General features: G+C 37.4%; 1 long non-coding RNA gene across 1 annotated transcript; it reads right to left on the bottom strand.

The window, feature by feature from the left end:
* Positions 1-17,582: 17,582 nt before the first annotated feature.
* On the bottom strand, positions 17,583-79,513 carry LOC308061687. Its single transcript, XR_013927322.1, has 2 exons — positions 31,791-79,513; positions 17,583-29,450 (listed from the first exon to the last, which is right to left on the bottom strand). It is a non-coding gene; the product is annotated as an uncharacterized lncRNA (long non-coding RNA).
* Positions 79,514-144,179: the final 64,666 nt, after the last annotated feature.

Here is a 144,179-nt window from a genome sequence, read left to right on the forward strand (position 1 = left end):
AAAGATGATGTAGCAAAAAAGGTCAGAGGACTGTAACCAACTGCAGAGTCTTATCCAGCAATAAACAAGAAGATACCGATTCTCAGGAGGCAAAACAACATTCTCATTTGATTACAGTGTTGCAAAAAAAGTTTCCCCATAAGGTTTACTGAGTTCCAGGATCAAAACTGCATTATTTTCCACAGTTTATTTTTGTTTCAAGATTCTTGAAATGTCTTCTAAAGAGGACCCCCTCTAGCTACAGCTTTCTTCATGTCTGAAGCCAGCTTAGTGATAAAAAATGAAAAATAATGCTTTCTGCAAGGGAACATGACACAAATATTTCCATAATAAATATAAACTATCATATGCTAGGCTTTTTTATATTGAGGTTTCCTTTCCTGACTTGAGGGGAAAGTACATGACAGCTGACCCAAAACTCCCTCTGGGAACTAGGAGATTATTTGTATAACATAAGTTCCTTGACACAGGACTTCTGAAGCCAATACCAGTTATAAAACACATAGAAACTGCTAATTTCCTTCTTCCTTCCACTTGCACTGGCTGAAATTTCACCAGATGGGCTCAATGTTGGTTTTCCCTCTCAAGGCTGTGGCATGTGGCAGGATTTGGTTGTCTCGTGGGATATGAATGATGTAAAGTTATGCATTAACAAATGTGCTAGCCATACCAGCACAGTACTCACACAATCTATTTGGCTGTACTAAGGAACAGACCTTGCTAATGAGGCTCTCCATGTCCTAGTACTAATTCTTTCAGAGACAGCCTGGGAATTCTTGCATGTTTTGCTGTGTCTGTTGTGATTACTCTCACCCCAGCAGAGACCAACTGTCATTCAGCAGATAGAATACGTGTTTGAATTTGGAACACATTTTTCTGAAGTGAAGAGGGTAGATGGGATTTCATCCACAAATAAACCCATTTGAGATATTTTATTTCACTAAGAAAATACAGAACATGTGATTAAAGCAAAAGACCAGAACATAGTTTAGCTATTACCTTTCTGAGATGCTGGAAATACTTTAGCCCTGTTACACCACTCCCAGCCTTTAAAATAAACTGTCATGTGGCTACACAAGACACAGACTCCAGTGGAAAAGCCATAAGGGCACCTTTCTTTTGTTTGTGACACTGTTCCTCTTCACCTGGTCTCCTATAGCTATTCCCAGGGTCACCCTTTAAGCCAGTCCAGCCTACAAATAGTGACAGGATGAAAGTAATCCCTGTTTCTAGCATCATTTTTAAGTTACTTCATTCAGATGATCGTCATTGCAACATTGCCAAAGAAGCAGCTAGCATGTGGGAGGCAGTGAATGAGGATGCAAAGGCAGACACTGCTGAGGATGACCTGGTCCCCAAAGGCAGTACTCCATGCAGCAGTAAGGGAAGCTGCTACAGCACTTCTACATTCATGGAAGGGCACAGGAACTGAGACAGTGCCAAGAGCCTCCCTTCTTGCTTTGCTCAAAATGTCCTTTAAGTCCCCTTGGGTATCTCCCATGATGGAATGCACCTCTTGTAAAAATATTCTTAATCTAACACTTCCTAAATTAGAGCCTTTGGAATTATTTTCTTGAGGAAAGAAAAGAACTGCTGAGCTACATTAGGTTCAAGGTGAAGAAATTAATGCATCCTACTCACCGTTATACTTGGAATCAGAATATCTTCTTGCCTGAGCTTCCCTGGTGATTACTATAACTGGCAATATATTAAAAATTTAGCCTGACTACTTCTATGCTCCCATGCATCCTGACCTTCAGTCAGAATTTCAGACATAATTAAATGCTTCATAAAAAGAATTCAAATATTATCTTTAGCCTCAACCTGGGGCCCTACCAGTTATTTTGGCAAGCCCTCAAGGGAAGAATCGCTTTCTGAAAGTGACTTTACCAGGGTGAAATTAAGACTGGCCAAAATACGGAAACAGGGAACAGCTCATGCTGAGATAGACCATATATCAGAAAGAAAAAGAGTTACTGCCATCAAATCCCTCACAATGTTACCACTACACATCATCTTGTGTATAACCTCTGTACGATGCGGTGTAAAACATGAATATATATAAAAAAAAATCTAGCTGTGGATGTTCCATCATATACACAGCTATTTTTATTCAGTTTTCACAATACCATATTTGTATAGCAGTCAAATTTGATTTGAAAATAAAATGTTTTGAAGTCATGAACCAGAGGAAGCAACACCTGAAGAAATGCTCGGACATACAAAGGTATGAGAGGTCTATAGACAACTTTGCAAAACTGCTTTAGCCATTGGAAATCTCAATTGAATCGTGCTGTACTTTGTGTCTGCCTTTCTCAAAGATCACGCAGAAGTCAATATACCATCGTATCAAGAGCAGATCAACATGTGTCTTACCTGTCAAGTCTGCCAAGTCTTTCAGTTTTATTACTGCAGAAGTTGAGTCAATGTGTGAAAACAGTTAGAGCCTGAGCTCATTCGTGTATGGACTAGATTATTATGTTGTGACAATGCTCTCTTTAAGTTAAAGCCAACTATTCCTCAAAAATCCTTTCCTCAATTCCTACAGGTAGTGAACTCCTTTAATTCTTGGTGTCTGCTGTTGTCTTTGTTGCAGAAAATCAAAACATTTGAATAATGAAATATAAATATTAGTCAGGCTTTTTGTAGAGTAACACTGTGATTCAATTAATTTTTTAAACCTGTTTTACATCCAAGATTCCACCCAGTTTCCCATCTTGTTTAGCCTTTCCCAGGAAAAATAAAGAATACTGTTTTCAGAAACTCACCACGACTTCATACAAAACAGTGAGCATTTTTTTAAAGTCACAAGTGTCTTCAATAAGATGCAAACCCTAGACGAAATGTCTGGTTATAAAAAGATATATTTACATATATTTTAATAGCATTTAGAATAATTAAACCAAGAGCTCTTATTTATTCAATCAGACTCTAATTTGAGTACATGCATATTTCGTGAAAATAGTTTTAATTTCTTTACATTTTTTACCAATAGATGGTGCTAACAATTTCTGCATTTACTGAAATATCTACACCCATTTTACTCAGCTCAGGTCCATAACAATCTTCTGGAACTGCTAGAGAGAAACAGTCTATCCATGTGCCAACTAAAGAAGGAAATGCCAGCTCACCAATACTCAACATTTTACATACTGAAAAGTCTAGTAGAGCAGCAGAAAGCCATCAGTAACTACCCACTACAGAACATACACAGTATTCAAATGAGAAACCTGCTGTTCTCACTCCTCCAATATATTTTCAAGATTTCTGGAATAGTCACATCACATTTTGCAGTCATTAGGGTGCAAACTTTTAGCAAAAAGTATGCTGGCATCAGTCAAATTAACTCCTCCATCAGTCTTCTACAGAACGCAATAAAAACTTAATGTCTTAAGCCCTAATCACGCCAAGATTTCATGCACATGCCTCACTTTACAACTGGGAAGAGTTCCACCAAAGTCAGTCAAGATGTTCACAGCATGTAAAGTTAAACAAATCTGTCATTGTCCATGAGTTTGGAGGTATATGTAGTGTTTGCAGCGTTTGGAACTAACTAGTGGCTCTCCACGGAAGTAGACAGATGTCTTCAGCAGCCATTAGGAGGATGCAACCACCATGAAACATAACTCTACAATATCCCACCTGCCCTAGACATCTAGAGAAATCACATTCAAAATTCACAGTTAATTGTTTCAGTTCCATGGATCAGATTGTTTTGAATGTGTTCAGAGAAATTATATTCATGGTCACTACAAGTGCAGTTTAAATAAAGAACACATAAGAATAGGTAGAAACAATCATGTTCTCTGCATTTCCATTTTCCTCTAAAAACTTTGGTATTTCTAAAAAAACCTCCAAATAATGTTTCCAATATCTCACTGACAAAGAAATCATTTTTCTTATTATTTACATTCTCAAAATATTTGAGATAATTGAAACACTGCTGCTCTTCAGGGGAAAGTTGTAGTCCTGTGCTCTGCAGTTCATTTCCACATGTAGTACACTCTTCAATGTGAACTAGCTTTATGCAATGTGGAAATAAGCCCTGTGGAATAATGGATTTTCACAAGTAGGTTACAGCTTACAGACCTTGAGCTCCTGGGAATTTTGATTACCTGCGATTTTCTATGACCTCTACTGCTTTTGGGGACCATAAAAAGTAATTGCAGACTTCCAATATTGTTCTATATTACTATTACATATGTCTTATCATATATTGCATTAATATATTTATATATATTAATATAGTGCATAAATATAATTTATATTATATGCTATGTAATTTATTATAGTGATAGATTTTCATATATTATTATATATGTAGGTGTGTGTGAGTAGAAACTATGTGTGTATACAAACACAAATATACATATATGTATATATTTATGAATATGTATATGTCTATTATGTACATTATACATGTTGTTATAAAGCAAAGAATATTTCCTTCCCTATCCACCCATGTTTATCTTTAAAAGAATGCCACCCTCTTGGGAACATGTACCCTACAGCTTATATAACTTATCATTGTTCCCAATACATGTCGACATTTTGTTTAATTTATCAAGACATCATTATGTTTATAATAAGTGTAAGGGGAACATGAACTGCTCTGGTTTTCACATCTATTGAAAGAATCACAGATCTGAAAAGCTCACTTTAGAAAACACTATCACTTCCATTATACACTGACATAGTGGGAAATGCTTTGGGAGATGCAAATGTGTTCTTGCAAACCCCAAAAAATAATTAGTATGGCCAAAAAGCTTAGCTGATCCACATTTTATGCTTTTTTTCACTTTCTCTCTTTCTTTTAGTAAAAGCAGTATTAATGTATGAACCTTGATCAAAAATATCTGTGTCTGTAAATGAATTGGTAACTGATGTAAAAAACTAGTCTACAATAAACCCAGAAAAATAGATAACAGTTCTCTCCAAGACCTCAGCAGTGTATAATTAAAAAATAACGGTAATGAGGTTTTTACATTAGAAAACACAGATGGGTGTTCTGGATCTCCCTGGACATAATGGTTTATCTTTCTGGAATATGTCAAAGGCATGTGCATTCTCCAGGTGGTTTGGGAGGCCCATTTCCACTGTCATTACTGTTTCCTCAGTAAGAACTGTTCCTCGTGTCAAGGATTGGTGATCATAGCAATACCTAGATATTTTCAGCTGTACTTCTGCAATGCAGAGTTGTTACAGAGAAAGCCAAGCTACCAGCCAAAACTGTCTGTCTCATAAGCTTCTTTACAGAAGAGCACTGAGAAGGTGCTCCAATCACTTCTATTCAACATGAGTAATGAAGGAAGCTCCTAAGTTACTTGTGAAAGAGGGCGATGCTATGAAAAAAGTACATTCCCTATTCTTGCACCTTTTTAAGAATATCTTAATCTTCTTTCAGTGAAGCTATGACTCATTAATAGAATACAGATACTTAGCCTCAACTGGAACCTTCCCACCTTTTCTCGCTGAACTGCAAACTGTCAAATTTGCTTTCCTATGAAGTAACCGTGTTGCTGTCACTTGACAGCAAAACAGAATACACAATGCAGGACTTATCCTAGGTCGCATGGTGATTCACTGCTGAACAAAATAGCTACTTAAACACAAAAATTAAAACCAAGTCTCTCATTAGCAGTATCAACATTCACATCCTTCATTACAGAATGAACTCTTATAAAGAGTATCCCTGCTTCGTAAATCCGAAGGTATCAAACATTGGTAAAACTGAACAGACGTTTACCAAACACTGGATTCTGCCTTTTTAACAGTAGATTACAATAATCTACTATTAATAAGTCTTTACACCCAAATGCAAATTACTGATTTTTAATTTTTTTAATCATGAAAGAAATTGTTGCAAATACTCTTGATTTATATAAGTCTGATGATAAGTATATATTTTCATTCTTCCAATGTTAGTTTGAGGCACTCGGGAAGCTTTAGTTCAGATGTCAAGTCCAACATTTCAGAAGTGACTGAAGCTGAGCAGGTAATTCTGTATGGTGGGATGCCACTGCTGTAGCTACTTTGTGGTTTGTAACAATACCTGCAGGTCTGTAACAGTGCACACTATATCCTAAACATGGTTGCTAGACCAAAATACCAGTGAGCATGGTATTTTGACCTAGTAGGAACAAAACCCTAAAGATATTTTATTACTTTGTTTCATTATTTTATTTTTATATTATTTATTTAATAATAAACTAAACAATGTCAGATTGTGTGGTGGATTGTGATAGTCCACACTGTTTAGTTACTACTCTTAATACTTGCCTTAGTGGTGCCCAATTCCAAATACCACATTAACAAGCAATGCCAAGGACAAACTGGGGAGGAGAACTGATGTGAGATTATTTCCATTATGCCCTCCTATTTTAGGGAGGAAAGAATCATATCCACATACGTGCAAGCTATTTATTCTCAGACCCAGAGAATAGGATGTGACCTGTTTTATTTTATAGATATGTATAGACATAGCCTATAAATTCCTCCACACATAATCTGACAGTTTCCAAGGAGGTATAAATACAGTCTTTAAATGGATGCCTTCTCTCACTTGAGAACAAACCAACTGCTTATGTAGTTAGGCTTGAATTCTTTGCAAGGTGCACCATCAGGAGAATCTGAAAGCTGTTTAAAACGGGATCAGCAGGATTCACACAGCTCTCATCATGAACACAAAAGTGGACAAAGGCTAAATACCAATGGATGTGTAGAGCTTAGGAAAAACTGGCAATTTAACAAACTGACTCAGCTTGAAAAAATTGTAAGCAAGGATTAGGGAGAAATTTTCCCACAGGACAACTTATACCATGCCTGCTTAGTATAAGGTTTTTTTCCTTTCCTGAAGCACCTGTTAGTGGCCAATGGAAATTATGAGTCTGAAGGATTACATGGACCACAGATCCCATCCTGACCATCCATTTCAAATATACTATAAAAGAATAATCCATAGCACAAATTCTCAAAAGTTGACAGGAACAGAAATGTTAACAGAAACCTCAAAAGAGAGTGGGCATCTCGTTTTAGCTCACAATAAAATGGAGCAAGCAACAACACCTTTTCAGTCACATGGTCAAAGAAGTATTACAAGTGGGGATAGTAAAACTTTCTCCTGTTGTCGTCTAAATCAGTGCCAAAATGCTTACTAACTTCGTCATTGTAGAGCCAAGCATTCTGCACCTACATCATCTATTACCAGTAAGATCATGGCAGGTGTAACCCAGCTATACACCCCACTAATAAAGAACCTAATTCTAATATGTGGGCATAACTAATACTAGCATTTGGGCCTACATGACATTAGTAGTTTATAAGGGAAAACAGGGAGTTAAAATGGAATAATGTTTGGGTCTCACCACTATGTACTATGTGGTGGATAACTGCATCTATAACACTATACATGTTCTTGAATTGTTCTTTGCGTAAGAGGCTTTGGGAGAAATGATGGAGTGTACAACCAAGGCCAAATAAAAGTTCCTGCTGGGTTTTAGGGATACATTGGTCAGGAAAGGTTACAGACCTTATTACTTGTTAATATTTTGTTAAGTTTCCAGACTTTGAGAGAAAGTTGCATAATGCCAGTCTAAAATGTTAATAGTCTTTAAAGACCAAGGAAAGAACAATTTATTATTACATGTCTGTCTTGCTGGGAGTCATATTAGTGGAAGAAACATTTCTACTCTGCAGGAAGCATTTCCAAAAAAACTTTTGTGATTGTCTGCTCCTGGTGAAATCTGGTTAAAAAGTTAATTGACCTCAATAAAAGGATAATTTTACCAAAGAAAAAGAACCTAGAACCTCAAAGAAGGATTACATCAATCACCATGCTTGCTAGACTTTAGTGGTCAAAGTATCCTCCAAATTATCTCATAGTTACAGACTTATTTAGGCTGCAGCCCCCCCCCCCCCCCCCAAGTCCAATCCTCTGCTCAGAGTAATTTGAATCACATCAGGTTACTCAGAGCCTTGTCCAGTCACATCTTGCACAGCTCCAAGGAGAGAGGGGTCAAGTCTCTTGAACATCAGCCTGAAGAAAAACAAATACTTGCAAGCCAGACCAAAGATGTGATCAACTCCTTGAAGTTTTGACTGCAATTACTGGCACAATACCCTATCTCTTCTGTAAAAGGTCATAGCAAGGTGAGTTGTAGGATTTGTGTTCTGAGATTCTTACTGTAGATGTGGTCTCCAAGGAACTGAGAAAAGCCAAGACCTAAGCAACTCCATGTGCTAGGAGGGTCATACTGAGACGGTTACATAGCACTGAAGCATAGGTTTTTGTAGTAACTCTGCAAGTGCAAGTAGGTGTCTAAATTCTGGATCAAAGCTAACCCATAATATCTGGTTTTCATGTATGTAATTAAAAATCAAGAAGAGTAAGAAAAAGCTTCTGTATAAGAGACTGAAGCATCCTATTTAAGGATCTCTGACTTCCATGTGAAATATTTTTAGTGTTATCAAGGCAAAATTCAATTAACTTAAAACTGCTAGTAGTATTAAAGTGTGAATACAGAGACACAATTACCCAAACTGCTTCGTTATTGATCAGATTTTAAAAGTGTGAACTCCATCAGAAAGCAAAAGATAGATAGTTAAAAGGCACAGGGAGGCTGGCAGTTTTTTGTCTAGATTGTTCAAATATGGTGGTGTTCTTTTTTCAGCAGATAAAATGCATTCAGACATTCCCACAAAGGAAATTATATTGTATGCCACTTTTTAATAAGATTAAAAGAGCTACTTTCACCACCAGTGACTGCCATTAATTGGTATGCTGCAAGGGAGCTGACACATCCCTGGATGGCACATCTATTAAGTGTAGACTGCAATCAGTAAAATAGGTTTTCCAACAAACGACTTGTCAAAACCTTGACACAAGAATTACTTACGCTAGTAGTCAGTCACTCACTTTCTCCCACTTTGAATGCTCATCTTCTGCCCCCACACTGGAATCTGAAACACAGTGAAATGTTTCTCCTTTTTTTACTTGATTGAAGTGCTAATCCATGGATAGAACCAGATCAGTGACTGTCCTAAGGATAGCACAACAGACTCGGGGTGGAAAAGCAGTGATGCAGGAATGCATCAACTTTCCGTTTTTCTTTTCCAGAAGCTGTAATTCCAAGATAGTCTCAGAATTTCTGTGGTAATAGATAAGAACAGAAAATGCCTTTCAATTGACAGTTCCACCACCCAGGCTCACTATCCCCAGCCTGGCTCTCTTTGATCTTCAGTCTTTCTGGAAATAAAAATCACTATCATGCTACCTAGCAGCAAATGCACGTGTTTTACCTCGATAAAATCTGGTAACATTCAGTGGCAAGGCTGCTATTCATTGCAGATGAAAAATGTTCATTTAAGAAACTCTCTCCCCTCTTCCTTTCTTATTTTATATTTAAATCTGTACATTTTTTGGCTTAAGTACTGAATTTTAACTCTACTTCTGTATCTTGAGGTCTGAATGGACAGGAATGATGTTTTAACTAAATTGGGTAAGTTCTTTCTTAGGATGCATGTGACATCTCAGGTTCACTATTTACTCCAACTTGTCACCTGGTTTATGCCTGACAGTTATTCTTGATACTATGCATTGTAGCATAATATGAAACAATAAAACACAAATCTGCTTTTAAGAAGCTCTCTGGAGCACTTTAAGGAGACCTTGTAATAACAAATACTGGGAGATAGGAGTCACCTCCCCGGACTTTAACCACCTACATGCATCTTGTAAGTTAAAAAGAAAGATTCAGAAGATGATTCATTTCAGGATTTCTTTTTAGCTGGTACCTGAGAGATTAACGAGGTACCTAATTGCCACACCGCAAAGGCTAGAGAAAGTGAACAACAATCCTAGATAAGTCTTTAATGCTGGTTGACTCCCACCACTGGCAAAAAAAAAAAAAAAAAAAAAAGAGGCAAAAAAAAACCTAACCCAAAAAATCCTAACAAGATAGATTTAAAAAGCTGACTTCACTGGCAAGGTCAGATTTTCCTAGTAAAACCTCCAACAATTTGCAGACTTAGGTTTCACACGTTCATTTCTAAAGTCTTGATTTCATGTTTTCATCCTTTTATTTTCACACATAACTAACACATGCAACCGGGGAAAGGCTATGATGATATTTCACTGGCAGACCCTTTTTTTCAGCCTGAGAAGCTTTATAAAACTAAAAGAAAGAAATTACAATTGAATCACAATGATCCCTTACAGAATTCTGTCACAAATAAATCTGAAAACTGGGTTCAACTAAACCTGTACTGGCTGTGAATGCTTATTTCCAAAATTTTGGTACTATGTAGGGGTTCTGTCTTTTGCTGAAAAGTGATAATTCTGGGGTATTCTGTTTTCCAAAGCATTGAAGTCTTATAAGTTTGCTGATGTTTTCCTGCCTGATGCATGGATGTAAGATACTTAAGACTTCTGCAAGGGGTTTGACTTTTTATCATGGATTTTCCAATGTAAAAATGAACTTTCCATAACATCAATAAAGCTCATGTTAAATAGATTAAGCACTGCCTAACTAACTGTTCTCAAAGCAGTTGTCTAAGGGGAACCATCTCTGAACATGGATGTTGCTAGAACTGTTTTGCAGTCATTAGTATTAGACTTGACCTTGTTCAATATTCTTCTCAGTGGTCTGGAAATAAATATAAAATCACTGATTTTCAAATGGCATATGGATTTGTAGAGTATCAAATAATGGTGGCTAGGTGTTCATTCCAAGCAATTGAAACTGTTGACTACATCAGACCCTGCCATTAAATGAGTCCTAATGTAGTCAAAGAAACAAGGTCACAGAGACTCTGAACTAAAGTCTGTATCTCTAGCATTCTGCCACTAGAAAAAAAGTTAGAGTTCATAGGAGAATTAAAACAATTCAACATGAGCTGCCTGTGGGAGGCTGAGATAAATCAGGCTAATGAAATCCTTGTTGACTGCCAGGTGGTGCCATGGCCAGTTATACACCTATTCCTTTTTTAAGCTTTTCCTTATGAGTAGTCACTTGTTATTTAAAGTTATTCCTGGGGTGTTGAACATTTGAACAGCATAAACTAGACAAGATGTGAATTAACTGTCGCATACTGCTAAAATCTGAAGAAGTTCCTTCATTAGAACAAAACCTAACATTAATTTCTTTTCACATGTTCATGGTTTGGCAGCAATGTGATAAGTGACAGATATCATAGATCTTGTCTTAGAGAAAAAAGCTCCAGAGAAACACCCCTCAACGATTTTGTCTTTTAAATAATCTATTCATATATTCATACAAAAGTCATACCTGGTCATGTACCTTCCTTTATTTTGGAGGTAACCTAAGCCCTGATAAGTACACGTCACAACAGCACTGACAACATTACCATGGTTGTCATGCTTCTGTAAGTAAATCATACAAGTATTAAAACACCTAGTGTCATAACAATGTTGGTATGTTACCTACAGGCATTGCAGACTAGCTGGACAATATTTATTAGCCCAGAAGACACAAGCCAGATGTTTTCTTTTAGGTTAAAGGTGAATCATAATATTTATTAGCTCTTATAATTCATTGCATTTATGTCTTTTTACAAAATCCCTGTTTCTTACAGGTTGAATTCCTTTTCATTTGCATAGTGAGGGGCAAGAGGCTTCATAGTCAATTACTGGATTTTAATAGAGAAGCATTTCTCACTATGGAGGTGTTTATATGTGACATTGTCAAGATTAATACACTTTTTTTTATCAAAAGGAAGAACACTACTCACACTGTATATATACATTGTGTATGTTCTTCATAGGGATAAAAACTAAAATGGAAGTCATTCATCTCATAGAGAAGGTCATTGCTGGAAGCCTCTGGAAGTAAAAGCTAGTCTACTTTAAATCTATATGAAACACTTTTTGTTTTTAAACAGTGATAAAGCAATGTAATACACTACGTAAATACACTGTCTAGGAAAAGTGCAGAGCTTACATCATCTGATATCTTCTAACACATGATATATAGCCATACTTTAGTTAAATATGAGAAATTTGCTTAGACAGGAATAAATGGATGAAGTTCTGTGGCACAAATCATGAAGTTCCCAGCAGATGCGGTTGTATCCTTCTGCACTTGAAATCCATTAAGTTCCTGCAAATTCATGAATTTTAAGCCACATAAATTAGAGTCATGGGCAGAATAATATAGCCAGGATTTTAGGAAACAGAGGCACAGCTGAGTGCCAAAGGGATATGGGAGTTTAGTTTCCTTCAGATATACTTGAAAAAACCTGTCAATACTATTAAGTTTGAACTAGTTTGATTTATGGTTGTAAAACGTTGGTGGAATGTTTCTGAAGATTTAAATTGGTGAAGTTCCTGAACTCTGCTGCACAGGCCATTAATTCAAACACCTTTAACCTCAAAACACCACAGTCCAGTCAGTTTAGATCAAGAGGTCAGGTAAGTGTATTGATATAAATTTTGTTCTCACCAACTGTTTGTACACAGTACACTGGCAGCATCCACCTGAGCACAAGCAGAGAGCCTGTGAGAAAAGAAGCATAACAGGGTGTTGCAGATGTGCTGTAGATCAGTGTTATTTACTACTGGGAATATTTATTTAGACAAAACTAGTAAATGGTTTGAAAGGATCTAATTATTCAAAAGACCTTTTCAGTGTGTGGCAGGCTTCACTGTTTAACTTACACAGGACCTGTAATTCACTACACTCCTCAAATAATCTTTACTCTCTTTTAAAAGAGAAATATTTATATTAAGTTTTCTAAAGAAAATAATGGAATGTGAGTTCAGAAAAAAATCAGTCTTGCCTGAATTCAAAATAAGAGACTTAGTTTCTCTCTAAAATTCCATTAAAATATTTGTAGGGTATTATGAATTCTTTCAAGTGTCTCCTTGAAAGCTGATTAGTGTCACATTGGTACTTTGTTTTCTTGCTTTTTGTTGAAGGTGTTCAAGGGTTTCTTTTATCTGACCTTCATCGTGGAAGATTCTATATTCCAAGTGACATTAAGCTACCACAGCTACTGATTTTGCTTGCAGTCAGTCTAGTATATGCCAAGTAATTGTTACCACAGGAGCTGACCCTGGAATATTCCCTAAACAGTTGGTGAGAAGAATGGTGCTGTTCTTCAAACTCCTTTCTGGTTCTCAGCTGGAAAATTTTCTCTTGTTATTAAAAGCAAGACAAATTGGACCATTTTAAGTTCCAAACTGCTGCAGGTGAATTTGAGGTATTAGAAGTCTCACCGCCACGCTGCCTTGTGCAGTGGAAACACACTCATAGCAACAGTCCTGAACAGGCAGCACCTCTTTGATTAACCATGCATCTTGGTCACAGTCCTACCCCTCCCTCTGCAGCTCTGTCCTTGGAGAAAGCGCTGCTCTGCCCACATTGCATGCTTTTGGAGTGAGTATTGCTGAACTCCCAACACCATGGCTTGGCTGCGTGCATACGTATGTATGCGCACAGCAATAAGGACACAGGGAAAGCAGAAGCACAAGTGACTTAGCTGCAGAAAACTTTATTTTGCTTTCATCTCTGTCTCTTCTACATTGATATACTTCCTATAATTTAACCCTAGATTTTTTTTTTTTTTTAAATTGGAGTTAGTTGAACCATAAGCTTTTTGTTTGTTTATTCTGTGTTTTCATGGTAGCAAAACATTGGGATGCAGGTAGTGCCACAGTGGGAAACTCAGTAACATAAAGTGCATAAATAAAATGATCAAAAAGAGCTGGGGACCTGAAGTAGATCTCACAGCTGCTCTGGTTACAAACCTAAACTTGTAGGCATGCACGATATGGTATTACAAGTCATGCCCTAAATGGAAAATCAGGAAATAATTGAATTCAAAGCCAGTGCTTGTATCTATTCCAATTCACATTGTGCCCCTTCATAAAAAGAAAGCGCATTCAAGGAGAAAGGCAAAGCAAGAAGGAAATATTGTTCTTTTCAATACTAACAAATAGCTACTCTAAAAAAAATTATTGCTTGTATAGATGCTACTTTTCTATGTGTAATATTAGTGGTAATCACTTATACTGGCATTTGGTTTTAACTGACAGATCCAGGGTGACTTCATTGTTTTACAGAGGCTTTTTTCCAGTTGGATAGTAATGCCACTATATAAATTCTTGATTGCATTTTCTTGCTTTTTGACATTGTGTTCTGTATTTGTCATTTGTATACATCCATATGTAAACAGCTTCATGGCAAATTCTATTTGCTGACTCACCTTGAGTGACCCATAATGTATCTGATAGCAGGTTATAGTATTATTTGGAAAGGCATATGAATTTAATATGGCCACTTGGTCAGGAAATTATTACAGTCTTTAGAGAAAAAAGGTAGAGGCAAATATAAGAGTTTGGAGTTGATATGAAAATATAGGAAGAAGGCAATCAAAAAAATAAATAAGACACATCATACCAACTGGAAAACATACTTATTGGTTATTCTAACAGAACAGGGAAATATTACCTTTTTCTCCTACAGACAAATGAATTCTTATGTTACATGTTTATTTCCATGGGCGGCTTTGAATTCTCAAGAAACAGGAAGCTGTGGAGCATCAGAATGCTGTTTCCATGAAATACCGCAAGCTTATGTGGTCAATAACATTTGTGTGAAACCAGAGTAAAATACTATGTGATTATAGGTCAACAGAGAACCAGGTGCCACCAGACATTAGTGGGAGGAAAAACAAGTTAGTGAGAAGGTTCCTGTTTGAAATGTCATCTGGGAAGGACATGTCTTGGTGTACAGTCTAAGATACAGATGCTTTCTCGGTTGTTCCCAACCTCCTCTTCCAGTTTCTGACTCCAGAGGTAAAGACTTCTCAGGCAAATGAGTCCTTGAAATACTCATAGAAGCCCAGGCTGTTATTTATCCTCTGTGGCAGAATTAGCTAGCATTGATTGTGACTGTAATTACAACTCAGGCCTTGGATTAGGGATTTTCTGTTTTAAAAATACTCTGCTTTACATGTAACTCTGGAAAATGCAACAACTTAATTAGAAATACACTTTTCTTCTACCTTTTTATTTTCCTCCTAAGTAATCAGAAAGCTAACAAGAAAGAAGCTACATCTTCTGGTACCCACCAGCAAACATCTTAAGTTTCCTCCTCACTATGTTGTGTGTGTTGCTAAGCCTCATATAACTCATTTTACAACCCCATGATTTATTAATTTGTTTGCATTTGAACATACATATACAAGGGTGTGCCCATCTGACAAAACAACAAGCTTCCCTTTTGAAAACTATAACATCGAAATGAAGAACTATTTTTCAAAGAGAAGATGAGAACTTGATCTCAGAAGGTATCTTATTGTTCATGAAATGTATCAGATTTTTTAGACATCTAACTGGGAAACTTGGAAACTGAGTGGTGAATGTGGTCTAGCTTATCTTTCAGACTGCCTGTCTCTGTTCAATATCAGATCTTCTATAAAGTGGATTGAAATGGGAAGAGGAACAATGAAACACTCTTGTCTTTTCTTTTTCTGCATAAAATTCAAAATTTTAAAATACACATTCCCACATTCCAGTAAAATACTCAGTTTTAATTTTTGATAAAATGTCAAGTTTTGTTTTTGTTTTGTTTGTTTTTTTTAATCAGAGCAAGGATTAAAAAACCCAAAACAACAACAACAACAACAAAAAAAAAAAAAAAAAAAAAAACACCAACACACAGGCCAAACATGATAATACCACCCCGTTCTGCTCTTCCGAAGTACTAATGGGGTGTCAGAAACCTACCTGAAAACACGGTCTGTCTTCTGCCTTATCCGAATTCAAAGCTTACTCTTACAGATCTCTGCAAAATGTTGTCTACTGCTCATCTCAATATCTTTGTAAAGTTGTTAGCAAGGGCAAGAATCCTGCATCAATAGAAATGAATGACTTCTAGTTCTGCCCTGCTTTTATAGCACTCATCAAGATTGGTGCTTTCATGAACCAATGTCCTCTGAAAACCAAACCTGAGTCAGTGATACAGAAAGCTGGCAAGAAAAAGTGGAACTTTTTTTTTTCTTTTCCAGTTAATTGGCATTATAACATCTCGTGTCAGAGACATGCTGGCCATGCACAGCTTAAGTCCTTCTTTGGGTCACTCAATTGTACTAGCCACCCCAAGTTGCAAGTCTAAAAGGACTTCATTCAAGAAAAGGGCAAATCGACACAGCTGACGATGGGTGGGGAGTTACAGATATCCCTTAATCTGTTACATCTGTATTTGATCAGTGTATATACCCTAACTATAAAAGTGAATTAATGACACTGGGATTGCCTTTTTGAGAGCTTAGCTTTCTTTAGTTTATGGAGTTGTCTCCTCAGTTCTGAGCCCTCTGACTCAAGTTACCAGATTTACATTATTTTAATTTTTTGGGGGATATTCTAAAGCTTGTATGGTAGAAGAAAAGAGCAACCAAAAATAAAAGCCATCTGATAAGATCGGATTGCTGGTTTTTCTCCCATGCATCCTCTTGTTGGTTAGATTTTATATTGAACTTCAGAAAAGAGATCTTGGACTTTTCTGTATGGAGAAAAAGTAGAACTATCATAAGGTTAAAAGCTGAATTTGTATCTTTAACAGATACATGGGCATAGCTCCAATAGCACTGTTCTACTTTGTTCTTGTGAAGGTATTTATTATGCATGTGGCCAGATATACTATAGATCAAATCAGCAAAATATCTTTGTGACACAGTAATGCAGCTTCCTCTCTTCTTTTAGATTTGGTTTGTTTGCTATATATGCTGGTTGTTACAAGTTGTCAACATTTCATTAGATTCTCTTTGGCTTGGTATGAGTATTTTAGCACCTTCATCACTGTCCTAATAATTGGTCTAGTCTGATTATTTTGGACTACCACTCTCTGAGTTTACATTTGCTATTAAAAAGAAAAAAAGTAAAAAAAAAAAGGACAGGAAGAAAAAAAAAAAAAGGCTGCCACGTAAGAGTCATTTTCTGGGCACCTTACTGATTCCTATTGATAAATACATAAAGCATTTGCAAACTAAAGAAATGCATCATCAATCTTTTTGACGCACTGACAGAACTACATTAACAGTTTTCATTTTTTTCATATTATTGTATCTTTTCCCTAGTATGTGGCAGATGCATATGGTATCAGGACTAATGGATGCATTTATGAGCATAATTGGATGCACCTTTTAGAAACTGGGGAAGAGTGTATGGTGAAATATAAAATACAAACATTCCATGATATACTGCTGTGACAATGAATCTTCTTGTCCAATTAGCATAGGAATGGCATTCCTGTCTATTCTAGCTCATGGGGAAACAGTGACTGTCAGCAAAAGGTAAACTGTGTCTAATCTTGGTTTGAAAATAGCCTGCATAAATTCTATATGGAAATAAGTAAACTAACCTCTTTGGGTTTGCTAAAAATATGATTCCATAATATTGAACTTTAAATATGCCTACATTTTTCATTTTGAATAGAAATACATTTACCAGTAAAAACAGTCTAAGTTTGCATTCTACGTGCATAAAAGCTTTGTTTTGGAATTCAGATCCCAGTGTGACATTCATCCTTCCCACCATACAAAGCAGTATATGGTGGGTTTGGGGTTTGGGGTTGCTTTTTTTTTTTTTTTTTTTTTTTTTGCTTTAGTGTCTTCTAAAAAAAAGTATGCAAAATATTATGACTGATAAGCAACTGTTATGTCTGATGAAAAATCTCAGTTTTACTTCCCTTAATTAAAAAAAAAAAGGCAATTCCATCTACTACGTGTCTATAACATTAAATAATCCACAGTTGCAAACACTGATAGAGCACCTAGAAATTATTCCATCCTATTGGTAGGGTGGACGTTAGTAAATGTGTATGTACAACCTGTTTGTGCTCCTGCATGCAGGCTGCACAGCGGGCACGAATATGAGCTGCTTCTTTCCACGAATTCACAGCTCACAGGACACTCTCCCCAGAATGTGCAGTTGAGATAAAAAGGAGACCACACTAGGGTTACTTTGTTTTATAATCAGAATGAGTACAGGCAGACAGACTGTAGCTGACAGAGTCTGTGAGGGATGACTTGCATATGACTGAGGTCCCCTTCCACCTTTTCAGACATATGAGTTTTATGTCCAGTGCTATAAGACACTTTTTCCCTCAGTAATTGGGGGTGGGAAGGCCACAGAAATAATGCATGCTCACTGTTGTTGGATAGAGCTATACATGGAGATAGGCATAGGGGTATAACTATTTTGCCGTGCTTCACACATCTTCCTTCAAGTCAGAGAGTATTTTGGTGAGGGAAGAATTAGCCATCTTCTTTTATCTGTCTTAGAAGTGCTGCTAAATACATATACTTAAGAGGTGAGATACTGGAATACCACACACAGGAATGGATGGGCAGTTGGGTAACACTGGTGGTGTGTCAAAACCAATTCCCAACTGAGAAACAACAGCTTTTGAGTTCAGAAATCACCCCCACCTGAGCAGATTTGTGCACCAAACCTCAGAATCACAAAAAGACTGCTTGCCCTATACTTGTGTTTCATACCATTTCCCTATGTAGCTCTTCCTGGTCACTCTGAAGTGTGACAGACAAACCTTTATGCCTGCTGGAGAATGGCGTGTTAGGTCTGCAGTTGGACTTGATAATCTTAAAAGTCTTCTGCAACCTAAATTATTCTGATTCTTTAAAATATTTAAGGACTCTTGCTAACCCTGGATGCACTGCAGTAAAAATATTTCTGTCATGGAAAGTATCAGTGAAAAAGTTATTAAGGGCTATACCTGCTTCTATAATACATTAACCCAATAAGCAGAACTGCCTGAAGGCCACAGTGAGTTTGGGGTTCTTTTACAGGTTTAGCAGGTTATAGATATTCTGGCATGCACATCCTGGTTTCTTTCCTCTCTTTTGACTCATCTGAGTGGTAGAGAAAGTATCCTTACACAAAATTTACCCAAATCTAGGCTGCAGGAATGCTGTGCAGGTAGAAATTTTGTGTTCAGAACCTCCCCTTATGAGCACAAAAGTGAGCTGATGAGGCTACAGATATGATTTCTACATGTCACTGGGAATAGGCTGCATTTCAAGGGGAGATGTGTAAGAGGAGTTCCTTAAGAAAACTCCTTACAGAGTCATAATCTATCAAAACACTTCAAACATGAAGAACTGTCTTCCAGAAGAAAAACATATGCTCCATTTCTACATTTTGTAAATGAATTGTTTAGTATTTGTATTAAATTACTTTTCATTTCACTACTTCTTTTGTATGTTGTAGGATATTACAAAGTTAAAAAAAAGGTCATATTATTCAAAATAAAATAAATTTAATAAAATAGCTGTTGACTATTCTGCTTTTCTCACTGTTAAGTATTGAAGCCATACTTTGAATACCCAAATCCTTCCCAAAATGGTTCAAGTAATTAATTATATTATACTTAAAACTTTCATTTAAGCAGCAACAACAAACTGAGTTTCTCTGACTAGAATGTTTACTCCCATGGCCCTGTTGTCAAAGATCCCTGGCAATGCACAGACCTAAAATTAACATACAGTTACAAATTTGTGTGCAAATTGTATTGGGTGTCGGTGCCCATGTGCTGGCAGGGGCTGCAGGGGTGGTCTCCATGAGGAGAGGTTGGGGCTGTTCCATGCTGGACACAGCCAGTTCCAGCTGTCTCCTGTGGACCCACTGCAGCCCCTCAGCCAAGATGGTGGTCCCTCTGGGGAAGTGTGTTTAAGAAAGGATAGACAATTCAAAGGAAAGAGAAAGGCAGGGAAGAAAACAGTGAGAAACAGCAGAGGGGACACCAAGGTTAGAGTAGTTGGTGCTCCGTAGCACACACCTGAAGGGACAGTGACCCATGGAGGACCCACAGTGAATCATAGGAAAAGGGTGATAATGAAAAGTCAGCAGAGACAGACCACAACCCCATGCTGCTCATTGCCTCACTGAAGGGACTAAGTGTAACTTGTGGCAATAACGAAGCAGGGAGGAGGAACAGCATCTGCAGTGGAGGAGTAAAGTTGAGCCTGAGAGTGAAGTTGAGGAAACTGACACCAACTGAAAGGGGGAGGAAAAGCGTTTCCCCTATGTGTGTGAATGCTTGCTTCTTTTCTTGCTTACGGTTGTGTCCCAATATCTTAATAAGTACTCAAATATTTATATTAATTGATGATAAATTCCTCAAAGCCAAGTCTGTTTTGTTGACACTGTAATTGGTAAGTGACCTCCCCGTCATTTTTTTGATCCTGTTGGGGAATTTTGATGGTACCCATTTGAAATGAATTAAACACATGTATTAAAGAAAAAATTAATGAACAATGAATTGGGCAGAGTCCTTCTGCAATGCACAGTTCTACGTGGAGTCTGCAAAGACATGTCACAAGCAGATTCCTTATATGCACCTGCACGGCACCAATCCCAACAGCGGTTGCATGGGGTGCCTCAGCCCAGCTGCTGCCCTAAGGTGGCCTCTGAGCTTGGGCCTCTGACTGCTCCCATTCCAGGATGGTCTGCAAGACAGTGCTGAAGAGAAACTTCACGCCCTTGCAAGGAGTCTGTTCTATCTCTGGCATTCCTGCTCCCATCCAGTTTAAGCCCTTCTTGCAGCTGAGCCTCCTTGCCAACCATGCCAGATCATCAGTTCCCTGTTCACAAATCATCACTGCTGAGAACTTACAATTAGAATATCGCCTTCAAGCCACTAGTCTTCACTCTTTCTCTCTTCCACTGTTTTCTCCCGCCTCACCCCCCCCTCCCCCGCCCCCCTCCTCGCCCCTCCGCTGGAGGGGGCAGGGGTGAGTGTACTGAAGTACAGGAGCTTGGCTGTGAGCTGAGGCCAACCACACATGTGTGGTGAGCCATTTGTGCTTGCCAAGTGTGCATTCATGGTCACAAATTACATACTTTCGTTGTGGAGATGTGGGTTCACTGTTTAGTAATCATGAATTCCCAAGCGTGGATATGCTGCTGCTTGTCCTTTTAGAAGGTGGGAGGGTTTTGAATACAAAGGGGTGCACCGGAGTTTCTCATGTGCATGCTTCAGAAACAGAATGAAATGTGTTCCCAAGAGGAATTTCTTAACGCATCTTGTCTTTCCTTTTCAACAAGACATAGCAAAGACATTACTTACAACACACAGTAATCTATAATATTAACAGCTGTCAGTGCATTAAAAATAGTTTAAGCAATTGCCTTTAGATGTTAAGATTTATGAGGATAAGAAGACATTGAGGGTGGGTAGAATTATACAATGGGAGCAAAAGCAAAACTCTGTCTCTGACTCCATAAAACCAGGAAACCCTGAAAGAACATTTTGTCTGTAAAACATTTAGTATCTTGATTAAAGCCATTGTTTACAGCCCAGCAAAGATACTATTATATCAGCAAAACCGGTTTCACTGTCAAGCTCATCAACACAATACGGCCAGCAGGGACATTTTAACAGGGCTCTCCAGTCATGCCCTAAAGTAGTTTCAGTATCTATACTTTAAAAATATGATCAAGAATGTATAAAAATCAAACCCCATATTTCATGCTGATGTGTTCCAGTGCATTACTGTCAGACTTTAACCATGCAAGGAATAGCCCCTTTGTGCAAAGAGAATAGCTAGGAAAAGATTCAGGGAATAATAAAAGAAGCTTCAGGAAATGGTTATGACATACAGGGTTTATCCAGCAAATATGAACACAGCTTAGGTCTGTGAAGTATTTGGGATTAGCACTGCTGTTCTTTCTAGCCCATTTAAAATTAGATTAGCTGGCCATTAGACAGGCTGTGGTTACTCCCTTCTTGAAACCCTCCACTGGCTCTTCTGCAAATCGTCTCACAATTTCTTGTCCTTGCTTCAAGGTCCTGTGATGAAATTTAGGTTCCAGCCTGCATCTCGTCTGCTTCTGCCACCAGGAACACCTACCTTGTGTGCGAATTAGGCCATCTTCAACAGCCAGTTCTCAAACTACACCCTTTGAACTGAACGCCCTTCTAATACTTGTCTGAATGTCAAATCTCCCTGCTTTACCTCTAGACTGAAAGCTACTTAAAGCACAAAGATGGGTTACCCTGAAGAATATTTGTATTAGTGCTGAGTGACTACTACTTACATTGCCGGTTTGTTCTTTTTTCCCTACCATTTCAGTGACAAAACAAAACAACAGGAAAGATATATAACTTTAGGTTGATATAGATTTATTTTCTCCTTTTTTTCTGAATTGAACATATGAGAAGAAAATTTGGAGGAGATAAAATTGCTAATTGTAGGTTGATTTTTACCCTTTTTAATTATGAAGGAAAATTTCCAACCAAAAGGTGTTTTTTGAACAGAGAACAAGTCTGTACCAGTGATGTATCTAAACAAGTTTCCAGAAAAAAAAACAACAACCATATCAGTGCAACGTTCCTTCTTCAAGGTCTATATACCCTGCAAAGCAAATTGATCTGTGTGGGTATAGCTTCCACTGTAAGAGCTAACTGTGGTATGCTACTGCAGTGTACTATCCAGTGTTGCTATACCTAGAAACTCTGGATATGTTTCTTTTAAAAACCTATGAAATTAAATGTTTACGCTTCAGAATTTATGTCAACCCAATTTTCTTGCAGTTGAAAATTTTCACTAAACCACTAAATAAAGTTTTGTTCAGTCCAAAACTCCATTTTGAAATCAATAAACTATGCATCAGAATGGATGTGTATAGCTTTCTATGTGTGTAGAGTTCAACCAGTTATCCTTTCTTTTCTTGAACAACATGCTTTACATGTTTTTTCATATTGGTTTTTATTTCATGATACCCTGATGCACACAAATAATGGGAGAATTGGCAATATCAGCAGTAGATATCTCTCATTCCAATTAGAAAAAGTTACAGAGGTAATGGACAATTTTCTGTTTTAATTCAGTATAATTGGAATTGTTTGATCCTATCCAGCAGTGTGCTTTGTGTACCAGATCCTGATGGACTTAAACCAATATATTTTAACTTGGTAGGGTTATTTAACCATCTTTAAACTGTCACAGTACTGTCAAGGACAGATAAGTAGATGTGTGAAAAAAATTCAGAGAACCACTCTTTTAGAAGCATGTGCTCTGTTAATTGTGATGAAGTTTAAAACAACATAATAAACTGAATTTCAGGCTCATTAATGAATCAACATGCAACTTTGCCAGATATACCATAAAAATAATTACCGTTAGTTGCAAATGGTTTAGGGTAAAATGACTTGATTTAAAGTGAGAAGAGTGAGAGCTGACAGGATAGTGTAGAAGCTGAAAGCGTTGTATGTATGTCAAGAGAACAGCAGACACATTCATCTGCCACTGAGTAACCTTAGCTACTTGAAGTAAAGGATAGCATTATTAATACCTGCTTCACATTCTAGACAGGACCACTCTAAATGCAATTATCTGAAAATGGTAATAAATACATTACTGACAGATGATTAACTGCTTATTAATTGTATCTGTAACTGTCACAGAATGCAGAAAATGAAGTAGAAATCAAGGTGTGACCAACAAAGTCATTAACTGGTTTATTAAAGCATTGTTTGGAGGGCTATTTACCAGTAAAAATGAGAATTTAGAACTGCCATGGTTATGATCCACCAATATTTTTTTTAAAAATAATGCTATTTTAAACTGTATCCTAAAGTTCCAACTTCATGTTCATTTGTCACGATTATGACATTAAGAGTACATATGGATGTAATGCTGATTTTTCCGTAGTTTTGTGTTATTCTGTTTGAGTTTGGACATAATTGCAACCAAAATGCATGCCATTAGTCACTGTCTCATATTATTCTGTAATAATAGCTTGAAATGTTTCAGGAATAATGCCACCTTCAAAGCATAAAGGACAAAGCTGTTTATGTAGGGGTCTAATATGATCCCAGTTCATGAAATCAATATAACTTATTTTGTTTTGGTCTGGTGAACTAAATGTGACCATCACTGAAATTTTCACTCTTTCTAGTGTTTGTTTTTTAGAAGAAAGCCACAAACATTATTTACTGATTCAGGATTGAGATGGTAACTGAACAGGTACTCTTCATGAAAAGCTGTTAAATGTAAATAATGACAGTTCTCTCTACCCCCTCACTCCTCCTTATTTAATGCTTTTATGTATTACTGGCAGAGTGAAATCATAGGCAACATCAAAGAGGTCTAAAGGGCTAATACATGAATAGATTTTTTCCCTAGTAACCAAAAAAACATTGAAACTTAACCAGCCAAAAGATGTTACTGTGCAACATCACACTTCAACCAACTAAAAGAGTAAACAAGGAGAGTTTGTCCTATTCTGTCACCAATTTCTTCTGTAAAAATGGCTTTTCATCAGTGGAGAGATAGAGACATGGTTCAGAAATGTGTCATCTAAAACAGAGACTGATAGTTTTCCTAATATTAAAAAACAGAGATACCACATTCTTACACAAAATTGCTTCTGATACTTCAGAAAACGAAAGATGCCTATTTTATATCACTACAGTGTGTATCAAAGTAAAAATGTTACTTTTAGTTGTTTCTGAAAAAGAGATATTGTGGTGAACATTATGAGACACATTTTCAGAAGATATAGTTCCATTCCCTTTCAGATAAGCTTTTGAAAATCTGTGGGTATATAGACCCATCTGAAACCATATCTCCATGTTGTGACACATGCTGTACATATAAATCATTAAGGACAATGTCACTGAAAGGTGACTAGGAACAGTTGTCCTCTTACCCCCTTGCAGGTTTAATTTAATTCTTCATATGTACAGACACATGAAAGGTGTGAGCAGGTTTCACACACAATTACATACTCTGTACTTGAAACAGTCCCATCTTTAAATCTATGTACCTACACAATGTTATTTACTTTGGCTTAATATCATAGACTATGCTGAAGTGTTTGGTTGGTTGCTTTGATTTTTCCCCTCATGCCCTAGCATTTCATGAAGTCCCTCTTGTTTCTGGTATTGCATCTGTGTAAAGGCAAGCTTCTCTAGCTACTTCATTACTCTGAAGTCACAGATGTCTTATTTAACCCTATGACCAGAGAAATCAGTTTCCGAAAGAGACATAACCCTCAATGGGAATTGTGGGAATCAGTAGGAATTGCAGTTAGGCTATAGAATTTTCTGTAACAAGAAGCATTTACAGGAGTAACCTAAGTCATATCATATCAGACCAAAGAAACAGATATCTCAATTTTGTGTACCTGACATAGTCAATAGCAGATCTATAATGAGCACTGCAAAGGCATTCCTTAAAATATAAGCCAAATCTATAGCAGTCAGGGACACTGCATTGAAAGGTACTACCCGTGTGTAGCTGTCAGTGAATTTTTCCCTTCATGCATGTGACACTCAGTTTTTTACACTCGGAATAAGACTAACATCCTGTGGCAGAGAATTCCATGGGTAGCTACACCCGAAGAAGTATCTCCTGTTTGTTTAGAACTTGACATATGCTTATCTTACCTGATGTCCCCCACATCTTGTATTAGAAAAAATAGTAAACAATCTTTCGCTATTTACCTTTTCCCTGACACTCATGACATTCAGCCATATCCACTTTACATCTTTTCTCTTCCAGGCCAGACTATTTAATAATCCTTCATACAGAAGTTATGTCATAGCTTTGATCATCTCTGTTGCCCTTAATGTAACTTTTCATGTTGTAATATCTCTTTTCTTATGTGAAGGGACCAGAATTGTTCAAAAATATTGAAGATTTCTTCTCATTTTTATCCTGGGAGGTCAGAAGATTTGAGGTCTATCATCCATTAGTAGGGATTAGATTTCTATCCCCTATTACACCAAGCCTGTCACTCTAGTGTGAGACGCAGCAAGGCAAGTTTTCAAGTCAGAGTGCTGTCTTAGCAAAGACTTTATCTGTCAGGGAGCAGAACTACTCCCCACGTTGCTTTCTAAAATCCCTCAAGTGTTTCAGTGAGCATCTATCTGCAGTACTGTCTTGCTCTCTTCAACGGGTTTTAATCACCTGGGTTCTTGGAGCTTGCTTCATCAGGGGTTCATTGTTAGAAGTTAATGAGTAGTGTTTGAAGCTTCCTGTTATGTTAATCAAGGCATTTCCCTCAGGTACCTGGTTTCAATCCCAAAGGGTCATTCAATAAAGTTAAGAAAACGAGGTGCAGAAATCTCATCTCTCCACTTAGGTAACATGTCAGTTTTGTTTCTCCCATTATAAATATGCTCAAAAGTACAAAAATCAGAGCATCGTATCATGAACATAAAATATTTCCCATATACTCTGCACTAGCTACCTTAAGAGGCTTCCTCAGCAAAACTTATTCAGAATTCATTTTTTTAATAAAATCATTATCTTCTCACAAGGCTAATCTATGGTGGGCTTGATTCTGCATGAGGCACATGGTGCACATACGGTTTTCCAGATACAAGAATACTGTGCTTCAATACACAGCTGTTTTCCAGAAAGAGCCAGAAAATTTGAGCCCTGTCATCCAGCAGGATAGTGTAGCTTTCCGTTACTTCTCTAAAATAAACTAAATGCAGAATGAGGCAGATGCACTGGCAGGACACTATCCCACACCTTCCCCGGATCTGAGGCTATAACCGGCTCATTTGCACAATGCCAGTTCTCAGGTACCTATGACTCCATGAGCTTGTCCTGGGATAGCTAGCATCCTCCACAAGCAAGCTGTGCAGCCGCAATTCAAGAATGTATGCCCACACACAATCTGTACCCTGCTGAGTGGGCAAATAAGTAGCAAACATAACAAATTAATAATACAGAAGAAAATAGTGCATAATAACTGCATAGAAATGTTTGCAAGACAATGTTAAAATCATAAATAAGGGGAGAGAAGTTATTGCCTCCAGTGACACATTACATCTCTTCTCTGTATTACTATTAACATCACCCAGAAAACAAATCTGTGTCTACAGAAATTACAATTCCAAAATTGATCAGAACAAAAAAACCCACTGTGGAATAACCTTCCTTTGAGAAGTAGTTTTAAGATAAATATTATTCTATACCTGAGTGATCTTTTAATATTTAGGGGGTTTAGGTCCAGACTGTTTCTCCTGATTTCACTGCAGTTTTGCTTTTACTTGCTTTGCACAAGGAAGGAGTCAGCAACAGCAACATTCAGAACAACCTTAAAAATGTTGACGTGGAAACTTTGGTATGATGGCAGTAATGAGCCAGTGGTGTACAGCAGAACAAGGCAAAAGGATGCAGAGGTTCTCTTTCAGACACAAGGACTTAGTTATTCCCCAGAGAAAAGCAATAATTTCTTAATGTTTTCTTATCTTGGATATATTTTTTTCCTGAAAAAAGACTGTGAATAATAATGATAATGCATTAAAAGATTACCATGCAATATATAATTACTTGAATTGCAAGCAAATACATGCATGCATAGGTTTTTTTGCTTTCTGTATATCATACATTCAGAATAATCTTAAATACCCAAATGGAGTTGGCAAGGAAACTTAAAATTTGACATTAATTCCAGTCTTTGCATGCAATTTATACTGTACGCTTAGTTTTCTCACCTTTCTTGTTGAGAATTAGTGATATACCCCAGGGATTTTACTGCTACATGCATATGAATGCTGGTGAGGACTAGAGCACTTACGAATTATACATGTAATATATGTTACTTTATCTTAAAAAGCTATACATGTAATATAAGCTGTTTTACAAGAGCAGCTTTCTCTTACAATAAACAAAATTATAGCAATACACAAGACATTTCAGAGCAGATGAGGAACATGGGTCAGGAGGTGAGGTATAAATGAATGAAATAGAATTTTCAAATCCAAACAAAAATTTTATCTTTTCAATTTCCATTCTCTTTCATTCTCTCACTCTTACAAATAAAAATTAATCTAGTCATTTTTCATTCTAATGGAATTTTTAATACACATATTTTACTGCTAAGATAATGTAGGACCCTTTAAAGGCAGAGCTAAATGGTCTCAGTAAAATAGCCTCTTTACAGTGAATAAGTTCTGGGAAACAAACTTTGGTTATAAGTCCTGATTATGGTTTTGCTTATTGTTACTTTATGGGCATACTCCCAGAATTTTCCTGGTTGTTGCACCTTAAGGAGCTATAGATGTACATTTATGAAACAAGCAAAGTGTATGCCATTTCTTCTCTATGAAAAAAATAGTTATTTGCAGAAACAGCATTCTGTCATTTATACTTTTGTTCTCTGTTTAAAGAGTTTTGAAAAACTGCCATCCCAAAATTCAAATCAAGAGTTTATTATATATTACAATAAAACTTGTCCAATGATGGTTGTATATCTGAGAAATCTCCTTATACTCTCAGCACTTTCCCTGCACCCCTCTGTTAGACTGCCCATCTTTTCAGATCTGAACTCATCTCCCAGTAGACTCCACTGTTACATCTCTCTAATCTTAACTTTGATTTGCAGAAGTGTCGTGAAGCATATGCTTCCCAATTGGATCTTCTGTGGTGGAAATTTTACCTGTTCATTGCATTCAGTTCCAAGGGACATTAAGGTCCCATGAAGGAAAGGATCATCATGAGAAACTCTCTGGCTTTCCTCTTCTCATTTTTCAGCAGCAGAGTCAGAAACAATACATTTTTCCTGCTGTAGGTAAAAAAATGTTTCTTTGGGATAAAAATGAACATGTTTTTGAAAGACATATGAAAAGAAAATATTTACATTGCACCCCATTGGAGAAAAATAACAAGGTTAGATTAGCTTTACTTATATAATACATAAAGAGGAACAGTAAAGGGTAAGGCAGTAAGCCTCAGTAGAAGTTACTTCTTTTCACTCATTTTGTTTGTAGGAAGACGTAGACAAAAAATTTCAGAAATTTTCTTGTTACAGTCAATGTCATAAAATCAATAAAAACTTACATAATAATAAATGAGAATTGCCTGTTGCAAAGTTAACAGGGCTAGAAGATGCAATACTATCTCATCAAAAATTAGTAGTTCATAAATAAATTGTTAACTCTTCCTTTCAAAGCCATAAGACTGATTGGTTTATATACTCTGAGCTAGTATCAGTGCTACTAGTGCATTTTTAAATGTTTTTATGAATATTTAGAGAAAACTGTCAGTTAAACAAAAACCCCACAGCCAATCATGCTTAGATTTTCGAGGAAAAAATAATCTTTTGTTTCCCCAGCTGATCATAATTACAACTCTTAGCCTGCTTTAGATGAACACTTGATACCATTTGGAGGTCCTGAGCTCGTAGAGTGACTGAAGTCAGGGGATTAAATCAACTTTTCATCTTAAAGGTCTCCAGGAGCCACTTCAGAGATTAGCTTTGCTGTGCTATGAAGAGTAGGGTCCATGCAGATTGAGTGGGTCCTTTGGAAAGCACACTCCTCCATGAAACTTCCCAGAAGCTAAGCATCTTGGTAGACACCAGGGAGACATCCACAGGCAGACTGCAAGTTGCCAACACATTGGCTGGAGGATGGTAGGTGGTGAATTAGAGCTGTTGGATTTTTTACCTGATTATAAAACAATAGTGGGAAAAAGCAGAAAAGTACAGGGAAATTATATGGCCAGTCCAGCTAGAGGTTGAAGGTGATAACATTTCACAAGATTCTCAAGTATTTAGTATAAATGATTTAATGAGATGTTCAGTTAAATATCTAATCCCATAAGATTCTCATTCATAATTGAAAATTCTGAGGTTTAGCCATAATTAATAACCAATACCTGGCTCTTATATCTAAGAATATCAGTGGTTTCTCAAAGAACTGTGTTACTCAATAAGATGAAAAACATCCTTCTGTAGCATTTAGCACTTCATGGTTATGCAGCTGCCAACAGCTGCATAATATTCTTAATACATGCTTCTATATATTAATAATATTAATATATTATATTACTAATAATTATTATGATATATATTAATATTCTTAAATAAAATGTATTCTGAAGAGACTGATGCTGCACTAGACATGTAACTATATAATAGACAGCAACACAATATATTTAAGAGGTTCATGAGTTTTAGAAAGGCTTTCTGTATTTAAGATTTAACTTGAAACCAAACCATTGCTATTCCTGCACCACAGAAACTTTGTAGTACTGGGTAGAAGATGCCTGATGCCATTTTTAGCAATTCTCAATATATTTGGACAAAATGAAATGGTCATTCATACCACTCCCAACTTAAACCCTAGTCTAAAATGTCAGTTGATTAGTAACACTGACATTCCTTCAATTTTCTGTCATATTTTTATTAATTTATCTCCTAGATTTTGATGAAAAATGGAAATACTAAATCCTATTTAAAGAGTCCTTTAAAGTTGCTTTTTAATCTATAGGATAAATATATAAGAAATGCTCTTCTAGCCCTTCTGGGAGGTCCATCCCTTCCTTTTGAGCTCTTTTGAAGTGATTGGTTCAAAGTCAGCCCTTTGGAAAATACAAAAGGTACCTAAATATGGGCTTGAAGACATTATGAAGACTGCTCTTTTAAAACCCTTATGCCATACTTTCTGTTTATGAAATAGAAATCCAACATTATAGGAATCTTCAGCTTCCTAATACTACAGTATGGAAGTCACTAGCACCTTAAAGAAAAACATAATGAAAGAGATGGATTCTACACTAAGAATCTAATAGGGGTGGGGTGAATGACAGATGAGTCCCACATAATATTCACAGGCCATTCAGAGATGTCAAACTAGTGGTGAAGTCTTTTAAAATGCATTTAAATTGGATGCCTAAATTAATCAGAGTGAAAGGGTGGGTATATTCCCCATCAGCTAGTTGTAACTTTTTTGGGATAATTTCATTCAGCAGGAATAAAATTCAGTGTGATAATTTGTGTCCTGAGAGCTGTGAAGACCAGCTCAGCCACTCCTACTTGTAACTTAAAATGAAAAGAAAACCGCTATTGAAACTAATTTTTTAGTGGTAGAAGGTTTAAAGCTGTTTTATCATAAATTCTTGGCTTGAAGGACTGCAGAAGAAAAGAAGGAAATGGAAAATACTTAGGAACCCTCTCATCCATGAGCACCTGCGTATACATGTGGACATCTATAACTGTCCTCCAAAGCCAGGAAAATAATTGTTTGTTACAGCAAGATTCCAGAAAGAATGCATTTTAATGAAAAGCAGTGTTTGCCCACCCAAATACAGATTTCAGACTCTAATAATAAGTAAATTTTATCCCTCAGGTGTCAAATAGGTTTAAGATTTGTAACATTGTTATGTAGTGTACTGGCCCATTATGTTACATTATTGAACACTACTTCTTCTTTCTTTAGTGCACCATCTGTTCATAACACTTTCAATAATTGGCTCCCATGGATAATATTAGCGTATAACAGAAAGTAAAGTTTGCTGATAATTCCCAAGGACATTGTTTTAAACAGTAATCTGATATACAGATAAGAAAGAGTCAACATTTAGCAATTGGGAATAACATAGTGTACTTGGCTGGATACTCAGTGAAGAAACTGATTTTCTCTAATGTGACACCTAAGCTAGATCATGTGCACTGGAAAAGAGCCAAAATCTAAGTCAATTGGTAAGATGTTGACATTTGTCAGAAATTATGTGATTCAGTGTTATAAACCTCATAAAAAACAGAGCAAAATTTAAATTTTTAACCATAAAAATTCAGTTATTATTTCACAATCTAACAAAAGATAACAACTTTTAATTGAAGGGAAAGATTGGATCACTTAAACCATGTCCACAGAAAATCACTATTACTTACAAATAATGAAATGCAAATATTGTCATTCTGCCATGGTAGAAGTTTTGGGCTTTGTTTTTTTGTGTACTGTGTTAATATAGAATCTTGGTTTTAGCTTAATTAGATGTTTTACCTTCTAGAGTCTAGAGATTTTATGTAGTTCAATGGTATTCCACAAGAAAAGAAGTAAAGCCTTCATGTGGTTTCAGTCTTATTGTCTGAACACTGGATGTCTCATTTTGCTTGACTTCCATCTTATAAAGTGAACAAAAATAGCACAATGCTCATCCACAGAGCGTGTTGTCGCTGAGTTCATTGTCATTATAAAATAGGTGGCCTAGTTTGTGACTAAAAGACAACAAAAATGGCATTTTAAATACACATGCAACTGCTGCTTTTTAACCAGATAACATTATCCCACAGAAAACTTAATGAATCTGTATGCTTCTACAGCAACATAGAATGTCATCAAATATATCCAAACACTTGTTCTATAAAATATTGGTTTAAGATCTCCAGAAAGATTAATCTCTAGAATTCCTTCAAGTTCCAAAATGAGTAACACAGGAAGGAAAAAAATGAAACCCAAATCAATCTCAGAAGCATAATGTAATGTTCTATTACAGTGATCTATCATTTCCAGGAAAGGACAGGTGATGTTCTGGGTTTATCCAAGACTGTAGGAAGAACTGTTAAAAGATCTAAGAGTCACCACCAACCTCAGTTTCTTTTCTGCATTCACAATGCCCTTTGTGACCTAGTTTTCAAGATTCAAAAATGTAGAGTACACCCTACATAAGGAAAGAATAAAACATCCACAACCAAGACAGGATGAAAGAAATAGTCACATGTTCCAGCTAGAATTCATTGCTTAACAAAAAAATGGAGAATATTCAGATATGAAAGTAGAAAAACATGAATAGAAGTATTATAGATGTGTCTATATTAACTCAAGAGTTAAAGGATACATGGAGATTTCATCTTAAAACATCCAAAAAAATAGATTTGTAAATTACTCAGGCTTCAAACTTAACATTAAACTCTTCAAAGGCATCAAATAATTTAGATTGGGAAAGACCTTTAAGATCATCACATCCAACCGTTAACCGAGCACTACCAAGTCCACCACTAAACCATGTCCCTAACTGCCCCATCTACCATCTTTTAAATACCTCCAGGGATGATGAGTCAACCACTTCCCTGGGCAGCCTGTTCCAATGCTTGACAACCCTTTCAGTGAAGAATTTTTTCCTAATATCCAAGCTAAACCTCCCCTGGCACAACTTGAGGCCATTTCTTTTTGTCCCATCACTTGTTACTTGGGAAAAGAACTGACACCCTCCTTGCTACACCCTTCTTTCAGGTAACTGTAGAGAGTGATAAGGTCTCCCCTCAGCCTCCTTTTCTCAAGACTAAACAATTCCAGTTCCCTCAGCTGCTCCTCATAAGATTTGCACTCTAGACCTTTCACCAGCTTTGTTGCCCTTCTCTGGACACGCTCTACATCTCTCTTGTAGTGAGGGGCCCAAAACTGAACACAGTATTCAAGGTGAGGCCTCACCAGTGCCGAGTACAGACGAATGATCAGTTCCTTTGTACTGCTGGCCACACTGTTTTGGGTACAATCCAGGATGCTGTTGGCCTTCTTGGCCACATGGCCACAGTGCTGGCTCATCTTCAGTCAGCTGGTAACCAACAGCCCCATGTCCTTTTCTGCCAGGCAGCTTTCCAGTCGCGCCTGTAGCGTTGTGTGGGATTGTTGTGACCCAAGTGCAGGACCCAGCACTGATCCTTGTCCTTGGCCCACGGATCCAGCCTGTCCTGATCCCTCTGCAGAGTTGTCCTTCCCTCAAACAGATTAACACTGCCCTGAAAATTGGTGTCATTGCAAACTTACGAAGGGTGTATTTGATCCCCTCATGTAGATGGTCAATAAAAATAAGATATTAAAAAGGTCTGGCTCCAATACTGAGCCCTGGGGAACACCACTTCTGACCGGCTACCAACTGGTTTGAACTCCATTCACCATAACACTTTGGACCAAGCCATCCTGAGAGTTTTTTACTCAGCAAAAAGTACCTCTCTCCAAAATTCATGCTATTTGTAACATCCATCAAAGTTAAGCTCTTTGATTATCTCTCTGAGCTTTCAGGCCAACCAGAACGGAGTTTAAATCACAAAGAAAACATGCATACATAGCAAGTGAACTCAGAAAGTCATTATTAGATGCAGTTAAGTAATATAAATGTATTTAAGAAAAAAAAAAGTAAAGTCAGGGAGACTAATAAGTTAAAGACATTAATCAAGTCTGGGATTCTATGTAGCCAGCTGTCCTCTCCAAAAATAAATATTACTTTTATTAATGTTGCTATTACTTTCTTTTATTTAATGGGCCAGGAGGCCAGCTTCATATTTTCAGTTTCCAAGACAAAAGTATTTCTATCATGATGTAGGACAGAACAATTCACTGAAGAGCTCCAAATAGTCATAACCTAAGTGGCAATGTGAGAGAAGTAGAGAATAAAGCCTCAAAATCTCCCTCTACATATTTACATGAATGTATTTATGAGTCTGTGCGTGTGTGTGCCTATAAAACATATGTATTTTTTTAAAAACTAATTCTTCATGACAATAATAATGTCTATCCCATCAGAACAGGGAACATGATTTTTAAATAGATTCATTTGTGTTTGACTGACTTTGGAGTTTAAGAAAGAATAAACTCCAGCTGAGGCTTTCTTACAGTTAAAGCATTTATGCTCTTTTCCAGGTTGGTTGACCCATGTCTGATAATGTGCACCTTCCTGCTGCATCTTTTATTCTGTCAAAGAATGGTTAGGATTTTCATCCTTTATTTGGCTAAGCCTGTTTTTACAAAACTCTAGAAAACCTAATTAGCTGTCGGACACCTTCCACTGCAAAATGTGGTTGAAACTTAGCAACTGACTCTACAGTTTTAGGTGCCATCATCACACAGTGTTATTTCTGTAGGAGACGAGACTGAAAAGTACAAAATCTTGTAAGGACCTGATGGGGATACAGAGGGAACACTTCAGATAAAAAATATCCAGAGAATAGTCCGTGTTGGTTGATGCTTCTCACTTACACACCTGTTTTTAATCTTCATCACTTCATCACTTTGTCAATAAAATGGAAGGGGTTGCATGTGTCTATATACATATATATATATATATATGAATACAGATATATAAAGACACACAGACATATGCATAAGAAGCAATACATGAGAGAAGCTGAATGCCATCCCTAGAAGTGCCACCATATACTGAGCTGAACACATACAATCCCCTTAGTGAACAGACTTACTGGACTCTCAATGCTGAGTTTGATTAATCCTGGCTTCAGCACAGAACAACCATTCTTCTGGTTTCAAATCTGTTCTTTCTTGTACATTCTGACTAAGGCATGACAAGTTGGTTAAAAAATAGACAGTTTGTGTTATACTTCATTATTTTATTCATTAAATAACCAACTATAAGCTAGAGTATGACTTCTGTCAAATGGAAAACATGGGGTGCTCCTTGAATTTATTTTCATTAGGATTCTTCAAGCCATTTCTCTTTGCAATATTAAAGGAAATGTCTCCTGAAAATGTTTTATTTTGGTCATTACAGCTATTTCTGCTACATTTTCATAGAATCATAAAATCATAGAATGTTTTGTGTTGGAAAGAGCCATGAAGATCATCTAGTTCCAACACCTTTTCCATGGGCAGGGACACCTTCCACTAGACCAAGTTGCTCAAAGCCCCTTCCAACCTGGCCTTGAGCGCTTCAAGGGATGGGACATCCACAACCTCTCTGGGCAACCTGTTTCAGTGCCTCACCATCCTCACATTAAACAATTTCTTCCTAATATCTAACATAAATCCATCCTTTATTTAGTTTAAAAATTGAGTTTAAAGCCATTACCCATATCCTATCACTACATGCCCCTGTAAAGAGCCCCTCTTCAGCGTTCTCGCAGGCCCCCTTTAGGTGCTGGAAGGCTGCTGCAAGGTCTTCCCAGAGCCTTCTCTTCTCCAGCCTGAACAACCCCAACTCTCTCAGTCTGTCTTCATAGAAGACGTGCTCCAGCAGACTTGGCAAAAGGTGAGTTCGCATTTTTTTTCCTCAGCAGTTTTCTGTCACATTTGATAAAAATTACTATCCAGAACTTTCATGTACATTAGTTGGAAACAACATTAAGATAACCTGCTTGTAAAAACCAACATATAGCACTCAAATGTACTTTAAAGGATAGGAAGGAGGGACCATAATTCTTTTCTATTCTAAAGTGTGTTTTTTCATGTCTCTCTTGACAAAAACTCTAAATTACAATACTCTTCTAATGATCACAGAGTATTTCTTTCACTCTGAGGACATTACCACTCTAATGGGAATTATGGTCACACTTTAAGAGGATTTGATTCGGTATTAGGGCAGCAATTGTGTGTTAATTAAATACCAATTGATTATTTAAAATGTATGTGCTGAGGTTTAGTGCATTTGTATTAGGTACATAATCTGTAGATTTTGATTACAGTGCTTTGAATGATAGATTACAGGTGCTGGTATAACAGAAAATGTTTGAGTGATGATGAAAAATGAATAAAGCAACCACTTGGTGTTCAAGGACACCATGGCAAAAGTGAGTGAATGGATGTTCCCTGTTAAGCTATCTTTATCATTGTTTGTGATGCTTAATACAGTCATTTTAAAGCTTTATCAAGTCTAAGGGTTTGGTTAGCTTTGGTTATACACTACATGAGCAAGCTACCATACTTTCTAAAGGAAGAAAAAGATTTGAAGAAAACACATAATTTCTGTCTTCTGATACTCTGGGAGTGACACATTCTGGGGCCAAGGGTAGTTTCTCAGATAGGTAGGAGTATGCTGTATCCTTTTTCAAATAGCCAGTAAGGATGAGCAGTGGGGTTTTTTGGTTTTTTTTATAAACATCAGGTCAAGCACCCTTTATAAAAATCTCATCCATACCATCTTGATTAGAGACTGAGTGAAAGCTTAGGGCTATGTTAGAAAATACAGCCGGTTTATGGCAATCAGCAAGATTTTGCTGGTGTTTAGCTTACCAAGGGCTATGCTGGGAGAGAAAAATTCATCAGGCAGGCATGGCTTCTGTGTTAATGTGTGAGCTACAGTTCAGACCAAAATCATTTCACACTTTCATGACTTCGCAGAACTCAGTGATTTTTGGGTGGTGTGTTAGCTGAGTCAGCATGCTTTGTGTGTAGATGTGAAAGATGTTTTTACCAAGAAGAGTAGACAAAACTTAAACCAAGAGATTATAGAAGGAAACCAAATGGTAGTATGTGCCAATTTTAGCAGTGTAGGCATTATTCCATTTGAAAAAAATGTTTCTGATTTTAATAACTTTCCAGATTAGACATGTACAAACAACGTATTCAATATATTTAATTAAATACCCACCAAAACCCAAAAGAAACACAGAAAATTCCTTTGGATTTTTTCTGCATTGCACTTTTGTGTTCTATGGTAAGAACTTCAGGGTTTAAATATATAAATGCCTTATAATATGGGGTATTATAGCAGGAATGAAAATGACTCTAATACCATTTGGACAATAGCAGCTGTTTTTATCTGCTGTGCCAGATTTAATTTGGCACCATTCCTGCTGTTTCCTGTGTGCAGACCCAGTGGGGGTGAGGATATCAAGACTGAGTTTGCATGAACGGTCATTGCCAAGGTTCTGCCTTTCTATTGAAAAGGAAGAAAAAGAGAATGTAGATTTGAACAGACTTTGGGCTGACAAGCCTAAAGACTGAAGTTCTGTGTTTACCAGCAGAATGGCGGTATAACAAACAGACACTGGCAGACCAGGCTTCAGCATGCAGGTCTGCCAGCATCCCTGTTCAGAAAAGGTCAGGGTTGTGGGTGAGGGGCCAGAGCAAATCTTCAGAGTCTTATATCCAGGTACCCTGGGCTGCATTAGGAGGAGTGTTGTCAACAGGTCAAAGGAGGTGATCCTTCCCTCTACTCAGCACTGGTGAAGCCACATCTGAGGCACTGTGTCCAGTTCTGGACTCCTCAGTACAAGAGAGGCATGGACGCACTGGAGAGAGTCCCATGAAGGGCCACAAAGAGGATTAAGGGACTGGTGTATCTCACCTGTGAGGAAAAGCTGAGAGAGATGGGACTGTTCATCCTGGAGAGGAGAAGGCTCAGGGGGATCTTATCAACGTCTACAAATACCTCAAGGGAGAGTGCAAATAGGACAGAGACAGGCTTTTTTCACTGGTGCCCAGTGACAGGATCAGAGGCAACGGGCATAAGCTGAAATGAAGGAGGTTCCATCTGAACAATTCTTTTTTACTGTAAAGGTGACTGAACGCTGGAACAGGTTGCCCAGAAAGGTTGTGGAATCTCCACCCTTGGGGATATTCAAAAGCCATCTGACCATGGCCCTGGGAAACTGGGCCTAGGTGGCCCTGCTTGAGCAGGGTGGTTGGACAAGATGACCTCCAGAGGTCCCTTCCAACCTCAGTCATTCTGTCATTCTGTGATACAGTCTTTAGCCTCCCTGCTGTGATTGTCAACAAGGACACCTATGACAATGATTTTTGTGCCCATATAAAAGCTGGACAGAGACTAAACGTCAAAATTCCATGTAGGACACTGAACAGATGACTAAATTCATTCAGAAACCAGAACAGAACAGTCAGAGGTGTCAAGGTCTGTACTGTCATTATCTGTGCCCCAAGCCACTCCTCATCTTCAGCGTGAGTGCCAGACCTTGTCTGAGACCACATTGTCCTCTCTGTCCCATGGTCTCAGAATAACAGGCTTTGCCTTTCACAAGATTTAACAATAATCACTGTGGGCCAGACTGTGCATTCAGGTGGCAAGCAAGCTGCAATACCTCATGAGTACTATACCACCACATTTCAGTGAGACCCTTTGAAGTCAATTATTCTTCTACAGGAAAGGGAGTCACCTGCTACCCCTTCAGAGCAACATCCTAATTTTCAACTAAGATTGCTTTGCTGCCTCCTCCCTCCCCTTCTTGGGGACACCAAAGGAGTAGAAATTGCTACACCAGCCAGTCATACCTAGCATGAACACATGAAGTTATGCAAGAATGCAGAGAAAATTGTGTTTCTCCCTCCTTCCCAGCAGGACTGCATTTGACCCTGCTAAATTCCAACCTTCAGTACTTCAGCTGTCAGATAATGAATTTCTATTTATTTTTAAGGTCACTGACCCTTTAGAAAGAACACAGAAAAAGTGGAGTATGCTGCTTTCTCTGAAATGGAAGTCTCTGATTTCAGTATATGCTATTCATTCATAATTATTGGAAAGCTGGAGGAAAAGCAATAAGAAAAGGCTTGATTTTTACAGAGGTGTTTTGTTTGTTTTTAATATCAGTATTTTTCTTTCCTTCCTCACAGCTCTCTATCACTATTATGTATAACTACGTGAATGGGTGGAAAAAACTGTAGCTAAAGGTATGTGAAAAGCCAAATATGATATCTTATTCTACTCACTGGGTACAAGACAAAGCTCCACTTGAAAGTTTGGAAATTAGGTATTATCTCTGCTATTCAGTAGTGAACAATAACAGGTTCTTCATATTGCAAGATAAGCAAAAAAAAACCTGAGAAGCTATTTATCAGTGAAAAATACTCTAAGAAAAACACATGCACATTTGGATAGAAATAGAGTGTGATTACATTTTGACTAAACTTAAGAAAAAGGGCTGCTCTCAAATCCCTTAGAAAAAAAAAAGGAAAAAAAAAAAAAAAAACCAAAATCAAAAACAGACAGATAAATATATTCTACCAGCAAAAACAGTTTAATCATACGTGCTGCCTAATGCTGTTTTGTGGTTGCAGTGACCAGTTTTCAAGGAATGGATTTCTCTGATAAATAACTCTAGAGAAAAAATACTACCTCTGTGTATGGAGATTGTTAGGCAAATCCTGATGTGCCACTGATGGCTCAGAAAGATAAAGAGAAGAAGAAGGGAAACATGGCTGGCCAAACAGGTAGTTGTTCACAGCAGTAATTCTACATATGCACATATGCAAATGTCTATATACATATACATGTACTCAAAGATATATACACACAGACAGTTATTCTAAATCTATACTCCATGCAAGAACAATGATATTCAACACAAAACAACATAGAAAATACTGAACAATATGTTTACCTTTGAAACAACAACAGAATAAAAAAGAAACTCAGCCTCCCCATCCCCCAAGGTATTCTAATTGTATAGTATTATATAAGAATACTGTGCACAGTTATATTAACATAAAACTGAGGATATTTCCCTAAGTGGGAAAAAAGCTATTTGAAGACTTCGCCTTTTAACTGGTCAAACTGTGGTCAGTAGAAGAAACAGGCACAGCTCTGAAAGGAATAATGACATAAGAAAAGAAGATAACACCTGAAAGAGCATCCATTCTGTAAGAAGCATACTATTCCACTTTTGTTGTGAACTCACCACCACATGTGCAACCCATTCAGGCTGGTATTAGAAAGAGGGTTACATGTAGAGAGAGAGGGGTCAAAAAGCCACATCTTCCTTCCAGCTTCTTATTCTGAGATTTGAGACAGTTACAGATGTGCTAAAAGCTCCTTCCTTCCTTTGTGAAAGAGGTACAAACATTTGTAGTGTGTGACGAGGCCAGTGATCCAAAACATGCGTACTAATGAAAAAAAAGGAAACAGCAGATTTATGTCTAATTAAAAGTATACAACTACTTTGAATACTCATTGACTTCTGTGTGAGTAAAACTTTCAAAATAGAAGTAATTGGTTAACAGCTTGCCAAACTGGAGGTTAAAATGTTGACACTGGGTGGTACGTCATGTGTGTGTATATACATATATTTATATGCTTTCTTTCCCTGGGAAAATGAGTTTTTAAGAATGAATTGGAATGTCTTATTTTATTATGCCTATTCTGAATATAACTTATTTAAAGAAAAGGTTTATCCAACGCACCCACCCAAGTGTCCTAGACTAGGCATCTCATTCTCACATTGCAAATCATGAAGCACACTGTGTTACACCAAGTCATATATCAAAATTAGAGAGGAATGAATCATAGCAGATTGAAATTTTGGATGGCTTACTTTTTATGTCTGTGGTTTGCAAAATGGGGCTGAGTAGCTCAAGACTGTAGTTTTCTCTGGCTGCTTTTGTGCCTAAAGATAGCAAAGAGTGAGCAAACACTGCAAACATCCTACTTCCATTTCTTCCAGTATTCACCTGTGCACCTTTTCTCTGCTCTTAGCCAGCAATCCAGATGTCCTGCCAGTACTACTTCTCCCTCAGACATTGCTTTTCTTCCTTTCCACCAAGCAGCACAATATTTTTCCTTCTTCACATAACACTCAGTCACAGCTCTAGTACCAGCCTTCTCCACCCCCAATAAATTGCAAACATAAGTTAGACACTCCTGGCTGAACGCATTTAGCTGTTTGCTTGTCTCCTGCTGTTGCATGCACGTGTCTGAGATATTCTTAAACTCTGTCCACAGGCTCCTTATACTGCATGCCTGGTCCTCTCAGAAGTCAAGTGCTTAAATATAGCCTTAAGCCACAAGTATAATATCCCCCATTTTAGGCCACAGCTGGAATCCCAAAATAGAAAATTGTAAAATAATGAAAACCTACCAACTATTGTTGAACCTCAGATCTATTTCTGAGTGAAAGTTCTGGCCTGGCTTTCTCTTCTACAGGTCAGATCAGCCATCCCCTAATGCAAACACAACAGTCTTAAAAGTACAGTGGTGCGTCACCCAGTGATTCATCATCCTGCAAGTCAGAACTAGAATAATCACTTCCTAAGCAGGGAAGTACCACCATGTGATATAAGAAAAGCTGACATTTTAAAAATATACAGGGAAGGATGCTTTTTCAAAGGTTTACCAGTCAATACCCCCAGAGAAGTTGCTTAAATAAAACTGTAGTTTGTAAATCTATGCTAAATGTTTGCCCTAAGGCCTTATTCCAATCCCATTGATGCTGATGGAAGCACAATCCACTGAAGCAGAAATAGCAGACTGAAGCAGCTAAACTTCAGCTATGCTAAAATTCACAGCCTTTTGCAATCTTTTGCTACTGCAGAAAGAATGAGGCCAACTGAAGCTGGGCTTTCCCTGCTCCTCTTGCTGTCAAATTCTTCCTTAATTTATGCCCAAATATTTCCTACTTGCTAACATCTGTTGTGTCTCTTACAGTCCCTGCTTTGTAGATCTGGAGGCTATGGACCAAGAAGGTCTGACAAAACACATCAAAAAGCATGAGAGGATCTGCCTTCATGTTCAGGACAATGGTTCAGACTCATAAAGGGTACTAAAACCTCTGTGTGGGTTACCGTTACCTTTCCGACGCTGTGTCCTCTTAATGCCTTCCACATTAAGTTAGTGCTTAATTTATGTCATGAAGCATTACTCTTTATATCCTTCCTTTATTTTTATCTTATCTAAAGATGTTCTCATTATCCATATAAATGCCTGTTTTTCTTTCTGAACTCTATGTCTCTGTGAAATCTTACGGCAGTGGGTTTGACCGATTAATTATGCATTGTATAAAAAGATACTCCCTTTTATCAGTTTGAATTTATATCCTTTCAGTTTCTTCTACTGTCTCGTTATTCTTGTCTCATGACAAAGGGCAAGTACGTTTATCTTATTTTAAAATCCCTTCATATCACTTTACCGCGATTTGCACCATTACTATATCCCCATTACCTATTACAGCTAGGATCTCAATATATCTTGATCTTTGGATGTTACTGGTTTTCATTTTTTGTTTTTCAAAGCCCTAACAGCCTTCTAGTGGATATACAAGCACTGGTTAACTGGTTTGTCAATGGGTTCCTAATAGAGATGTTCTGTAGATATTGAGAAGCAATCCAGGGACCTCAGGATCAAGGACTACCAGCTGAAATCTATTGTTTTTACACTGACCTCTGATCAGTGTTCAGCACTCTGCATATTAACTTGATTTCTGGAAGCCATGCTCATTCAGTGTTGAAGTTTATGTTGCTGATCAGCTTTAATCAGCTCTTCTCCAAACTATTCTTTCTTACTTACTTCTTATCTAGAAGTTTTCATGTGGTTTATTTGCTTCATGGTTCTTTTGCCCTTTGCTTAAGTGCTTCACAAGCACAAAACAACCATAAGGAGTTAGGGTGCTTTAGATCCTACCTCCCTTCCATCTCACTTGGCACAGCCATACAGCATGGGATAATGCACACTTAGCTGTGTAGTCATCCCTCCTTCATCCTTAGGGATCATATATCCCTGTTCTGCTATGCTTTCATTTTTCCTGGTGAGAAAATGAGCAGACTAATTATGTGAAAGCATAAACCTGATGGGCACTCATAAAAGGCCTCTTTCTTAACAATGGAAACTTGAAGCTGGTATACAAACTTCCACGCAGCAATAGCTAACCTTAAACTGTCAGTAGAACCAACAATGTCTGTTTGACACTATTTCACTGATTTTGGTTAGGCTGTAGTTTGAGCAGAGCTCAATTCAGTAGTGCACAGGAGAGTCTGGTTTAAAACTCATTCTGTACTCCTTCTTGTCTATTAATCTCAGCCGTTGCCCAGTGTGGCTGCATTTCCAGGTGTCTAATTTCAGCAGAAGTGCTCAGCAATGGTCAGAAGGGCTGTATGAAGAGAGTACTTCTCAAGGACAAAAGGGTTCCCTGGATTTTGTCACCACAACAAGAATGTAGAAGGCAGCCTGTATTAGTCACCTGGCTATGCAATGGACAGTCCAGTTCTGGGAAAGATTGTGGTTGAGGAAAACAGAAAGTTTAAAAGCTTTGACCACTTTTATTTGAATATAAATTGTTTAGTATAATCAGGAAAAAAAACTTAAAAATCTGATTAAAGTTTCAATGTTGACAGGTCCGGTATGAATATTCCCATACAATTTTAGCTCCATCTTATTTTTTGCCATAGTGTAAAGACAGTTTATGACTGTATTAAGCAATATCCTTGTGATACACAGCAATGAAGTAGAAAACTGGTAACATGTTACTATTGCAGGACAAATCATTTCCTCCTGGTATTAGCTTTGTGCCCTATCACCACAGCTGTTCCTCTGACCACATGACTGTGGTAGAGGGGAAGGAAGCACAGAAAACAGCATGGCAAAAAGCAAATCCACACTCTATTGAAAAGGTCTTGCTGCAGTTTAATTAGAGGATTTCAGGAAGCCTCAGATTAATAAATGGAAATCTTTGTGATTTGCCTTGGTAATTATTGGAATGAAATTTCAGGAGCTGAGATAATTCCCAAGGGAAAGTGCATCTGTGCACTTCAAATTAGCTGCTTATATGGTCACTTAGATTCTTTACACACCTTCCAAACCATGCTGGCGTACTTAAAAGATATGCTCAGGCTGACAGATTTAAGAGGAGGAAGTCTTTGGCAAATTATCTTGGCAGAAATTTCCCCAGTGTTTCATGTAGATTGTTTCTCCTCCTCCTAGAAAACATATCCAAAAGGAACTCAGCTCTTTCTCCAGGGATATCTTCCTAAATCTCAGGAAATCAAAATTATGAGAGTTAAAGCTTCTTGTTCAACACCCTCAGCCTCTCCTGAAGCAATGTACACCTGACAGCCCTGGCTCTGCTCCCAAGCTGGCGTAATTTCCTCCCGGTGTATGAGTAGCAGGCTGCCACAGTTTAAGGTTTAGTGTATTGTGATCTCATAGGACTAGAAAATATAGTAGATAGTGTTGGAAAAGGGGGAGACTTTAGACTGTGAAGACACATAGCTTGCGCTTTCAGCCCTAGCCACTTTCAGGTATCAGATTATGAAGATATGGCTTAGCTACTGTTTTATTTGGAAGGTTTTACAGAGTCCCTTATGCTACTGAGCTAGGGCATCTGACTTTACAATTAAGGGTATTCAAAAGTATTCCTATAAGGTTGGTACTTTTTGTTTGGTTTAACTCTTAAAATCCTTCCTTATTCTTTTACTTATTTGTAAAGTTATTATAAAGTACTAATTATATAGGATTTATTCCAGTTTTATGCCGGTATGAAGCTGTAAAAAAATGAGGTGTAATTTGCCTGGCTGAAAAGTTACATATATTTAAACAGACTTCTTCACATCACTTCCAGAGTTGCTATGGTGTTTCCATGTGAAGGTACCAGCTGTTAACGAGCATTGACAAAAGCATACATCTGACTGTGAGGGCTATCCAATTGTCTAGGTATGCAGGTATCCAGTACTGTCTGATATAGCTCAGATAATGCCTCTGGCTTCCAGCAGCCCCTCCAGAAGGGCATGAGTCTCTTGTAGTCCAGTGCTGTAACTGTCAAGCCTCTGTAGAGGTGTCTTGGGTTTGCTTATATCATTTCAATGGTGCTGAATGCCTACCGTGCGTTAACTGAATCCCTCATGGAGCATCACTGGAATCTGGGTTGTGAATTCCTGCTGAGGCCTTTTTATGATATTATGCCTTCAGAAATCTCCACCAAAATCTGTATACCCCACTGTCCCTCATTTTCTGTATAGACAAAACCAAATATTGGTTTGCTCCATATCCCACAGGAAGTGTATGGAACACGAGCATTCCTGGCTGCACTCCTAGTATAGCTCAATCTCAGACTTGAATTCATAAATGAAAACCTCATGCAAATTAGCTCATTTATTTGCAGTTAGGATGATGCTGGCACTTGTCATAATCATGTAATCTACATTTATTTCTATCTCTCAGCTATTTTTTTTCTCCAACTATTCATATTTTTATCTCCTGTTATTTATTATCTTATGGTGTAGCTCAGCTTGCCCATTTCTGTGGCCAAAACTGAAACTGCAGCATTCAAATAACTCAGCTTTCTTGTCTTCTCTTTTTTCCCCATTTTTTAAGAAGAAAACAAAAAAAAAAAAGGTCTTTAAATCTTCTGCCTATTCAAGAAGGGAGGGTTTTTCTCTTTTAGTCTGTGGAAGTGAGATGGATTATTTTTGGGGGGACACTGGGGTTTTCCTCCAAAATGTCATTAATAAACTGCAATTTAGATAATGGGTAAGGAAGAGTTTTGATTTAGGGATAATGTCAACACACCTGGAGAAACCAACACAGAAATTTAATTTTCCTTTTGGCTAAAATACACAGTAAAATAATAGTTATTATATCATAGTACTTTAAAAGGTTGGTTCATATCATTATCCAGCTATCTTACACAGGTTGAAAACCTGACTGAAATGTCTTGGCCCATTTCCTATAGTGAATGACAAGCCTGGGGTCAAGGATAAAATTGCAACAGTACAATTTGCTCCTGCTGAGATACAAGAAGCGTATTCTTAAAAAGAAGCAGATTCTTACAAACTGTGTTCCCTTTAAACTTCTTCAGTTTCCAGAAACATAAGCAATGTTTGATTGTGTCTAAGACCAAGGGGTGATGATTTGTTTTTTTTCTTTTCACAGATCATCTTAAAAAATTCAGCTCCTAGAACAAACTTAAGTACTGTATTCACAGCAAAGCACAAACACATTGGTGGGGGACGATGCACCAAGGCTATGAAATCTGGCCCCATCTCAGCTAAGATGCTGCCATAAAGAAAAGGGTCATCTAAGCAAAGGACAGGAAACTGGTTCAGGGACACAAGCTCCATCGGACTCAACAATAATCCCTCTGTTTAGCCTTGGACACTTGATTTACTATCCCTCCTTCACTTTCCCAGTCTCTGAAAAGTTCATGTTTGCAAAGCATTTGGGAGCTAAAAGGGGTAATAGAAAAGTTTTGTATTACCTCCAGCATTTTTCTCCTTATATCTAAATTAGAACAGAATTTTCTATAGAGGAAATTTTTTTTTTTCCAAAAATGGTAGTCTCAAGTGCACTGTACTTTTCATTAGATAATGAAAAATGCCTGAGGTAAAATGGAACATAAAGGTCCAAATAAAATAAAAATAAAAATAAAAAAGGAATAATAATAAGAAGAAGAAGAAATAACAAAAAAAAAAAAAAAAAGAAAAAAAAAAAGAAAAAAAGAGAGAGAGAATTTAACATATAGGGTAAAAGTCTGTAGAAGAAAAAACACGAAACCAGCAAAACAAAGAACAAATTTAGAGGCAAACCAGAGGTTTTAGGCATTAATCAGTACATGCTGAGTATAAATGCAAGGCTATGCTAGCTCTATTTCATGAAGAACAAAAATATTGTAAGTATTTTTATAGTTTGACCTAATTGCTGTTTTGGAAATGGTTTCCTTATCACTGAAATTTAAGGCAATGTGAACATGCTTGTAGACCTTTGTTCTTTTATTGAAAGATTTATGTTGCTAACCTTCAAACACTGGGTGATATGTGGGTTCAGATCTTTACGGACAAATTCCAGGCTCCTTGAACTCTAAAAGTTGGAATGCAGGTATAACAGCACATACAATTCACTTATCAGATTTCTCAGCGTTAGGAGAACTTGAATAAAGAATATCAGAAAAGGATATGAAACGGCTGTGACCTATAACCATCCCTGAAAGCTAAGAATGGACTTGATCTGTGTGTTCTTTGCCTCACATGTAGAAACTGCTAACCAGGCAGGCAAAAGAACAATGGCATATAAAAAAAAAAAAAAAATCTAGGGAGATTATATTTCAGATATGAAAAAAAGGTATATTATGATAAGCATTAGAGGCATTAGGGACACCATTTTTCTGGTTAACAAAAAATGCAACATTCTAAGCAGACAAAAGCCACAGAGAACTAATGTATTTGGGAAACTCCAATCCTTGTAAATTCTTATTAGAGCAGACTGAGGAAGTAAATGAAGCCAAGCTATCAGCAGTCTTAAAAATCAAATGTGCAAGTAAAGCAGTAAGATCAAGTAAAGGTCATATTTTATGGCAAAAATCAGGGATTAAATCATGGGAGCTGTCATCATTGATGGTATCATATATTTCCTTTTTAATACAAAGCGTGGTCATGGACTGTGTTTCTGTGGTAACAGGAAAGGTTGACATCAGAATTATGATGTAAATGAATGGATCCTCATATACCTTCTGCTTCACAGTCAGTGAAGGATGTACATAAGGAACTTAGATGTAACTTCTCCAAGAATATCATTAAAAAGAACAAAGAAGAAAGGGTCTGTGCTCTGACAGAGGGCTCTGCACGTTTTTTGACAGGACAGCAATAATGAGAGCAAAGCAAGCTGTTCTTTTGTGTGCTTTCTTTTTCATTTCTCTACCCCCATCCTCTCCCTTTACTACCTGTTCAGCTGCATTTCAAAGATTATATTGTTAGGCCTAAAATATTATAAACCAAGTTGGATTAGATTACTTGATAAAAGGAATGAAATATTGATTCTGGGTAAAGGGGTCTATTTTTAATGCAAGTTTCTCCATAAATATATGTGTATCAATAACTGTTGAGCACAGAACACATTGCTATACAAGTGTGGACAAAATGTCCTTGAAAGTATAATGAAGTTGGAAATGGCCTAAGGCCTGGTACAGAGATGATGCTGGTTTCCACTTGGAAAATCTGTCTTTCTATGCTTGAATGAACTTGTATTTGTTTGCAACTCTTCTTTCAAGCCAGCTATTATGTGCCAAAAAGTAACTCTGAAAGAATGACATTGTGGGGTTCTGTATTTGTTCTCTCTCAATGACTTCCGGATCAAATGCATGTGGTTTAAAAGTCCAAAGATGATTTTCTGGCTGCCAGAGCTCTAAAAATTTGATCTGGGATCAGAAAATTAAGCATTGTTCTTTCTGGGCCCGTGTGAAATGTTCACAACAAAATGCCAAACATATCAAAAGCACAAGTCGCTGCATTTTCAGTTGATCTTCCACAGTCTTTTTTTTAATTAGAACTGCAAAGATGTTTTGTTTGACATCAAGACTTAAAAGTGGCACAACACTTAAACTAGAAAATAAAAATGTATGAGACTAATCCTGAAATCTGTTATTTTGAAATGCAAGATACTTAGATGCAGATCTCCCCTTGTATTTTTACTGTGAAAGACCAAAGTCTTCTCACAAAAATACACATTTCATTGAAAAGTAGTGAATATTTTCTATTTTAAAATTGGTGGGTTTTTTTTTATGTTGCTTACCTTTCCGTACTGTTCATAAAATATCACTGCCCCATGGCTCTGACAAAGATTCTCTAACTGGAGTTTGGATGAAATTTTGATCAGTTGTGGCTATGGCACAGGATTAACCTTCACTATTCTGACTTTGTACTAAATCTTATATATAACATCTCTTTTGGCAAACCTGGAAAAAAAAAAAACCAAACAAACAAAAAAAAAAAACATGCATATGTCCCAGTGAAGAAATAAGGTATTTTTCAGCTACTATATCTACATGTTCACGTGACCCCTTCTGATAATGGAGAGTGAAGTGTGGGACCTGAGCTATGGCTGCAACAAAAGGCCCAGTCCAGAAGTTTCTTCTGTTAAGGCAGCCTTTTGAAACAGGAATAGCTCAGTGAAGGCTTGTAGGGATACAGCAATTGGTTTGTTCAGAAAAAGTTGGAGAGTTCAGGTTCATATTTTAAATAAAAATGTGTCATAGACACATTTTTGAAGTATACAGAAATAAACGTGAATATGGTGAGTAAGGATGCATTCTTAATCTTTCTTCCAACTGTAGCAACACTTTCATTTTTTTAACTCCATAGATCTTTTTGAATACAGGAGAACTTTTGCCATTTGCATTCATATGAACTTTCAGATGAATTAGCTTTAGCTATGTATATGCCTTGCTGTTTCTTTTCCTCTACTGGTCCATGATGTCAAAATTCAGTTTCCTTTACTAACATTCAGGCAAACTATTTCATATTTGCACATGAAAGAAGCTACTTCAGCTTTATTTACATGTACCACAATGAACAAACAAATTGAAACCAAATCACATAGCTTAGGTGGACAATTATTACCACGCAACAGAATTCTCATCCAGTATGTGCATCATAAACCATTGGAGTAAAACAATATTGCAAAAGAAATCAATTGAAGAAATTCAGGTAATGGCCATGGTAAAGGATATCACAAGGTCTTTTCAGGAACCCTATGAACCAAGTCAAAAATATTCTACATTTATTTAATAAATGATTCATCATGAAGAGTTGTTTTTGAAGAAGATACATTCTTCTCATTGTTTGAATGTTCTCCAGAAGGAGCAAACATGTACATAAGTCGTGGGGGTGTGATGCCCAAAGTTCTTTGGAAATGTTGACACAGGTTTTTTGTTGGTTTTTTTTTTTAGGTGAGATGGTGAGGTTTTCTAGGTTATTTTTTTCTTAAATAACACCAAATGCCACCAATGACTATGGCAATTAGCAGTGAGTTGCACAAAGGATAAACTGCACAATGGTCAAGGTTCCTCAGGCTGATGAAGAGACAACCCTAAATGAGTCCCACAACAGGCATGTCACATAGCAGCAACTTGGCTGATATCCTCACCATGAAGTATTTTATTTCCATATATCAGTGTGGATTAGACTAGCAGAATCTCCCTACACAGGCCTTGAAAATTATTTGTACAATCAGACAACAACCACCAAGTTTATAAAAATGGTCCCAAACCACACTAAACCTAAATTCATGCTTTCTTCTAACAGACTTCTTTAAGAGGGCAGTCAAAAATATCTTTTCACTGTACTTATACTCATTTTATCTCAGTTATGTTACATATAGAGATGTGATGAAACATCACCATCTATTTACATGTAGGTTGAAGAAGCATGCTTTGGCCATGTACTCTAAAATCAGCAGATGCCATCTGCAATTAAAATTATGTAAATCTATTCTGTTGAGGAACTAACAAGCATTTCTAGAAGCATTTTTGATGACATTTCATAATGAATGTGGGGTCTTTGTGTCATTTATTTTAAGGTTAGTTCTGCAGTCACATTGTCCTGTTATTTCAGTGAAAAACAGAGAAAATATTTATTTGTATTCATTTATTATAGCTGTACCTGTATAATTATAGCAAGCTGATTTTAAAAAAATTAAGTGTTGGATGACTATGCCAGCTAAGCATAATTCAAAGTTATCAACCTCTACTGCATAAAGCAAGAATCAATGAAATCCCGATTTCTAAAAGGGAGGTGGGAGAAATTATAATCCTGCCACAAAATTTACTCTTCAATCAAATTCTGCTTTTCCAGTACTCAGCTTTAAATTATGATCCTTGAAGCATGCCCTGAAGGCAAACACATCCGCAGTATTTTAGAGGAGAAAGGGAGGATGAGTTACAAAGCTAACAATTCAGCAAGGAAAAACTATTTCAGTTCCCTCTCGTACTGAAGAAAAAAACCCCAATATTTAGATGTCTGTGTTATTTTAGCAAAGGTTTGTACCACTTTCATGACCATTGTAAGGGAGTGTGTGGTACCAGGTTGATGTTACTCAAGCTGGATCTTTCATAGTCACTAAGACATTAGGAAATATTCAAATTACAAGGAAAAAGAGCCTTCTACTTCTGCATGTTTTGCAACTAAGCAAGAAAAAAGGAAGCAAAGTAATAAAAGTACAAAAAAGTTGAGAGTAAGGGTTTCCAATAAAACTTCTTTTCATTTTCAATTTGTCCTGGTTTCAGCTGGGATAGAGTTAATTTTCTTCTTAGTAGTTAGTACAGTGATGTGTTTCGGCTCTGATGTGAGAACAATGTTGATAGCACACTGAGGTTTTTAGTTGTTGCTGGGTGAGGTTTATACCAAGTCAAGGACTTTTCAGTTCCTTGGGCCCTGCCAGCGGGAGGGCTGGAGGGGCACGGGAAACTGGGAGGCGACACAGCCAGGACAGGTGACCTGAACTGACCAAAGAGGTATTCCATACCATGGGATGTCATGGTGAGTATATAAACTGGGGGAAGAAGAGGGAAGGGGGGGACACCTGGCATTATGGCGTTTGTCTTCCCAAGTAACCGTTACATGTGATGGAGCCCGGCTTTCCTGGGAATGGCCGAACGCCTGCCTGATGGTGGGAAGTGGTGAATTAATTCCTTGCTTTGCTTTGCTTTGCTTGCATGTGCGTCTTTTGCTTTACCTATTAAATTGTTCTTATCTCAACCCCTGAGTTTTACATTCCTTTCTGATCCTCCTCCCCATCCCTCTGGGTGAGGGGCAACGAGCAAGTGGCTGCATGGTGCTTGGTTGCCAGTCAGGGTTAAACCACAACAGAATTAAAAAAAAAAAAAAATGTTGTGAATCTTTTTGCATTGGTAGAGGCTAAGAATCACTTATTAATGTTGTATTAAACAACAAACTTTATTTCTCAAGGAAAGAGATATTTAAATTGCACATATTACAACAAAAACTTGGAAACTACGAGCAACTGCTTCATTTCACCAGTGGAAAATCTTCATTATCTGTCCTCCACACTGGTGAGAGGTCTATCATTTCTATGACATGCTGTTTCCAAATTAACTCAGGGAGTAGTCTGAAGCAGAACACCTTGCAGCTGGCAAAGTTTTAACATGACAAAGTGGCCTTCAGAAATAAAATTGGAATCTCCTTAGATTCAAATAAGGTAAGGTAATCCTGGCTTCTGCTGAAATCTGATCATCCAAGAAGAACAAGAACTGAAGCCCTGGCTATCCACACAAGTATCAAACATCAGACAAAGGCAGATATGCCAGGTCTCCTCTAACCAGGATCATATCACTTCTTTTATACACAGTGATTCTGAGCCAGTTGCTTTGCCTAACCCTGGGGGAAAAAAAGCATCAAACATTGTTTTGGAAGAATTGGAGACATGAGGTAGGAAGTTTTATCTGCACAGGGACAAAACACACCGTAACTTCATCTTCCTCCTGAGTGCAGTCCTGGTTTCCTTCACTTGTGAAGAAAAAGCCAAACACGATGAAGATCATCAGGACCCTTCAAGAATTATGTTTAAAAAAGAGTAAATACTCAGCACTATAATTTGAGGTCTTTGTGTGCTAAGGCAGTGAAACCACGGTAGATCAGTCTTGTTGATATCCTAAAGGCAAAACATCCTAGAGGTACCAGGAAAAATGTCTTCAACCTGCAATAAGGAAACTGTTTATGAAAGTACTTCTTATTGTTGATTGCCAGACAACCCAAATTTTCATGTCAGCTGTCAGAGTTCCAAAAATGAGGTTTCTTAACTACTTTTAATAAAAATCTCCTAAAATTATTTTCTGGAGGAATCCACTGAACACACTGTGGTTTTTAAGTAAAATTATATTATTAAAGAGAAAAAAAAAGTGACATCTTTAGTTAACTTGGTAAATGCACAATTTGAAAGTTAAGATGGTAAAAGGTAATAGTTGTCCCCATGTTTCCAAATCGTGACATGAAATTTTAATTCCAAGTTAAAAAAAAAATTAAAGTACCCTAAACTACCTAGAAAAGGAACTTGCAGCAAATTTTTTATAATAAGGCAATTAAAAGATTTGCAGTCAATAAATGTAATGAAATACCCACATGACCATACTCACTGAGAGTATCTTCATTCACTCCTGAAGAGGGCTTTCCCTGAGATGCTCCCAGAACTCAAGACTATATCCACTATCTATCAGGAATAAAAATCTCTGGAGTTTCTTCCCAAGCCTAGAAAGTACATGAGAAACCTGGGTGGAGTAGAAACTTAGAAGCCCCTAAACTACAAACATAAAATCTGTTCTCAGTATGATGTACAATGCAAGCCTTTGTTCCCAGGTAGGAATCATCAAAAGCTACTTCCTTACAGAAAGACTGCCATCTGTTTTGACAGGAATTTATTAAAACCTGTTTGATATACTTCTTTCTTCCAGTAAATACATATTCTTTCATCAAAAAGGAAAAAAAAAAAAAATCTCATGGAAAATTATATAACAAATCTAGTTCTTAAATTCTGCCCTTTTCAAGCTGTTAGCCAGATTGACAAGGAGGCCAGTGACGTGCTGAGTGTTTCTACAAAGATTACAAAAAAGTGCACTAAAACTTTTGTGACTGTCAGTGCCTTGATGGCTTCGGATCACATTAGGGTGTTTAAGAATTTCTATTAGCAGTGAGCTCAGTATTTCACCACCAGCTTTTTTTCCTTCAGATGAGCCTAGCATTGATTCAGAGCACAGCTCTGGTGTAAAGCTCTTCCTAGATCTCAGACAGAATTCAATGTTTGAAAATAAATAGAAATAAATGCATTATTTTCGCCAAAGGGCCTTGTTCTGCTTGTGCAGAGGCAGGCTGCTCAATCTGAATCCAATCAGTTTTTCCACGATATAGCTGACAGTTTTCCCCAAAATCAAGAAGCACTCCAGTCAGTCAGTAGGTAGATTCATTCAGAGTTAACCAAACAATATGGCACCCAAGAACTGTTGACTAAGATTTTATGGATGCTTTGACAGGGCCAAATGTATGCTAAGCCTTGAAAAGATTTTAAAAAATCCTAACCGCTCCAGGTTGCTATCTCTGCCACATTAGAAAAAGAAGGTAAAAAGCGCTACTAAGTCAATACTTTAGGAAAAGCAGGCACATAGCATTGCTAATTATGTTTTAAAGCCTACCAACCAATGCTCAAAGTAAGCTATCAGAGGAAAGAAAGGCTTAGAAAAGAAATAATCAAAGAAGCAATTATTTGTAAAAGCTAGAACCAATGGTATAGGCACACATGCTACAAGAGAAACCAAAATCATGGCAGTATTTACAAAACATAATCCTGCTTGCCAGTGTGTTTATTCCAGTTTCTCTGTGTTATAAGGGCCTTATGCTTCTGTCTGGTCAGGCAGTGTTACCATCAAACTTAAACTGACTGTGCTGATTGAATGCTGTTCTTGTATCTCAGCATCTGACTTTTTCTTTAAAAGTGCATGGTTTGAGCTGTGTGTTATATTACTATTGATGCTGTTTCCTCATCAAAGTCTACAAATATATTCAAAGGAACATACAAGTTCAGTTTCAAAAGGAGATATTTTTTGAAGTTTAGTTACTTTGAGTGACCAACACATTATAATATCCATTCGAAATGGGTGTCATTGATAAAAAGGTAGTAATTGTGGAGTCATAAAAAAGGAAGCTGTATATCTGAGGGCAAATAAATTGTTACTGTATTGAAATAATTAGTCACAAATTACTCAGAGGAGCACCTCACATTAGCTACCTAGCAGTTTTTCCTATAATGAAAGTGGCTTCTCAAACTATAGTAAAAGACTGCTATAATTCCAACAATTTGAGTGACTGGATTGGAAGGAAATAAAAATACATAAAAATAACCCCCTGAAATATCTTCATTTCAGTTTGTTCAAAACAGTTTATTTTCAGATTTTCACTTTGCCTTCCAACATGAAAGTTCAATTATTTAAAGTATCTTTCTCAGGAAATAAGCTCTTAATACTCTACATTTGTTGGCTTTTGAGTTGCGTCTTAAATTTAACTGATTTGTTATATTTTAAACAGTTCTGTCTAAGCTTAAAGCACAACTGAAGAAATTTTGTGTGGGTCTAGTTCAAGGTTCCAGAATTCAAGTTTGATGACAACTTCCTCAAATCTCTGCAGAAATCTAAAGGCTGTTCTTCCAAAATTATGAGTAGGTGTGTATACACACATATGTATGTCTCTCTATATATATGTGTACACACACACACATATGTTTGTGTAACTGTATCTGTATTTTTACATGTATATGTATGCATACATAGAAAGATATTCTTGTTGGTGAATGTGATTGTGAGCTACAGATATAAAGTTTGACATAACTAGTTTGCTCTAAAAATTTTTAATTAGAAATTCACCTCTCAAGCTGGTGGGCAATGAATTGAGACTGCTATTTTTTCCATCCTGTCCTTTTCTGCTGTACTCCAGTTTTGATAAGTTCTGCATCGATATTTATTACAGACATTTTGAAAACATTTGCTCATGTCTTCGATCAATTCTCCTTAGCAAATGTTTCCTGTGGTTCTTTCAATGTTATATTTGTTCATGTGCTTTTCAAGTTGGTAGCATCAGGCTAATCAATCTTTCTCTGGAACTTTTCCTGTGTGCATAAAAAGGTGTATTTAAGTGTATGATTGATTATTAATGGCTAATAAAAACAATAAACATTCCAGCCAAAACTCAGTAAAATAATGTTGGAGGAAATATTCTCTGCATGATGTATCTGCTAGTACTCAGTCATTTCAATCGTTTTCAAGGAAACCTTCTACCCTACCGTCACCACCAGCAGAATGTGTGAACCTCATAATTATGTCAAAAATAACCCTTTTCTCTTAGTCATCTTCCTTCTCCTCCTTACCATACCTCTCTTACCCATGCACCAGATATTCTTTGCAAATGCCACCAACATTCCACCTGGAAATCTAACCACTGCTTTCCATATACTTTAATTTTATCTTACTGTTCAGTTAACGTGGCATTAAACATGTTTTACAGCAAGCCAGACCTCTTATGTTTTAATCAAAAGCAGGATAAACATTTCTCAAAAATATTAACATGTTATTGGTATGCAACCTCACTTGATTTTTCAGCTAATTTTGCTTCATGATTGTAAACTGATCAGGAAGAGAATAGATAATAATTTACAAACAAGATGGTGACTAATGCTCTTTAGAATTAAATCGGGTTCTGGGTCAGGCCCTGATGTGCACAGCAGTAACAGTCCTGCACAGCTGCTTCATCCTAAGTCAATCATTTTTGCATTCAATTGAAAATACATGAAACTGACTGCTTCTTTACAAATTATTCCACATTTCAAGATAAAATGTCATAACATTATTTTAAACTCAGATATCAAGTGACTGCGTACTATGTATAGTGTCAATTAGCATAATTGATTAGCATTAATTACCATAATGTGGTGATATGCAAATAGAAGAAGACTGCGGTATTGGCATGGCCCAGCACAGCAAACTCTGACATCTGTTTGGCAATATTTTGCACGTGTAAATTCTGCAGCTCTGTCTGTGTTTAATGAACTTGTCTGGAAATTCAGAGCACCTAACAGAGAGATTATCTAAAGTAACAGCACAGCAGCAGTCTGTTTTAATTTAGGCTGTCTGCAAGTTACTGCTATGAAAATTAACAACCCTTAAGTGTGTTAAATAATCCCTGGCCTTTGTAATAATTGAGCAGGCTGAAAAAAGTCATACAACTTCTATTATCTTGTTGTCAAACACCAACTGACTTTTTTTTCCCCCTTGTATATTGATTTGGAGAGTTAAACTGCCTCTACTTAGATATGTCAGCCTGGAAGGATTTTAAGGACAGCTAGCAAAGTCCTAGGGCTACAAGTTTAAAGGTAGCAATATCAAATGAAATTGTATTCCATAGTAACACACACAAATTATGTTTGTACCTCCTTAGCATCTCCAAGAAAGGGCAAGTGGAGTACAAATGAATTGCTCTTCTGCCTATATATAAAGCATCGTGTCAAAGAGCAGGGCCTGAGAAACGAAGCCAGGTTCAGTTTTATGAAGTTGCTAGCAACGCTGTGCAGCCCCACAATGTTCTATATGTTCTGCTGTAAATTGTGCCTAGCAATGCTTTCCCCAATCAATTAGCTGCCCAGGACTGCTTATTAGATCAGTCATTTTAATTGCTGGAGTCAGAGAAGGAGTGTCATTCTGGCAGCAACACATATTTGCTTAGTGCTTACTTGGTAATATGTTACCACCTGACACTGGGGGCAATCTCATGCTCAGAACAGATGGGAGAAGAGAACAAAAGGAGGTGTGCCCTGGCCCTGGAGGTATTACAGAACCTTATTAAAATCAGCAATGCTATTGCCAATAAACTCCAGCTGAGGTTGGCACCTTGTGGTGCCAGGCAGAGTTTAGACACGAATATAAGACATGGTACCAAAAGTCTTGCCTTCAAAGTTTTAGAGAAATACTGCTGGGGAAAGTGCATGTATGACACACACATGTTCTAAAGTGTGAATGCAGAGTAGCAAACCCCAGGGATGATCTCTGTTCTGGAAAAAAACACTGAAGCTTTGATCCTCTGGAAGGAATAACGTGTATGGTACTCTAATGTTGCTCAGTTTCTCCAAACTCAAAGAACTGTAAATTCCTCAGACATATCTTATCTCATTATTCTGAAATAGCTTTTGATTGATGGGCAGTCTTGTTTTGTGGTGACTGCAGACAAAGGGTCAAGAGGCGATACTCATTTGAGGAGAGCTAGAACTGAGGTGCCGATATTTCCAATTTCTTTGACACTGAGAAGAACTATTATCTTGCTCTTGTAGAAGATTCTCTAGTAAGGTATCTAGACACTGGAACAGCCATTAATTATAATTTTTTTTTGGTTTGTTGAACAGGAGATATCCAATGAATGTGTGCATTGTCATGGGATAAGGAATGGTTGAAGAGCTTGACTTCTGAGAGATAAATACATACGTGGATAGTTAGGTGACCACAGGAAAGCGGAAGAAATCTGTCCTTGTTCAGTCAGTTTCCTGGATTGCTTCTGTAGCCATCATCAGGCAGAGATCGTTACAAATGGGTGCTGTGGAGTCTGCCCATGAGCAGAGACATCTTGAAATAAATAATAAAAAAAAAACCTTCTACATCTTTCCTTCAATTTCAGTTCAGCAACAGTTCATACCAGAAATGCTTTGTTTCTATCTTCAACAGGGAAGTTTGATGGAAATTTTGCAGTTTAAAGTACTTTACCTTATATGTGCTTGGTACATATATGACTGAAAATGACAGTCTACACATTTTGAAACATTCAATTCTGGATGTTAATAAAACAAAGGTCACTAATTTCTAATTTAATTTGCTGTAAGTAATCCTTGTGAACGTAATCTGACTATCTTCCAATAGTTACAAGTCCTTTAGGGGACTAATTGAGAACATGAAGATTGTAGAAATGTACCCACCAGTTAGTACAATTTAGTGACTTTGCTTGTAAAACTGACAAAACTAAATATTTTTTAAAATAAGAATACATGTATATTGGTTTCAGTGTGTGGATATTTTTTCATCCAAATATAAACACTGGCATGGTTATGGATAAAGTCATCTATCCGGTGTATCAGATAAGGTTCTGCAGTGGTCAGGCTCAAGGGAAAAGAAGTATATTTCATATGAGTTGAAAAAATATATTTTATTCCAAGAGAATATTGTCAACATTTTTCTTCTTCTTTTTTGACATGAGACTTTCTAAATAAATGTTATTTTTCATATAACACAACCATTTCTCCTACCAACAATTTCAACAGACAGAAAACATTGAAGTGAACACTATTTTTATTCCTTCTGATTAAATCTTTTTTGGTATCTATGCAGTTTATAGAGTAAAATACACTTTTCAACATTTAAAGATTCAAGCTGAACAAGCTTCATTTTTTGTATGGTTTTGATTTTGTTCATGGATTTATTGTCAGAGAAAATTTCTCCCTGTTCTGATTGCATACCCTGAGTCAGATGACTGTTCATAAGTCATTTTTCAAGGCAAGAGTATAAAGAAAAAAAATACGCCATACTTTGGCTATTCACTCTATAAAATGACTAATAGGAAAATAATTCTTATCCTTTGTATATTCATATAGGTGTAGACAAGGAAGAAATTAATGAAGTGAGCCAAAGACCAAAGTATAAGCTTTTTCCTAATTGGTATAAGACCACCATGTCTGATATAATATGCAGGATATTGCAAAGCTATATGCTTTGTATGTCTAAAGCACAGTGACGATATGATGGGAGACGAGAATTCCTGGTATAAGTGTCCTGAAACTGGCTGGAACAGAAGCTCTTGTCATGTTTACTTATTGACTAGTAAAGGCCAAACCTAGGAAGACAACTACTACCCCATCCAAAGACAGAAGATTCTGCTTTGTGAAGGAGAACAGTGAGTTCATCACATATTGCATGTGTCGGTTTAACACAATACTTGTTTTATGCTTCTTGAATCATTATTAAAAAGTTAATATCTTTTATTGTATCAGATCATGTTAAAAAGTAAATAAAAGTCCTTAGGAGAGTAATAAAAAAATATATACATGAAGATCAATCTGGCACACATTTTTATGATACTTAGCACCTAAGCAAAGTACTGTTTCCATGTTTATGACTCTATCCTTGAATTAAATCCAACATCCATGCTCATTATTTCTATTCAGCCAGTTTTGCAGTCATAACAAAATGTTGTCCATTTAGGAAGGTAAAGGAAAATAAATTGTTTTCATTAAGACAAATCAGAATGAGGCTGGTATTAGGCAAAGCATTCTAATTATGACAACAATGAAAGTTGTGAACAGCTACCCAGGGTGCCTGTGAAATCTCCTTCACCAGACATATTATGCATAATTAAGAAAATTATACAAATGTTACTGGAATGATCTGGGTATGACTGATTCTGCCTCCTACAGAAACATGGTCTAGATGACCTCCATAAGTCCCTTCCAGTTCTACATTTCTACAATTACAGACCTCACCCTTCACAATACAGCTCTGTGACTCAGTTAATGTTTCTAAATCCCTGTGAACATGTGAAGTTCCCAAATGTTCTATGAATTATTCATTAACATAATTCATATTCTCTATTTCAACCTAGTAATGCAGAGGCCTGATCAGAACCTTCTCTTCCATCAAACACACCACCAACTGTATCGCCTTGCGTTTTATGTTTGTTTACTGAACACTGGTGTGTGTGTGTGTGTTTCTGTTAATTTATTTCCATCCATTCACAAAGTATGTAATTTTGCATGTGTATGTCCTTGTCCTAAGGGCAATGTGCCTCTCTAACTTTGATCCGACAGGAGCTTGTTATGCCATCATTGCTTTCATATTGCATATTTCTCCTGCTTACATCATGTTACTTTATGTCCTCAAGGCTACTGCCCTTTGAGGTTTGTTCTGTTCACATGAAACAGTATGGGACAGCAAGTAGCATCAGTAATAGCAGTGGTCATAAAACAGTTGTAAAAGGTAGAGACAGGCCTTCAAGAGAGTTCTAAACCTAAAAGGGCTGGAGCCAATGACTTTGTCTTTGCTGGGAATGTTTCAGCACAAGTCTGTCTTTGCTTTGTGGCTGGTACTTGCTCACACATTGGCAATCTTTACATGATCCAAATTTCTGTCCACCTTGAGATAGGTTCTGCTTTTTTTCATTCCAACATCCATAACAGAAACACAACAGTATGATGGGATTGTAGGATGATCATTTCAGTATCCTCACATGCTCCAGGGAAATGGATCTAGAAATAGAGCTGCCCAGAAACTGCCTTAAACAAGAGAGAAATCCTCCCTGACCAGCATCAGGAAGATGCTCACCTTACACAAGTGAACATGGAGGTGGCATTTATTTGATACTTGATATGCCTAGCAACTATTGTATCGATCCTGGTTTTGACTGCCTCTTGGCTTTAGTTTTGACTGCCTTCTACAGGGGTCCTCAAACTATGGCCCATGGGACGGATACGACTCTCCAGGGTCCTCAATCCGGCCCCCAGTATTTACAGCCCCCCCCCCGCCCCACCACCACCCCCTGCCGGGGGTTGGGGGGCGAAACCAAGCAGCCGCAGATGACTGCCTGCCACTGCATCCGCGCGCCGGCCCCCTGGTTAAAAAGTGTGAGGACCCCTGACCTTCTAGATACTCCTAATCTACAGTCTTCCTGTTCTGTGGAGAATAGACATTCTGATTTCTTGATCTTCACTGGTAGTTAAATTATTCTTATAATTACTCTGCATCTCCCATACTATCAGTGTTACGTACACAAGAATAAAAGCTATGTTATATAGTTATTAAAAAAAATATTTATCCATGCCCTCGTTCTTCATTTGTATGAATGTCTCTATGAATTTAAAGATGTTTTCTCTGTGGAGCAAATACAAATTGAAGTCATTCATGTTTCTAACCATTACTCACAGAGTAACTATTCAAAACCTTTAATTTGAACTATACGTTCCAAACCTTTGAATTTGACATATGCATTCTCAAATAAATTCTGTACTTCTTTATGCCAGTTCATGGAAAAATTACTTTGATGTTGTTAGCACTGATGGATACTCATTAAATTCAGGAGATAATTAACCTAGATGCCCATTGATGTCAACATAAATTGTATAGATACAAACACCCTTATTTGCATAGAAGTAGCTTATTGGATTTTAAGAGCTTTAGTATGCAGTATGTTTAATCTCCCAAAACTGTGACAAAAATTAAAATACGGGAAAGCAAAATCACATGATACACAGTGATTATATATATTTTTTAAACTTCTGAATTGTTCTAATTTGCACAAGGTAATATTACTTGGTGACTGGAATAGTTTTGTTATTTGAATATTAAAAGGTTAGCATCAGTAGGATTCTCCCCCTTGGTAATATTCTTTAAAGTGCATGTAGTGCTTATAAGAAATTATAAATAGCAATCTCCCAACAATAGCAAGACTTGGAATGGATCATTAGCTATATTACAATGTACAAGTCTAGATCTATTCTCCAGGAAAAATTACTGGAACATTAATCTGGTTGAACAAACTAACCAATGAAGCATTGGTGTTTTTCTAATGATACTGGGATAAATTCAGACCAAAGAGAAAAGAAAAAGCAATTTTCTTCCTTTTTTTTCCCCTATTGCTATATTAAGCAAATACATTCAAAGAAAATCTGATTGCAATCACTGACATTTTAGAAATACACTTTTCCTATTAGCAAAGTAACCTGCTGTTGCCAGCAGTTATCAGAAGAGGAAGTGTCACAGTTACATGAGTTTCAGGGTTGTTATTTATTTCCTGAGGAGTATCAGCTGGTGCAATTTCATGTCAGGGATAATATAACCAGTATGTAAATAAAGCACTGAAGTTCAGAGTTTCATCTGAAATTTCTTTACAGTGATCTATCCTTACATTTTCAGACATTTGGTCTAATTACTCCAATATAAAGCTCATAATGTTTTAAAGTTTTAATCAGTGAATCATAAACACAAAGAAAAATATTACAGAAAGATCAGATCGAATGCTTTGTGTCAAAACATTTTTATTATATGCCTTCAAGAATTTATTTCCTTTTACTTTGGTCACTATCTTTTCTGTTTTTTCCAATGGGAAAAGGGAATAATTTTTCTCTCATTTCCCCCTATGTTTTCATTTATCCCCTAAAGATGAAATGTGGTGTTTTTTTTTTATAATCCGGTAGATGTCTTTTCTGAGGATAAAAATATCTGATTTTATTCTATGATTAACATTTTTGACCTTCTGCATATTTTTCAGTCTTTTTAATTCCATTCCTTTATTTTTTTTCTGAAAATCTTCCTAGACAATTTGGAAAAAAAAAATTGGTTGGAGATTTTTCTTTAGTGGTGTGAAGGTAATTAGAATTTAAAAAACAGCTCTAATCATCATATAGAAGAACAAGAGTTCTGACACAATATTCTTCGCAGATATATCTGAACAATGCTTATGCTCGCTGCTTACCTTACTAAAGACAATAAAAGAGCTCTGGAAACGTTAGAGAGAAAAAGCTTGTGATGAAGAAGCAATGGCAAAAAAGGCAAATGCTGATTCAAACCAATCATTGTGAAATAAAGTGTGTCACTTTATTTTGAATCAATTTAACTCAATTACTTAATGAGGCATAGTGGAGGAAGTCAGTCACTCAAGTGATTCAATTGTTTAAAAAATATTGGAAATGGGGAAATACAATATATTAGGATTTTTAAAGTAAAGAAGGAATAACATGAGATAAAGAGAGGATGCTGGAAAGTCACCTTTCACAGGAGCAAGTGGATGAATGAGAGTCCAACATTATCTCATATCTTACTGTCTTTATGTCTTTCAATTTTGTCTGCAGGAACCACTTGATATTACAATGAAAGAGCGACTTAGTTTCTGTTTTTCTTACCTTGCTTTGGCTACCATCCTGCATGTGAGAGTAACTCAGTTTACCAGAAAGGCTAAGCAGGGACTCATTCAGCTATAATGGCTAATGGCTCATATCAGCATTCATTAGAAGTCCAGAAATGATGGAGAACAGAACAAGCAGCAGCAGAAATATGTTGCGGGGGGGAGGTGGGGCGGGGGGGAAGAAAACCAGCTCCATTATTTTCCAGGGAAAAGAAACAAATACTTCCCCTGATAGCCTCCTAGCTGCATGCCAAAAACATATTTGAAATGTTAAACTATTGTTACAATTTGGGAAGCATGAAAATTGCAAAAGCTGCAAGCTGAAAATGCTACAGATAACAGAGAATCACAATTTAGTGGATTTTCACTTCTTCTACTAATAACTGACAAAGGATGCTTTGATCAAGCAGATTCTGTTGACAGAGACTTTCCACAGCAGACAGAAGCTCTTATCTTCAAGCTATGAAACACAAAAAACGTTCATAAAGATCACTTTGAATGCCATTTTCTCTGTATTATGTAAGTTTAGGGATTACTGAGCACAAAAAGGTGTGTGATGAAAGATACAAGACTTGGAAGATATTCTAGTGCACAGTAATTCACTGCAGTTATTACCATTAAATTCCACATTCTGCTGGTAAACATTGTTCCCTATTCAGCAGATGTGTCAATGGTTCTAGCAGTTTTCATAAGCAAAAATCCTGCTCCAACAAATGGATTAACCTTAAAACAACACAGGCTTTCAGCATTAGCTACAATAGTTCTTTTCCCTCTTAAACCCAAGCTCTGTCTCTGGGATACTACAAGTTCTTCAGCATGAATTTCATTAACTTTCTTAGTAGAGGGTGAGGGTCTGTTGCTGAGTAGAAGCACTTTAAGAGTGCTTACATTTCAGAAGACCTTGGTAAACCAATTAAAGCAACTTTTATTTTAAACATGTGTTATTGCTTTTTCCAATACCATAAAATTCTTTAACTAACCTTTCAATATTGAGTATCCCATTATAATTTTACAGCTGGCCTTCCAAAAACATTAAAGAACTTGACGGGGTTATGAATCACAGATTATTTGCCTCTCTGTGGACTAATATATCAAAAAGATTGAGATTGGATCTTTATCTAAAGGGCTGGTGTTGATTCAAATTCAGTGGCAAATTAAGATGGGAGACTGTGTGATTACCTTACATACATATCCATACTGCTCCTACAGCTGAGGTTTCATTATTCCTAAATCATTGCAGTTTGCAGACCAATGTATTAAAACTAAATCAGTAATCCTTCATGAATCTGCAGCATATTGTATAGATATGTCAGTTTGAATCAATACTAGCCCAGAGGACTCTTTACTGGCTTAGAGGTGGTGATACCCACTGAAAAACAGGGTATATCTCATATCTTATCTTTGGGGCTTAGGTATCTAAATCAGGATTGCTTCACATATGTTGCCAGTCATAATAAACTGGAATTTGTCACTCAACACCTTATGAAATACAGTATAGCTACAACAGCTCTCCTAAAGGAATGGAGCTCATTATGAAAGCAGGTCCATTTTATTTTCTGTGACCTCTGATGTAGCTGATGCCTGTGACATTTTTTCCACTGCCACAGAGATCATTTCATTTCATGTCTTCTCAGAACTAAATATCAAAAATATTCTGATAAGAAAGACAATATCCAGCTTTTTTTTTTTTTTTTTCTTTCTCATATTTTGGTCTCTTCATCATTTCAGGTTTTTTTGATGTTGTCATTCAATGACCATTCCTAAAATCATTAGCTGCTTCAAAGGTGGGTTTTTTTAATTTTCATCTGAGCAACACCAATAATGTAACTGACAATTCCTTTAAGTATTAATTTCTCTACCAATTCAGACAATCAGATTCATTGCCACCTCAAGACTCAGCTATCATCAGTCATCTTAGCCTATCAAAACAGTCAATCTACATAATGGGAAAATGTAAAAACCTGGGGTCAGGAAAGAGCTCTTTCTACTTGAAAGCTACAAGGAATATTTTATTAGCATACCTCAAAGACTTCAGCTGCATATGTGCACAGTATAGGTCAAATAAATGTTTGTGCTGTCCTCATTTCTCTAAACCACCTGGAAAACAGTTTTAATCCTTGAGCATTTTCTTCTGTATGTTTCTACTAGGTGGTTTGGGGTTGTTTACTTAGAATTAATACGTTTTTGTGGATTAAAGAGAATGACCAATAAATACTGATACCTGAGTAGGAATAATTCTTGACATGAAATCAAAATTACCCTTTTCTCTATTGAGACAGATTGTAGGAGGCCCAGAGAGAACGTCATATGAAAATCTAGTGAAATTCCCTTTTAACTCTCTGGATCTGATTCAAAATCAGTTGAATTTAAGGAAAAAAATCTATCAACTGCCATGTGCTTTCACTGAGACTGTAATTTGTGAAAAAGAATTGTTCCATTTTTATATTAATCAATCATAATTTAACTTATAAATCAAAATATTATTTCTGTCATTGGCCATGCTGCTTATGTGGGAGTATATTGTGTTCCTCAGAAGGAACAGTCCCTGTCCTTTCTCCTATATACTACAGTATGTCTTTTCAAGTAATGGTGAGAATAAGTTAAGCCTCAAAAGCTAAATCAAATGAACATTGGGGCAAAGTGGGAGGACTCCCAGAAAAAATGATATGACTTTTAATGGATTTCCAGGAAGGAATCATCAGATCCTTCCTGCCTGCTGATTCTGAACCTGTCTACAAGGTAAGGTCTCCACTTTGAGAGTTGAGTCACTTCAGCTACTGATGTATGAAGCTGGTACAGTCAACAGATGCTACCCTCTGCATTCACCTCCTAAAATGATCGTACTTTTTCAATAGTTTCAGAACTGATTATTACATTTACTGAAAGCAGAAGACCTTTATGTCTTTTTCCATTAAACCCATTTCTCCATTTTTAGCTATAGTCCTTTTATCTTCTTATATTCCTTAATGTTGGTAGTAAAAATACTTCAGTGTATATCAGATCTTACATGTACATTGCATTAAATTCATTGCAGATATAGAGCATGCTCTCAAAAAATTGATTTTTTTCTACTCTCATGTGGTGAACACCTGCATCTTTTTACAAAGGAATGTGGTTGTAGCAGGAAAGAGAGCTTGCTATGCATGCATCTTACTTCCTTTCTGTTTGTTTTTTTATAGTAGAATTACTTTTGAATGTCTCTTTTATCCCCTTATATATGAATAATTTATACATATATTAAATATATATACTCTCTCTGAATGAAGCAATTAACATATGACATTTCAGACATATATTTGCTTTTTGGAGATGCCCAATTTCAGCATTTCAACCTTTTAAAAATGAATTTTCATGACTGGAAAATCTATTCTACCACTTTCAAATGTGACAGGTGTTTATGGAGGGGAGGATTGCAGTGTGGTACATTTTAGGGGTGTTAGTAAAACAATTCAATAAGTGTCCCTACTGCCAGATCTGATTCTCTGCCTCCACTCCCATTGGCATCAACGGGAATTTTTTCAGGACTTTCATGAACCTCCTATTGGGAAGAAAAAAAATAAAATCTCAGGAAGGTAACAAGATTCCCTACTCAGATCCTTAAAGATACCTAAGTAGCTAGGGTTAAGGAACAATGAAATGGCCATTAGCAAGCACACATTTCAATGGTGGCATTTTCCAAAAGGTATAAATCGTGGAGGGCTAACTAGATGGATAACAGAAATGGAAATTATATGATAACCTTTGCTCAACTATAGGCTTGTACAACTGACATAAGCATCTAAGCTAAAATTCCCTACTCAAAAATACTTATTTCATTTGTAAGCAAGCCTAGAGTAATCACTTCACTGTCTGCACTGTCTGCACACCAACTGGAGAACTGGTTAAAATGTGCCAAATTCAAAACAGATGTTACACTTTCACTGAAGCATTTTATGGTAAATTTGGTAGCCCAAAGTATAAACAGAAGACAAACACAACATAAATTACAAACAGTGAAGATTATTGAACAGTCACAAGACTTGTACAGAATTTAGTGAACAGGAAAACATTTAAAGCAAATGTTTCTGATAGATTCTGATGGTTCAGTTTTCAGTGGCTTTTCATCTCACATTACTTCCTGCAATGCCAGTACATTCAATGGTATAATAAAACATCATCTGGAAATCTGGTATTTTATTGTTTGTTTCTTCATCACAGCTTCATTAATTAGACAGTGGCATTACTTGTAAAAACATTAGTAAAACCATGTAATAATAGTCTTTTTTTTTTTTTTTTCTATTTTTGACAAGAATGTTGTATCCCACTTCTATTCCAAGATCCAGGAAAAGGGAGACAGTTTTGAGTGATTCACAGCCAGACTGTGCCTAGAAGTTTTGATTTCAACAAATACGGTCTAGAGGAAATAAAAATGAAACAGGAGATGAATTGGTAAAATTTCCTTTCCTTTCTCTAGGAAGTGCAACCATGTCTATGAAAATCACTGTGGGGCGGAAAACAGCTTCTGCCCCAGAGCTCCTGAGACCTGTTTCTTAGCATGGGCCCACGATCATGGCAACTAGGCTGAACTCTGAAATGGACTGGAAATAGATGGCACGATCCTATATGCCTGTGCAGCTTCAGGAGCGGCATTTTCATGCATTTAGCCACCTTGGAGTGTGGCACAGCTACCATGTGATGGTTTGTATGAAATCAGGTCTTTCAGCAGAGACTGAATCCTCTGATGCTACCATTTACATGTCAATATAGTGCTAGTGCTAGTGATATGAATATCTTTTGCACAGTATTGTCACTGAAATTGGGAATAAAGAAAACTTCTTAACACCAATGTAGCACTAAGAAGCAGACATTCCTTTATTGCAGTGCTGGGGACAGATAGTAATTTCTCCTATCACATCTAATCCAAAAACAGATTTGATTCTTATTTATTACCCTATCCTATGCATATTCATCAGAACTAATTATCTTAAGCTCAGCCCCCTTGCACTTGCACAGTCCTTTCAGAGGAAGGGTGTATCAAAGATTCAAGAATATTCTTCAGAAGTCCTGCACATATCTCAGGCCACATATAGATAGTTCTTGGACTGTCCATGTTTGTTCCATTGGTTTCTTACACAACAGCCTCCTCAGTGACCATAAGTTTTAGTTTTCCAGATTACTCTTTTTCCTCTTGGCATGAAATCAGTAATAAAATGTTACATGACTAAGGTTTGTTAGTAATTTTTCCATAGTGATTGTACTGAAGCAAACAATAATACATGGTAACAGTATTATATGACAGAAGGTTAAAAAATAAGTATTTACTCGATACCAACATACAAATCTTCTAGTTTTGACACCACTGTTTTAAACTAGCACCAAACCTGAAAATCAAATCCTAGACTGCAGTTGCTAGTACTACACATCTGCATACAGAACAAACACAATCTGAATGGAAGGGATTAAATGACTATTCATATTACCTCACAGGATTATCTGGGTCAGTTTTACCTGAATGCGCTGCTCTATCAAATTTGCACCAACCCTAACAGGTCTGATGTGGGAGTTGCTTGATAAAATTCTAAAGTCTGTGTGGTTCAGAAGGTCAGACTTAATGATCACAGAAAACCTACCTGGTCATAGACTCTATGAATAAAATAGTTTTAACTAACTGGTTACAAAGCCAGCTTAGTCCTTGTTTTCTATCACTGTACCAATGCAAAGCAGTCAGAACCTGTTCGTGAATTTGACTTTTAGATTTCCTGCTGTTCCTGTACTCACATGAGGTTGACAACTGTACAGTCTCACGTATATGTCAGTTAAGCCCAAAACTCTTATTAACATCAATAGTTTTACATGAAAACAACTCTATGTTATCCATGAAGCAGCGGTTCTGATCACTATAGTGGCTTTTTTCCTTTCAATAACTATAAGGGAACAGCATAAGGGAACACACAGGGAATCTCAAACTCTGAATGTTCCCAAATGAAAAGAACAGCAACATCCTGATTCTTATTAGAATTCAGGCCCTAGTTAGAACTGGCAAGGTTTGTGGAAAAGATGTAGACAAAAAGAGTTAAATTTTAAAAATTAATAACAAACCAATGATTTCCATTCTGAATACTGACATCAAGTCTGCGTGTTCCATTCTGTAAACTACATGAATGCCCCTGCTTCATAATCATTTCCTTAGATATTTTTATTAGCTAAATTGAAACAAAACCAAAAACTAATGCCCAAAATTTTTAATCTGTTGACATTACACTACATCTTTGTATCATGTTTTACTACATGTTACTTAGTTAACGCTGATACAGACCATATGCCTGGTAACAATAACCTATGCATTGACATTGCCTTTCATCAGTATGTGCTTTAGCAAAAAGCTGGAATTAGAAAGACTGTTGCATTAATTAGCTAATTTGTATAACACTTTGAAGAGGCAGACTATTTTTTTTTTTAATTTCATCATCTGTTATGGCCATTTGTTCAACTAACCCATTCAATTACAAAAGAATAACCAGGGAGTGCATGAGGCATAATTACCTGGTTTATGACAATTTACATTTTTTTCTCATGTGATTTGACTAAAATTAACACTAGGATACCTAATTTATGGCAATGCCCATGAGAAAACGTCTAAACAATTTTTAAAAAAATAGAAATAGAGCAGCTCAAGGTTGAAAATAGATTCAGGAAAGGGCATAGATCTTAAATTGCGCCTGTCCTTTGTGTTTATAAAGTCTGACCCTGTCTGCACTGATTTTTAATCAAAACCTTCCTGTCTTCACATTGGCTAAACACAAAATACAAAAATCCCTTGACCTGTATCATATTAGTTATCTGTATAACATGAAACACATAGCCACTACAGTTTTCCTCTGAAAGGCTGAACAGCAAGGTGAGATCTTGACTCCTTTACAAGTAAAGGAAATTTTACCCTGGTCTTCCATGTGTTAATATTTAATCCAGATGTACATATTGAGCTGTTACAGCCAATAATTGCCTTGATACTAATGGTCCCAAGGTGCTATTAATTTTGCTGGAAAATGGAGAAAATCAGAGAGCTTTCACTGGTCATGGATTTCCATCCCTCTTCAACTGTATTATGTTGAGATCCACCTAAAAACCCCTTTTCTTTGCTGTGTATCTACACCTACAGTGGAAGTATGAACTAAGGTGACTGAATATTTTAATGGTATGTAAGTCTAGATCACTAGGTTTGCTATTGGTACTGAATATATTAAATAGTACTTTGGTAGGTAGAGGAACAGAAAGACAGGTGACAAATTCAATGTAATGCACAAATAAACAGCTAAAACAAGAAAATTATCTGGATAATAATTAAAATCGTTATAAATGGATTTTGTAACAATTTGGAAACCTTTTTTTCCCCAAACTCTCCATGAGATACTGAGAAGGCTTAAAAATAAGAGATATCTCCTCTCCCTTCTTCTGAAATATGATTCCATTCTGCAAAATACTATAAATAACAGATGAGTAAGATCATTTAGATTTGCTCTCCTTTTCCAAGATATTCAAGTAGACTTTTTTTCAACATCTGCAAATTTCTACAAAGCTGCTGTGCATTCAGCTTCAGTGTGCTTTAGTATCCTACTTGGAATGAAACCTTACAAAAAGATTGTCTGGTATTATTAGTTTATAAACAAAATATGCAGGGTGACAAAAAGATGGAACAGAGAAAGGATTCATCTTTATTTTGTTTCTCAGCATGCAGTAAATAAAAACATAATAGCATTTCTGATTTACAACCTCAGGAGAAGTTAAAATGAGCACATTTATTTAAAGAACACCTTTCACATACAGGGGAAGTCTTTCACAACATCATTTTATTTTTTTTCTAGACAAAAATGAGTACTAACAGCTAATTGTCAAGAGCAATGAAGTATCCAGAGAATTTTTCCCTCTTTGTCTATTTCACTTTCTTATACAGTCTGTTTTCATAACACAATAATTACACTGGCTTGTCACTGGTAAAAGACTATTATTTCATCACAAAAAGAGAAATCAGAAATGAACTGTGAAGAAAAGCATAGAGAAAAATACAGGTCAGCCAGCTCTAATATTCATAATAACACTAGTAGTTTAAAATATATATATATTTCAGCTTCATGTGGAAAGGGTTTTCTATAGTAAGTACTTACAGATCTATTTGTTATAAACCATTTTTTTAACTGGTTACTAAATATGCATTAAATCCCTGCCCTCCTAAATAGACCCAGAAACGCAGTTCAGGTCTGCATTTTCTTTTTGCTTTGCCAGCCTGAAAAACCTTCTTGCTGTATCAGCCAGAAAGAGGTCAGACTCTGAAATGCTGGCAGTGCCCTGTGTCCTCCAGGTGGAAATACTACATAGTGAAATGGAAAAACAGAAATGTGAAATATCCATATTTTTAGTTAAAAAATATAATAGTCTGAAATCAAACACTGCTTGTAACGATAGACTGTCTTGCTGTCTGACTGAAGAATCCTTAAATACATTCTTGTTAAATGTGTGGATGGGAAGGAAGGGAAAATAACTACTATATATATATATATATATAAAAAAAAAATCCAAAACCTAACAGTATTAGAAGTCTGTTATGAATCCTGGGAGAGAAAGGAAAAAAAAGAAAAATTATTATTATTATTAATAATAATAATGACGACAACAACAACAACACAACAGAAAGGCTTTGGGATGAATCTCTCTTAAAAATTGTAGGTGCAAACTGAAGCTTCATAATATAGTATTCACTAAGGTGCTTCATAATACAGCATTTTTACAGTTTCCTGAATATGAGGCTTACCCCCTATATTGCCTACCAAAGAACCTACAAGCTCCCCAGCTTCCCTCGGGCTCTAATTCTTCCCTGAAGTTCTCTGGCACAGTTTGTGCGCTCTGGCCTCTCAGCCGTAGCACCTCTGTTGTTTCCCTTTAAAGTCCTCAGTAATTTAAAGTAGAACACCAGGTCTGCAGGTGATCATTATGTATTATTTGTGTCTATAAGGGGCACATAGTGGTGGTGTAAAACACGGTGACTGTGTAGGGGTTTTGAAAATAAAATTATTCTGCATTACCCCTCAGAGGTCACAAAAGCCACAACCTTGAATCCCCAGTTTACATACCCACCAAAACTATACCCTCCATTCTCATGCTCTTTATGTTCCTTTATATTTTTTCTCTTTTCCTTTACAAAAATGTGAGTAGATGGGTATTTATATTTGATTCTTACAAACAAAAGCACCCGTCTTACCAGAAACATTGGAGATATATTAATTTGTTTGGTTTAATTTCAGAAGCACTGCAGTCAGGAAAATACATGAATATTTTTAACTTCCATTGAGGAAAGCACACACCAGCAATCCTAAAATAAAAAAGGCAGTAAGAAAGGGCACAGGAGTATCAGCAGCCTAGGAGTATTTTCAGCTAATTGTCTGGAAAATATGTGGGTTTCATAAATCATTGATAAGGATCAAATGCTTGGCTCTCTTCCTGTTACAGGTTCCCATGCAGATGAGTTCCATCACTCAGAAAGCCAGACGAGTTGAAAATACAGGGTCAATTTACCTAATTTCTCATAGTTCTAATAGAATTTGTTATCACTTTTAGCACCTCCCACTTTGTTCCCCAGTATCAAGTATTAAAGGTTTCACAAGTCAGTCAAACTGCCAGCAGTGGCTCTCCCGCAGCCTTCTCAGCAGGGAGCAGGGCCAAGTGCAAACAAATTTCCAGCCTTGGAACACTGTAGGAGCAGTGTGGACAAATCTAGCAGCAAGGGGTGCCCACAGGGACAGGAGAAAAAGTGTGTGTTAGTGTTTCTGGGCTGCAGGGAGGACAACAGACAGCTAAAGGATTAGCTGTGAAATGAAACAGCCCAAAAGGCGGGATTGTTTTGGAGGGCATTTTTCCCTGTTTCCCCCATCCAAAGAGCGTTCAAAGCTGTATGTTTTGTGTTTTCTCACAGAGGGGCCCTAAGTGACAACTAGCATCGATGAAAACAAAGGAAAATGGCCCTGCCATCTACTTTGTCTTGTAACTTAGTGCTCTGAACTCTTTCACTCTCCATCTCTTCCAACTTTCTGGAAGTATCGATTGCCTTCTATTTCTGCTCTATTAGGAATCTATTCTACATATGTTTGGTCCCCTGAATCACATATTGGTTTGACATCCAAAGGAAACAAAGTAAATGTCTCCTGCAAAGTCTGTTAGACTCTACCACACTCAAGTGAAGAGCCATACTTGTTTTCCAAAGACCTGTCCTTTCCTGACAGCAGGTAGATCGTGTCACTTTGAGTTGGAATTGGTAGGAGAACTTCCATTTGGGTTTAAAAGACAAAAAAAGGATTATTTTTTTGTTGGTGGTCACCCAGCCTAAGCTAAAAATTAAAACTGAGCCCCAGTTGTGAATAGTTTATTTTGCCTTCTGCCACCGTGATAACTCATATCGATGTTTGCAAAAACAAGGCTGGAGGACATGAAAAGTACCTGACACACAAGTATTCTTCCCTATACAGCCATTATTATAGTGGTTTTAAAACACCTTATTTCAATGTACTTGTCCTCAAAACAGACCATAAGATAGCAAAGCTATCGTACACTCATTTAGTAACTTGAGGAAAATTCTCAGACCCAGTTATTGGAAGTCACATGGGAACTCACATAAAAAGCAGGGAATTTATGTTATAATAAGAGTCTCAGCGCCAACTCCTACAAACTCTGTCATTCTTTTTCATTACCCAAATGGTAGGTGAAGCACGGAGAAATGTGCCTAAGCAGCAGTGGATTTCAGAAAAGAGCTGTGGTCTTCCAACTGTAATTCTTTCTAAGCCTTAACCACTTAACTGCTTGTCGTTATGGATTGCAGCCTGTTAGCCAAAACAAGGTACAATGTGTACTCTGTTCTGAGCTAACCCTATTTTCTTTGTGTTTTCACTTGCTTTAGCAACATCCAGCTGAGGACAAACTGTTCACATTTCTGCCACAGTCAAGCCAAAGTTGCACTGACTGCTATTCTTTAACCCTAAGGGACTGCGATTTCAGAGGTACAAAACCAACAAAACAATTGTGTTGGTATTAAGAGATCTTGTGGTAGGAAGCAAGCACCCACATCATAAGAAGCACCCATGCTTCAGAAGAGTTTACATCCCTGGCTGTGAATGGGGAGCAAAACAATTATTTTTTCTGTTTTGCAGGTAGGGAAATGAAACAGAAGACAACATCCATTCTGCCAGACTTCTTTGTCTTCCAAAATAGGCCTAAGGAAGCCAAATCTCCTGATTTTATCCACAGTGCTGATTGTTTGGCCACATGTAACTGGTGACGCTTTCCTGACTTGCAAGTTCTAGAGGAAATGTGATTACTGGTACTTGAATTACAGGCAGCCTGAACTCATCCTTAGTTTAGGCTGCACATAAACCCTTTCAGCCCTTGCCACAGGTGATGCCAGAGATCCTTTAGGACTTCAGATTTTTGCCTACTGTTGCAATATGTCTGCAAGAGTGCAAGAAGATGAACGGGATAGCCTGCTCTAGGATGTAGTAAATGGCAAGTGCAAAGGTTGGAGAGGAACGAGGGAACTTGTGTTAACCAGCCAAGGGTGTGCATTGTCAGAACAGGAATACTTCTTGTGTGCTTATGACACAGTATTGTTAGTGTGTCTGCTTGCCAGCTGTTTGCAGTATGTTCAACCCTGTTCCCCCTGTTCCATCATTCCTCTCCAATCCCTGCATAGTGCACAAGAGAAAACCCATATCAAGGCACCAGTCTAGCCTGGACTCCCAGAAAGCACCAGAATTCAGCGTAAGAGACCTGACAACGTAAATTTAACTGCTGGTAGGTTTGGACCTCAGGCTAATGCTTGGCTAACAGCACGTACATACACAAGCAAGAGTAGATTAAATCTCCAAGACCACATGTAAGGTGTGTGGCAAAACTAAACTATTCTAATAAGGATTATTTTTTTTTAGCATAAATCTTACGTTGCCACTGAACTTGCTGGCTTTCTACAGCCGCATCATCTTGGCTTTCTTCTTCTATGCCATTATTCACAGCAGAATTTGATTTAAAATGTGTATAGGAGCTAGGGCTACATCTGCAGATATGTGAGAAGTAAATAGCTTTGTAGATCTGGATCTCTCTTCTCAAAGCCCGTTGTCTCCATTGTGCTTTCTTTCCACACACTACGCATCTCTATGACAAATGGTTATGGCTGCATTTGATTTTAACATTGACTGATGAGTACAAGCTAGGCAGGGGGGAACAGAAGGGTATAGGGAGCAAATATTCAATTTCAAAAAACTTGTTCCATAAAACACATCATAATTTTCAAGTGAAAAGGACATCTTCATTTTCTAAATGGGCCTTTTAAAATGATAGGCAATAATGGGAGAATAAGTCCATTATTCATTTATAAGGGAATTAGCATAACAAAGCTGCTTAATGTGAGAGTTCAGAAAGCTCTGATTAATAAATTAATCCTTACATTTTACAATAGGTCTCATTTTTTGTGAATAATTTCTATAAGAAACTGTTTTAATAATCTCAATGTTTTCCTTTAAAAAAATTAACTCTTTATGAGGTACAAAGATTAATTTCATGTTGTGTAGATGGGTGTAAATCAATGTAACTTTTGAGCACTGATAGCATTGCACAGGGGAAAAGCTGGAGGCAGGAGCAGAGAGAGCTGCACTGGTGGCCACACAGCACATGAGGGTACATCACACTGGTGTTAATAGCTAAGCAGCATGATTTGAATTAATCTCAATGGTAATTACTATAAACGAAAAAAAAAAAAAAAAAAGAAGTATGAGCCTTCAGTTTTGAGAAGAGTAGCCTGAATAGACAAAGATTACTTTTTTTAATCTTTTTAAATCCCTTTCATAATTGCTCTTTCTATAAGTTGCTTTTTAATGTGGACAGTCTCTTAAACTTGCCTGCTCTTCCTTAGATCAACGTTACAGTACAATTAAAAGTCTTTGCTTTTCTGAAAAAGATCTGTTCCAGATGAAACACTTTCCATATCAAGTCATTGCTCTGCTGCCTTGTGAAGACAAGTAAGGCACCATCTCAATCTCCTTTTCTTAAAAAAAGTCTTTCACTCTATCTTCTTTTTTAAGCTTAGTGAATCAGGCCTTTTTATGTGAATAACACATAAAAGGGTTTTATTCAGGTTTATTTTATTAGTAGCATTGTTCCTAAGTAGATGTAAGTAATGCCATTTGATGTATGGCATCATTCCATGTCTATTTCTGTATTAACAATTGTATATAGTAGCCTTTCTCTTTTTGCAAGAAGACACTAATGAAACCAGCACTTTCTGATTCCATTCCTCTTTCCCCCCATAATTCACCTCTGATACTGTTATTTCTCCCCATGCAAGTCTAATCGTAATGGACAAATCTTTCTGATTACTTTTGGAGTGTCAGAAAGGATGCTTACAATGGGCACCTTGCGATAAAGTGTTAGTCACAATGAAGCAGAGAATGGTGAATTCTGCACAGCCACACTACGCACCATGCAACGCTTGATGTGACTTACTCCAGATTGCTTTCAGAAGCCTTGGGGAGAGGCTTAATGACACAATAACATAGGAAGGCAGAAAAGAAAAATAATTATGGCATTGGTAGTTGCACCTTGAATAATGTGAATGCCACTTTTTCTGAGATTATTAAAAAAATCATAATGTGATTTGACTTGGAAATAGGACAAAAGGGCCTGAGGAACTTGCTGACCCCCCCAATTTAGAAGTCCAGTCTGCACAATGATAAAAAAGTCTCAGCCATTGGGTTTGTGTCCTTCCTACTGGATAACGCAAAGGTAGTTTCCTTCTCTGATCTACTGCCTACATGTCAGCAGCAGAACAACTGAAAACTCTTCTGCTGGTTATCAGAACAATGCGGCCTCATTTCTGGTATTACTGACCTTTGCTCCTTCTGTCTCTTCTGGTACATTCAGCTTGTCTGTTCTTGTCACACCTTTATTCTGTAAATCTAAAAGACAATTCACTGCTTTGTTAAATGGAATAGGGCAGCAGGGGGGAAAAACCACTGTACACAAAAATAACAGTATGCATCTAGACTGCATATCAGTGCTTCACAAATTGCTTTTACTTCAAGTGCAAGCCAGGAACAGCAAATCTCTAAAAGGAAAGCATTTGAAAGATTACATTCCCTAACAAGTCTCATATTCCAAAACAGAGGGGAAGGCACTTTTAGAAAACTGTTCCTAATTCATGTTTCATTACAAATTAATGACACAAACAGGAAAGCAGAAACTCCATTATTTCTTTGCATTAGAATCCTTCCATCAAAGAGCTTTCAATTTGAATTTTATTCATGATTTCTCCTACTATTTTTTTGTTTAATTTATGATCTATATCTTTATTATTTTGATTTAATTTATGGTTTCTTGTTGCCTAGCGTGGCTTAGAAAGAGCTGTGAAAGCTTGGTAAAAGTCTATCTGGCAAAGCAATACTGTCTTTACAAAAAAATTAATAAAGTTTGCCAAGCTTATGAGCCTAAAGGGTGTATCATTTAAATCTTTCTGTTATGCTTCAGGAAAAGAGAGAGAGAGAGAGAAGCCTTTAGGAATTACTTCTTTGCCACTCAGTACAAGCCTCCATTTAATTCTTCTTCCCTTTGGCATTGCTGTTGCTCACAAGGAATAAAGAAAAAACAAACCTTGCTTTCACAAGTTCCTTTAAGGTTTTTTCATATTTTTCCTCACTTCATTCCTACTGTCCTAGTCCCTTTCTTCAACTCTTCTCTACCTTATTACATGCACAGAAGCTATCTTTCTCTTCCAGCTCAGATGTAACCATAAAGCAGAGATTTGGTGGCAGTTGTTGCCTTATTGGCTTGGAAGCTCTGTTGGTTCTCATGCGTGCCAGGATGGTAATTTTCACTGTGTATAGATGTTTGCTCTATGTACATTCATGTATCGATATTTCTGTATGATTGTGTATTTTCCAGCCTTCACTGTGAACCTACAAGCAAAACCAGCAGAAAGCCATGAGATTTAAGGACATGAGTTTGCTGGAGTCCACTAGCCAGCTGCTAATTGTGGATTTATTCAAGACAGAAGATTCATTATATTAGTATTTATGCTTTTTCTTTACTATTAAAAATTCTAGCATAGTAGCATTTCTGTCTCAGTAATGATTTAAGATCCACCTATAGTCTTAAATTACTCTCTGTATGTCATATCTTCCTTAGACCCAGAAGACATGTTCTCATCTGTTGACTATTTAACCTGAAATGTTTCATCAAAGGCTAGACTAGCCAGGGTTCACAGTCATAAAAGAAAAGGTAGAGCCTGAAAGAATGACAATGATTCTCTGTACTTTCCAAAGATAGGCAAAAGAATAAAAACAATAAAGTATAAATTGAGGAACATGACTTTTCATTTCTGGTTACCGAGGGAGAATAATACATAAGCCACAGTCAGGTCCATTAATCTCATCCGGCCAGATATGAAACTCCATGTATAACAGCACCTCATCTGGTTTTTGTTTTCTTTTGTTTTGCTTTGTGGCCTTTCCATAAAATTGATCGTTACAATGAAAATGAGAAAATGAAAAAGGAAATTTTAGTGATGTTCAAAATTATGTCCATAAAGTATGTGAACATTTTGGACACCATATAGTAAAAATATTTTTTTTGCACACATGCCAACCTATTAAAAATTTATTTCTAGAGTCCTGCTTTCTTTTGAGCATCACATTTGTAGTCACACTTGTTTCTAAGCCTGAGAACAATACAGAAAAGGGGCCACAAAGGTAACCAAGTGCAATCTTTGTAATTCCTAGTTTCCAGGTTAGCCTCAGTCCTGTTCAGCCACTGGTGTCAATTAAAAGTGCATCAGAGCAGCTTCATCTGCAGTTCCTTCTTACGGTACGGATCATTCTTGCCAGACTCTTCACAAATCAGGGAAACAAGAGACACAATTGTTCAAAGTCCTCTGGACATAAGAATGTCCTGCCCTTGGCTTCAGGCTCAAGTCCCCCAGTCAAGCACCACAGCAGGTGCTGAAAGCAGAGTAGTAACTCTATAATCAAGTCACACCTGTATTATTCTGGTGGCTTAAGGCATCAGAGAAAAGGTTTGTGTGGGATCTGCTCTTTGCTCAATCAGTCATTTAGCTTATAGTGGTGAATGAATGGTAGATGTGTGATGCATGGCTGGTTTTCTTCTCTTGAGATGTGAGCATGCCTGTGGGAGGAGGGAGGGCTATCAGTCTGCTAGGTAAGATGTCATTCCACAAACCTGCCAGGAGTAAAAGAGAAGAAATGCCAGATATGGATTCACAAAGGCAAAAACCAGTGTCTTTCTGTTTCATGACTTAAAGCTTTAGAAAAGATGACCCTGTGGCAAGTCTGCATCATACACTGACGCAGATATTCACTGTCTGTACCATAGCATGCAGGAACTAGAAGAAAGGGTGTTGTCCTGATCTTCTGTCATACTGCATTACAGCTTAGCCTGAGGCCTTAAAACCTATGGACAGCAGATATCATTTAAGAACTAACTTGGAAGTTAAACTTCTGAACTTGCCCAACTTGTGTTAAGACTTAATCTAATACAAAGCCCCAAGCTGTGAGAATAAGCAAGTGCACTATTTCTATTTCCCTCTCACCATCAAGAAGAGTTTAGCCTTATAATCTTATTTAAAGTGTTGTCTATGACAACTCATGCTCTTAAAAAGATCATCACACTAGATTCCAAATCAAATAGCATCCAACAAATTTACTCCAGTGCCTGTCTCTCATGGCTAACAGTGTATCCCTTTAAAATTCAAGACATGAACAGGGAAATCAAGAGCACTATCAGAAACAAGAAGAAAACAAGGAATGACGAACATTCTGTAAAAGCAATATATTTATGTGCAATCCCCAAAGCACTCCTTACAAAATAAGCACCATAACTTCATAACCAGTAAATGGAGAAAATTAAGGCAGCAGAATCCAGTTTTGTAAAAACCTAATTAGGATGGGCAGTAGGATGGTTTAGGCTCACCTCTGGGATTTTTGAGTGCTTCCTACATTTATAAAATGGCTCACAATGAATATGAAATAGTGAAGAAGAAGGAACATTTTCTTAGGAGAATGACTGTCATGTTTTTTTTTAATTCTGAAAATTTCTTAGGTTGTTCAATGCTACAGCCTAGTAAGACATGTCAGAAGTAGGTTTACTGTATATTTAGTATCTCTGCACGTCCTTGGTAGAGGATTTGTCACTGACTATGCTAAGAAAATGGGTGATGTATTCAGTAGGCCCTGGGTTTTAACCAAGGTTATTACCTTTTTTATGTTTTACTCTTCTATATTAATAGACCTCACTTACTGTTTTTATAATTTTTTAAAGTGAATTATTTTTTAAATGGAATAGTTCTTTCAGCAGAAAACAGATTAGCTTTCCTCATAGTAGGAAAAGTAACAACTTTTGGGAAAGGTGGCAGGTTATGAAAATTATAAGGCATTTGCTACAATAAGTCTATACGTGTTTTATTGTTATATTTTGCATATATATGTTGTGTGGTACTTTAAAAGCTTCCAAAGAGTCTAAAATACAGAATACAAGCTCTGAGTTTGAAATCTACTGTAGAGTATCTTTAAGACCTTTCTGATATTTTTTCCTCAGAACATGTAGAAGGTGTAGGATGTATGTGAGCTGGGAAGAACTACAGAAGTATCAAATGTTACAACATTAGACGTGTAGCTCCAAAATAATTGGATGCATAAAAGTAAGTGTAAAACAGCCAGTTTATAGCAGACTTTAATAAACTATATGTAAGGATTTCAAAAGCTACAGCTACTGTGTGTAAATAATAATACTCCCATTAGATGACTTGCAAATACACTTTGAAAAAAATATTTAGGTAAGTGCAAAAAAAAATCTGAAAGAATTCCTCTACCAGGGATGGATATTTGAAATTGCAGGTTTAAAATGCTAACTCCGTTTCCATGCATCACGGGAAAGCCAGTGATAGACACTTATGTCAGTGTCGGTATTGCTAACTTCAAACTTCCAAAATTCATGAGTCAGCCTAAAAGACATTTTATCATTGACCTAAAAATCATTAGGTTAAATAAAGGTGAGTGGCTCATCTATCCTTTCCCATCTCCCCCTCTGTAAACTGTCTCATTTGCCTTCAGGAACTCTTTTCCTAACTCTGAAGACCTAAAAGCTATGCATTCCTTAAACGAAAACTAGGAAGTCTCTTGGCACTCCATCAAGCTTCAGCCACAGTAATGTGGAAGAAACACTGTATACTGTAGTCTTTGTGATTAAAACTGTTGCTATTTCAATTTTGATATGAGAAGAGTGAAAAGATCTCATGGCCATGAATGTTCAGTTTGGTACCACGAATAAAGGTGATTGACAAATACCAACACTCATTTTCACATTTTCAAAGAGAGTGTCAGAGTAGTGCCTGAAATTTGGGAAGACCCAAAGTCAAAGCAAGGGGTCATGTGTGTCACTTATACTCACATTAAGAACATCTGAAGTTACTCTCACTCATTTATTTCAGTTTTCACGGAGAGAGGGAATTATTTAGACTTTGTGAATGTGTCTCCATGTCTTTAGTTAATATGTTAATATCATTTTGGCATTTCTCTTATCCACTTTTATATTAGTATATGTAAGAAAAGTTAGTGAATTCATTTTAGCCTAGACATCACAGAAATTGTGACTGCAATGATTAGCCAGATCATCCAAGACCTAAAAGCCCAAAAAGTCAACTCTCTTAGCAATTAAAAAGATTTCTAAAGGCCTGGAATGAGATACATTGGAGAGACATTTGAGAAAAATTGTCCTATCATTAGTAGTTAAAAAACTGTATCTTTCTATTATCCTTTTAAAAAATAAAAATGAAATTGCAGAGGGAGTACCTAGGGCTATTCTTGCTGCTTTTTATTAATTGCCTGTGGGCAGTAGTATATCCCTTGATCAAGTAGGGTTGGTGGTTAGGAGGTTTCATTCATCATAGACCTGTTGATGAATGGGGCAGGTAATTTAGTGCCAGCAGACACACACAAGGCTAAGGTACTCAATGCCCACTCTGCACTGGTTTTTGCCAAACAAAGTTTCCCAGGCCTTTGCTCCTGTGAAAGTAGAAGAGTCTCCACCTGTGGAAGACAACTAAGCCATGTGTCCCTTGAGAAACGCCTATGGGACATATAAGGATGCTGAGAGGTCTGGTTAATGACATGAGGCTGCTCTCAATCATTTTTGAAAGACTGTGAAGATGAGGGATGTCCCAACAACCAAAGGCAGGCAGACATTCTACCCATATTCACAAAAGGCTGAAAAAAGAATCAAAATCTGGCCAGTTGAGCTCAGGCCCATCATTGGGCCCTGGAGAAATCAACTAGCAAGTCCTCTTGGAAACTACTTTTGGGCTCATGAAGTAGAGGAAAGTGACTGAGGAATAGCTAGCATGGATTGACCAGGATAAAACCATGCCTGAATGTCTTCTATGAAGAAACGACTGGATCTGTGAATTAATGGAAGGCAGTAGATATTGGCTACTTTGGTTTTAGCACAACTTTAGACACAGTATCTAAGTCAGGACATTATGGCCTAGATGGGTGAACTACCAGACAACTTGGACTGTCAAGCTCAACAGAGAGCAGTTTGTGGCTGGTACTGTACCTGCAGGCTGGTTACAAGTGGAGTACCTGAAGGGTCTGCACTGGGACCTCTCCTGTTCAACATCTTTATCAATGACCTGAAGGAGGAGATGGAATGCACTCTCACCAAGTTTGCAGATGACACCAAACTAGGGGTGCAGCCAACGTGCTTGAGGACAGAGTTGCCTTTCAGAGCGACCCAGACAGGCTGGAGGAATGGGCCAATAAGGAACTCATGAAGGACGAATGAGAGGTCGTGTACCCTGGACAGACTAACCCCTGCAACAGCATGGACGAGAGGCACACCAGCTGGGGAGCGGATCTGCTGAGCAGGACCTGGAGGTGCAGGTGGGCAGTGGCTAAACAGAAGCCAGCAGTGTGCCCTGATGGCCAGGCAGGCTAGAGGCATCCTGGGCTGTGGTAAGCAGAGTATAACAAGGGTATCCCTGAAAGCCATTATTTCCTTGGCACTTGTTAGACCATAATAGGAACCCTGCATTGAATTTGAGAACCTCAAAGTACAAGAAAGACATTGACAAAGTGGAGCAAAAAAACAGGTTGTCCAGTGAGGTTATGGATCTTTCCCTTTGGAGGCTTATGAGGCCCAGACTGCAGAAAATGCTAAACAACCTGATGTGACCTCACAGCTGACCCTTCTTTGAGCAGCAGCTTGGAATATCTGACTCTTTGAGGTTCCTTCCAACCAGAATGACTTTATGGTTGCTATTATATTTCTTTTCTAACCAACATTAAACACATCTTTTGCAAGCAATTACATAGGTGATATTACCAGTGATATGGATAGGAACTGGTGTGCATCAAAGTTCTTTACCCAAACCATCAGATAGGAACAAAAATTTTATATGAAAAAACAAATTTCAAATTGTTTCTTTTCTCTTCTTCTGGGTCCACAAAATTGGCACCTCCAGAAAGCTTCCTGTCCAAAATGTGTGTTGACTTCTTTCTTTCTGAGCAACTCTTCTCATCATTAAAACATGTTTCTTTTGCTTTACATTCCTTTTCAGCTCATCTTTACCCATGAATGGATATTTTCTGTTTGTTTTGTGTTAGTTTTCGTTAAATGCAGATTTCATGGGTTTTTATAGTCAAATAGTAATCCAAAAATTGGGTGCCAGGGTCTTTTGTTTTTAGGAACAGTCCTAAGTAGTCTATAAACTACCTACCTATTATTTAAAATAGAAGACTATTCTAGTATAACATATTAATATCTTAAGTGGTATAGCAAATATTAATAAATAAATAACCACTAGTTGAAGTATTTTTATATATTCCTTATTATGTGTATATACGCACATTATATTACTATACCTATTACTGTTTCCCATAGTAGCTGATATTACCTAAAACTGGTTGATTGTTTGCCTGAAGAAGGAACAAGTGACAAAACTACAGACTGAATACATCAAAGAAAAATTAAATCTAGTGAACTGTTGATATCATGATGCCTCAGAATTCAAACAATTCATGTAAGAAAGACAGGTTTTTGATGTCTCAGATCAAAAAAGGTTTTGTAGTAACCATTCAAATGTAACTATTTTTTCCAAAATTAAAATAAAAGCTTTACCTTTCTCAAAGCAATTTATTTTTAACAGCTTCTGAGCAATTTAAAAACTATTTTTGAGATAGTCAACAAAACAACCCTTAGTATTTTTACTTGCTAGTGAACTAAAAAAGCAATTATTTACACATATTTGCTGAAGTATTTATCCTGAGAAACATTTCTTTCAGGCTGTAACTTGGTTTGTCTCCATTGTCCCAAGAGATTGCAATGTTGCTTTTTTCTGTATTTCAGGAAAGTTTATGATACTGAAAATCATATAAATTAGAAAGAGGAGCCAAAGATGTCACCAAAATCTTTTTTTTTTCTTCCTCTTCTGTTATTGTGATAGGTTTCTGTGTGCATGTTTAAACATGTGTGTGCATGTTGAAACCCAAGTGTTTTCTTCTTTCTTCCTCCGTCTTTTGTTAGCATGTTATCTGAGGTACAAGGATACTGTTATTTGAAAAATCAACTGCAGATGGATTACATTGAGCTCAAAGTGTAACTTCAGTTCCTAGTTCTATTAACAGAAACAGGAAGTTTCCAGTCTCCAAAGAGTGATGTTTCTACAGAACAGGAGGAATCTTGTCTGTTGTTGTTAAATAGAAAATAATGCTGGAAATAACTCCAACTCAAGAAACAGGGTCCAAGCAGTGAATGTACAAGGTAGGATTTGAGACTTTGCAGGGGTGAAATCTGATAATCTCTTTTTCTGGAAAAATAAAGTAGCAGAAAAGGAAGCATGCCAAGGTGGACAAAGGAATGGAGTCTAACACCAAGTTAATCCAAAATGTCCAGAAAATTCAATCAGGGTTATTTTAGGGCAGTGTGTGTCTTTCCCAAAGCAGCTATTTTTTCCAGGAATACAAATGCAAAGAAATCATCAGTGGGATAATTTTATATCCTCATTTAGCAAGTCCACAATGAAGCTTTGGCACAAATGGCCCTGAAAGTATCAGTCAAGAGAGGAAAAGGGTGATTGCTTAAGAACAATAATGTTGATGTGCCCTCTGGAAAAAGAGATTTTGAAAGAGGAAAAGAGACATGAAAATAGCAAAAGTCTTGTTGCTACAATAGCATAGATACAAACCCAGTATTCCCACAAAGTATGTTCACTTTTAACTTCCTTAAGGCTGACTTCTACTCCCAGAAAGAGTATCTCTGATGCCTGACTCCTTAAGTGAATCAAGGGCAAGGCACTTCGTTCACAAGTAGGAACTAGAGGAACATTTACAGCAACATCAGCAAGAAACTTAACTGTGTTCAAAAAACAAGTTAAGTCCTTAATTGTGAAGTTCATGAAGTGGCAACTTTGAGATGCAGATCAATCAAAGGCAGGATTGATACAAGGGCAGGTATAGATCCCTCCGTCTATTCATTCGCTGGACAGTACGTGCATATTGCATTTTGCTGCAACTGTTTCTAAGCCCAAGACCCTTATGATCCATTGGCAGAAGCTACACTGTGTCAGCTGAAATGGAGTCTTTCTCTGCTGGTAGAATGTGCATTACATTCCTCTTAGCAAAAACCTCTCCTTATGTACCTGACAGGTTATTCTGCGACTATGGTCTTAAAAAATAAAAACAAAAAAATAAAAAAATCAGGTTTCTTTTCTGAGGCAGATGTGCTCTATTTTCTGGAATATCTAAGAGCGTTATTAGAATGCAATGAGTTCTTTCATATCAGCAGCAATACAAAATACCTTTGTGCAAATTAATCATTCACTGACTTCTTCTGACTTGACTGGAAGGCCAAGTGTGCTCCTTATCACTGCTAGTATCACTGAAGGAACAATTAAGAAGAATCCAGACCACCGTTCTAAAACTGAATACAGCAAACAAACCCAGATTACACGTTTAACCCTGTAACACAGAACAGCAGGCAGGCAGGTCAGAGACTAAGTAAGATTAATAGACCATAGCTTTGGTTAACCTACTGCAGTGTTGGTGGGAGGTGGGGAGGGAGGGGAACCCATACTGTAGCAGTCAAAGACACTTCCAGTGCTGTGCATTAGGTATACAGATATTTCAGGTGACAAGGTAGAGGGAGGTGCTCTGTCAGTTACCTTTTTGAAGGACACATGTTTGTGGACAAACTACTACTGAAAAAATGAACACAAACATGCAGATAAGTTCTCGTCATATTTCTCTCCTCCGATTTCTTCTGTTGAATTACTTTAGAGTCATCACCGACTTCTGTATCTTCATATGGCAAAATCGGAAGTACGGTTAACTTGGCTTGATGTTAATGGACGGCTCACTGTGTGCACCACAGGTAGCTGTAAGGAGTATATATTTTGACTCATGATTCAATCTAACCTTGATCTCATAGTGCCAAGATAATATTCTATAAAAATTTAATGTTATAATGAGTAAGTAAAACTTATGAGACATGATTATGGGATATTTTTTGCAACACTGAGATTTTCTTTCCTTCAGGCCTAGTACATTAAATAAATGGCTATTCATTTGAAAGTGCTGGAGACAACTAATAAGAGACACTTTAGCATCTTCTCATTTTGCACATGCACAAAGTAATGATGTTTGGTATTTAGTATTTATGAGTCTAGGGAACATTTACTGTATTAATGTAGTTGTACTTCTCATAAATGTGTATCTTTAGCACTTAGAACATTTGTATGTTTTGGTGAACATAATGGTAATGTAGTGTGGAAGGCAGTGCAGTCCCATTGTTGGATCCTTGAATGAGTGCTGTGATGCTTGAGTGGCCTTCAAACCACAAATCAGTGCCTCTTCCCCTCCAGGCTGTGGTTGCTGGTTTCTGCTTTTACAGTGGTCCCTGGAAGAGAGGTGCCACACACTAGCTCTGTATTACTGTCCTGAGATTACCATCAGTGGTCTCATCCATGTCTTTAGGGCAGCTGGTCAAAAGCAATACTTCCCTTTCATCACACCCTCTCCCTCTTTTACGTTAGACACAGCACATGATGGGATAGGATAACTGGGAAATTGGATATAACTACTGTCCAAAGGTTAGACTTTGTGACTTATAGTTTTACTTCAGATCCCAGAATTATCTTGGTGATTTACATATGGCTATCCAGTTCCACTTCACAAAGACTCTCAAAAGCTATAATTGTTCTGCCTGCTAATTGCCTGTCCTGTAAAGATATACATAAGGAAACTTTTTTTCGCACTGAAGATACATGAAGGTTGTTCCCTTTATGTTCTTCAAGTGAGGCATATCACCCTGCAAGAGGAGTGAGAGGAAGTGAGAATCTAAGTTTGCTTTTTATTTCATGTAAAACCAATTCCATGAAAGTTGTCCTTGAAGTCTCCCAGGAGAGTCCCGAGGGGTTCAGATTCCTCTCTACAGGAGGCTAATGTTGCTGTGGAACTTTGACATTGCTGATAAATGATGCTACATAAGGGCAAAACATTGATTTATTGCCTGCAATATTAGATTGAAATTTGTAACAATGGACTATCTATGGACTTTCATAGACTGTTATTTGTAGCCATAGTTTTCCGATGGCCAATTCCGCTAAAAGAGAAAGGCTGATGAAGTGAAGGGAAAAGGAAAAGATAATATAACTTGGAAATTCTTAAGTACTGAGGGGCTGGAAAGTGGTGAGACATCGTCAGTCACTTGACCTTCAAGTGAGCAATGGGGGTGTTTATCGTATAAAAGAAAAGCTCTTTGGGAGAGTTCCAGCAGGGAGATGAGTGGGTCAGTTTACTGCTTGGCTCCTGTCTGTCTCTGCTGCGTTTCTGCATTCTCCACAGCTCCTAATAACACCAGCCAGGTCCAGACAGAGGGAAGAGTCTCTCTCTTGCCCAAACTTGCATATCTAATTAAATGCTACTGCATCAGGTCTGAATTTTCCTTGGTGATTGCCATTTTATAATCCCCCAATCAAAGGTGGGACAAAGACCCACAATGTTCACACAGATATTTCTACTGAGCCAGGAAGTGATATTTCCATCATTTATCTTTGCATTTATGAAATTCATTAAGGAAGTTTTGTATTTTTTCACTTTTCTGTCTCTTTACTTTTTATTCTGTATTTGTACATGAAGATAGTTAAAATGACACTTTTTCCTTTTTTTAAACAGGTAGTTTATAATCATCAATTTGTATCTCATCTAGTTAATACAAGTATTTTTGAAAATTTTTTACTTTAAAAATATGAAAGTTGACCAAAACATATAGCAATTGTTTATGAAGCTGTACTACTTACAAACATTGTATAATCCACACATTGTGGTTTATACAGCTCACTGCAAGTATTTGCAATAAATTAATTGTGATTTATTTGAAAACACTGACTTAAGTACTGAACACATCTAAAACATTTTGGAAAATCAATACATTCAGGAATTTTACCAGCCATGAGCAACTGATGAACAGAAATACAGGTAAGATCCATCAAAACAGTTATTATCAGTCATATGCTCCTAAAAACAGTAGGTGAATTCAAGAGTGTTTTTTTTTAATTTTTTGGAATTGGACTTTTGTAATTTTAACTTTTTTTCAATGCAACTTTCTTTAGTAATGTTATATTTTTTTAAAGGAGCTAAAAGTGATTCTGTGCTTTTAAGAGGAATATAAGGAAACAATTTTTCAAGAATATTTTTCCCAAGCGTGGAACATAAAAAGCATAGACAAGATAAGGATCCTGAAGTGACTTCCATTATTATAAAACTAAGTGAACATACCTTACTTTAAAACAAATAGAAGTATGGAATATCAGTGACGTCTGCCCACAGAAATCTATTCCTCACCTAACCACTAAACCACTGAGTGTACATTCTGAATTTATAAACTTTTCCCACAGGTGGTATCTGGTATGGTGTCTAGTGAGCTGGTTTACAACGTAAGGAGATGCACCCTGTAGTCATATCTGCCCAGAAAGAGATATCTTTGTCATCTGGGATGCTGGGAAGTGTCCTTGACTGCCATAAAACACAGATTTCCTGACAAATTACTGGAGTAAAGACTTCTCAAACAAGTTATGATATCAATGTACATGCAGGAGTAAGAGTTTTGCTGAAGAAAGAACAGAATAAAGATAAAGGAAGCTGAAGTATGTAATAAAAAAAAAAATCTTTACTGATTATTCTTAATTTTTCTTTATGTAGTATCACACCAGGTGTTAACCAATTCTGCAAAAATATTACATACATTCCTGGTTTCTGGCCGAGATTATATATTCCTGGTTTCATGGTATACTTTCAAAAAAGCTGAATAAATCTGGTTAAAGCACTGCATTTCAGTTGCAGCTCTCCAATAATGTGTATCTGATCTTGCCTACTCAGTAACATACAACTTGTCTAGCCTAAAAGCTGTGTAGTGTGTTTTATACACATGCCAAGATACTGAGCAAGATTAACAGGTATGATCAGGATACCTTACAGCACAAAGGAAGCACAACACTTAACTACTCGTAAGTTTTGCCAACGTCTTTCTAAATACCTCGCATTATCACATCATGGTAGATGCAAACTCGATTCAAAAGGAGGAGCTGGGTAGCTGCTACCACCTCATGGGCCAGTGAAGTGTACATGCCAAGTTCTTGCATTTCTGTCTGCAAAACTAGGTGGAGATAAAGGCTTTGGTATTCTACAGAGCATGGATGTTAATTCTGTTCATCAGGAAGGTTCTGTATCTGTCGTTCTTCAGCATCTCTTATGGGCAACACCTACAAGCTTGCTTTGTTGCAGGACTGCAAGGAACCTGGTACCTGCTGGGGAATGCCAGTGCCCCTGTTGCTCAGAGGAAATGCACATATGCAGTGGCCATATGCCAGGGGCTCCAGGGTACCAGCCTGGACCAGTTGATACTATGGCTCCTACTGGACTGCCAGATTCCCAGAAATCACAGACAAAAGCAGTGAACTGGTAGCAATAACACAGGCAGAGTGAAGCCACAGGACTCTAAGCAGAAGCTATGTTTGTATCATGATTATAATTTATCTTGCTTATTTCCATCTGATATCAAAGGCAAGAAGGTGGTAGCCAGATAGTTTTAATAGATAATTGAGGAAATGGCCTAAGTATACCAGAACCTGATACAATGTCAAACAAATTGCCATACTAATAATTATTTTTGCATCCTTTGTTTTGTTATCTTCTTCCATGCAGTGCTGGAACATTTATTTCCACTGAGAAATGCAATTTTACTACAATCAGAATAATGTACTTGTCCATTTTGGTGCTCAATTCAATTGGAAAGAAAGTCTAAAACTTTATTATACCTTCAATTCATTTGAATAAATTAAAAAGATATTATTCAAATGACATGGAAAGTTTTATTTTCTGATTTGGGGTTTAATTTAAATATTGTAGGGAAATGTCTGGATTAAGCGGGTATGCTGGATTAGATGTTAAGTGTATTACCATTTTTTACATAAGGAAATAGAGTTGCTTGAAAGACTTGACAGGACCATTTTCTATTTTTTAAGGCACTCAAAATCAAAATGTTTCACAAAGTCATGTTGATGCCACCAAGAAAAAAATATGATATTGCAGTGTTTCATTTTTACATTTTTGCATTTAGGCATTTGACATTCTTCTTTTATAAATCATGTTTCTGAGTATTATTATTATTTTTGTATACTTAATAATACAGTATTATTTCTTAAACTGTGTTAAAAAAATAACCATCCTAAGTGAGTGAACATTTTAGTTAGTTACGAGTTTTTCAGGTTCTTTTCAGAATAAAAAAGACAGTCATATTTACGTCTTTTTTTAAAATATACTTTTACTCTCTTCAGTTCCATTTTCTGCCTCACTGAATAAAAATAACTAATACTATTGAAATGAAAATAATTCATCATTGAAAAATAAAATATTCCAATTAAAATAAACATCCAATTTCAGTTTTTAGAAAGTCTTTTTGCAAGAAGACTTTTGTGTTGTTTTCCAGGGAGTTTTTCCTGTGATCATAACCTCTTCCTTAGTTCCAAGGTCCAAGTTTTCTGTGTAAAGGGCATTCAATTTTCAGAATAAGTAACTGCTGGTAGAATCTGGTTGTTTATGTGCTTTGTAGGTATATAAAAATAACATTTTTTCCAGGTTTTACTATTTTATTGTTTTGCCCCAAATTACACGTTGCCATGTCAACATCTTGTCAAGTCCAGCGGTAACAACTGGGTGCAGCCTAACACGCAACACATGGGGACAAGGTGTAGAAGCAGCGATTAAAATCTGTGCTTTTCTGTTTCAAGGCAGCTACCCACTCACTGTTATTTCTGGTAACAAATGTCAGAAGCGCTTACCGCCCAGCCGGCTCACAGATTGCTGGGAGCTCCTTATTCTCTGCGACTGAAACTAATTTGGGTTCATTGTATGTTTTCAGAGCCTTCCTTTCGTCCTGAGGGGGCAATACAACAGCCCCGCACACAGTGGCTGCCTCCTGCTCCTGGAGCGGGGGTCGTGGGAGCCTGCCTGTGAGGGGGAGATGCTTTTGCTCCCTCTCGTGAGGAAGTCTGCTGGAGCTGCACAAAGCACCTTGTGAGCGGCTCGGGAAGAAATCTTTCCGGAGTAACTTCAAACATTATTTACCTTCTTCTTTTTACGTAGAAAACTCACACTTCCTCAGATACCCTTCTTAGCACTGAAAACTAAAGCAAACTTGTCTTGCAACTTAACACATCTTAACCTCTTAAACCTCTGTTAAAGTCACAGATTTCCTGCGTTCTGTGACCTGGCCTGCATTCTTTTCCACAGTTTGTCTTACCTGCAGGGAACATTTAAATAATTGCCTAGTCAATCACAGAAACCTATTCTAATCTTGTTTCAGTATTATCTTGGCCAATATAATTCATTCAAAGGAAAACAGCTCCCTCATCCCTAGTTTCTGGGAAACCTTTTCTGGGGCTTTGTATTGACAGCAGTGAGTTGTGACATTTATCGTTGAGGTGAAGCTGACCAGCTGCAAGGCTCCTGACTGATTTACTCAGCCAACAAGCTGCTCATGATTCCAGCCAAGTACTGAATTTTTTTTTCCTTCCCTCCCCTCTAGCTGGAGAGAAAATATGGAGACATTCTTTATTGCTACGTTTTTATTTTTACTAGTCATACTGAAAGTTTAAAAATGGACCACAGACAACGTCTTCCCTTTAAAATTTACCTTCTGAATGCAAAAGAATCTCAGCTATGTTTGAAGGAAAGAAAATTGGCACTGAGTTTAAACTAGTTGAAATTGAAAATAAGTGAGCAGATTTTATCTAATGTTATTGGAATCATTTACTTCAATAGCAATGAGCTTCAGTCTTGCAAACAACCTGTCTGCAATCAAATGACTTTTGTGATGACAAAAACTCTAACAATTAATACGTAGGTCATTTTCATTGTTTAACCCCAGAAACACAAACTATGGTTCAATTATTCTTGGGGTTTGTGTATTTTTAAAGCCAAGATACCAGCTGAAGTCAGATAGAGAACTTTCAGTATTTCTCTAGTTTCTCCCAGCTGCAAAATGAAAAATGTCTTTTAGGTTAGGGATTCTAATTACTACCCTTTCAGATTTCAGTAACAATAAATAATACTGAATCCACTTAGCCAGTAGTTGTCCCAACCCTACTTTCATAAGGGAAAATGGAAATCCGTATTTCTCTACAGCAATTTTAATTGATGTCTATTTCTTTCTTTACATCTGCAACTTCAAGCATATGTAAAGAAAAATAAAATATTTAATCATGACTATCAAACTGGAAGTTTTCATGTAGTTCTGACATAGGTGTGTGAAAATTAATGTACTTTTGTCTGGTAATGTTAATAGCCCATTTTCCTGAGGTGTGACATCTAAGAATATCAAAATGTTCCATTTATTATTAGAACATGAGCTCTTTTTTTTTTTTTTTTTTTTTTTTTTATGCTCACACTCTTATAAATCTGAAGTTACTCCAGAGAAGGCTGAATCCTGTTCTATTGCAAACTAGCAGTAGGTGTTCATTTCATGCCATAAAGTCAAATGCCAATGCATAACCAAAAGTATCGAGGCCATCCTGCACACTCATAAGATCATAGTTAACATTAGCATAGTCTAGCAGATAAAATCCACATCCGGCAGAATCATTAGATGCTGCTGCTAATCAACACAATTAGGCTTCCTAATCCCCTCAGACTCTCTGGATCCAAGGAAAAGGAGCTTCAGCAGAGAAAAAAGCACTTCCCAGAAAGACTGCAGATAACAAGCTAAGCAGTTTCTCTCACTTTTTGTGTCCCTCCTTTCTGGACTAACATGCCTGAGCCACATTCAAACTTTAAGAAAGCATGAGTATTTCTAGAACTGACATTTTCAAGCACCAGTGAATTACTGAATCATTCATTCTTGGCACTGAAATGTTATATCCATAATTGCTCTGCTTGAGGAGGTGACATTTCCCGAAATGGCAGTTCAGCATGGCAAAGGACACAACACCGCTGGAAAGATAAGTCAAAGGTGACAAGACCATGAAGCTGCCAAAGAACAGGCACTCCTTGGAACATTGGCGCTAGACATAACTTGAGTTCCGGTGTTGGAGTCTTGATGGAGGCTCAAGTCAACTAACGCCGCTAACGCCATCATCTGGTTTCTGTGATATACATTGCCTGGGATTAACACAAAGGCCTTTACTGAAGCCTTTAAACCCACTGGAAGGCAGCCAGAGTTACCGCTGAGATGAGCAGAAAAGACAGGTAGGGAGGGCAGGTAAGAGGAAGGGGAGGGCAAAATGGTTTGGCATAAACCAGGCAGAAATGGGCTTTTGATAGATAGGAAAACTAAATTGTGACCATTATCGTATGAACTGTGGGATGGAGAAAATGCCCACTGACACAAGCATCCCCAGTTCATTATGATGGCAATAAACCCACGTAATTTACTGCAACTTGAATGTTTCTGTTAAAAGTATTAAACTACTTGCTGCACTAGGTTAATCCATAGATATCAAGCACGTGTAACGGTATGTTGCACGGACCATCCTGCTTGTTATATAAGCCTACCTCACTCACCTATAAGTACCTACACTCAGACTTTTTTTCCTGTGTAAAGAAGTTATGTCTTACCATGTTCATATATATGATGCAGACGTGTTTGAATAATTTGTGTATTTCCAAAGATGGACTTGGGAAAAGAGAGTACATTTTCAATCTGTGCTTAAAGCAGGTCCTTCAACAAGACAATACATTGTTGCCTGTTTGAAGTGTTGTGGCTTCTTCAAACGTAACTGTGAGAAACACCTTTTGTCATTCTTCCCCAGTGCATTACATTGTGACAAGGCAGTCATGTTGCATAACTTGATGTGACTGATACCAAATGGCATGTGAAAGATTTGATCTCTCTCCCTTCTAGTATGAGGATCCTGATCTACAAGCAGCTGGACTTTTGATGGTCTTTTCGTTCTCTTTAAACAGAGGGAACAAAGGAACACTCTGTTTGAAAGTCCTTCCATAAGAGCTGCACTTAAAAATATCGCTAATATTTAGTTTACATCTGTTAGCTGAAAAATATCATCACTTTTGAAATGTGCTCATTTTTACTGGCTGCCTCTTTCCACTGTCTCCTGGAGAGCAGATTTTTATTAGGGCCTATAAAATAGGCTTTGAGAAACTTAAGCATGTAATCCTGTATGGCTCATGGCATCACATGGCAAGGTGCATACTGCATTGTCGGTGACCCACTGGCTTGACCCAGTTACTTCACTGTGCTGAGAGCAGCAGGAGAGAGGGAGGAAGGAGGGCACTGAGAAGGCATGGGGAGAGGGAGGGGGCAGCAGGGATGTAGGAGGCTAAAAAGCAGGGGTTCATTACCTCTCCCTCAATGTAGTTTTGAAACAGTTGCTGCTTTGGACCCCCTGAATCCAGTGTGTTGAGAGAGATGCATCTTTTCAGAAGTATACTGAGGAATTATTTCATCCACCATAAATTAATCCACCACAATTTAATCCAACAGTGGTGTAATCCAACTGCTTTTAATAGAGTTATGCTAGGGATAGCATTGGCCCATCAGTGTAATTGCTGTCAGTTAAGTGGCCTCAGAAACCAGGTTAACTGGAGATTTACTGTCTAACAAAGACTTTTACAAAGAGTTTAACAAATAAAGCAGACTAGTCTTTCAGTTAAAGACCACCAACTACCCAACTCAACCTCTCTTCCTGAAAATTCAGTCTTCACTGCATTTTACTAATCTGGCTGAAAGTGTTTTCATACTCACAGATCAGCAGAAGCAAGTCAGAGAATGCTGTGTAAGAAAAAGGAAAACAGTGCAAATACAAGAAAGACAAGGCAAAAATTCAGGAAGCATTACAGTAGTTTCAGATGTCTATTAAATAAATATATAAACAATGTGCATTTGATGAATGAGAATGTATAGTACAGTCATAATATTTGCAAAACCCTCCCTGAAATTTAACCAACCAGAATCCAAACAATCACAATGTCTCTGTTTACATGTTAGTACTATAAAGTGACATGCATTTTTAGTCACAGACTTTAATATGAGCAAATATTGAACATAATTTTTAAGAAGCATTCATCAGAGAGAAAGTGAAACAACTCCAAACATTCAACTTAATGTCAAATATGTCAGCATGTCAACCTCATAACAAGATTGTTTCTAAAATGAGATACTGTGAACTGACAAGCTAATAGATATGTAGTTTCATTAACACGCTTTCATAACTCTGGAAAGTGAGGTCATTTTTATTTTTTCTCCACCAAAACCCATGAGATAAACTCCAAGAGGATACTGAGCCTCTAAGTTACACTGTTGTAGGAAGGCTGGGATTACTTTCCTGGATCAATTCAAAGCCTTTTCCAGGGCTGTGTCCTGCTCCTGATAAAACCCAAGAGTTTATGATTCATGACTAGTAGGTGACACCATAGCCTACATTTCCAAGTGTTTCAGTGGATCAATGGTTATAAATCCAAATTAGCTCTAGGGAAGAGATCTTTGTAACATATACTAAAAAATTTTCAGATTTTCAACAATGTATTTACATATTGAAGTGCTTCACTTATTGCTCAGCTGTCACGCCTTCATTGTGCTCCCTCAGCAGCTCTGCCAACACCTCACTCCTATCTCATCTTAGTGGTAATCCAAACAATGATGAAGGTAAATGTCTGTTGTGAAGGCAGGTACCATCCAAAAAATGGTAAGCCTCTGTTTTAGTATTCTGCCTGGGAACAGCACATCTAGCACTCTAGAGCATCCTTTTCCTAAATGTGTTCAACTTCATAAGTCTTACTTCTGGACTCAGGTCTGTGAGTCAATATTGGTCCTGTCTCCATAGCATTTTGGGGATCCATTGTGCAAGTAATAAACAGCATTTGAATAGAAAAATAAAACAGAGAATTAATGGTAGCCATGCGATAGAGACATTATCTACACAGCCTAGCAACAAAAAGAGAGGAGGTTTATGTAAGTCATGTTGGTTAAGTATGTAAATTCTACAAAAACATGCATATTCTCTGTGTGTGCCCACTCATTCAGAAATGAGAGAACTTTCCCTGTTGGACAGTGACAAATGAAAAGCTGCTTCTTGTGAAAAAAAAACTGGAAAGCTCTGAAACTGTTTGTAGATTCAAATGTACTGCAGGGTTAAACAGGCTTGAGTTTCCTTAATCTCTTTGGTTGAAGATTAACTAAAGGCCAATTGTGTACCTATTTGGAAGCTGTGTATTTATTTGGAATATTAACTGAGTCTTAAGACAGGAAGAATAAAGAGTGCCTTCATTCAAAGATAATAAAGCTTAGCTGTTCAATATTCATATCACTTAACAAAATTAAAATTATATAGCAGGGCCTAGACTGATTGCGAAGCATACAATTGCAGCATGAATAACACTGTCAAAATGGAGCTCCAAAGCAGGACACAGGAGAGGACAGAGTCAGAATGTAAATATCACAAAGAGACACAATTATGTTGCAGTGCTTCCCAGACATTATAATTCATTATTCTGATTCAATTAAAATTATTTCAGAGCTTTCTAAATGCAAAAAAGGGCCCTCAAAGCCAGTAAAGCCATGAAAATTGGCTTCACACATGGATGGTTTGTCCTATAAGAAAGCAGGAGGTCTATCAAAAACTTCCAAAATGACCTCCTGGTAAGTCAAAATTTGCTGAGTTGATGACAAGATGAAGAGGACAATCATATAAATTAGTGCCAGGAATCTGGCTAGGGAAAAGAATCATTCATTTGAACCATTTCTTCTTTCTCAGAGTCTCAAAAAATTAGTTCTTCTGTAGAAAATACATTTTGAAACTGTCTTCTAGGGATAGACTCATCCATGGCTTTCTGCCCAATACATCACATTTTAGACACTGAAGACCAGACTCTGTACTATGGACACATAGATAATAAAGTAAATAAGGAGCACTCTACAGTGGAATGGTATCAATGAAAATCTTGTGTAAAAAGAGCAGACAAACTTTAAGAGCGGATTCCTTGAGTAAAATCCCCCCCAAAAAAAAAAAACAACATATATATATATATACTAAGCATTCATCTGTGAGGTGGCCAGCAAACTGAGGTCCATAGAGGTTTGGAGTAGGATGGTTTTGGGAGGCAGGGCAAGATCAATTTTTTTTTTTTTTTCTTTCTTTCAGATGAGTTCTCAGAGATTACAGTCCGTTTTGGAAGGGGGGGGGGAAATTCTGAAATTTTTGTAGAGGTAAACTTCCATCTTGATGGGCTTTCTATCCTCCATCTCCTCCCAGCTTGTTACATTTCTCTTTGTTTACACTTCTGTCTGTAAGGGATCTTCACTTGAGTGATAGTCTTAGAGTTGTGGTCATTGTGCTCTGGGATTTTCCAGGAACCTTACAAGTAACTAAATGCAAAATATGATTACAAAGTTTATACCATCAGTATTTAAAAGTTCAAGCTACATTAATTAAAGAGTTCTTATGTCTGTAAATATATAGAAATACATATATTTATAAAAATACATAGTTGTGTGTATAATTGTATATAAAATATATACACATATTATATACATGTGTGTGATTGTTAATATTATTATAGAAGAAACATTGCATATATGACACTTGTCTGCCATGATGTCAGGAGAAGGCTGTGTCACTCAGTTGCCCAAGTCTCACTCTAACTGTTGAATCAGGTGCAAGGCAGGTTGCCATTTATAGTGTTTAATACGTTTCCTGTAAACGTGCAGGAAGTATTTGTTTGAAGTTCTGAAGGAAACAGTATTGATGTTCACAGAGATGCGACAAACTACTTGATGAAAGAAATCATTTTCAAAAAAGAGTCCTATGGGAGAAAGAGAGCCTGTTTATTTACACGAAGATCAAAGCAACTTTCATATGAATTGATGCTAAATATTTAGTACTTGAGTGACAAGCAAAGAACACTCTAAACTTCTAAAGGAAAAAATAAAAAACAGGAGACCAATCCTGATATATAAATACATATAGGCTCTCTGTTGGCAAAATCTTTTTTTTTTTATTTGTATTACAGTAGTGTCTAGGGTCCAACTTGAGATCAGAGACCCACTCTGTCATACTGCATACAAACACTTAGTAAAATATCGTCTTTTCTGACAAGCTTATCATGTAAACAGGCAAAGGTCAAGAAGGAGAACAAATACATATTCAGTTTGCATGAATTTCCTTTATAACTTCAAAAAAATGTACGTTAAATAAAATTATTGTGAATTAACCGAAGCACAATTTCAGTGAAAATTACTTACTCTGTATATTAGGCAAACCAAATATGAACAAAGATCCCATATACTAATTCCTCCTGATGAAAACCTTCTTTAACTTCCCTACCTATATTCTCATTTTCTCTTTCATCCAAACTAAATTTAACTACAAAAAATGAAAATCAGAGCTCAGATGTCCTTAAACAATAATAAAGTATTATTACCACAGAGGATGTTCAGTCACAGACTGATAAACACAAAAGTGATATGAAAAGTGAGGAATTTCTCCTGTCTGTCCATAAGTAGAGTCCAGAAGTAGACATCCATCCACCAAAGAAAACCATCTCTGTGTGGGTTCCTGGTAATCTCGACCTGACCCAAGATAGCTGCCTCCAACTGGCAGGGATGTGTCTCCCTCCTTAAAAGTAAGTTCTGAGGTTTGAGGAAGAGCTGTGCAAAAACTGATGAATATATCTGACTGCCAGATTTTCTGCTGCTAGGAAGGGAGAGGGTTGGGTAATAGCTCCAACCTATTTTTTTGCAGTTCAACACCTTCTTCCCAGTCTCCAGCTGCGGTTCCCTAACCCTGCAAGACCTCCCTCTAGAAATCAGCAAGTGCTAACACACATTAGTGACTCTGGGGCCACAGTTAATCTGGAGCTAGGCTAAGTGCACGCTTCCTCAATTCAGAAAAATTTTGTCCTCCTATATGTATTGTACTACTTTTCACTGTATGGTCCTGAATAGCCCTAATTTCCGTAATACTTTTCCCAATAGCACATTAAGTGTGCCTTTACCATCTGTCACATGCGGTTTGTTCTCCCTCTAATACTTCATTACTATCTATATAAAATAGCATATAAAGAGTAGGGAGAATAGCTCAGTTGGCTGCATTGGTGTAAACAAAGAGAAAAGCTGAAAACAACCTGTAACAGGCATATATGAAAAAATCTTGTTTGCTTGCTATTCCTTCACATGTTCAAAGCAGATTCTGCAAGCTACAGTCACTGGCATGGTATTAATTCCTTCTTTTTTTCTTTTTTTTGTTTCTTTCTTTCTTTTTTCACAAAGAGGAATGATTTTGTTTAAAACTTAAATAGTGGTGATTTTTCTCTCTCTGTGAGGGTTTATAATAAGCATACTATAGTAAGAACTAGGCTATCTCAAGGAAACAAAACATCTAAAAAAACCCCACAGTATACTAAGTGTTACAGACTGTTTCAGGCACTGAACTCTACCGAGCTCAGGAGAACAGACTCCCTTTGCTCCTTTGCAGTGCCTAATGGAGACCATGTGCTCCTTGGCACTAGCGTCTGTAGACTTGTGAAGTGCCTGCGCTAATTCTCTGACCTCAGATAGGCCCATTGGCCTGTCAGGGCAGATCTGGTCCCTGTGGGATACTTGCTCACTTAAGTCTGAAAAATTCTGAGCACTGAAGTTCACAGAATCATAGAATCACAGAACAGTTTAGACTGGAAGGGTCATCTAGTCCAATCTCCCTGCCATGGGCAGGCACATGAAGATTTTCCCTTGAGAGCTCAGATTTTACTGTCAGGGAGATTTCCTTGAAATCACTCCACTTTTCCTCTTTCCATTTTCATCTGATTTTGTCAAGTAACATTGCACTTTCTGGTAACTGATCTAAAGTTTTGCTAATCAGTAGCTCAGCTACAGATACAATTAATTGTGTCCTCAGATTCTTTTTCATCAGAAATACATGCATAGCAGGGCAAATTCTAATGGTCCATCTCTTCTGGGTTTGGTACTATTCAATAGTTTCATTAATGACCTGAAAGGAAAAGAAAGCATGTTTATTAAGTTTACAGATACCATTTTCTGGGACAGGGACATTTTAGAGGGCAGGGACAGAATTCAAGATGATCTTCATAAACTGGAGATATAGACAGAAAATACAACAACGTTCAGTAATGGTAAATGCAAGATGTCATACTTGGTCAGGATTAATTGACTACATAAATACAGAATGAAGAATAACTGGCTATACAGAGTTCTATAAAAAAATAAATGAGGGTTTGTAAGAGGTCACAAAGTGAATATGAGTCAACAGTGTCATGCTGTTGCGAAAAAGGCAAATGCCTCAAAATATGTACAGCAGGATGTATAAGAAAGAGTATGACTGGAAGGAAATGTGAAGTAATCCCTCCGCTCTGTTCAATGTTTTATTCAACACTATGGCCTTAGATGGACTGTTGTGTCTAGTCCTGGGCACTACACTTCAATAAACTCATAGATTGATGCAGAGAGTCTAGGGGTGTGGGGGCGTGTGTATGTAAAGAAGAATTAAAAAAAAAAAGATCAGAGATTTAAAAATATGGCCTATGGGGAAAGACTAAAGGAAATTAGCTGTTTAATTCAGAGTAGAGAAGATCAAAGGATGGCATTTGCTTTAAATAACAGTTAAACAAACAAAACGGATGAGATGATTTCTTGAACTTCTTTTCTGGTCCTAGGATTTCATGATTCCTAGCCACTGAAGTAAATTGGACTATAGTACTGTGGAGCAGATACACCAGAAAAAAAAACATAATACCACCAAGATAAAAAATAGAGGTATCTCTACCTTTGCAGAGCTCTTATTATACGAACTTATGGAGAGAAATGAGTACAGCTGAGCCAGAAAGCTACATCGCCATTAAGTAGTAGCACACAGTCTATGTAATTTACTGGATAAGAATTTTTTTAAGTCTGCTTGTACTGTACCATCTATAGCCGACTTCTACCCCAGAAATATTATAAGAAAACAAAGATCCTGATCCTTACTGTGAGTTTATTGAACTTTGAACTTTACAGTGTATCAATTTTACCATTTTCTTCAGTGTCCCACCATGAAAAGTCTCTATAAGAACAGTATTACCTGATATTGCAGTTTATTTGCAAATCAACTGGACTTCCCCATCATTGTGAAATTGTTTTGGGATTTTAATAGTATTTTTATTATTATAAATATTTTAAGTATTAAATAAATATAAATTTAAATAAATTTAAATAAATTTTAATTTAAAAAAAACTATTAAAGGTTCAGTTCCTATACAAATATAACTTCAGTGAAAGTGATATATTAGACCTTATAGGAATTTAAATGCCCTGTGCAAAATTACCGCTTTAAATTTTTTGTAAGCACAAAGTCAGAAGCAAAGACTAGATCCTTTAAAAAAAATCTTGAGTGATTTTGTGTTGTAATTCTTAATACATATATCTCTATAACATTCTTAAATCAGTTCTGTATTACAGACTTTACTTTTGTGAGCCCCAAAATGGAAAAAGTGAATTGTTAATGAAGTGTCAAAGATTTGTACTGAAAAATGCATGGGTAAACATCACTGCAAAATAGGGAGCTTACTCAATATATGTCCTAAATACAGTCTGCTGCTTCTATCTGAGTTTCTGTGAAATCCAAAGGAAAAGATATTAATCTTGTTTCATCTGGGAAGAAGGATCTGCCTAGTGATAACTGGATGAAAAGGAAAACTGCTGAGAACAGAAAACAGTGACACAGCATTTGAGCTCTGCTTTAGAAACAACATACAGAGACTGTACCATTCATCAAGCTGCATAGATTCTTCCTCTGCAAACTGTGCTTTTTTCCCCAGCTGCCAAAATGGTGAGGAAAACTAGTGAGTCCAAGTCATGTGAGTTGCCTATGGAACCTGCTGGAGTGGAAAGTACTTGCCAACACCTTCAGACAGAAGAGGACAATACAGACAACACAGAAAGGCAACAGGGACATCATAAATTCTAGAAAATCCCAGAAGTGCTGATTTTTTTGTCTCCTTGCCAGAGAAGCTGAGAAGCTATACTGAACTGAATGTGTTGCACCCAACAAGACCCAGGTGATCTTTCCTGTCCTAAACTTCATTCCCAAAGCATGCAGACGTAGGACCTGAGTTCTTCTTCCTCGGTGGCTGTGGGACAAGAACAGAATAACCTGAATTTGTGTGTCACTAACAGGTGCAGTTGAATTCAACTTGAAAAGATGTGAGGCTGCCTAAATAAGAAACAATTTCCCCAGCTCAGGAAAGTAGTTTAAATAGACACCAGAAACCTTGTGATTTGATAAATAGAATGGGAGACCTGTTAGGAATAACAAGAAAAGAGTTTCCATTTTAGAAAACTAAAAATTTTTATCAGCCACCCACCATGTGCTATAATTTAAAATCTTTTGAGCAAAGACCATTTCTTCACTGCTGAAAGGTTTAAAAAGTTGCAGTATGTAGACCAAAAAGTCTTGATTAGCTGTGGCAGATGAGTCAGCAGAGAAACAGTTCACAATGCAGTGCAGACCTTATATTTTGACATATATTGTTAAGGCTCCCCAAAGACATTCCAAAAAGGCAAGAAAGAAAGAAAAATTAACTAAGGAGAAAGGAAAAGGAAGGTCTGACATCATTAATTTAACCTTGAAAATATTGTAAGGGAAAGGATATGAAAATTGAGAATATGGCATTCTTCATCCTCATAGATTTTGTGGAGGTTTTAGATTTAACATACAACATTTAGTCATTCCCATTGCAGGGGCTTCCTCAAGATATCTGTGTATTAAATCCTCCTGATGCATTTTGGATAGTAAGTTACTCTTGCAGCCAGGGAGGGTAGTGTCTTGCTATTATGTATTACAGCACAAGCCCTTTTCTGTCTTTTTTAGAGAAAGAAAATATTATGTAAATATGTGACAGATGTGCAGTAGTGTTGGCTGTACATCTATCTACCTTTGGCTCTACCATCTATAAAACCAAATAAAAATTGTTTGATTCAAGAGCTGGACAAAACACAGCCCAGAAACACACTAGTTGTGCAACACTGATGTACAGTTAGCTCTTTCCTTCAGATCATGATGAAGTTGAGCTGCCAAAGTAAAAGTCTCGAAGGGAAGAAGGGAAGATGTAAAATACAGGTTCTGACAATTTCAGATCCCATGAGATTCCCAGCATTAATATTCCTGGTTTCTATAGGACAGAATTAAATGAGTGTTGCAGATAATTGTATGACATTAGGGCCTGTTTTAGAAGTGAGATAGTTTTCTTTAATCTCTCAGAGTCTGAAAGGTTCTTGTTAAATGCAGAACCCAGCAATTCACTTGCATGAGTTAGCATGGCTGCAGAACGGGAAACATTTTACAGAGTCCTCTTGTAGACACTGTTACACTTCCCAGCTCAACAACCAGCTATAGAAGCAAACTGCATCGGAAGATAACAAGGAAGAGCTGCGCAACAGAAGCAGCAGCTCACTGTAGAGAAAAAGTTAAATGACAAGCCCACCCTGCTACCAGGGCAATAAAATCAAGGGCTGGGGTAACATTTCCACTTTCTCTCTGGATAAGGGTAGGTAACGGGACACACAGCAGGAGAAACGCAGGGGAAAAACATATGACAACAGAGCTTTCACCCTACCTGTTTAGTACCAACAACAACATCTTTCTGCACTGAGTTGCACATGCCTAAATTCTGAAACAATATCTCTTTTCTTTGTAGCCTGAGCCTGAGCTGAACAAATAAACTATGAATAATTAACACTTTAGCCTATTTAAATTTCAAAGGTAGTAGAAGTCTTCCTCTAATTTTCTGGATTAGTACACACTGTTTTGATTCCAAAATGTTTGTTAAATGAGAAGAGGTGGGGTTTTTTACCTGTACTTTTTGGAACATGATCAAAGGCTAAGAAGGTATTAGGATAAGCAGATGTTTTACAGAACCCATATTTTCACCACTGTGGGTCAAATCATGCTCTTTTTCTAATATCTTTTTTTATCTGTCAGTTGCTACTAATATGGCTCAAAATTGACCCAGAAATATAAATAGAAATACTGCTGGACTTAACAGTATACTGTTAAATTCCTATGAGCCATTTCACATCATGAGAGCTTTCTAACCACACTGTTAAATTTTGTACAGTTCTTTACACATTCTTATTTTCACTAGACATATATTTTACCGTCTTATAATTGTACTACATTGAAACATAGAACCACAGGGAGACAGGTAGATAAAAAGTGCAGATGGTGCTAAGAAAAATCTTTCGGCAGATCTTAAGCCAGACAGTATTCTTGTATATTTTATGTTGCAGCCGTGTGCAGTAACTGTAGACCATCACGCTGCACAGATGGAAGTGCAAGTTTGAGGGCTATTGAGCATGTGGATTTTCCCAGTGTGTCACAATTACAGAAACATCTGTGCTAAATAACTTCAAGCTGATCCACAGCAAAAATAGGCAATGTTCAATAACTTTCAATATCCATTTTTTTCCCCTGTGGTGAGATGGCCTAGTGATTGCAAGTTGGACTGTAGCATAAAACATGTAGTTTCATTATTTCAGGACCTATTTAGAGATTTCTCCCATGGTATATTACCTACAAAATCCATATGTTTTTCTTTACTTAGCTCTATAGAGCCTGCGTTTCAGAAATGGCACATGCCTGCAGCTATCATTGACTTCAATTAGAGGTGTGGATATGCAGGTTCTCAGAAAATCAAGTCCTGTGGGGATATTTTTAATTGATTTTGATTTGCACAAAGAAAGAAAACAGTCTGGGTGGCATGATCATGAGAGACCAGAAGGGAAACAGAGGCACTTTGCCTGTAGGAGCAAAGATTAAAAACTATGATCACATCTAATATTTATATTGTACCTTAACAGTATAGAAAACATTCATTGTTTTGTTTCTTTCTTCTGGTGAAGACAGGGAAGATAGTATTCCCCTGAAAAACTATTCCTGAACACAAAATCTTCCCAAATGCCTTCAATAATATAAGCCCACATCCATTAACATATTTAGACCACCCAGGAGTTTAAGAAACTTCACTGCTCCTGATCTATGACTGAGTTGGGATATGGTTTCTCACCCTACATGCTCCTACAGCATTGCAACCCAGAAGTTTTTTAGGATATAAGTGCATTATTCAAATATAGCACATTTCTAATTCTTCATGCACTGCCACAGAATTGTTTTTCAGTCCTTTTGTCTTTACTTTATCTAGAAAAACACTCCAATACAGTCACTAGATTTTGCTCACCCCTTCCTAGTATTAGAAATACAAAGATTCATATATTCCTCAGCTGACACACAGTGCGCAATTTCTGCCTTATGCACATTTTCCCATGATTTCCCAATGTCACTTGGGACATTCCAAGTGTAGAATACTCTTCCTCAGAAACTGTGATCTTTCTGTAACATAGTAATTGATTCAGCAATAGGATTCTTTCCTATATCTAGTTTGATATATTTTCACTTCCACCCCAATTTCTTCCAAGAATACTATTATTTGACTAGATATTTCCTTAACTGCTTTGATGTTCAGACTCTTGAAATATTAGCAGACTAGTGACATACATCTTATCTGACATTCAGCCAACTTAAACACTGTTAGTACTTTCATCTTTATAAAGCAGTCTCCCGTTTTCGATAATTACTGCTACCTGTTTTTAAATTCTCCCTAGTTAATCTCTGACTTTCTATGTACTGAGCTGCAGTTACTATAATGTTCTAACTACCATCACATTTGAACTACAGAGGAACTATAATCTTCTTGGATTATGATATGACTCTTCAGAGGGAACAGCCAAAATCATACTGGCTTTTTCTGCAGCTTTATCTCTTCTCCAGCTCTTGCATAATGTTTTGCAGTTCAATATATATCCATCCCAGGATGGATGCACAGCTAGCTGATGTCTGAATATGGGTCTTCTATCCTTGTTTCAAAGATATTAAGCTTCTAAGCAGGTATACTGTACTAGGAAAAAAAAGAAAAACACCAAAAACTCCACTAAAAAACAAAACCAAAAATAAAATTAAAAAAAAAAAAAAAACAAAAAAACAAACAAACAACTACACATATGTTAAGGAAAGATTGTAAACTAGAAAGAATTTCTTGGTGTTTTTTCTTCCTAAACACCCATCCATCCCTAGTGCACAGCCACCTGAAATCATCCAACAGCCCCCCTCTCAGTTTCTCTCTGCCAACTCAAAAAACTGCCAAGTTGTCAAATGATGCTGTTATTGTGTCCCCATAGCAACAAGCTTTCTGGTCTGAGTGACAGTATTTCCATATTGTCAACTGGAAAATGTCCCAGATAACTCTGGGAGCACGTGGAGTTTTCTTGCAATGCAAATATCTTTTTCTTTTCCCCTCCCAATTCTTCATGTATTAAAGGGAAGTTATTTATACTCATTGCAACGGATGGTATGATGACAGCTGAGCATTTGAAATTTTCTTTAAAATTCTGTAAATCTGTCCTTTCAGTAGATTTTATGTTCCTTTTGAAACAGCTGTGAATTTTAATGCCATCTTTAAAATAAATTTAAAAAAAAATACCAGTAAGTAACATATCAAGATCTTGATAACTCAACAGAGAAAATATATGATGTATTATATGACACATTCTTCATACTTAAAGTAGATGAGAAATGCAAAAAACCTGATGAAAATGTTTTCCTCAAAGAGGAACACATTTCTAACCTATGTATATCTTAAGTTACTCTACTGTATGCTGTTACTAATCTTCCAGAGTAACAGTGTTTGGATCATACAGGCTGATTATGCGTATATTAAAAGGGGAGATAGATAAGAATTAAAAGCAAAATAAATCCCACCAGTCTCAGTGAATTGGCTGAAATTTACACCCCTGAAAATCTGGCATTCGTGTCATCCATCTCCAATTTTAAGAGTAATTTTCGGTAAGATTTTTTAACCTCACTGAACCTTGAAGATGACCTCCAGTCCATTTATCATGGCCACCTAAGGTCATAACTGAAAGAATAACTGGGTACTCTTGCAGCATTTGGAAACTACCTTTGTCAACATCATTACAACATTCAGATAATGTCACTCCAAGTTAATATGTGAATAAAAGAGAAGAGAAGCTAGTTTTTTTGTATTTTGAACAAAATATAGGACTACAACGTGATATTTGAGTGAATGGTGAAGTCAGCCCCAGTATCCTTGCCAAATGTGGATTTTTTGCCAAGTTCTATTACCCAGCTTACCAACACAGTTTCAAGAAGACACAATTGTTTTCTTTTGAGCTGGACAGTAATACTACCATATCCTTTCATATGGCTACTATGCTTCACATCCAACTTTCAATTACGAGTGACAGCTCACTATTAGTTACATATTGCTAATTGTGGGTGCTTAAGACTGTTATGGTGCTTAATTAGCAAATGTTTGCAATGTTCTTTAAGAAGCTTTAAGAATAAAGGATTGAATGTCCAAAATATATCAATGCAAATAACACAAATTCACAATCTAAAAGCTTATTCTGAAAATTAGGACCCCATATATACAGTTTAGCTATAGGCATGTGATAAGGACAGAAGCGAAAAAAATTATAATTTGATGTAAGCAATGAATCATTTATTAAATAATCAGCATATTTTTCATCTGAGAATAACAGAGGAAAGAACTAATAAAGCATATTTCAAGAAAGAGGACAACTTGCTTGCAAATATTATTTTAAAAATATAACAATTTTATGGGACAGTCCTGTAGACCCTAAATAATGAAAAAAAATACATTTCATTCACACATTTTGTCCTAGCTGTTCCAGATACTTTTGCCTATATTACAGAGAATAATTTTTGTGTAAGGGTAAAGCTTTATCCAAGAGCTGCAAAAGTACTGGATCAGGGCAACCATTGGGTTCCACAGATGAGACATTTCCTTGAGCATTGTTTCTGTCTTGGTAAGTACAAAATACAATTAGCAGCAAAGCACCTGAGGTGGTTAGGTTATAAGCACAAGTTCAGGGCAAAACTTGTCTGCATAACAGCAAAAGGGGTAGGGGTTGTGGGTACCAACAAGCTGGCAGATCGGACCCGGTCTAGAGGCTGAGCGCAGTAGCACAGTGCTGGGAGGCATAACCTGAGGGCCGCATGGGCTGTCCCCTGTCCTCACAGATAAACTGTCTCCACCTCACACGGGTCCGCAGCAATGGACTGTGAATCACCAAAGATTCACAACACCCTATCCCAATACATTAAGTGCAGAGGGCCAAAACCAGCAAACCCTATATTTACCACAGGAAGAACAAAGGAGGAATGAACATTCTACAGAAATAAACAAATACTCTCTAGCATTTCCCACAAGTATCTCATGCCTTGGCATTGTTATTACTGCCCCACAACTGTTCTTCTTTTCCTTACTCATCTTTGTGTTTAGAACACGATCATTTTTAAATTCATTAATCACTTCAAACAGCAGATGAGCTAATGCTGTACATAATCCTGTGATTTCTGACCTGACTCCTCTAACTATTCTCTTTTTCCTATATGACTGGGCTCAGAGCATCTCATCCCACTGCCTGCTGAGTAGTTACTGCGTTTAAGCTACACAAGGGTTACTATACTAGAGTGAAGTATAGAAAATGAGTGCACCAGAATCCCACTGAGGCAGCATGTAGCCTGCGGGTACTAATGGTTCATCAGGAAGACCTTAAAGCCTATTTAATGCCAAAGACTAAATATCTTTATACTACTTTCTGTCATTTTGCAATTCATTACAGAATTGGTCAGACAATGAAGGGTATTTTCCTCATGTAGCAAATTAAAAAATGAACAACTAGGTATCATGTGTTTCTTTATAACACAATATGATTCATGCATCATCCTTCATGCAAGCCAATAGTTCTTTGATTTAGAGCCTAGATAGCTGTAAGCCATCAGTACAAAGTAATCTGCTACACAAGAATTTATAGGATAAATCCCTTAAGTAAGGGTTCATGGCTATTCAGCCCAAACATTTACATCTATCTATTTAATCTAGCTAATTTATCTATCTCTATTTTTAAAAAGCATCTAGTCACTGGTAGCCAGATGCCACCAGTGTAAATGTAATTTATTGACAAATTGGGTTTGCTGCTGACAGTTGCAGTTCTGTCATTAAGGAAATGTGTGTTATAAGAAAAGTTATCGCTGTGTTGATATATTTCATAAGATTTTATGTTCATTCACATTCTGACCCATTATAATTGTGGGGATTTTTTTTGACTGATATTTAACTTTAAAAATAGTAGATTGCGGGGGTGTATGTATGTGTGTGTGTGCGGTGATGGCAGGGGGCACAGGGTCATGCAAGGGATATAGCTGAAAAGTCCCAGATCATTGCTTGAGCAGCAGTGTCTCTCCTACCACATAAGGTATCCCTTCAGATGATACACTTGTTAGAGGTGTTACCGAAGTGATCAGAGCAGGTTCATTGGGGAAAATTCAGTGTGGTTTCATTTCCTTGTTCCCTATTATTCATTGTACTTGTGTAAAATGTTTCCAAATTGTTAATATTTTCTCTGGAACTATACTCCTCATTATTTGCCAGGAATGATTATTCTTATTATGTATCTAGGTTGATATAGAGAGAGTTGACAATGACATTCATAGAAATTAAATATCCACATTTAAGCTCACACTTAAGAGACCTGCTGTTTCATGAGGACAATTTCTGCTGCTGTTCCTAATAGTGAAGGTCCTGCTGTGCTACTTTTGTTTCTGCTATGACGGGACAAATTCTTGCCTGCAGGCGAGACTGAACTTCCAAAATGATCATGTTATTCTTGGTGTCTAGTGAGTAATACAGAAAGCATGGGGTTTTGATTCGAGGATGCAGGAGAGCTATAAGAATTTAATGTCTGGAATGAATCACGCTGCTAGAGTTCACTCTGCCACTGGTCAGTCACCCTTTCTGTGCTCATGTATTGTTACAAATCATTTCATGCTGGTATATTGAACGAATATTTCTGCATTTGCTGTGTTAATGAAAATTTTATAATGGCAGGAGTTTGTCTTGTTTTTATTGTTACAGTAAATAAAATGCATGTGGAACTGTAGCAAGCGAATTCTTGGCCAGACCATAGAGCTTCCAACTTGAACTGACACATTGTGGTGAAGTATATGTAGTACAAATGCCATCCATTTTCTGCCAGAAACTAGGCCAGCTAACCATGCCCTCCAGAGCAGTGCGATTCCCACACAGTTTAAAGCTGTCTCTTCCATGCCTCTTACCAAAAGCTTCAGAACAGTCAGTCCCTATATTCTATCCCCAGCTGTGCCTCATTTATTCTAGATTTTGAAGGAGAAAAGAAGCTGATTGCTAAATAACACCATGTAGAAGATAAATGCAGTTCTTTACTGTTTTATCTATGGGCAGTAATGGCACTTTTCCTAGGAGTGACAGCATCACTCCCAATGGCACTTAATGGCTAAATCTGTGATATTATGCTATAGAGACTTGTATCTTTGTAGATGACTGCCATTGTTCTGGAGTACCTTTAAAATAAAAATGTCAGGGCACATCCTTATTCAGACTTCTGCTAGGAAGCCATCACAGTCCAGGCTCTTCATTGTCCAATCCATACAATCCAAGTTTAAATCAGATGCTTACATGAGTTTCATTTTTCTCAGAAACTACAGTCATTTAGATATTTTACATTTGACTACTGTTTTTGTTTAAGTTTTTGATTCTTATTTTTATTCTCACAGACCATGTACTAAAGCATGTGTTCAGTCAACCTGAAAAAATGCAGTCAAAGATGTAACACGGAGCCCAGGCAAGGCAGATTTTGATTGCCTAAAATCATTTCACATAAAACCCACAGAAGAGTTGTGCATGGTCCTTGGTGATGCATGAGGGTGCCAGGGTCAATCTGACACACCCACCAAATCAAGAGTGGGTCAGGGCTCCTGCAACTCATGATAGCAAATGACACTTGCCAAGAGAGTTATTCTAAGTAGAGTCATTAGGGTACAGCAACGTTGTGAAAAACTCATTGCTGCCGAGCATCCACTGTGCCAAAAGAAAGAATATTTACTCACACAAATCTGGATCACACTATATTTTTCTGTATAGTTCTGGCGAGCATCTTTTCCTGTTTCCAGTACAATGAAAAAATGATGTCTTAGGAACTGAGCATGACTCCCTATCTCTGAGTATTTCTTCAAAATCAGTGGCCATATTAGTATACATGTGATATTTCACTCAGTGTATTTTTTCCCAATGTTACCATGACCTTTCATAGATATTTGTGGTGTTCCATGCTTCTTAATAAGCAAATAAAGCTAAAGCAAGCCAGAATATGATCGTTTTCATCTCTTTCTGATTCCTGCACCTAACTATGCAGTCTCCGTTCTCTGGCTTATTTCTTTCTGAGCACACTTGACACACATAAGGTTTAATAATTTACAGGTAGAGAGCCTGGTTTGCCAGGCTAGGAACATATTCCAATTTCTTTCCACAACTCTAATGAGACAAAGCAGTCAGAAGCTTATTGCTGCCACCACATAAAATCAGATTTATGGATGCTTTTTGTCAGAAAGTGGTGCAAGGCAGTTTGAGTGTTCCACTGAATTTCTCCTTTCATCTCCTAAAGTTTCCCCACCTGCTAATAGAAGAATCACTATTTTGAGTATTAACTATTATTTCCTGATTAAAGAAATAAGATTGGCTCAGTCTGAAACACTGTGCAATTCTATCCAAAACTACAGCCCTTATATCTAGTGATTATGATTCCCAGAAGACTGCATCTGTAGAGAGAGATCTTTGTGTGCTATAGCTTATTCCTGGTTGACACATTAAGGAGGGGTGGGATGGAATCAGTGACCCTTTAAATGATCTGCCACTGCTAGCAGAGCTCCCAAGAGTTCTCCACAGCTGGCAAAGGTTATTCTAAATACTCTGAAAATGACAGCAGCACATATTGTGTATCCCCTCCTTTCCCAGAAAATGAGGAGATGCCCGTTGACTTTTGTTTGTTTGCTTTTCTCTGTTTCTGATGTGAATTATTCATCGCTTCTGTTTAAACAGTCTGGTTTTTTAGACCATTTGAAGATACAGCATCAGCATTACAGTTTCAGAAGATATAGCACAAATGCAAAACCCACTCATGTTATATATGGTGGCAGCACATCTAGCTCTAGAAATGGCCATATCTGAGATATTATATTCTGAACCAGATGGTGCTGTCAGACAGTGCAGAATGACAACTTTTAGATAATGCAGAAAGGGTAATGTGCCCAAGCAGTGAACGAACTCTATCTCGACTTACTGCATTTTTTTTAACTTCAGTTACAGATGGCACAGCAAGGACCATCTCAAGAGTAAAAGTAAGACTTCCTCATGGCTGATTTTAACTTAAAAGAATCTGTCAGAACATTTTTAATTAGGCAGGCAGGCCCTTGTTTCTAGTGGCTACCTATGACTCCCTCAGAGTAGAAGGAATAATGGATTATAGAAGGAACTGGGAATTTTTAATTATATTTTTTCATCTAAAAAACAGAGAATAGTATCAATTCCAATCAAGTAACATTTCTGATGAAAAATATATATTAAAAAATGACATGTTCTTTTTCAAAAACTGGTTCAAATTTTCAGGTGAAAATATTTTTTGGTTTACAATATAACTCAGGCTAGAATCAGTAAAATATTTCTGAGAAATCAAGTTGAATCAGGTTGAAATTGTCAAAACAAAATTATATCGTTAATCCAAACTATCACACATTACTTCACCACTCAGAATTTTCATTTAATGGACAATTCTTAAAGAACGACTTTTCATCATATTTCACAGAATTGCAGAACGGTCAGAGTTGGAAGGGACCTCTAGAGATCATCTAGTCTAACCTCCTGCTAAAGCAGGTTCTCCTACAGCAGGTAGCACAGGATCATGTCCAGGTATGTTTTCAGTGTCTCCAGAGAAGGAGACTCCACAGTCTCTCTGGGCAGCCTGTTCCACTGCTCTGTCACCCTCAAGGTAAAGGCATTTTTCCTCATACTCAGATGGAGCTGCCTGTGCTGCAGTTTGTGCCCAATGCCCCTTGTCTTGTTACTGGGCACCACTGAAAGAGCCTGGCCCCATCCGCTTGACACTTGCCCTTAAGATATTTGGAGGCATTGATAAGATCCCCTCTTAGTCTTCTCTTCTCTAGGCTAAATAGGCCCAACTCTCTCAGCCTTTCTACATAGGAGTCCAGCCCGCTAGCCATCTGCATAGCCCCCCACTGGACCCTCTCCAGTAGTTCCCTGTCTCCCCTGAACTGGGGAGCCCAGAACTGGACACAGCACTCCAGATGGGGCCTCACCAGGGCAGAGCAGAGAGGGAGGACAACCTCCCTCTACCTGCTGGCCACGCTTCTCCTGATGCACCCCAGGATCCCATTGGCCCTCTTGGCCACCAGGACACACTGCTGGCTCATGGCCAGCTTGCTGTCCACCAGGACTCCCAGGTCCCTCTCTACAGAACTGTCTCCCAGCAGGTCAGCCCCCAGCCTGTGCTGGTGTGTGGAGGTGCAGGACCTCACACTTGCCTTTGTTGACCTTCATGAGGTTCCTCTCTGCCCAACTCTCCAGCCTGTCCAGGTCTCAATGAATGGCAGGGCAGCCTGCTGGTGTGTCAGACACTCCTCCCAGGTTTGCATCATTAGCAAACTTGCTGGGGGTACACTCTGTCCCTTCATCTGGATCATTGATGAGTGAGTTGAACAGGGCTGGACCCAGTACTGACCCCTGGGGAACACCGCAAGCTACAGGCCTCCAGGTAGACTCTGTGCCATTGATCACAGCCCTCTGAGCTCTGCCATCAGCCAGTTCTCAATCCGCCCCACTGTCCACCCATCTTACCCACAGTGCCTGGGTTTTCCTATGAGGATGTTATGGGAGACGGTGTCAAAAGCCTTGATGAGGTCAAAGTAGACAACTTCCATTCCTCTCCCTTCATCTACCCAGCCAGTCCTTCCATCATAGAAGGCTATAAAATATTATTATATTTCATTTTCAACCATTTCTGCTCACCTTAAAAATATTCATTAGCAAGCAATGTATTTCTTACCTAGTGATAATTCAAATATGGTTTGTACAGGCAGTAGACCAATCATCCAAAATGGAGACTTCCCAAATATCTCAGGATCATATTCTGCATTGACCCCATCTAGCACTGTAATACTACTAGATGACCAGACTTGTATAAAAATGAGACACAATCTTTTCCTTCTCTTAAACTTGAAATAACCTAGCTCTTAAGTACAGAGGTCACATGCCAAACTATCTTCTTTCATTCAAATTAATGACAGTTAGCACATTAGTACATCAAGTGTACACTAAGACCATCTTTTACGCAGCCAAAAAAAAGTAACAATTCCCAGGACATTTATTTTTATTGTGCTAAACTCAAGGAAGATGAATTACATTTCAGAGAATCAACACCTCTGCATGTAAAATTAACCACTGAATTGATAATGAGAGAAAAAAAATAAAACTCCTACTTAATGCAACATACTACTTCTTTGCCTGTAGAAATTAGTTGGAAACAGAAATAAAAGTGGTCTCATTTTGCTGATTTCAGCCTACTGAAACCATGCCAGAATTAGCTGAGTGACACATTTCCAATGACAAATAGGCAGAACTTTTATCTCCAAAAGAAAACATAAACAAGAGATTATTTTACAAATTTAGAACTAGAATGTGATCTTAATCATTTAATGTAGATGCAGAGGACAGCCAGAGAAAGAACATTTTAACCTATTGCAAGCAGTTCAACTCTTTGCTATGTTTCTCTTGGTCCATATGTCACATGTGTCTTTCTGAAAAGGATACAAACCTACTTTCGGGTGGAATGGTTAGAAGGGAGAATCGCAAGTGGGAATCTTAACAAAACTGTGGGTGTGGGGAAAATCGGCATGGTCTAGAGGAATCAATGCAGAAGCAGGAATCAGGAATTCCAGAACAGTTATCTCAGAACAACGTAATATCATGTCACCTTCCCATTCTGCAAAACGTAGCAAAGGAATGAAGATACTTGTCTTCCCAGGGGAGCATTTATTAGGACTAACTCTTTCATGAAAACACATATTTTAAATTATATAATATATACAAGTATTCCATATAATTCCCGAATACTTTATTATTGGAAACATTTTTAGGTCTAAATTTACTCAGCCACACAAGGAAAATAATTTTATGGAATTCATGGTCTCTTCCCCTGAAGCATTACACTTTTGCAGAATTGGAATGGAAGAGAGTACTGCTTTCTGTTCCAGAGTGACAAAAACATTCATGTGCTTTTTTTTGTAAGATTGCTTTCAAAGGCTCATCTACATTCTTCTAGCTCTAGCAAAAATATGGCATCCACCGACAGCCACTTTTTGATTGCTTGTTTGTGTTTTTCCCCACTGACTTTCCAAACGTTATAAGCAAAGTCAGAAAAACAAATTTACATTGGCATAACTCATCTCATAATGGTTCTGTTAGTGTAGTGATGCCAACCTGAGAAAGAGACTTTTCACAATACTAGCAGGCAATGGTAAAAAAATTAAGCCAAGCCATATTTTTAACTGGGGAATATAAATATCCCAAGTTTGTTTTTTATTTGTTTTATCACATTAACAAAGTGTACAATTCATCATGTGATCTACACCAATGCACACAGCATGGGCAACAAACCAGAGGAGGTAGAGGAGCATTGTGCAGCAGGAAAATTATAACATCGTTACCATCACAGAAACATGGTGGGATGACTCACACAACTGGAGTGCTGTGATGGAAAGGTATAAAATCTCCAGAAGGGATAGGCAAGGAAGGAGAGGCAGTGGCGTAGCCCTGTGTGTTCAGAAGTGTTTTGATTGTCTAGAGCTTATCAATGGTGACAATAGGGTTGAGTGTTTATGGGTAAGAAATAGGGGGAAGGACAACAAAGCAGATATCATGGTGGAAGTCCATAGGCCTTATAGACCACCCAACCAGGATAAAAGGAAAGATTAAATATTCTATAATCATCTGTGAGAAGTCTCACAATCTAAACCTTTTTCTCTTGGGGGACTTCAACTTACCAGATGTCTCCTGGAAATACAACAGTGGATAGGTAACTGTCTGGGAAGTTCCTGGAGTGTGTGGAAGATAACGTCCTGACATAGTTGGTGAGGACCCAACTAAGGAAGGTGCCCCATGGGATTTGTTGTTAGCAGAGAAGGACTTGTGGGTCATGCAATAGCTGGAGGCCATCTTGGGCACACTGATCATGAAATGATAAAGTTTTCAATTCTTGGAGAAGAGGGGGTCAGCAGAACCACTACCTTGGACTTCTGGAATGCCAATTTTGGCCTGTTTAGGAATCTGGATGAGAAAACTTCGGGAGGCAGTCCTGAAGAGCAAAGGAATCCAGGAGGGCTGGACATTCTTCAAGAAGAAAATCTTAAAGGTGCAGGAGAAAACCATCCCCATGTGCCAAAAGACAAGCCAGTAGGGAAGACTGGCCTAGATGAACAGTGAGTTTGGCTGGAACTCAGGGTAAAAAAGGAGTTTATGATATTTGGAAGAAGAGCCCATACCTTGAATACTGTGTTCAGTTTTGAGCCCCTCACTACAAGAAAGATGGGCTGAGGGGAGACCTTACTGCTCTCTACAATTACCTGAAAGGAGGTTGGCATGAGGTGGGTGTCAGTCTCTTCTCCAAAGTCAGAAATGACAGGACAAGAGCAAATGGCCTCAAGCTGCACCAGGGGAGACTTAGATTGGGTATTAGGAAAAATTTCTTCACTGAAAGGGTTGTTAAGCATTAGAACAGGCTGCCCAGGGAAGTGGTTGAGTCACCATCCCTGGAGTTATTTGAAAGATGTGCAGATGTGGCACTTAGGGACACAATTTAGTGGTGGACTTGGCCGTGCTAGGTTAATGGTTGAACTTGATGATCTCAAAGGTCTTTTTCAATCTAAACTATTCTGTGATTCTGTGATTCTATTCTATAAAAGCAGACACGGCAATGGTACCAAGACAACCGTACCTGATATATCCCCGGTCTGATATATAGTGAAATATTTTACACCCAGGTGTACTCTATGGAGATGACTATCATGCTGAGGGATGAAAGAGTTAATCCACAAATCCACAAAAAAATTTGGAAAGTTGAATCTGTCATAGAATATTTGGAGACAGTTGTATAAAGACATCATAATGAAGTCAGGATCAGTGATTTGTAGGCTTACTATGATAGGCGGTTTTCAAAAGTAGGGACAGGAATCCAGCTTCTGAACTCTTTGTCCATCATTGTTTTCTCTAAGGCCCAAACAGGTTTCTTAAAAGCAATTGCTGACCACTGACACTGTTCTGCCAGTAAACGAATGCAGACAAATTCCACCAATGTATCGTCTCCTGTTTCAGCTGTGAGTTTCTGAATCTCTAAGAGCTTCTTCAAATCCAGTCTAGAGGTTTGGAACTCATCAAATATATAACCCCCATGAAGCTGAAGGTTGTTTCAAAGACTGCATCCCTGGAAATAAAGTCTACATCGCGATATATATTGTGCACTTCATATAACTGCATTGTAGGGAAAGTTAATACCTTGTAATGAAAAATGCGACTAATTCACAAGTGGAAATTTCTGCCTAGCAGAAAATAGTTTCAAAGTTCCATAAATTATTTCCTTCCAGGAATTTTCTCTTAATAGCCTGTTCTTTCTTCCTTCTCCCCTCCTGCTACCCCCACCCCCCTTGGGGTTTTGGGGTTTTTTTTCCCCCTTTTGGTAGAAATACATTTTGGCTCACATACAATGTGGGACATGTTTTTCCTTTTGACATTACATCAGTTCCCACCTTCTCAGCATCACTATATCAGGTAAAATCTGAATTTTTCAAATATAAAAATAATCCTCTGGTCTTGCACTTATTCCAGGTTCTGATCTTTCCACAGGTACTCAGGTCCCTCTTTGATAAAAACAGTCCTCAGCTACATAACTCTATTGGTAACTTCACGTCACAGCATTTTCACCCAGACAGGGTTGCCTCAAAAGATATCAATAGATCAAAACTCACCAGCAGTCATACTGGTGAAGTTTTATCAAGCTGTGTCTCTGAGGGTCACTAAGTTTCCCCAGACCAAAGTTTATGTTTGCAGTTTAGAAGAGCAGGAGTGACATGGCCACTGACAAGTACCAGCAGCATTATTAGCTTGAGCAGACATGCTGTCCAACCCAATTTCAGGCTCTGCAGACCTGTCCATAACTGCAGTTCATGAAAGGTCAGCTCTGTCATTTGTGATCACACACAAAAACATATTAGTGTCTCTGTTCCCGTTTTGGTGGATAGCATGTTTTTATCCACCTGCTCTTTCCCCTAGAGTGCTAGGGCAGTCTTCATTAGTCACCCATAAAACTAGGATAGATAAGTAGGTTACATGGAAGTTGTACCTCCTCCCCTGTCTTGCATATTCACCTTTCCATAAGGTCATATTCAGAGGATGAGGAGAGGAACTGGCCTGAACCTGGAAGCACTAGTGACACATTGCACCATTCCTAGCTGATGTGGTCAAAATCTACATCGGTTGCATCAGTCATCAATGAGCAAGAATCATTCTTATTTTACCTTACGGCCTGTGGTCACAGAAGCTGTAGGACAGACTCTTGTGATCTTCCTGGGCCTCTTGGAATCTTGGTTTCTTGCAGCACCTACTATTGCTAGCTCAAGGGCAAGTTTGAACAGACATCCTTGGGAAAACACACCATACCACATCTAACTTTTGTGTCACAGGGAACTTGGTTATGCTCAAGAAATTCTTTTTAATTGACTATCCCTACTGTGAGGCCCTAGATACAGTTAGCATTCCAGTACTAAAGTAGGTGCAAGGACTTGCAGAAACAGAAATTCCCTCTGAGCTGCTCACTCCCAATTGTTTTCTCAGATATCTATAGATTTTTCTAAAAGTGCTTATTACTGCCTAATTTGTTCAGCCTGACTTCAAACTGTAGGCAGAGAGCACCATGCAGGTGTGACTGTGCTTAGATTTGTCTGATACCTGGCATCAGTGCGGACTGTCTTTCTGCATTTTTAAATTTTATTTTATTCCCTAAAGTTCTGCCATTGTTTTGTTTCTTCCCTGTACTTTTTATTCCTTTCTGATCCCCCTATTTTATTACAAACATTTTCCTTTTACACTTGGATAGCCTTGTAAAGATAGATCACAAAAATAAAATGTCATGGAGTTTATGGTACTAAATTGACAGCCTTATCTGCTTGCACGTTATCGTTACCATTGTTATTATGTTTCGATAAGACATAATTTCTTTCATCTTTTGAAACTCTCAGAAGTACTTTGGAGAAGGATGTTGCTAGTGCAGACTCGCATAGAACTAGAAAGGAAACCCTATTTATGGGCTGCACTGTGGTTTTGACCACAACCCACAGCAAAAGGCAGCACAAAGATGTACCATCCTGTGGAGGAAACTGGAGGCAATCTGGACCGGACATCAAGCTGCCTTGGAAGTTTTGTCATGTCCCTTCAAGTGCCCTGGCACATTCATTAGTTGTCTCTGCTCTGAGAAGAAATCCGGGACCTCCTTTCCACTCTGTTTCAGGTTGTTGTCCAAATGAAACATCACCAAAATGCCCATGCTCTTTGACTAGAACCCTAAAATCCTGACCTCCATATGACCATCAGCAATGCTGTCCTTCCCTTGTGACCTGAGGACTCCTTAGCATTGAGAAGGGCTGGTAGTGTCTGCCCCTTATAAGTAATGCTGTGTTTGGAGAAAGCTGAGGCTTAACAACTTGCTCTGCCACGCTTGCAGAGCCTCGCTGTGAATATAAACACGTAGCATGTTTCAGGCCATAATGCGCGGGGATGTGCATCCTGCTTATTGAACTGAAAATCCTTCCTAGTTTATAAAAGACAGAGCAACAAACAGGAACGGTTGAGCTGAAGTCTATATTTAATGGATCTAAGAGATATCCTTCTGTCATGCTGAGACTTGATTACAGCCTAAGTGCTGTCAGAAGGGCCATATGTTCCATTCACAGCATGGCTTAGCCCTCTGTGGGCTCAGCAGGAGTGGGCTGCGGCTTGGCAATTTGTCCAAGACACGTCATGAATTGACTAGGATAAAGAGATTAGGTCCCTGATCCTCTGGTATCTTCCAACTCGTGCAGCAACTTGTGTGAGTGCAGAGTGGATGTGAATGGATACTGCTTGGCCTTGATAGTGGTTTAGCACCACTTTGGGCTCATTTCAAAAAGGTGAAAATTACTGTGGAAGCAGCAGATAACCATTGACCTTAATTCCTGCCCTGCATTTCCTTTGTGCTTGTGTGTTTCTTCAATGATTTCACTGTTTCTAGCAGCTATCTTTGAATGGAGAGGAGAAGGACGAAGGTGACAGCCTCTACTGCATTTCTTCACAGCATTCATACCCACCTTCAAACCCCAGGTACCTGATCCTTGCCTGGTCATTAAAATCAAGCAGTAACAGGAAAAGCTAATGGTTGCTTATGAACAAAATAGGATTAATGTAATAACTTAAATCACAACGAAAAATGTGGGCTAGAAAATTAATGTGTTCTCTTTCTACCAGTCTCCTAACCTTATTTACTGCTTCTTTGTCCCACTCTCAGTCTCCTATAATGGCGTTTTCTTCAGTGCCATAGAAAATGGCTTGTAGGCTCATAAGTCAGTGGTGCTGCAATATTTCATGCACGACATCTAGAATGGGGATGATGCCCAGACCCTCACTAATTTTTATGCAAATTAGTGACTCTGTTTAGAAAGGTCAGAACTGCCAAATGGTAACAAATACGCAACATCAGGCAAGCTTAGCAAAGTTAAAGGTTTGCTCATGAATTTTTTTCACAGAACCCTGTAGAAAATAGCCCTTTCTCTGACAAAAAGCACAACATTATGATTTGAAACATGATTTTTATGAGTCAGATGAGAAGCGGATAATGTACTGATGTACTTACATCTAAAAGAGAGGGGGAATGAAACATCAATCTCCCCTTGATTTTTGCTCTCAAAGAAATTGAACACAAGCATGGTTCCCTGAATCACAGGTACGAATCAGAGTTTCACAGATTTTTTGCAGTAATTGGTGCCACACTCATTTCTTCCAAAGGGCTCTGCAATTAATGCAGACAGGAAAAAAGGAAGAAAGTTGATAAGGTATTATAGCATTAAGCTCCATCTGTGATGAGGGACCAACTTAGTGCTAGCAAGTATAAAACTCTGTCTTTTGTCATATCAGGGGACATTCCATCTGTGACTTCTTATACACAGGACAGAGTCTGGTATTACAGCTATACTGGAGCTTTCTGAAGATTTTTTTTTTTTCTTGGTTTAAAGAAGAAAATTACAGCAATCCCTTTAAAAAAAATCATCCCTTAAGACATTTTAAACAGCTTTTCAAAAAAAAAAACAAAAACCACAAACCAAAAACAAAACAGTATTTTCTCCATTTTGGCTGAAATAACCCAGTTTTGTCCCTTGAAGTTGTCATTTTCAATTAATAGGATGCCTAAATGCAGTAGCTGTCCATACAAACTTGCTAGTTTATATGAACAAAAGAAAAAGACCTGCATGAAAAAAAAAAAAAAACAAAAAAAAAAAACAAAAAACTTCTTTTGTGAAGTGGTTGGGATAGTCTAGATATGATTGATCATAGCCCATGCTCTACATGATCTGAAGCAATTGAGGATTTAACATTCAGTTCTGACTAGACAAAGGCACAAGGCTGCTGATAACTTTCTCCTTCCGGGATTCTTACCATAGTCTGTTTTGCTTTGATGTTCAAATACACTCTAAAATGCTTGTTTCAGTACAGTTTTGCAATTAGAAATTACCTGCAAAGAGGAATTCCTGAAGTCCAGGGAGGCATCTGTAAAGCAGGAGAGGGAGCCAAGTATTTGGAAGAGGTGCTGAGCTTCTCTCGTTTTACATGGTGGAATGGTGAGGGTATGTATCCTGCAAGTTCAGCTTCGGAGCATGGTTCATCCCACTGAATTTAGTGCTGGCAAGACTGGAACCTCAGTGAAAAACACCATTACAGTGTGCCATGCCTTGCATGGTTTGTGTCAAAACCTCTCTGAAATAGAAATGAAATGGCAAAAAATATATACACTTTTCAGTGCACATACTTAGACTGCTCTTCCATTCTTTTTCAGCTGCACCGGTTTGTGTGTGTTGTGTGCAGCAAGAAATACCAGCCCCTGACAACCTGTTTGCTCACAATTTACAAACAGAAGGGAAATTCATCACACACGAGCCTACATAGTCCAATTTATTCACCTCTAACATTAACCATTTGAACACACTCCTCACTGAATGTTCTGTTATGCCCCTTGCTAGTTCATCTGTTCCCTTCTACTCCTCATGGGAGCTCTGCAGTATATTTGAAATAAACCTTCTGGCCTCTAATTTCCTCCATTGCTGCCCCCTGCTAGTGTGCTTTGATGGTTTTCAAAGGTGATCTGGGAAGAAGCTACTTTGGAGTCTGATTTCATTTTAATTCAGTGTGCAGAAATGACAAGCAAGCTACAACAGTGCCCCTCTGCTTTGGAAAAGAGCCAGGTTCAAAGACCATGGAGCCTTTTATAAAGCTCCATTACCAGAACAGGTTTCAATCCTACACCATTCAAGCCCATTAGACATGTGCTTAAACACATTCTTTCCCCATCCCTAACACAGTAGGGTACAAGGTGAGACAGATCAGGTTCAGCAGAGAGGTATTACCACTGCATTCTCAAATTAGATTGAAATTGGTTTGGCTGATTCTTTCATTATGCTCCCATGGAGAAAACTTGTACTCAGTAAATGTTTTTTAATCAAGTGCTTCAAGTGAAAGTTCAAAATTACTGGAAGTCGGGCTTTAGAAAAGCCTGTCTTTTTTGTTAAAGTTTGATAAAGATACACATTTAAATGGAATTCACAGACAGGAAAATAGTATCAGAATTCAGGACCCACACATGTGTTTATCTTAATAGCTATTAATCTATTACTAAGCTATAAATCTATTATGAAGGGCATTGAATATTGCCTTTCATCTGCTCTTTTCCTCTTCCTAAAATAGATCTCACTCAGTAACCTTCCTACTTTTGCATAAGGTGTTCAACACGCAGTGGTCTCCTTTCAGACATGAGGTTATTACTGAATAATGACAATAATTAAAAGTACTCTAACTGATGTGACTAATAAAACACATTCACATCAACAGTGAAGGACAAATCTCAACATGTTAGGTTTTGTTTGGAAAAGCAACCAAAAGATTGATAATCCAAATGTTATCCAAAGGCTGCATGCTAAAATGGGAGCAACGACAACTCAGATGAAAATCTTATAATAGCAGCTGCTTCTTGGTAAGTTCTTTCCTGCAGCTGGAAAAAGAACTGCTGTAGTTTATAGCTGAAGGCAATATAACCATTGATCAAAATGGGCTGATGTATGATGCCTTCCCAGCACTTCTCAGAACCATAATCATGGATACTGACACTTTCTGGACATTGATGAATAGCTTTCAATGAGGTGGTGGGACTTCCAGCTTTCCATTTTGACCACTGAATATAAATAAGCTCTGTTCTGGAATTTTATGAGAAATATATAAATATTTTTATATTATGAATATATATCAAAGAATTATTTCTGTTATATTTACATTTTCATTTGTAATAAGGAATATAAATTTATATTATTACTTATATTGTCATTCGTGTATTGCATATATACATAAATATTTCTGATATTTTTGTTACATTCTACTTTGAAATGATTGAAGAAAGGTACTGTCTGTTTCATGCTATTCCACAGTCTATAACTACTATAACAGTATCTCTGAGAATATTTTTCAATACTTTAATTTGTACAAAATATTCCTATTGCATTCGGCTTTCAAAGATCTCCACAGCTCCAGGTTTTTCTTGCTTATGAACACTGTTCTCTTCAAAAGCAAATGCACTACCTTCTCATCTCCATCTATACACCAGCCTTGTTTGCTTCTTTAACAAATGCAAGCATTCCTGTCACTTCAGCTATGTTAGCCTGTTGTCTCCCAGCTAAACTTTTCTCTCCTTCACACATTCAAGTGAATCTCTCCTTGAGAACTATCTTCCAAAAAAAGCGTCCAAGAAATTAGTCAATTTTCTGAAAACTGAATGAAAAGACAGGAAAAAATAGCACTCGTAAATAGAGAAAATAATTAGGTGGATTTGCTTCCTCCTATTTAAGTCTGTAGTTATTCAGCTGTGTTGTTCCTCTCCACTCATTTAGCTTTGGCGACATCGATCGTGCCCCCTGTGTAGTAGTGTAAGCGCAGCCCTGATGTGAGCCCTGAGGTGTGCAGGCAGGCGTGAGAGCATGCACCTCATCGGTCAACAGAGCAACTGAAATTCTCTTCTACGCCTCTGCCTGCACTGCATACTGTACCTAACGCTTTTTGGTGCCTTCATGTGCTTACTAACAAAAATAAATATCAAGTAGCTGAAGGAAACAGTTTTGGAATAACAGGCTAAGACACCTTAATGTAAAATGTATTCATTTTTCCACACAAACACACCAGTTAATAGCCAAAAATCTCATCCTATGAAAAATTTTCAAGTATAAGAAACGGAATTAGATTAACCAAATGAAGTATTTACCATGATCAGATTGGATTATCATGATTAGATTGGATATTAGGAAAAAATTCTTCACTGAAAGGGTGAACAAGCATTGGAACAGGTTGCCCAGGGAGGTGGAATCACCATCCCTCGGGACGTTTAAGACATGCATAGATGCGATGCTTGGTGACATGGTTTAGTGGTGGATTTGGCAGCCCTGGGTTAATGGTTGGACTTGATGATCTCAAAGGTCTTTTCCACCCTAAACAATTTGATGATTCTATCAGTTCATCTTTTTTTAGTTCTTGTTCAAAGGAAACTCACACCCGTAACTCACAGCCCTGTCTGACTAGAAAGCCTGGAATTTGTCTTTAGATTTTAGATTCAAAGTACTTTACTGCACTCAGGATTAGTGAATGACATCAGTATTATAATTATTCCAAATACACAACGAGTAATGGGGGCTGGGTATAACCAATTACCTTCCCTTTTTTTTGTCTGAAATTTCCTTGACGAGAAAAAAAAAAACACAAATTCCTTAAAACTTAAAAGAAAAAATTAAAAAAAACCTGAAGAAATTCCTTCGATTTCCTCTAAAGAAGACTTCCATGCTGAGCGCATTAAAAAAATCACAACTTAAACACATTCATATAAAAAGCAATTTCCTTAGATAGTAACATTCTTTATTCCCCTTGCTATTATTAAAGATACTAGTGTTTGAATAGCCTGCTTTCTCACAAATCAGCTTTTCCTTTAGCAGAGGGAAGTCATAACCCTGTGTTTATGACATCTCATGCTGTTTCTCCAAAAATAATTGTTCTGCCATCAGTGCAGAAAAGATCATGGAGCTGATGAACTTTTAATATGTTAAACACTCACCCTGACTCTAAAAGCTATATTTTCAAATTAGATGCATCCTGGCTTACAATTGTGAACAATCAGAATAAAATACCTACGTGACCTGAGTGCACAAACAGGAGTATATGTGTTCTTGAACCCTTGAAGTGGACACAGACAAGGGTGTCTGTCAAATACAAAGGGCTTTGTTCTGGCAGGTAAAGAAAACCATTTCTGAGGTTCTGAGTATCTATCAACTCCACCAGCTTCTGTTGAATGAGCAGGAAGTAAGGATGTAGGAGATCCTAAGATTCCCACAGATGTGTACTTAGTTTCCACTTTAGTGGTCTCTCTTTCAAAATATCATTTTACCTTGTGATAATATTTGGAAGGTTTTTTTACAGTAAGGGTGACCAAGCATCGGAACAGGTTGCCCAAGGATACTGTAGAGTCTCCATCCTTGGAGATATTAAAAATCCTTCTGGACACAGTCCTAGCAAATGGTTCTATCTGGCCCTGCTTCAACTTGAGGGATTGGACCAGATGATCTCTGGAGGTCCCTTCCAGCACTGTCATTTGAGAGCCACAGTTTAGTCAGAATCTGCTGTTATTTCTTAATATGTAAATTAAATGAGGCTACCAAGATGAACTAGTTGTAAGAACATTTACTTTTAAACAGGAAGCAAAATTAACTAGGTAAATAACTGTGTATTTTCTTCTGTTGGAAGGTCAGCATTATTTTTATGTTCTCTCTACCATAATGTCATCTTTTTTAAAACATGGAACAGTTTCTATGGTAATTTTCTAATTTTGCAAAACTGAGTGGAACAGCATTTCAAAAACGTATAGAAAAATGTGATTTAGGTAAAACATATTGTTAACGATTTTCAGTGGGAGTAATATCTCCATAATGAGAAAAATGAGGAAGGGATAAATTCAAGCAAAACAACAAGATTGTTTTTTTTTTTTTTTCCTTACAGTATCAGCTTTAATTCACCTGAAACACTATTTATCCTCCTGACATATTATAGTAGTCAGGTGAATCCAGAAGATAAAAGGCAAAAATTCCCCTTCTAAAGAATTCTTTATGGGCTCCAAAGTAATGAACTCTTGATTAGGGAACGTGTGGCTGAACGAGAAAAACAATGTGGATGTATTTTATTAGATGATATAGTTTATATCATGATATATATCATGATATAGATGATAGTTTATTAGTTAGCCGAGTGTTTTATTTACCAGTAAATCCAGCTTATGGAAAAAAATCTGACATTGCTTTCAGCCCTCCAAACAACTCCCCATACTTCTGATGGACTGCAGGGCTGCCTGGTGGCTCCCCGGTCGCCATGTTGAAAGTGAAATGGGCAGGTTTATACCTCTGGCCCCACGGCTGCCCCTCCAGTGTGGCATCCAGGCATGACACAGCCCCTCAGTAAAGAGGAAACACTTCCAGCTGGGAGCTGTACAGAAGTTCTGTGGCAGAAAAGAACAACTCCACATCTTAGAGGAACACAGCAACAGCCTTTTCCCTCAAAACTCTCCCTACCTTCTGACACACAAGTACAAATTACGGAAGAGCTGGAAGGTGGGCACACACATCTGAATCCCTTGGAGATATGGGAGTCCCAACTCATCTGTCTAACGTTATAACTGAATGTCTTTGGAGTGGGGACTGGATGCAAATGAATCCTGTAGTCAAACCACAATTAGGGACACATATTTAGTGCCCTTCTGCTTTGATTTTATTGGCCTTCTGCATTGCCACAGTAATAAACGAAAAACTAAGAGTAGGTGCACAGGACCTGGGCATTTTCCAAATTCATGTGGTGACACTATAGAGGTTATACTTTTATTTTCTTATTCTCTATGTTCACAGGTTTTTTTTAAGTCTGGATTCCATTGCTTTAACATAAAAAAAAAAAAAAGGAACTGTTTTAATTTACAAATTAAAGCCACTGAGAAGGTTAATTTCAAAATTCATTAGAAAACAAATAAGAATTCCAACTGAATCTGAAAGTTGCTATGGCTTTGCAAATCTGCATGGCTACAGAAGCTGCCTGGTTGCACTATAAGCATTATTAATTCAAGTGGTCCAAAAAGGAATTAAATTCTCAAAACACCTGTGAAACTTAGCAAACGTGGCACAGAAAATACTGTGCAGTATTGTCCAGTAACTCCAAAAATTAGTAACAATCTCCTCATTTTAAAAGAGAAGCATACTATTGCTCGCTCCCCAAATTGTTTTCCACATCTTACCTTGTTAATACTGAACTGTTGGAAGTGGGGTGACCAAGACAGGGCAAAGAATACAGGGACATTGTCAGAGCATGAATTGGCCATGAAGGAGAACAGTGATTAATTAGCTGGCAGATTTGACAGCAAGGATCTGATGGCAGAGGCTAGTTTACTTGTGATTCTTCTTGGACAGTTTCATCCTAAAAATTGTTTAGGAAAGGCATGCAAGTTCTAGTTTCATCAAGGACAGAATTTGGTACACTTTTCCTTTAGAGAACCCATCAGCCAACAACCAGATTTTTTTTATTATTTTTTTTTCCTTCAGTAAAGTCTTTCCCATTTCTGCAAATAAGCTATTGTGCATGTAAATTTTAGAAGCAAGAAGTGATTACTAATTAGATCAAAACAAGATTTTTTTTTTTTATATGCCTGGTTTTGTCTTCAGTCTTCAGATCATCTTTACTGGGACCAAACCCTGAAATTAGCAAAAGAGAAGTAGTCTGATTTGGTCTGTATTACCCATACCTCATACAAGCCCCATTTATGCATGTAAAGCCACTCAAAAACATGTATTGTTTTCCTTGTTTATGTAGAGGCCCTAACAATGAACCAGTTTTCACATATTCAGATGTATTTTAATAGTTTTTTATCACTTTTAGCTGTTAATTTCTCAAGAAAAATTGCAAGGGCAGGTAGTGGAAATTGTTCCAGACAAAATTAAAGATATGGTTTTTTATAATTTGCTATACTACTATTCCTATTAGCCTCTAATAAATTTTGAAAAAAAAAATTAAAGGCTAACAACAATTACAATTTCAAATTACTTCGAGAAAATCAAGATCAATATTAAAAGATTAATAATACTAAAATGACAAAATCAGATCAAATTTTCAGATTAAAAAAATGGTTTTAATGCAACTAGAATATCAGTATGTGAAACTTTAAGAAAATTTTTCTAAACCAAAAAAGATTACTATTTAAGATTTAGGAAATAATGCTCATACACTAGAGTCCAGGTAAGTCTGTCTTCTCTTTCCAAATGTTCCGCTAATTTTTTGACGTCTTGCAGTTCCTTGACTTGTTTTTCTAATATGTGGGTTAATGTTTGAATATTTAAACCCATGACTAGTTAACTCATTTGGATTTGAAAACTGTATTAATACAGCATAGGAATGAAAGTAAAAAAAGTTTATAGCCTTTCATCAGTTACATAAATCTTTCCCTTAGTATCAGTTTTTAATCTCTCCCTCTCCTCTTTTCCTCTTTCATAAAAAAGCTCTCTGGAAGGACACCTAGAAACTAAAACAGTACCTTCAAAGAAAATCAGCATTGAACTGGCTCAACTCTCAACAGGGCCAGTGCCAGTTTTACCATTGATATCCCTCTAGGTCTTTTATATCCAGAATAAACCATGTTTTACAAAAACATGACTACCATATTTCAGAACTTCTTTGTTGCTTGTCTGTGGAGATGTTCCACTTCTGTAATAATAAAGGTTTAAACCACAAAAGTTAACTTACACAAAAGTTAACTTTTGTGTTTTAGATTTTGCATAATGTTTAAATAAGTAAACACAATTAGCCATTTAAGAACAATGAAACACATAAAGGTCATGCCGAAACAAGCCACCAATCTACCGTCAGATTAGGATGAGATTGAGTGAGACCGAACTGGCATTTGCTGCTCCTGTTAGATTTAATTCTGACCAGTCATGAGGAATTATTTTAGGAAGGGATAGGTTTGACTAATCAAAAATCAAGATGCAGCATTCACTTTCTTTACTAAAATAGAAGAAAAGTTCTTACAAAACTTGTCGGCTTCTTCTCATTCATTCATACTTACAACTGGCATTAATAGCAGATGCTTGGGGCAAGAATATAAAATCATAGAAAAAATAAACAGAAAAAATAAACAGAAAAAGAACAAAAGTCACATACCTGTATTTTGGAAATGTTCTTTGCTAAGTTTGACTGATCAATAAAACAGACCTGAGTTAATAGAAGGAGATGAAAGATTGCACATAAACTAGATGGATCTCCTAGCTACTTCTCTTAACTTTCCAATCTATAAGTATTTTTATGGTTTTATTTCTTGTTTAAACATTTTTAGAAACAAGAGACTTAGGATGGAATTCTGTGTATGTGTATACATATTCACAGTGGTCATGGTAGGGAAAAGAAAATCCTTAGCATGCAGTCTATGCATCTAGCACAAAGATGAGAAAAAAGTACCAGTATGCTAGCTCTGAGCGTTGAATATACATGTGCACACACATATTAAAATGAGGCAAAGAGGTCAGAAAGTGGATGTAAAGGTCAGGCAAAGAATTATTCTGCAAAGAGAAATAGATCAGGAGGAGAAATGGATTTCCTGACAAAGAAATACTTTCAAGAACACAGAAGAAATCTCAATTTCTTTTCCTTACTTCATTTGCAAACCAGAAGTTTCTTCATCCCTCCAAAAAAAGTCTGTGTTGTTTTTGCTGCAGTTAACAACTTTTAGTATGAATGAACAGAAAATTGATGAAAAGAATCGAAGAAAGCAACATCACAAATTCCGTTATAAATGTCAGAATAGGACATAAAAGTGAATGTGAGACTTTCACATATGAAATATCTTTTCTAAAACTTCCTGGTTTAAAGCATCAGCCTGCTGAGGTAAAAGAAAAATGCAGGCTTTTGGGAAATTCCAGTGCAATACCACTGATAAACCAGCAACTCACCCAGCTGGGCTGAGTCAAGGGCCAGTACCAGCTGCTTTTTCCCAGTTCTTTACAGCCTGCCTGTTGTTGCAGGAAGGGAACCTTGCTGCAGTCTAATTGGGCATGAGGAACCCTAGCTCCATCATAGAACTGATACAAGTAGACATATTTTAGTGAGCACAGTAATTGCTGTAAGTATTGCCAAGACCAGGGCTATAGATTAAGTAGCTATAGATGGTTGCCTAATGCTCCAACTATACCTTTTACAAGGAGCAGAGCTCAAATGTAAGAATCTTGCCCTTTGTGTATGAGTGTGTGTAATAGAGCCAGGACAGTGGAACATTTGATTGCAGATACAATGCTTTTTCAGCAAAAAGGCTTTGATAATTTTAAAAAATTTAGAACTCTTAACTGATTCCTGCCAAATGAAATTGCTTTAATGTGAAGGTGGAGCTGACATTGGTAGATGACTCTAAAGCTGATCTTGAAACACTGGTGAAATCACTAACATTTCAAATCCCTATCATGCATTGATTTTCAGGACACTTTTATTAATCTTTGATACTAATGTTTTCTATTGATTAGCAGGTTTCTCTGTGTGTGGGTCATTCTGTGCAGCATTTCTGTCTCAGTCATATAACAAAAGACCACCAGAGCTTGCGAAGATAGAAGCCATTTGAAAACTACTTAGTAAATGGTTGTTTCAGCACTTAGCAGTTGAAAATCTAAACATGGTGCTAGATTTCAGATTATTTCAATAATCAGTATTTAGGGATAGAAAAAGATGAGAAGTTAAAGAAAGGGGGGTGGGGAGAATGAAGGAGGAAATTATCTCCATTTATGAATATATTTCCATTCTCTTGTTTATGTTTACTTATCTGCCAAAATGCTCTTGAAACCTTCTATTTCACTACTCTTCAGGTCTGTCCTGCACAATCTGCTCAATCCTGTGAGTTCATAGGCAGCTCCAGGTTAAAAAACAACTAAAACAACTCTTCTTCCCCCCTCCCCCTAAACACACATACACAAAAAATAATACCCCAAAACTGGTTAGCATATATTAAACTTCTCCTTTCCCAAAGAGTTAGTTCAGTCACAGTTGTTTAATATCTGTACAAATGTTTTAACCGGTCGGGAAACCTGCTAATGCAAGAGAAAAATTTCACTTATTATTTGTCCACAGACATTACAGCTAAAGAATTAATTGAGATCTTATACCTTTAGCACAATGGAATTAGGTTCTGAACAATTCTCTCAATACTCTATGGTTTTAAGGATATGGAGGAATGCATCTGGTATTTTGATCTCCAGGGAGACTCAGCAGCTTTTATGTTCAGATATAACGTCCCAGACATTTCACTTTGTGAGACAATCAGGGGAAACTCCAGCCTCTGCACATGGTGGTTTCTGTGATGAAAAACTCCAGAAACATGGAGAAAGGAGTTCTGGTGCTCTCCTGATGGCAGAGGATGAGAACCTGAGCACACCACAGCACACGCATACCAGTCATTTTGGAAGAGTATCTGAGCTTAGCTGCATATCCCTCTCCTCAGGATTTAGCTCAGACTTTCTGACATCAGTGATATTTTTGCACTAATCGAAGAGCAGGGTAGGGATAGAAATACCATTCATTTCTTGAGGTTCCCAAGAAACATTTTGCCACAATAGACTAGAACTTTGCTGGCTTTTAGGCAGGCCATGCAAAGAGGACAAGGGAGAAAAGTCCCTATACCCTGCTGACAAATGTACATACCTACATAAGCAAAGCATATTGACCACAGTTATTCAGACAGAGTCCTTTAAAGTGCTTCTGGAGGCTAAGTGAAGCCAATGGGTCTGATACTTATAAATAAACACAGTCCCGCTCCTGTAAATCAACAGGTGTCTCTGTTAATGTTCAATACCTGAAAATCTAATGAATTATATTATGTAGTAAAGTGGAATTTTTAACATCTCATAAATGCTTGCATGGGTCATTAACAGCAGTACAAAATAGCAAAAACAGAACTGCTGAAGAACTCAGCTTTTGGCTGTACCATCCAAACTAAGGGATGATTCAAGCAACCAAGAGAACAAAACATGATTGTGTGCTATTTGCAGTTTCATACTATGAGTGACACAGAACAGATTCTTAAAATACCTTCTGTTTTGAGTTGTTTGGGTTTCTTTTATTTCTTAGCAAATGAGTAACTCTGTGATCATTCAACAGCATCTAGAGGATTATATGAGCTATGTGATTCAGAAATCCATGTTGAACTTGATTTGGAGATATGAATTTGACCATTGAATACTGGAATGTTCCCTCTTTCCCTTTCTGTTCCCACAACAAAAGGTTAAGATATTTCCTTGAAATATTTTCCCTCAATGAAAGCAAACCAAAAGAACAAGGCAGATAGCTGCGCTGATTTGGAATCAGAGCGGCTCAGCCGTACTTGCATACAGATTCATAAATCACTTTCACTTCACATGCAACCACAGTCAAGGCACAGAAAAACTAGTCAAAACTACATCAAATGCTATGGTCTTTTGAAATATCCAATGATTATTAATTTATATTGCCAAAACCATTAATTACTGATTTTTTTACAGATGTGCTTTTCTTAATGCTAACAGTTATTTTCTGTGAACAGGAGAGGGTTTTTTTCGTGTTCAATCAAGTGTTTGCTTATTCAGATTTTTGTCATTTTGGTTTCCTTAGAGTTTAGCTTTGCAACTGATCTTTTCCCTTACTAAAGTTCGTAGATGAGTGCATTCTGTTTTGCTTCCTCCCAAACCACTCCAACGTTGTAGATTTAAATTTCAACATTACTTGCATTCTGCTTGAAAGCAACTAATAAAAAGAAACAGAGGGACAGACAGAGGAAAAAAACTTAATTCCTAAATCCTCTGAGTCAGAGGCTGTCTATTTAGAATATTTTTATTCAAAACCTCGCACAATGGAGTTCTGTTCCCATGACTGGCCTCCTCTATGTTACTGTGATACTAATAATAAATTGTTGTAAGTACAGAAAGTAAAAATTTTTATGCATCCAAATGACATGGAAACTTTGACCCCATTTTCAAAAGCACCTAAATTGCCTTCAGAGCCTGAATGCCATTTACTTTCTTACATACAATGGCACTTTTGAAAATGTTACCTAAGATGTAAAAATGGATCAGTAACTGAGCCAAGACTGAGATTCCATGAATAAAGCAGCTGAAAGGAGGAAAGAGGAAAATCCTATTTAAATGCATAATACACACACACATATATACTTACACACATACACACTTACACACACATACACATCCCCCAATTCAATACACTGCACTTAAACAGCATTGGATTCTCTTTACCTAGGAATATTTTGCATTAGCTCAAACATCTTTCCAAGTGGCAAGTAAGCTTACATTACAGGAAAAAAACAGTACTTCTGAGCACAAACTGCTTTTGTGAACCCAAACTACTTTGTGAGGCGTACATAAGTCCAAGTACATAAGAAACAATGTCATCCAGGAGAAAAAAAAAATCCTAGAATCCTTATTTATGAGCCTTCCCACTTCCCCTGCTGCCTTGTTTTTAGTTTCTCTACCCTGACAGCCACATGTGATACAACATACATACTGCTGAGTCTCTGGTGAGCAAATTCAAAGCTGTTACAGGGTGAAACAGGCAAGTTAGACACACTATTTAAGGTGGTCCCAGATGGCTATGGGAGACTTGCTATATTTCTGCCCTAAAATTTAATGCAAGTTTAAAAATGTGAAAACAGGGAAAATTACTTGATCCTTGCTAACAGTGTGTAAACATTTATACTATAGGAAGACATTAAGATGTGCACTACATCTCAAGACATTTCCAGACTTCGCTTTTTTCACAATTATTATTTCTAATGTGAACATTGCAGAGTTAAAAAATACAGATCACTCAGAATGACCCAAATCTATCTCTGTCATATCAAAACTCTACCGAGTAAATGTTTGGTCAGGCAGAAAATGTTAATAGGCCTCTCAATGAAAGTGATCACAGGTCATCATGAAGCTCCAAACTGGGCAAGTTTTACACTGTCAGACAGTGTCAGGCTTGGATGGGATCAGTACTCATTTGCTGTCCCAGCTCCTTGCTTCCAGAAGTTTCCCAAGAATGAGATCAGGCAACTGCTCAGCCTCACAGTGGCCATAAGGCTCTGTGGTAGCCCTCATTTTCAACACACAGTCAAAAGCAATGGATAAGCTTAGCCAAATCATCATGAAGGTGGTAATATCACCACTGTCATGGGGGCAGTTCTGAATTCCTTTCCCAGGACACCTTTGCCTTAATATTTTCCTGAAATAGAGACTTGGGTAAGAACAGACTGGTTGAGCCAAGATCAAGGTAAAAGAGAAATAAAGCTAGTTTCCTAGAGACATTTTGTAAAGACCTTGGCAGCCATGAAATTGAGAAGTAAGATTTGCAGCATAATTTATTTTAATATATAATGATATTCTTTATTGCCTTCTATTCCTAAGAGTTTTTCTTGCCTTTCAGTGTTTTCTTTTCTCAATTTTATGATCAACAGAACTGTTTCAACAATTTCTTTTAGCTTGGAAGCTCATCCTAGTTACTGGTGCCACTGTGACCTACAGAACAGATTGGTAAAATGCACCTCGTGATCTCTGAGGCAGAAACTTTTTCTAGAAGGGAATATTGTGGCCCTAAGATCCACCTTCAGGAGCTGTTCAAGGACTGATACTGTCCTTTAAATCTCCCATTTCTGCTGACTCCTGAGTACCTAAGAAACTACACCCCTCCCTACAGCGAAGTCCAGCTATTGCACACTTGCTAACACTGGCTGCAGAAACTCTATGATGACTAAACTCAGATTTTCACAGCCTTAACTCTTCCCCCTTTCAGCTACTTGATGCTGCATAACCGGCCATCAAGGAATAGCACAGGGCCCAGCCACATACTTAGTCTGCTGCCCACTGACCTTCGTTTCAAGCTGCCAACTACTTAGTTCAATATTCTTTCAACATAAACTTGAGAGAATACCATTTTTTAAAAATTTACATTAGTAGTACAAGACCACAAATGCCTTGCAACTGTGCTGTTCTATGATGAATGTATCTTCCTATGAGTATGTTATTCCAAATATCTTCCAAGTGGACAAGTGTCTACTTCATATGCTGTTTCCACTGCTTGTAGTAATTAACAGCCATTTTTTATACCGGTAGACTTCACCAGGCTTAATAGGTTATGAAGAACACTCAGCTCTGTCATTCTTTAAGGCAATGGTAGCAAATCCAGCTGGGTCCTGGCTGACGAGTATGGAAGGTCATCCCAACTAGATGAAGAAATAAAGTGAATACAGGTCATTGCCAGTTATTGGCCCTTTTGAACCAAAATAAAGTTTTACTGTAAACCTCTTGCATGTTACTTTTATAAGATATTCAGGGACAACAAGGTTTGTCCGCTGTCCTTATTGACTTCAATTTACAATATAGCCATTTCACTGTCCCATTCTGTCTTTAATTTGGTCACAAAAGGCCATGCACTGGAAAGTTTTTATTTATTTACACCACACTACTGCCTAGGCACCTAATCAAGCATCGATTGTACTGTGTAGTACACAAGCATATAACAAAGAAAACAGTCCCTGCCTCAGGCAGTTGCAGTCTGTGTGGCAAGTACAGCAGGTAAACAGAAGTGATAAATAACACAGGGCTGGATGAGTGAAAAAAAAATGCATAAAATTTATCAGAAAACAAATGTCCCAACTCCCTACCTAGACTTTATATTTGTCCTGTCTTTAGCATCCCGCTCTAGCATGTGATTTTTCAGCTGTTTTGGTATGAAATTTAATAATTTATGTTTGCATGCAGATAAATTCCATAAAATAAATATGATAATAATTTTAGATATGCTTAGAAACTGTATGTGCATGCATTATATAAAAAGTTAAAAATTAGTGAGAAAGACTATCAGCAATCACAAAGCTTTGCATGGATACCAGAACACATCTAAACATAAGCACATGTAGCTGTTTTTCCTGCACATCTCAGTTCATTGCATGTATACAGCTAATATGTATTAATACACTTCATCATCATTATTGTATTTTACACTTGTAAGAATGGAAAACAGGCTGAAGAAAACTGCATAAATGGGTCACAAAAGGCAGAACTGAAAATGAGTGAGAGAGTGACTGTCTTGAATCACTGTCCATGTATGTACTTGCTAGAAAGCTCCTCTTCATTTTCATTGTAATTATGGTGTATGTTTCATCAACCTGGCTACATTGATTCCAACGAGAGATGCCATTTTATAATTGATGGATGGCATTAAGCAAACAAGTGCAGGCTGACATTCAGGCCTAGCAATCACAGAAGACCCGGTAGCAAAGTGAGTCAGTGAAAAAATCAACTACCCTATTGTAAAATGCCCTGGAATTTAAAACAGATTTGTCTCATTGAATTCATTGAGCTGACCCTTCAAATCAGGCTGTGCATATCTGAGGTGAAAACACAGGCTGTGGACTATGCATCCAGTGCTTAGGCTGCTCACCAACATCTCCATGTGTAGCAACTGTTACCATGCTCTCCCTGTTCTTGTTTTCACAAGCAATATCATTTAGAAGATTGACACCTACTTTATGTATTTGGTTAGATATTCACACATAATGTCCTATTTTTTACACATGGAGAAATGTATATTAAATGATCTAAACCAGAAATAGGAATACACAATGAAGGCGTGATGACACCCCATCTACTGCTGCAGTCAAGAGAAGCTCAGGCAGAGAAAGCAGCTTTTTCCAGATGTTGCTACTTTTGTAGACTGAACTCTGACAAAAGCCCACTTGTGGAGGATAACTGAGGGATGACTTAGCTTACACCTAATCTAGTGTATAAAACAAGGCCAGGGCACAGCTGGAAATACAGTACAGTACCATACCAAGGTCTTTGAAACCTTTTATCATTATCACACTCTTTAGCATATTTTTGCCACATGCCAGGTGATGCCTAGGTATGGTTTTGGGGGATGGCACCTGTCAGGAGCTGTCCCCAATAGGCATCCTGAAAGCTGTCATGCTGCCTTCTGAGTGGATCAAACACAAGCTATGTGGACACAAACCCAGGCCATACCATTTGCCCTGAGGAGCAAATAATAATCTCTGAAGCATTTTATGTACTCATTAGACATAGATTTTTTAGGTGCAGGACATAGCTGCATGATCTTCCTACCATGAGGAAATACCCATGAGATCTACACCCGCATCTCTTCACAGTGACTTCCTCTGAAGAATCTTCTCCTTGTAACAAAGGACAAGATACATTTGAAGGTGAGGATCAGGAAAAGACCATCACCGATCACACTACGCAATCTGGACTGACAATAATTAACTGGGATATCATTTTGTTTGTATGGATCCTGAATACTGTGGCTATAAAGCTGCATGGAGCCTTAACTATGAACTCCACAAACAATATGCCAAAGGGGAGAGGCAGAGGTGAGGCTGAAGACACAGAAGCAGATGAGTTTCATGGCAGAGTAGGCACGAGGAGAGTCAAGTTGCATGAAATGGTCAGGAACAGCAATTAAGATTGGGATGACAGGTCAGGAAACAAAGCAAGGAAGTTTTCCCAACAGTTACTGCTTTTCAAAGGCTGTGATCATGGTAATAAATCCAAAGGTGTGTGGACATATTCCTGAGCACTGGAATTCATTCCTCTATATTATTAAGCTTCTAGAAACTCTTCTGGCATACTTTTGTCCCAGCCATCAGGCGTGATTCTACATTAGCAGTTTCTAACATTTTTCTAGCATATTTTGAGAATTAGCTGGGACAAAGACTCATCCCAGTAGGCAATACAGATAGCATGACCCTGTGTTGAAGGATGAAATGCATTGCTATATGGATTCTGGGTATCCAATGCCTGGTGGCATCAGTGGAAAAATACGGTCCAGCAATGTTTAATATAACTATGTGGTCACAGTATTTCCCCTGCCAGCTGGCTGTGACACTAGGATTTGATGGCAGGTCAGTCTTCTAGCTATATGGAAACAGGTGACTAGCTTCCTAAGAACAACTTTACATGACCTTGCAATATAAAGCCAAGCAGAATTTAACCAATGGGTTAAATTCCAAAAGCTTGCTAGCTCCTTTGGAAAGAGCTTTTAAGTTTTAATGGTTTATATGAGTGCAACAATACACTGGATAAATGCTTGAATGATAAACGCATCAAGTACTATTAAGCACACAGGAACCACATCCAGCTTAGTAAATTCTCTCAGCTGAAAATACTTCATGTTAGGAAAATATCAGATGCAAGCATGGCGTTCATATTGCGCTTACTCTAAGCATTCCTGATGGCCAGTACTGGCGATAGAATACTAGAGCAGGACCAATATGGTCACTATATTATGTTTTAAGGTGTACTGTGTATCTGTACATGTACATATACAAACATAGATACAGACAGACACATACACACACCCAAACACATAAAAAAATGCTTTTAAAAGATTTTCTAAGGTCATAAATGTACAGGCTTTCTAACTAACTGATTTTTCTAGAAGTAAAAAAAGAAATCTACCCAAAAATCAAATTAAAACTTGAAACAGGAGGTCAAGGACTACAAAGTAACAATCTCAGAGAACTAAGTCTTTATTCCTGATCTATTCTTGGCCAGAAGAAAGGAGTAAACCAATGCATTCATATTATGTGCCTTTTTATCCATGTCCCCCACTGAGTAAATGATAGTTAAGCACACTTGCATATAGTGGCTGAAAAGAAAATGAGCACTTTTTGCTGGTTAATTTGAAGTGTAGGTGTCTGATTAATTTTAATGCAGTTATTCCCTGAGAAACTAGTTTATTAGGGGAGGCTGTAAATGCTGCGCTTCTTCCCTAGCCGTTGTCTTTTATGCATTTTCAGATGTTTTTCTTGAGGTCTGTTGCTGCTTTTCAGAAAAGGAATAAAGCACTCTTTAATGCCAAATCTAGGTACTTTGGGGTCTGTACCTCAGAGGTACTTCATGAACTTAATAAAAAAAAATATTACAGAGCTGAAGCCAGTAAAACATAGAGGTGCAAAGAATTAATAGTAAATTACATTGAAAAGGACATCAATACTTTTTACCCGTCTGCCTATATTTAACATTTTTACCTTTCAACAAAAACACTATGTGTACTTCTCTGTAGAAGAGGCCTATAGCTGAAATTCTGAGCAGTGGCTTGGGATATTCAGCAGCAAACTGCCTTTTCTTGTGTAGCAGGAGAGAGCCATTCTGCCTTAGTTAAATCTAAATGTCAGTGATCATGACTGATGCTGCCGAGATTTTCTGCCATTCCTGTTAACTGTGAACAGAAGGGTCAGCGTTTGGCACCCAAATTAGCAGATATGGCCAGCAACACTTTACAAGGATGTCAGGCACTTTGTAGCTGACTTCTCGCTGCTTCATAAGGACTGCAAGCAGGAAGGTAAAGGGAGCCCAAGCAGCCGTGGAATTTACAGATTCCAGCCACAGGTTTCATAACATGCCAAAATTTTATCCCTCCATGACCGCTTTGAATTTTTTATTTTTTTATTCCCCCCCCCCCCCCCTTAAAAATCTAGAGATTTTCTTTGACCATTCTTCTAAAAACCCAAGACCCTTCTTTGTCTGCCCTTCCAAGGGGAGGGCTCTTTTACACTGTATTCATCTCCAAGCTGGGACTGCCAATTATAGCTCCACCTGGGCTCAGGAATAAAAGATGTCAGACTGCAGCCTTTGTCCTTTTTGACTCCTTTATACTGCTATTACATTGATTGCACTTTGTTTCCCTGCAAATGGGGTCTTACAATTGCAGTCCACCTCCTTCCCTCCCTCTACCAGACTCCCTACTCCTTGTTCCAAGCTTTTTTCCTTTCTGTTTCTTTCATTCTGTGCCCCCACCCCCCCACCCCCCACCCCAATTAATTTTTGGTAGATGTTGAGTTTTGATAAGAATCACTCACCTGGCTCTGAACCACTTCTTTATTAGATTTTAAGCCACACTTAGACACAAGCAAAGCCAAGTCAGCGGTGAGATTGACACGAACACTATCTTTATCCAGAAATAATTCAGCACCCTACATCTCATTTAGACTTTGTGATTATGACTGCTTTTCATATGATTTTTCTATTTAGTTTAGAGACCTGATGTGGATTCTTCTTGAATTAGAAGCGGATCCCTGCCCCTTTGTGGTCTGTTCACATCTGCCCAGAGAGCAGAGCAGGAAAGCTGCAGCCAACAATGTCAATACAACCCTATAAAGATTAATAGGGTACCTGAAAAGCAACAAGGACTTTGAGGGATTTCAAGGATTCCAAAGACTCAAGAAATCAATTTTAGTGAAAATGTCCTTGCTAATTTAGTACCTGATAGTATTTGACACCTCTGTACTCCAGTAAGAACACTGAGCAATATAAGGATGAGATTTCTCTGTGTGTCTTTTGCAATCAGGATTGCAAATGAAAATTAATGCTAGCTAAATCCGTATGGACAGAAAGATAAAGAATACCCTTCTAATACCCATTCAAAACAAAAGTTAGCTCTATTATTATCTTCACATCTAGTGAAAAGAAATAAATCAGAAATGGAAAATAAATTATGGAAACTAGCTAAATAAGAGTAGAATATTTTCTAAACTATTAAATCTTGCACATGGTATCAGAACTGCTGCAGCATTGCCTTAGCACTGAAGAACCATGTAAGGCTGCTGGGGAAATAAGCCCACAACTACTTCTGACACAAGATAGTTTGGTTGCCGATAGACTTGATCTTCTCATTGATTCATTGCACGTTAAGGTATCAATTCATGCTAGATGCTCAAAGTAGGATAAAAGCAATCCATAAAATAAAATTTCTCCTCTGATGATGTCGTAGGTATTAAAATTCTGTTTATAGTGAAGATTTTTATATGTCCTAATTACATACTGGAACTGACTATTGTCAGTTCTGCTATGCTGAAAGAGCCTTAATGATGACATTATAGTTTGAATAGAATTTTTAAGCAGATTTAATGTGAAAAGAGATGTAATTAATCAAATTTTAAGTTTACTTAATCTAGGAATAGAGGTATGCTGTATCTTTCTCTATTACTATTGCAGTCTTTGTGATGTAAACAAGGTCTACAGTTATGAACTTTCAAAAACAAAATAAGAAAGAAAATTACAGACAACTTGGAGGGTTACAGAAGGGTCAAAATACCAAATAAGGGACACATTTCTTCTTCCAGTATCTGTAAAATATGTTATACACTATCAATTTATCTAGGAAATATTTATATTTCATTAACACTAGTAAGGTCATTACCCAGGTCCCTTTTCTAGTGTGCCAAATAATTAACACATACAGGAATAGCGGGGAAGCGAGCAGATGAAGAGGGTTATAGGGAGAGTGATCCAATATACACCATTGGATGTCAGATGGTACAAGCCAGATGTGTGAGGACTTTTTTTCAACTAGTAGCAGCACTCACATTGTGTTATTTCATCAGAAAGACGCTAGAGAAAAAAGGTATCATACTGGTCTCTTTTTTTCTCCTTCAGTTTAGTTAAGAAAAAAGCCATGTATTTTACAGAGCTTCAGAGAAATCTGACAAACTTTGCATAAATTGCATATACACACACTTTGTGTGTAGGTGCATTGATTGTCCATACACAGACACACACATAGTACAGAATATGCATACAGATGTATGTATAAAGATATATGTACAGACACACATGACCAGCAACACATACTATTTCATTACATATCAAACTACATCACTGTGCAAGGAAAGAGAAAACTTTTGACTCTGGAAGCATAACAAACATTGTGATCCTGAGCTGTATGCCTAAGTAGATGTTTTATGTTTTAAGGTTAGCTATGCATAGTTCAAGTTAAAGCTTTAGGATTTATATGTTTGAATCCTACCTACCGTACAGCCTTCTCCATGTGTCTAGCCTTGTGTGAGTAATGCAGGTTAATCATCAAAGCATGCGGCAGCATGAGGACACAGCAGAGCAGTGAGCAAACCCCAGCTCCCATCTCTCATGACTACTGGCTGTGCTGTTCACTTGTATGCATTGCCTGGCTTGGCACCATGGCAAGCTGCACCCCCATTTATGTAAAATGTATCTGATGGGTGAGCCTCACAAATCTGATTTATATTTGCTAGGTTCACAGGCCTTATCTGCACTAATGAAATCTAGTGAAAAACTTGTTAAAGGGAAGAGAAAAGAGAAGCAGGGCAGCTAGAATTAATAGCTGCTGTGCTACTATGAATGGTGCCAGAAGCTGCCTTTAAAATACAATTTCAAGCTAAAATTCAGAAAATAAACTCTCAAACAAATGTAACAAAAGCACAGGGACATCATGGGGCTCCAACTTATCTGTGCTATTCAAATAACCATTTCATTGAAATGAAGTTATTGCCAGAAAAGTGTCAGTTCCAACAAAAACATCTGCTTCCTATGACTATCACATGCTTACTATGAGCAACATTCATGGAGCATACCAAAAAAATCTATCTGAAGAACAGGTGTGGGATTTAAAATCTTTGCAATCATTTACTGGATTTGCCACGGTGCTCATGCAGGACCTTGAGCACATTGCTAAAAACTGCTAAGCTAGTGTGTCTTCATCAGCTAAATTAAAAACACCAAAAGGTGGCAGGGCTAAAATAGACTGGATCCCACTGAAGGCATCAGGAATCTGTTCAGGATTAGAAGTATCAACACACCTTCTGCCAGTTAATTTATGGGCATTAATGCTTATGATGTATTTCACAGTCCTTAAATAAATACCCAGACATGGGAAAAGGGCCACTCGAAGACCACATTTTACTGTGCTCTGTGCTGATGACTCATTATTTTTCTGGGAAAGAAGG

This window comes from Falco punctatus, assembly GCF_963210335.1.
Source record: "Falco punctatus genome assembly, chromosome: 3".
NCBI lineage: Eukaryota > Metazoa > Chordata > Aves > Falconiformes > Falconidae > Falco > Falco punctatus.